Source organism: Colias philodice, chromosome 9, assembly GCF_061535455.1.
Source record: "Colias philodice isolate Cphi_HAF_F1 chromosome 9, ilColPhil1 Martin Lab GWU primary, whole genome shotgun sequence".
Taxonomy (NCBI): domain Eukaryota; kingdom Metazoa; phylum Arthropoda; class Insecta; order Lepidoptera; family Pieridae; genus Colias; species Colias philodice.
The window spans coordinates 1,216,344-1,337,452 of NC_143094.1; the positions used below are offsets into that span (position 1 = coordinate 1,216,344).

The 121,109-nt window shown below is 34.8% G+C and overlaps 15 protein-coding genes and 3 non-coding genes across 21 annotated transcripts; 10 read left to right on the top strand and 8 right to left on the bottom strand.

Annotated features, from left to right (window-relative positions):
- The first annotated feature begins 3,162 nt into the window (after window positions 1-3,162).
- On the top strand, window positions 3,163-6,242 carry LOC149485567 (E3 ubiquitin-protein ligase SIAH1A-like). The gene has a single exon (XM_089698819.1). It carries the CDS (start codon window positions 3,556-3,558, stop codon window positions 4,399-4,401), a length of 846 nt encoding a protein of 281 aa, XP_089554945.1. The 5' UTR covers window positions 3,163-3,555; the 3' UTR covers window positions 4,402-6,242.
- A 1,846-nt stretch (window positions 6,243-8,088) lies between these two features.
- Rabex-5 (Rabaptin-5-associated exchange factor for Rab5) lies at window positions 8,089-26,191 on the bottom strand. 2 transcript variants are annotated; one of them, XM_089698821.1, is made up of 12 exons: window positions 26,001-26,191; window positions 25,541-25,670; window positions 23,979-24,152; window positions 22,750-22,973; window positions 21,976-22,085; window positions 19,553-19,719; window positions 18,582-18,715; window positions 17,237-17,347; window positions 16,717-16,827; window positions 10,382-10,516; window positions 8,433-9,449; window positions 8,089-8,170 (listed from the first exon to the last, which is right to left on the bottom strand). In XM_089698821.1, exons 2-11 carry the CDS (start codon window positions 25,668-25,670, stop codon window positions 8,487-8,489), a joined length of 2,259 nt encoding a protein of 752 aa, XP_089554947.1. In that variant the 5' UTR covers window positions 26,001-26,191; the 3' UTR covers window positions 8,089-8,170; window positions 8,433-8,486. The 2 variants fall into 2 exon arrangements, with proteins under 2 accessions (XP_089554947.1, XP_089554946.1); XM_089698820.1 differs by lacking the exon at window positions 26,001-26,191 and having other exon boundaries at window positions 25,541-25,924.
- TRNAF-GAA (transfer RNA phenylalanine (anticodon GAA)) lies at window positions 9,533-9,605 on the bottom strand. The gene has a single exon. It is a non-coding gene; the product is annotated as a tRNA-Phe (tRNA).
- A 1,145-nt stretch (window positions 26,192-27,336) lies between the features above and the next one.
- On the bottom strand, window positions 27,337-33,480 carry LOC149485570 (DNA oxidative demethylase ALKBH2-like). Its single transcript, XM_089698826.1, is given in 5 exon segments — window positions 27,337-28,002; window positions 32,484-32,647; window positions 32,726-32,826; window positions 32,828-32,906; window positions 32,990-33,480. Coding segments are annotated over 5 exon segments (660 nt in total). The 5' UTR covers window positions 33,163-33,480; the 3' UTR covers window positions 27,337-27,859.
- Window positions 28,166-32,484, top strand: Ttc30 (tetratricopeptide repeat domain 30). Of its 3 annotated transcripts, none has more exons than XM_089698822.1 (2): window positions 28,166-28,258; window positions 30,541-32,484. In XM_089698822.1, exons 1-2 carry the CDS (start codon window positions 28,205-28,207, stop codon window positions 32,473-32,475), a joined length of 1,989 nt encoding a protein of 662 aa, XP_089554948.1. In that variant the 5' UTR covers window positions 28,166-28,204; the 3' UTR covers window positions 32,476-32,484. The 3 variants fall into 3 exon arrangements, with proteins under 3 accessions (XP_089554948.1, XP_089554950.1, XP_089554949.1); XM_089698824.1 differs by lacking the exon at window positions 28,166-28,258 and adding an exon at window positions 29,040-29,064; XM_089698823.1 differs by lacking the exon at window positions 28,166-28,258 and adding an exon at window positions 30,179-30,298 and having other exon boundaries at window positions 30,482-32,484.
- A 165-nt stretch (window positions 33,481-33,645) lies between the features above and the next one.
- On the bottom strand, window positions 33,646-35,549 carry LOC149485572 (uncharacterized). Its single transcript, XM_089698825.1, has 3 exons — window positions 35,444-35,549; window positions 34,101-35,184; window positions 33,646-33,829 (listed from the first exon to the last, which is right to left on the bottom strand). Exons 1-3 carry the CDS (start codon window positions 35,547-35,549, stop codon window positions 33,646-33,648), a joined length of 1,374 nt encoding a protein of 457 aa, XP_089554951.1.
- A 215-nt stretch (window positions 35,550-35,764) lies between these two features.
- Window positions 35,765-36,728, bottom strand: Coa8 (Cytochrome c oxidase assembly factor 8). Its single transcript, XM_089698695.1, has 2 exons — window positions 36,331-36,728; window positions 35,765-35,981 (listed from the first exon to the last, which is right to left on the bottom strand). Exons 1-2 carry the CDS (start codon window positions 36,607-36,609, stop codon window positions 35,772-35,774), a joined length of 489 nt encoding a protein of 162 aa, XP_089554821.1. The 5' UTR covers window positions 36,610-36,728; the 3' UTR covers window positions 35,765-35,771.
- An 811-nt stretch (window positions 36,729-37,539) lies between these two features.
- LOC149485574 (uncharacterized) lies at window positions 37,540-38,830 on the top strand. The gene is made up of 2 exons (XM_089698827.1): window positions 37,540-37,806; window positions 38,018-38,830. The coding sequence occupies exons 1-2, from the start codon at window positions 37,612-37,614 to the stop codon at window positions 38,690-38,692; spliced, it is 870 nt and encodes a 289-aa protein (XP_089554953.1). The 5' UTR covers window positions 37,540-37,611; the 3' UTR covers window positions 38,693-38,830.
- Window positions 38,831-40,738: 1,908 nt separating this feature from the next.
- On the top strand, window positions 40,739-41,737 carry LOC149485575 (MICOS complex subunit MIC10-like). The gene is made up of 3 exons (XM_089698696.1): window positions 40,739-40,960; window positions 41,136-41,304; window positions 41,610-41,737. Exons 1-2 carry the CDS (start codon window positions 40,876-40,878, stop codon window positions 41,279-41,281), a joined length of 231 nt encoding a protein of 76 aa, XP_089554822.1. The 5' UTR covers window positions 40,739-40,875; the 3' UTR covers window positions 41,282-41,304; window positions 41,610-41,737.
- A 1,360-nt stretch (window positions 41,738-43,097) lies between these two features.
- Window positions 43,098-60,658, bottom strand: l(3)80Fg (dnaJ homolog subfamily C member 16 l(3)80Fg). The gene is made up of 14 exons (XM_089698833.1): window positions 60,260-60,658; window positions 59,479-59,655; window positions 58,484-58,570; window positions 57,824-58,104; window positions 56,545-56,725; window positions 55,795-55,996; window positions 54,650-54,845; window positions 53,860-54,095; window positions 53,261-53,433; window positions 52,304-52,432; window positions 51,821-51,922; window positions 50,511-50,712; window positions 49,579-49,705; window positions 43,098-47,943 (listed from the first exon to the last, which is right to left on the bottom strand). The coding sequence occupies exons 1-14, from the start codon at window positions 60,433-60,435 to the stop codon at window positions 47,843-47,845; spliced, it is 2,370 nt and encodes a 789-aa protein (XP_089554959.1). The 5' UTR covers window positions 60,436-60,658; the 3' UTR covers window positions 43,098-47,842.
- A 309-nt stretch (window positions 60,659-60,967) lies between these two features.
- LOC149485577 (sugar transporter SWEET1-like) lies at window positions 60,968-79,354 on the top strand. Its single transcript, XM_089698828.1, has 5 exons — window positions 60,968-61,163; window positions 67,188-67,365; window positions 68,680-68,959; window positions 77,141-77,260; window positions 78,460-79,354. The coding sequence occupies exons 2-5, from the start codon at window positions 67,196-67,198 to the stop codon at window positions 78,565-78,567; spliced, it is 678 nt and encodes a 225-aa protein (XP_089554954.1). The 5' UTR covers window positions 60,968-61,163; window positions 67,188-67,195; the 3' UTR covers window positions 78,568-79,354.
- A 2,189-nt stretch (window positions 79,355-81,543) lies between these two features.
- LOC149485578 (sugar transporter SWEET1-like) lies at window positions 81,544-84,721 on the top strand. The gene is made up of 4 exons (XM_089698697.1): window positions 81,544-81,752; window positions 82,327-82,606; window positions 84,128-84,247; window positions 84,548-84,721. Exons 1-4 carry the CDS (start codon window positions 81,583-81,585, stop codon window positions 84,656-84,658), a joined length of 681 nt encoding a protein of 226 aa, XP_089554823.1. The 5' UTR covers window positions 81,544-81,582; the 3' UTR covers window positions 84,659-84,721.
- A 1,218-nt stretch (window positions 84,722-85,939) lies between these two features.
- On the bottom strand, window positions 85,940-103,029 carry LOC149485579 (2-oxoglutarate dehydrogenase complex component E1-like). Its single transcript, XM_089698562.1, has 24 exons — window positions 102,942-103,029; window positions 102,133-102,288; window positions 101,408-101,548; window positions 100,832-100,948; window positions 97,947-98,081; window positions 97,470-97,554; window positions 97,107-97,195; window positions 96,616-96,757; window positions 96,194-96,272; window positions 95,589-95,765; window positions 93,522-93,670; window positions 93,212-93,297; window positions 92,944-93,123; window positions 90,539-90,719; window positions 89,903-90,121; window positions 89,299-89,492; window positions 89,053-89,181; window positions 88,849-88,970; window positions 88,465-88,577; window positions 88,007-88,194; window positions 87,653-87,749; window positions 87,193-87,385; window positions 86,616-86,912; window positions 85,940-86,039 (listed from the first exon to the last, which is right to left on the bottom strand). The coding sequence occupies exons 1-24, from the start codon at window positions 103,011-103,013 to the stop codon at window positions 85,940-85,942; spliced, it is 3,441 nt and encodes a 1,146-aa protein (XP_089554688.1). The 5' UTR covers window positions 103,014-103,029.
- TRNAS-GGA (transfer RNA serine (anticodon GGA)) lies at window positions 92,141-92,216 on the bottom strand. The gene has a single exon. It is a non-coding gene; the product is annotated as a tRNA-Ser (tRNA).
- TRNAS-GGA (transfer RNA serine (anticodon GGA)) lies at window positions 92,753-92,828 on the top strand. Its single transcript has one exon. It is a non-coding gene; the product is annotated as a tRNA-Ser (tRNA).
- A 1,664-nt stretch (window positions 103,030-104,693) lies between the features above and the next one.
- LOC149485582 (uncharacterized) lies at window positions 104,694-106,451 on the top strand. Its single transcript, XM_089698563.1, has 3 exons — window positions 104,694-104,916; window positions 105,547-105,687; window positions 106,293-106,451. The coding sequence occupies exons 1-3, from the start codon at window positions 104,776-104,778 to the stop codon at window positions 106,449-106,451; spliced, it is 441 nt and encodes a 146-aa protein (XP_089554689.1). The 5' UTR covers window positions 104,694-104,775.
- A 2,299-nt stretch (window positions 106,452-108,750) lies between these two features.
- Window positions 108,751-112,637, top strand: LOC149485583 (uncharacterized). The gene is made up of 4 exons (XM_089698698.1): window positions 108,751-109,040; window positions 109,629-109,784; window positions 110,504-110,638; window positions 112,393-112,637. Exons 1-4 carry the CDS (start codon window positions 108,993-108,995, stop codon window positions 112,555-112,557), a joined length of 504 nt encoding a protein of 167 aa, XP_089554824.1. The 5' UTR covers window positions 108,751-108,992; the 3' UTR covers window positions 112,558-112,637.
- A 3,749-nt stretch (window positions 112,638-116,386) lies between these two features.
- On the top strand, window positions 116,387-120,084 carry LOC149485584 (SAC3 domain-containing protein 1). Its single transcript, XM_089698845.1, has 7 exons — window positions 116,387-116,606; window positions 116,778-116,939; window positions 117,244-117,405; window positions 117,890-118,159; window positions 118,461-118,598; window positions 119,264-119,450; window positions 119,688-120,084. The coding sequence occupies exons 1-7, from the start codon at window positions 116,506-116,508 to the stop codon at window positions 119,754-119,756; spliced, it is 1,089 nt and encodes a 362-aa protein (XP_089554971.1). The 5' UTR covers window positions 116,387-116,505; the 3' UTR covers window positions 119,757-120,084.
- Window positions 120,085-121,109: the final 1,025 nt, after the last annotated feature.

Genomic DNA, 121,109 nt, shown 5'->3' on the forward strand with positions numbered 1-121,109 from the left:
CTTGACGGGGGTTGTTTTAATAAATTCATTAACATAACATTGAAACCAGCCTATAAAAAGTTTTTTTAGTTTTTTGTTTCGTGTAATTAACAGATCAGGATATATTATTCTTATCCCGAATCTTATACTGTCCGGAATAAAATTTTAAATTAATATAATAAATGTTCATTGTTCGTGTATCATTCTAGCTACACCGCACTCTGACGCTCTTAGAATGTTAGTCGGTAAAATATATTAGTTTACTCTTTGATGTTACTTAGATATTATTTAATTAAAAAAAAAATGTTTCAAGTTTGTGCCAAGATGAGATTGACATCTTCAATCGTTAATTTTGACGAATAAAACGAAAAAACAATATTTTTCGAAGATTTTTCGATAGCAGATTGTTATATAGCGTTGCCATTTGTCACGTCAGATCCATACTATATAATATACTATATACTATAATATTATAAATGCGAAAGTAGCTCTGTCTGTCTGTCTGTTACTCAATCACGCCTTAACTACTGAACCAATTTGCATGAAATTAGGTATCAAGAGATATTTTGATACCCGAGAAAGGACATAGGCTACTTTTTACCCCGGGACATAGGATAGGTTTTTCCCGGAAATCCCACGGGAACGGGAACTCTGTATGCGGGTTTATATTTGACTGCGCGGACGAAGCCGCGGGTGGAAAGCTAGTTATGTGATAAATAAATCTATAAAAAGCCACAAATGAAACGGTAAAATACGCTTATATCCATCACTTATATCCATCACATCCAATACGGAAAGTGCTAAGATAGCGTTTCAGATAATGTTGCTAGACACGATTCTTCCTGGAAGTCGCGTGCGTCAACTGAAATTCCTAATCTGACTGTCACTTACAATACAATCCATAACAAAAGATGCCAATTATGCAATTAGTAATACCCACTTTATATCCGTCGATTTTTTTATGTCAGTTAATTTAACTTATGCACGTAAGGTATTAATTACTAGCGCTGTCGCTTCGCTACGGTTCTTCACAAAAATGATTAGTGTAACAAGGAAACTATGAAATCTTCAATGTATGGTAGAGCTAGAGCGAAGTAGATAAGACAGGTTGTGCCTATTAGTACATATATTTTTAACGTGATAACGTTTTTAAAATCGTCTCTGCTCTGAGAAAATCGTTTTTCGGGTGACATGTTCAGAAACTTGTGTCACACCAAAACCTCACGAGCGCTATCGCAGGTATAACGAGAGAGAGACGGACCGATCTCCCGTCTCATCTCGAGCGCTGCCACTGCATTATGTTATCACGTAAACATCTCGATCGTAAACCTACTTTACAAACAACCATTTTTTTTTTTAAGTGAAACTTCTTTATCGGGGTTGGAAAAAAATTTAGTGTAACATTTTTTCGTTACGCGCCATCTTGTTTTTATCCCTACCACGCGTGATTGACGTATTTCTGTAAAGTTGCGTATAGTAAATTATTTTTTGAAAAAATAAGTTTCACTTCTTACGTGTGTACACTAGTAGGTACACGCACACATTTTTATTTAATTTAAATTACTTATCCTTACTAATATGTATTATAAAATATGCCAACGTGTGTTTATTTCTTTGTCTATTTTCACATCGCAAGGGACCGAATTCATGATTTTATTATTTTTTTATCTTTAGAATTAAGTATAGAATAGATAGATAAGAGGCTAAACAGCGGTAAGTATTTACTGAACATAGTGAACATACAACAACTTTTAACTTTCAATAATCAAGCTTCGGCAGTAATTTGGACAGCTGGAGAAGAAGTCCTCACCCATAAAGAACCTTGTATCATGTCCCTCAGTTTTCCTAGTTCATTCCTTTATTGATAGTGATCAATCCTTTCATTTTCCCCTATCTTAGCTGCCAATCCATATTTTGTAATGTCATTAAAAAAATACCTGTTATATATAGACAATGTTAACTACCTATTAGTAGGTAAGTAGGTATTCGCTCGAAACGTTGCGTTGCCTAGATATAAATTAACTACGGTTAACGGTTTCACCCGCGTGGCTCCGCTCCTGTTGGTCTTAGCGTGATGATAATTATATAGCTTACAGCCTTCCTCGATGAATGGGCTATCTAACACCGAAATAATTTTTCAAATCGGACCAGTTATTCCTGAGATTAGCGCGTTTAAACAAACAAACTCTTCAGCTTTGTAATATTAGTATAGTTATGCTTTAAACGCCATAAAAAAAAATTCAATTGGAAGACAAAAAATTGACGATGATATATAGGTAGGTATGTAACGTTTCGCTCAATTCAAAACTAAAGCCCCAAGGTTAAGGAATATTAATTACTTATCTCTCACTTAACACTTTACTCTTTGTTCGTATGTGACAGAAATTTAAATGCAGAAATTTAACAATGAGTTAATAAAAATAAAATGCTACTACTAAATTAACGAAGGCTAAAAATACTTATTTAGGTACACACCATAACAATATTAAAATGTTCTATCTGATAATAGGTCGGTAATTAGAATTTATAGTGGAACTAGCTGGATAATGCGGCGTCACCTGAGAGATATTGAATGAAAAAGGCATAATATATTTTGCTCATTTATACCACTACTAGCGGTCCGCCCCGGCTTCTTATTATATATTTTATTATATATTCTATGATATTACTACTACGATTAATTTGTTATATGAATGTGGTGTTTTTATTTGCATGAAACTATTATTTTAAGCTATTGCATAGCTTCTATCGTGGTCCTTGAGCGCGGGGACCGAATCCAGAAATTCCGTAACAAAAAAAAAACCTCACGCTCCCCACTCCGACGGGCACGAGGGCACGGAGGTGTGGCTTGAAGGCATGCTATGCAATAGCTTTACCGCGGCGCGGCAGTCCCCGAGTGCCACACATCTTTTTTTATTTTAGCGAATTTCAATTTAAAAAAAAATATATTTTGCTCATTGGGTCAAATTTATTTATTTTTATGTTGCCATTCTGAACAATCATGGAATATGATAAGTGATAACATTTTCTTTGCAGCTGATGATAATCAACGTCATCTGCCAACTGTCAAAATTAGAACTGTGTCAATATCCATAGACTGATGACTTGTTGCCATCGTCCAAACGTTTGTCAAGCGTGTTTATAAACGTCTATTATCTATGTTTTGACATCATGCCATCATGGACCATGGTTGCTGTCCTGACTGTCACTTGAATTTCGATTGGTCAAGTCGTCATTGAATGGTGCGACAAATATCATCCTTTTATCGTGAACTAGAACGTTCGTAACTTATAAATAATTTACTGTTACTTCCAAAATTACCAGTTTTATGCCCAAATAAACTAAAATCACAAAAGATAGAAGTATTTTTTAATAATCCCGATGAAATAACTAGGCACTTTGATAATAAAACATTGTCCTAGAGTTGTGATGGAATCGCATTTCAACAAAACTATCACTAAGAAAAAGTCGACGGTGGAAGGTTACAAATGATTTAAATATTGGCTCTAGAGTGCCGTTACGACGTAGGAACAAAAAGTTGGTCGTTGATCGACAATATATGTGCGTGACGGTGACATGAGCACAATCAACAAGAGGCGCGGAGCTAGCAGTTCCAGTTGTGCTGTCCCAGGTGTGCCTGCGCTTGTGAACGTTCCCACCGCTATGTCTGCGGATTTAGCATCATTATTCGAGTGCCCCGTCTGCTTCGACTATGTCTTACCACCGATCCTTCAATGCCAGAGCGGGCACCTCGTCTGCTCGAGCTGTCGACCGAAGCTGTCCTGTTGCCCAACATGCCGCGGCCCACTCGGTAACATCAGAAACCTCGCCATGGAAAAAGTGGCTAGTAATGTCATGTTTCCATGCAAACACTCAAATACTGGCTGCACAGTAACCTTGGTTCATACAGAAAAGGCTGAACATGAAGAGGCATGTGAATTTCGGCCGTATTCCTGCCCGTGTCCCGGAGCGTCGTGCAAATGGCAAGGTGGTCTAGATCAAGTAATGCCTCACTTGATGATGTCGCACAAGAGCATAACAACGCTTCAAGGTGAGGACATAGTATTTTTGGCTACAGATATAAATTTACCTGGAGCGGTTGATTGGGTCATGATGCAGTCATGTTTCAATCACCATTTTATGTTAGTGCTAGAAAAACAAGAAAAATTTGATGGACATCAGCAATTTTTTGCTATTGTTCAACTCATAGGATCTCGGAAGGAAGCAGAGAACTTTGCTTACCGGTTGGAACTAAATGGCCATCGCAGAAGACTGACCTGGGAAGCGATGCCTCGTTCTATACATGAAGGTGTGTCGTCCGCTATAATGAACTCGGACTGCCTCGTTTTTGATACTTCTCTTGCACAATTGTTTGCGGATAATGGTAACCTTGGGATAAATGTAACCATCTCGATTGCCTAATCCGCATTTCAATGTCTGCACAAATGTTGCAGAAACAATACGGACAATGAACAATAAGAAATACTAGTGATTCTTAACGCATAGTGATACCATTTTGTGACCGTTATCATGTGTAAAATACAGTATTTGAATATATTTTTATGGCATTTGTAAGTTGCTATGACTTTGACATGTTTTATAATATGTATTGTAATCAAATAATCAACATGGAAATGAGCCAAAAATAATTTTTCATTATGTGAAGGTGTGTTCAATTTAGTGTTAAGTAGGAAGAAATTTTAAAGGTTGTATTGCTACTATGCAAAATCATTTAGAAGACAGTTACATTTTTGCCAAAAGCACAATCTAATCAATTTTATATTCAGCATATTTATTTGACATTATAATATATATATTTTTAATGTTAAAATTATTAAATTAACATCTAGTCTAGATTGACCATTTCAAAATAATAACAATTTTATAGTAGTTATTCTTCAATTGACATATTCAACTTTGAAATCTAAATGATTTTGTACTGTGGTAGACTGATAAATCACATTCTGTGCAAGTGATTATAATATTCCAAATGAACAAATATTTAAAATTATCATTTGTATATAATATGCATGTATAATTGGTGTTAAGGTTTGTGATGCTTACATACTTAGGGCTGGCTTCTACTGAGTATTATTACAAAATAGGCTCAAATAATATCCCAAAATGTGAGATTTAGGAACATGCTTACAAATTTTTAATATTTTTAATTAGACAAGGACTATAACACCTTGGTAATGCTCTAAACTACTTATCTACACTAATATTATAAAGAGGAAAACTTTGTTTGTTTGATTGTAATGAATAGGCTCATAAACTACTGGACCGATTTTAAAAATTCTTTCACCATTCGAAAGCTACATTATCCACGAGTAATATAGGATAGGTTTTATCCCGGAAATTCCACGGGAACGGGAACTATGTGAGTTTTTCTTCGAAACCGCGGGCGGAGCCACCGGCGGAAAGCTAGTTTAACATATACATATTAGGACTTCATTATTGTTGTTTTGAGTGTATAAAATGTTTGGGAAGAGTTTTGAGATATGAAAAGTAATTCTTATTGATAAATAATTATTAGTGATGGAACAAATATGAATACTTCAAATTAAATTGAATTATAAAAAATAAAAAAATAAATTGTATGAATTACCTAATTCTTTTAGTTTGTATTATGATTTGTGTATATATGTTTCTCAATATTAATAATTTTTATCATAGTTATGATGAAGACTTGGCAGCTATAACAGAAGCCTTCATTATGGCTAATTTATACATAATATATCACATATTTACCCAAATCATTTTTAAAGTATTTCTATTTGTTACATGACTAATTTTTATCAGCATGTGGCCTGCTAAAATCTTACATTGGGAGATCTCTGAGCACTAACTATTTTAGGAATAAGATGTATGTTACAAAAACAAGATATGGAGACGGAGATAAGAAGAATATTTATCTTTTGTATGATTGCAAGTGCAACTTATAAATTAAATTGTCTGCTGTAATAACAGCAATGGGTTATACCTAAATATCTATGTAAAATACACAGTGTGTACTTTACATAGGCATTTTTGACACCCTGAGTACCTTCTAAATATTTTACCATTTAATTTCATAATATTCATTAGTTATTAAATATAATTTATGCGATCCATGTTACTTAATTGTAGTCGTAATTTTTCGGAACATTCGTATTTGACAACAATTTTAACTTTTTGTAGGATTACTTAAATATTATTTAATCTTTCGTGTATCTAAAGCTGAATTTATGAAGGTATCTGGTTGAATAAAATTTTATAATATACAGTGTATTTTTATTATTACGAAAGTTAATTTCAGAAAAGCATTAGCAGATCGTAATTTATGTCCATTTATCAACAATTTTGATGTCTTTATTAATTATTTTTTGTCGTATTTCGTTTGCCAAATAAACCACATATAAAAGGAATGACAAAAAGCATATCTCGCTAAATAAGGAAAACAGTTCAGAAATAACAATTTTATTATTCCATAAAATATTCACACAATATTTCAACAAAGACAACAAGTTTTCTAAAAGTTTTTTCATTTACATGACTGCTGCAAAGGGGTTAAGATGATATCAATCTAATACTTATTATTAACGTTTGTACCTGCCGAAATAACTTATTAAGGAATATATTTATGTATACACTAATAGAATTGTAGATCTGTGAGAGACAGTTGAAAGATAATTGTTATTTATATGAAGTGAAAAATAGCCCATGAAACTCAATTACATCTATACTTAGATTATGGATTGGTCTCCGCGCGCGCGCTACGACTAGATACCGCCGGCGTACTTGGAAAATGCGGCAACTAATAGTACGCCGAATTCGGCGTACCCGAACCAGTCGTGTCACAAGCATTGTGTGGAGAGGGCGAACTGATAGTTTATAAAGATTTTGAACAAAATCTGAAGTAAAATGCCTATTTGTGTCATAAAACTATTTAAAAATAATACAACAAAAAACAGGAAAGACACTGGGATCACGTACGATCACTAAGTATCGTATTAATCGAAATTTCTCCTTTACTTCGAAAATATTTTCTACGAAAATACGACGCCATTCAATGTTGCCGTACTGCATATCCAAAAAAATACACGTGGTTGAGGAAATCTTTTAGCAATAATTTGAACTTTTTTTTTCAATACTATTACTAACACATGTATAAAAAAGTATAATAACAATAATTTATTTCTGTTTAACCATGTTTAACTGACTCATATAATATGTTTTTTTTTTATTTCCGCTTTTTTACTTTTAAACAACCTTTGTGACTATAGTATAGTAGCGTCGCAAGTGGATTTGAGTCGCATGTTCATGGATTCGATTTCCGGCCAGGTCAGGATGAAAAAAATATTTTTCAAACTTTTTTTCAAGATGCCAGATTTCCCATTTATTAGGTAAAATTTATGTAGCTGGCAGCTCAATTCTTCACACACACTAGCGTCTTTACAAATTGCCTAACACACACTACAGAAATGAGTTGCCGCACTCACAGAGCTATTGTTTTTAGGTGGGGCGGTATCTAGTCGTAGCGCGCGCGCTGAGACCAATCCTTAATCTAAGCATCTATACTTATAATAAATCTGTAGATAGGCCAATTCTGTACATGAAATATATTTAAAAAAAAACTATGAAGGGGTGATAAGGGATCGCTACTGATGCCAAAAATGCAATCAGTAAAATTTTTGTCTGTCTGTCTGTCTGTCTGTCTGTCTGTCTGTATATTCGCTATAGAAACAGAAACTACACGACGGATTTTAACCAAATTTGGCACAATTATTCTTCATACTCCTGGGCAGGTTATAGTAAAAGAATCATGTAAATCGGTGTAGAAACACCAAAGTTATACATGAAATACGCTATAAGTCATCGCGCGTGAATACAGAATCATGCCATAAGGATTATTTTTGTGTATCAGTTGCCGCGTTCGACGCGCTTCGCGGCGGGAGCTATAAAAAGGCGGCGGGTCCGCACCCGTTTCGCGTTGTCACGGCATCACGTGTGAACGGCTAAACCGATTTCGATAATTCTTTTCTATTATATTCCTTGAAGTACGAGGATGGTTCTTATGTAGAGAAAACGTAAATATGTTCCACGGGCGAAGCCGGGGCGGACCGCTAGTACAGAATGTTACAGAATTCGACCCCTATAAATAATTACATTATTTAAGAAGCAGTAATGCTCTCAAAGTTTTATATGTTTACTTCCCATCTAGATACAATCCAGAATGCTTCATATCCATACTAATATTATAAATGCGAAAGTAACTCTGTCTGTCTGTCTGTCTGTTACTCAATCACGCCTAAACTACTGAACCAATTTGCACGAAATTTGGTATGGAGATATTTTGATACCCGAGAAAGGACATAGGATAGGTTTTATCCCGGAAATCCCACGGGAACGGGAACTATGCGGGTTTTTCTTTGACTGCGCGGGCGATGCCGCGGGTGGAAAGCTAGTGTAACAATAAATAAATAATTCGTTTACCATTTGCTATAGAGATTTTAATAACCATAGAGTTAATTGGGTTTGCTTGTCTGTGGTAGCAATGGCGATGGCAATAGACAAGCAGATGTCGGCGAATTACTATCATCGAGTATAGATCCTGGCGGCCTTTCCAGACTGAACGGGTCTCTTATTTCCGGACTAAACGGATCCCTGCTCGACGAAGCTCTATGAATAACTTCAAACGCCTCCGATGTTTCATTCGTTTTCGTATCGACGAGGCTGAATTCATCGAATTTATCCAAAACCGGGCTAAAGGGGTCCCTCTGCTCGAAGGTATAGTACTGTTTTTTCGGGTCAGGACTGAATGGGTCTTTTGGCTCTCTCGGGACATCATCTGCAAGGCTGTTATCGCCGCTGAAGTCCGATAAATCTATGTCATAGTTTATGTTACTGAGTCCTGGAGCTTGGTCGCTGCCGAATTCATCTGGGGTCAATAGTTCATCTATGGATCTCGAGTCGAAAGGAGTGAAACCAAGAGGGGAGGGAGTAAGGAGTTCGAGGGAACTGGTCTGTTTTAATTCCCAAGGATTTAGCGGGGATTTTGACGGAGATTTTCCGTCATCTGGTGTTCGAGAGAGCGTTATTATTGGTTCTGTATCTTTTATTTTGGTAGGTATTTCGGACTGTGGTCTTTGAGTGTCATTTTCGAAATGGTGTATATCTTGAATGTGCATGGGATTTTGACTGGTTTGTTCAGGAACAGATTCTGGTGGATTTTGTTCTATATTCTTAGCAAGTACTCCATTACTGTATGTTTGTTCAATTTTTGATTGTACCTCTGTACCTTGATCTACGGAATTTGCTTGTGAAACATTTGCAACTAGTGGTTGTTGATTCTGTGTCTGGTTTTCAATATCGCAGTCAATTAAAACACCAGTCGATTTCAAAGAGCCGAGACGAGGCAATTCACGCCGAGGTTTGATTTCTAGGGGCGTTTTAGCAAGAACATCTTGCACTTTTTTCGCGATTTCTTTCTGTGAACAAAAAATAATAAGTTTACTCGTAAAATCAAATTTCCTTATGTAAAAAATAATAAAAAATGTAAAAAAGTAATTTTTGCCGAAACCCGGGATTGAACCGGGGACCTTTAGATCTTCAGTCTAACGCTCTCCCAACTGAGCTATTTCGGCGGTGAAAGAATTGTTGAAATTATGTATCAACTTAATGTAAATGTTTTTATCAACATCTTATCATAGAAAGATAATTACTGTGATTCATATTTATACTTTCTCGTAAATTAAAACAACAGGTACTTATAAAAAACTCAATCACATAATCAATTAATGTTCATTAAAAAAAACTTTTACTTTAAACTTTTACAAGCATTTTTTTTCTTCATTTTCATGAAACAACCACCGGAAATCGGAACACACATTTATTCAACACTAGCTGTGCTCCGCGGTTTCACCCGCATTGCTCCGCTCATGTTGATCTTAGCGTGATGATATATATATATAGCCTATAGCCTTCTTCGATAAATGGGCTATCTAACACCGAAAGAATTTTTTAAATTGGACCAGTAGTTCCTGAGATTAGCGCGTTTAAACAAACAAACTCTTCAGCTTTATAATATTATTAGTACTATAATATTATAAATGCGGAAGTTTGTATGGATGTATGGATGTATGGATGTTTGTTACTCTTTCACGTAAAAACTACTGAACCGATTACAATGAAATTTAGCACACATATAGAGGGTAACTTGGAATAACACATAGGATAGGTTTTATCCCGGAAATTCCACGGGAACGGGAACTATGCGAGTTTTTCTTTGAACACGCGGGCGGAAATCTAGTAAAATTTAAAAAAACATCACACGGATATATTACTCTTTTATCTATGGTAGAATTTAGAGCACCCAATGTTAGTAAGAAGAATAAATAATTAGTATTATAATTATTTATACCTCAAAAGTCTCAGCGTTAGTCGCCAACTGGTCGGCCTTTATCTTCAAGCAGTTTGTCTCTTGTAATAACTTTTCAACTTGCAATTTTTGCTCCTCCGCTTCACGTGACGCACCACATAGAGATAGTGCGGCGGCCTGCAATATAAAATAAAAAAATTATATTTATTTGCCAAAAGGAAAGGTTATTAAAATAAGTACAGATTTCGACAGCGGACCCCGCACTAGGCACAGCCTGTCTCGCGGGGCCATACAACGATTGTACAATGAAAATGTAGGTTAACAAAGGGTCCAACACGCTTAACACAATGCAACTTTGAACATGATATTATATTCAACAATTATTGTACAGTTATAGTATTCTTAGAATCTGTTCTGTTTGCTTATAGTCTTTGGACACTAGAATGCTTATTAGTTTATATTTAATATTGAGTAACGTGTACTGCCGGAAGTTAATAAGTTTACTAAATTTGTTGTATAAGAATGGGAACATAAAATTTTGAAAACGTTTGGAAAAGAAACATTTTGTCAATGGGGTTGGTGCTCTTAATAGCCGTTTTGATGTATTTGAGTAAAAATTAGATTTTAAGAGTTTGTTGTGCATTGAGATGATAGCATGTAAAATATAAAGTCCTCGTACATTTAAAACATTAGCATCCCTGTAGAGAGACACAGTAGGATAGAAAGGGGGCTTTCGCAGCATAACTTTTAAAATGGAACGGTGAGCTCTCTCTAGTTTGATGATAACCGAGGCCGAGGCGGCTCCCCATACAGAAATGCAGTAGGTTATTAATGATTGGCATAATACCTTATATATGGTCATAAGTTGGTGTTTATCAACTTTGGTTCTGAGAGTTTTCATTACATATATCAGGCGTCTTGTTCGAGTTGACATGGCGTTAATATGCTCTTTAAAAGTGAGTTTTTCGTCCAGTATAACACCAAGGTATTTTATAGAATCTGACCTGGTAATTTGATCACAATTACAACCGCTGCCAATGCTATCGTGGTGAGTAGATTTACCGCACATATGAATGAAAAATTTTGGGAGAGATTTAGGAGCTGTTGCCTTAGTTTTATGAAAGCATAGAAATTTAGTCTTGGTAGCATTGAGGGAGAGAAGATTATTATTAAGCCACAACATAATTTGAGACATACCTTTCTGGCTTTTATGAAAAACTTCAGCCCAGCTTGGGCCATGAAATAAAATCGCAGTATCATCTGCATAACATATAATATTTGCATCGGTAGGAGGGCGAGAAATGAGATCGTTTAAATAAATTAGAAAGAGGATCGGGCCGAGAATGCTTCCTTGGGGAACACCAAACGTGACATGATCTGGCGAACTCATGAACGAGTTAATTCTCACACGCTGCGTCCTTCCCTGGAGGTAGCTTCTGAACCAATCCAGTGCACATCCTCTTATACCGACACCTTCCAATTTCCTAATCAAGATTGGAACTGACACGGTGTCGAAGGCCTTACTCAGATCAAGAAATACTCCGACACACACCTGTCCACTGTCTAGGGAAGAGCTTATTGTATTCACTAACTCAGAGACGGCATTTTCAGTAGACTTTCCTTTACGGAAGCCATACTGATGTCCAGCTAGGAGGTTATGTGATTCCAGAAAAGAGACCAATCTTTTGTTCACGCATCTTTCCAAAATTTTGGAAAAACTGGGAAGTAGAGAGATTGGTCTAAAATTACTAGGTTCAGAAGCGGGACCAGATTTATGTATCGGAGTAATAATTGAAGATTTCCATACCTCCGGGAAAACACCTGATGACATGCTGAGATTAATGATTGATGTCAAGGGTAACAATATGCAGCTCGCTATCTTTTTTATAAAATTATTATTTATATTGTCGTATCCTGGTGCACTATTGCTACAGAGACCGTTAATGATGTCCAGGACTTCTTTTTCATCTGTAGGGAGCAAAAAGAACGAGTCAACCGGAGAATTCGATGGAATGAAGTTTGAAGCAAGTGATTCTTCTGTGGTATTCAATTGATTTAACTTTGACGTAGCAAGATTTAGACCAATATTTGAAAAATAATTGTTGCAAACGTTTACCGATTCGAGAGGATCGGTCTTGATATTTAAAAGGCCAGAGGAACAAGTTTTTGAGCTATTCAAATGTGCTATGCGTTTTATGGCTTCCCAGTAAGATCGGGGGTTATTTTTATTTTCAGATAGTGTTTTGCTGTCGAATTCATCTTTGAGACGTCGCAGGAGAGAGATGTAAAAGTTTCTGTAGCGTGAGAAAATTCGCTTTTTTATCGGGTTTTCAGGGTCCTTTCGCAATTCGGAGTGTAATTTGTCTTTGTGCCTACCACATCGGATTAAACCTGGAGTCATCCAAGGCTTTAGAGTGTTTTTAGAACGGCTAATTATGTTTATACTAGAGTGTTTTTCTATGATGCTGGTTATATTCTTCATGAAAGTATCGGCTGCAACTGATGCCGAATTGCAATTGAGAACCTGACTCCAATCCACCAGAAGGAGTTCTTGCTTCACGGCGTCTAAATTTATTTTTTTATGAATGCGATTTGAGTTCGAGATTTTATGTTTACTGTTTCTAATCCCCAGCATAACAAGATCGTGGTCGGTAACATCTGATTTACAAACTATTGGAATTTTATCGAGTTGAGTTTTAGTGAATATATGGTCGAGGCATGTTTTATTGTGAGTAGGGACGTTGATATCACTTTCATAACCAAGTTCAGCCATGATACAAAGATATTCAGAAGAAGTATCTTGTGTTTGTGATGTGGGGAGTATATCTATATTTATGTCTCCGGTGAAGATGTGACAAGGAAAATTTTTTTGACAACGTAAGGTTTGCGATAAAGATTGAAGGAAAAGGTTTGGATTTAAAGAGGGTGATCTGTAAACCGCAAGTATTGAAAATAAATCAGCTATTTCAATGTATAGGTTTACACAATCGGTAATTTCCAGTTCCCTTGCTATTACTGTTAAATTATTTTTTACGTAGATCACTATTCCGCTAGCTCTATTACTATGCTTTGATGTGTGGAACGAGTTATAGTTATTAATTTGGTTGATGATAGAATGAGGAGTTAGCCAACACTCGGTTAGAATTATAACGTCAAATTCAATTTTAGTACGAGCCATAGTGATTAAAAAGCTATCAAAATTCTTATTAAGACTTCTTATATTGGTTGCAATAACATTAAGGTCAGAATGTGAAAGTATACCTGTGCAGTATTCCGGAGAATCTTTAATTTGACATATTTTATTATTGGAACTATCTATGTCCTGAATAACTCGTAAGTCAATCATTATTATGGTATGTATTTGAATAGAGAATTAAGTTCCAGCAAACCATAGAGAGGTGATAAATAACTAAGAATGTGATAGTTCCAAAGTGTGATGCAAACAGAGATAGATTCAAGACCGCCAAACATTTAAAACCTATAAACACCACGAAACAATAATTAAAACTAATACAGGGCTTGACAAACAACAGTGTGCAAATTACAACAACAAATATAGCATATTCACATAGCCATGTAAGTGTAAATAAAATGTAAATTTTTAAGCTTAGAACAGATTCATTAACAGGATACAGATTCAACCAACAAAAGATCAGTACAGTAAACAAGCTCCGATTTATATCTTCATCGGCATTATAAAAGTTGGGACAAAAATATCTATACAATAAAAAACAATAAAAATTTAGATCAAGTAAAACTGTAAATAATAAATTTTGACATTTAAGAATATTATCTAGTAGTGTAGTATATACCACTGAATTACTAATAACATAAGCAAAAAAGAAGAATATCAAATTTAAAATTAAAACAGGAATGTAAGCATGGAATGGTTTCCTTAGAGTTATCTTATTATATATATCTTTAGTCTGACTTGGGAGGGCAAATCCGATGGAGGTCATCATAGGAATAAATTGGAATTGCAGGGCTCCCAGTATATTTTCGAAAATAAATAGTTCCGTTTTTGATCCAGCAATATTTGAAGGAGTGGGTGATGGCTGATTTACGCGCTTCACGAAACAACAATCTTCTATCCCTTGTGAGCCTTTCGTTAATGTATACCCTTCTTTCTTGTCCTTGACCAATAATATCCTTGCTCACGAGATTTCTCCTTGATTTACCGGATTTTAAAAACTCGTCGCGCTTTATTTTTCTTGTAAAGTGGATCGTTAGCGGTCGAGGGGCAGTAAGATCCTGGATATTGTTATCGGTCTTGTCTAGCCGTCTGCGTGTTCCGGATCTAGAAACATTATCAAGGTCCGCCTCTGACATGTTTAGACCAATTTTATTAGCTAGGGTTAGAGCAATATGTACGGGATTTTCGTTAGGCATTTCTTCAATTCCAATCACTTCTATACATTTTGTAAGCATGGATTGTGATTTATTATCGAGTTGTTGTTTTAGTTGGGATATAGTTATTTGGAGATCTTCGTTTTCACGATACTTTTCTTCAATAAGTTTAATTTTCACGTCTTGGCTCTCAATTTTTGCAGAAATTCCTTCTAGTTGGGCTTGGTAAGTGTTCAGTGTTGTAACAACCCTTTCCAGGTCAACTTTAAAACTAGACATGGACTGACGGAGCAATCTCATTTCTTCGGCAAGAGTTTGCATGTCATGAGACCCAGCTGGTTGATCGGCAGCCATAGGACCAGACTGCGGGCTACTAAATTTGCTGATTTTCTTACGTTTGGTTATATTGTCCTCCACTGTGGAAGTGCGCACCGGGGTTGTTGAGTTATCCCCGCCTTTTTTTAATTTGGTTTGACAATTAGGGCATATAAAACGGGCCTTTTGTTCTGTTGTCAAAGCCGTTGGGCTGACGCAGAGGAGATGAAATAATTTATCACAATTCTCGGAGGCGCAGGTTAAATAGTTTTTATCTCTGATTGCAAGGAGGCAGGCTGAACAGTTTTTTTGAGAAGACATTATTCAGCTGTTATGACACGATATTAATTATACACTATTTATTTATGTATAAATAGATGGTTAATTATTCAATAATCAGTTATTATATAGTCCAGTTATTTTATAAAAGTCACTTATTAATTTGTTTTGCACGTACAGTACAGTCAGTATGCCGCACAGTGTGTAAGCCAGTCACGCTGTGAGGTCATGCGCACAAGCGGAGCCGTGAGTCATGAGCGGAGCGACTCAGCGAGTGAACGGCTTAGCAACGCGTTTAAATAATAACGTTTAACTGCACTTATCTGGTATTACTTTAGTTATACTGCACTGATATTAAGGATTGTTGTAGCACTTTAAAGATAGTGATGAGTGATAACTGAGACTATGTGGGATAATTATAAACATGAGAGTAAAAAGTAAGTTACGTGAAAATAAACTGTACGCGACGTGTGGACCGTAAGGCGCGACGGCGTTAACTCAATTATAATAACTAATAATACTCAATTATATAAATTAATAATTTATATCTATATATATAAAACTCAAAGGTGACTGATATAGTGATCTATCAACGCACAGCCCAAACCACTGGACGTATCGGGCTGAAATTTGGCATGCAGGTAGATGTTAGGACGTCGGCATCCGCTAAGAAAGGATTTCCCGAAATTCTTGCGGGAACGGGGATGCAAAGTCGTGGGCGGAAGCTAGTTTTACATATTTTTAAAATATATTAGTACTTTTTTGTGGTAAAGTAGGTTTTTTCCAAAGTATGTGTGTAGGGGAAATGAAATACATGCTAACAATGAAACAAGAAATGTTAAAAAAAGACGTGTGGCACTCGGGGACTGCCGCGGTAAAGCTATTGCATGCTATGCCTTCAAGCCACACCTCCGCGCCCGTCCCCGTGGGGAGCGTGAGGTTTTTTTCATTACGGAATCTCTAGATTCGGTCCCCGCGCTCAAGGCCCGCGTTAGAAGCTATGCAATAGCTTAATAAATTCAGTTTTTATACATAAAACGGGACAAAAATCCAGTATTTTTATAATTTAAGTCAATATTTCTAATTAATAGACTTTCCTATAAAGGACAAATACATTATGGGCTAAGATCTAAAAATGATAAGTTGAGACAAAAAATTAATTAGACAATTGAAAAACTGAAAAATTTTTCGTGTAGAAATATTATTTTTATGCTTCATATTTATATGTACATCAGATAATAAACTATAAAAAAGACGTGTGGCACTCGGGGACTGCCGCGGTAAAGCTATTGCATGCTATGCCTTCCAGACACATCTCCGAGCCCGTTGGAGTGGGGAGCGTGAGGTTTTTCGTTACTAAATTTCTGGATTCGGTCCCCGCGCTCAAGGCCCGCGATAGAAGCTATGCAATAGCTTAAAAATAAATAAAATCTCACCCAAGTACTACCGCCAAGGGACGCGGGCATCGCCATGTAGCAGTCGAACTCTTTCTTGTCCATATTCAACGATTCAGATGTTAAATTTTCGATAAAGGACACCGCACAACACTGCAAATGTTATATTAAAGGTTAATAAATATGTCGAATTATTTTTTTCTTAATAAAAGTAGTGTAATAGTAAATTTCTTCGTCCGCCATATTGGATTTTGATTGACGCAACTTAATTAGTGCTTTAAAATTGTGACCGGGTGCTTTCAAATCCAGCATACATTCATTTTAAAATTAAACAAAATTTTGTCAAAATGAATAAATAATAAGGTAAACAATATTAAATCTTAATATATATAAATCTCGTGTCACAATGTTTGTCCTCAATGGACTCTTAAACCACTTAGCCGATTATAATAAAATTCGCACACCATGTGCAGTTCGATCCAACTTGAGAAATAGGATAGTTTAAACATGTAGGTACCACAGGCGAAGCCGGGGCGGAACGCTAGTCTAATATAAAACTCACCAAGTTAGTGAAATAATAACCTCCCTCTCCGGTCATCAAGCGCTGGGCGTTACAGAACCGCGTCACGAAGTTAATGTTGCTGACTAGGCGCGGTGGATTCGCCTTCAATACCTGTTAAGAAGAGGTTTAACTAAATATAAAATGCAAGAGATCACATTTTATTAAAGTGAAACTTTTTGGTCTGTGTAGCGCATGTCGCGTGTATTGCGGCTGCCGAGTAGGTATACCTACTCGGCAGCCGACCGTCACGCGACATGCGCTACACAAAGCAGTGTTCGGAACCGTTCGAACAGTTTCACTTTTACCGTGGTTTCATAAAACCACACAACATTTTTTTAATAACATGCTAGTTTACTCTGCGGTTTCAAAACTACTTACATCCGTTTACACAGCAAACGCCTTTTTCATTGCTTCCTGTTTACACAGCAAACGCCTTTTTCATTGCTTCTCCCCTTTCAATGGCGGAAGTGTGATGTAATAAACATCTAGGCTGTTATTATAAAATAACAGCTTACCTAGATAAATGGACCATTGAATACAAAAAAAATACGTGTGGCACTCGAGGACTGCCGCGGTAAAGCTATTGCATAGCATCGCATCGCTGTACCGGTTGGAGTGGGGGGTGTTAGGTTTCTCGTTACGGAATTTTTATATTCGGTCACCGCGCTCAAAGTTTGAGATAAAAGCTTTAAAAAAAATAATAAAATATTTCATGGACGTTCGTATGTACGTGCGTGTCTGTACGTTTGAATGCACTACACCTTCGCCGCCTGTAACTACAGACGGGGCACTGGTGGGACTGAATCGTCCAAGGTGTCGTGTCCGAGAGGTGTGCTGCTGTAGTGCAATCGAGCCCGCGTGGTATCGCGGGAGATCTGCGAGCTGTTGCAGGGAAGAATGTCCGCTGTTCGATTTCCCATACTAATTCGGCTGTGACGCAGACGCGATAGTAACGTTTCGTACTCGATCAAACTCACACTAGCCCCTCAGAGCGGCAACGTCGCACCGCGCGCTGCACGCATGTCAGACGTGTGGCAACGCCGCACCCGCTGCTTGGCGAGCTCGTGCCCGCCGGCAAAGTGCAGAGCGCCCGTCAGCCTGCAGCGAGCAGCAGCAAGGGTCCTCACACAACATTCCCCACACGGCCTCCGACGGAGGCCGTGTGGGGAATGGGAATGTTGTTTAGGGCGATTCGCCCTCTTCAACAGGTTTCTAGCGCCGCCCGTTAATACGGGATCATTAAGAGCGCGAATCGCCCTGTTTCGGTTCTTGGGACATTTTGTGTCCGACTTTTTAATTAAAGCTTTCGCATTTCGCGAAGTGCAGCGAACATTCGTGCACTCACAGTGAATATGAGCGCGGGCAGCAGGTCGTCAGCGGAGGCGGGCGCGCCGCACAGCGCCAGCACGTGGCGGCACGCGCGCCGCACGCGGGACACCTTGCCGCCTGGTGAGAGAGCCGCGTCCATGCCCAGCAGCTCTGCGAACATTGAGGTATTACTATAGAGAGGACACCGCGAACAAAAACTGTACGACAAGCGCGGCGGCGCGGGGCGGCTAGTGAGTCATACAAGTTGCAAATATTCTGCCTATTATTACTTATAAATTAAAATCAATCAATGTAACAAAAAAAAATTTTTGACGATTGACTGTAACTCGTGTTAGAAAAAGTGTAGTAGCGATGTCCTCTCTAGTACGTAGTACATAGTAACTCAATGTCTGCGATACACAATTACAGATAAAATTAACAATAAGACTCACAATCGCGTATTAAAGCTTGACCGCAACCGCTGTACCGCGCCTTAGGTGTGTGCGCGGCGAGGCGGGGGAGAGTACCGACCGTTCCGTTTCTTTCTAACTTCTAACTCGTGCTCTTTCTTACCCGGTCCATCGCACATATCTAGGGCGCGGTACAATCACTGTGCTCAAGCTATAAATGGTCGTTAAAAATATTCGAGTGGCATAGTAGAAAGTATTCATTCAAATTAACACCTTATTTCTTTGCAGTAATGTTCAAAATCGATTGTTTAAACTGATTAGAAAACTCTGCCCAAGGCATAGGCAGAGTTTTGTCTCAGACAATTCGTGAGCGTGATCGTTATCATACTGTCGAACTGCTTTGCTGGTGTATGAATGTGAATGCATATAAGTGAATGTATGTGTATGTGTAGTGCAGCACATGCTGAGTAGCGACCCGTTTTAGCACCACACTGATTAAAAATAAGTACTTACTATTTTTATTTCTATTTCTTAATAATTTGTGTTAAATAAACTTTTCTTTCTGTATGTTTGTGTGTGTGTCTGTCTGCACACTCACCACTGATCGCCTTGTACAGCAGCTGGCGGCACGCGGCGCTGGTGCGGTCGAGCTTGCACTCGAGGTGCTTCTCGCCGACCCAGCTCAGTTGTTGTATTCGCTCCGACATCGCGCGGTCGAGCCGCTCGTCGTCCGTGCCGCTCGGCGAAAATACTACGGATGGTAACCTGAAATAAACGAGATAATATAAAATCCAGCGTAAAAAGTTGCAAAACGTAATGCAATAAATAAAAAAGTTAAAACCACAAACATTTATGGTCAAAAGTTTAGCAAGAACGGCCTAAAAAATTCTTATTACAATCAAGAAAATTGGAAATCGCTTGTAACGGTAAGTCGCTATTTTTTTTTGTCGGTTCAGGATGGAAAAACTTGTTTAAAAAACGTTTTAACTTAAACTTTTTCTTGTCTAATAACGCTTTTAGGACATTATTGTAAGTACCTACGGTACTAAAGGTAAATACATAAAGTTCAAAAATTTTCTAGTGATCAGTAATTGTACTAATGCCCATTTTAAATCTCAAAAGATATATTTTTACGGAACGGATAATCATTCAATTTTCCTTGAGATTAGTTTAAGCTCATTTTATCTAGTTGCCTATAGTGATTAGATAAATAATTTGAAATATTTTAATATCAACTATTATTGAGATAAATGTATCATATCAAACTAAGCTTCTAGGAATACATATAATAATATATAGGAATTTTTTTGTGTTAGAATTTAGATGATCAAAATATAATGGACCAATCTTTTAAAGAATCCGGAAGAATATAAAGAGACAACAATCGAAAGAAAGAAAGAAAGAAAGAAAGAAAATACATTTATTTTAATGTCTTGCCACACAGGAAAAAAACAGAGAATAGTAAAATACAATAAAGTTTGGAGTGCGAAGAAAACAGAAAATTATATTCAATACTGATTTTAACATTAACACATAGGGTCTGTGCAGCATCAAACATTAAAAAAGGGAACCACTCGGTGATATTCTGTGATGCAGAGGCATCGCAGCACCGGTTTTCAGTGGGCCCTCCTCGACAGTCAAAGGAACAGTGTAAATTTTTAAATAATATATTTATATAGTTAAGAGAAAGCAATAGGTATACATAAATAATTAATATATTAAAAAAGAAAAACATATTACATAAATATACAATATACATAATTACATTATAATTTGTATGTTATAGAATTATAGAAACTTTACTACATATATATTGACTAGGTTGTAAGGGGAGCAAACAATGTGAAACATTTAGTTACGATGCAACTAAAGCTGGCCTACCTGCCTTATGATTAGATAATTTTTATATTTATTTTTAAAATTAGTCACAGATTGAATGTTACGATAAGGAGGAGGCAGGTTATTCCAACATTTAGTTGCATTGTACTTAAAACTGCCTCTGAATGCGTTTGTATGAAATTTTTGAAAATACATTATATACGGAGTTGCCCTAGTATTATACCTGCTGTTTATATTACGCCCCCAAGTTATTTTATTATGGAGATACTCAGGTTTAGTAGACTTTACTATCCCAAATAGTAAGGTGGCAAAATGCATGTGCCTTCGATTTTCCATATTTAATATTTTGGCTTTATTAAGATAAGGTGATATATGATGCCTAGAAGGTATGTTCCAGCAAAATCGAGCACATGCATTTTGAACCCGCTGAATAGCATTTTTAGTTCTTTTAAGTAAACGAGGGCCGTATACAGTATCTCCATAATCAAATTTTGAGAGAATTAATGTATCACATAATCTAACCTTTACTTCAGAATTTATATAACGCTTCAGACGATATAAGACCTTAAGACGATAAAAACAATTTGAAATTATTTTGTTCACATGTTTTTCAAACCTCAAACCTTCGTCAAATATAATTCCTAGATTGCGGGCTTCATTAACACGTTGCAGGACCGTGCCCTTAATTGACACTTCTATATTTTGCTGTTTTTCAAGCTTCTCAATTTGTTTTGCTGTTCCCATAATAAGATATTTGGTCTTGTCTGGATTGAGAATCAGTGTATTATTTTCAGACCATTTCACTATCCTATCCAAATCGGCCCCTAGATTTTTCAAAGCTGTCTGTATTTCGTTGGGTGGAAATGATATGTAGAGCTGTATGTCATCCGCATACATATGGTATCTGCAGTTTTTTATACAGTCCCCTATATCTCCGGCATATAGAATAAATAGTAACGGTCCTAGAATCGACCCTTGCGGAACCCCCCTCCCAACTGACCTCACGTTAGAATAAGACGTAGTTCCATCATCTTGAGCCACCGCGACCAAGTTAGATAATACAAAAAAGGACGCAATCGAGTTAGATAATACAAAAAAGGACGAATCTTTTAATAATTCCGAAAGAAGTAATAATAGATTGAACAAGACCCCTGTTTAACTCAAGAAATAATTCATACTCACTCATGTAAATATGTCATCGAGTGTTTTTCGACAAAGTCCATGAGAAGTTCCTTGGTATCAGAGTCGACGTTTGCAAAATGCGCTGATGTATCCATATGTTTCATGAAACGCTGGGAAACGAATTTAATAAAATCAATGAGCATTATCTATACTTTGATAACTTTCCCATGAGTATGTATAATTAAAAAAAAAAGACGGGTTGCACTCCGGGAGTGCCGGCAGAAGTGAAAACTTGATTATTTAACGTTCAGCATGTTTGATATTTTGGAATGGTATCAGTCTTACGCATGGAATATAAGGGCTAAAAAAAAATCCGTCTTACGCTTTTTCGATCAGGCCACGTGTCCTGACGCGAGTTTAAGATTTTATACCCAACGCCGCTAAAGAAGTTTTCACTTCAAAAACACAGGAGTATGTCTAAAACATGGAATTTTAAATAGGAATTTTTATGATATATTGGGCTCGTGTTTCTAATTGTTAAATTGACAATAAATATGCTACCTGCTAATTCTTTGAGAAAGGTACGGTACGTAACATAATTTGAACATAAAAAAATATGGTGCGAGGATCAAACAATTATCGTGTCCTCTTGACATAATATTCAGATATTTCAGCACAAAAGACTTATCAAAGGACAATTATTATCAATAACGCCAGAGATATCAAAGTATAAAATTGAGATCAAGAACAATACAGCATTTAATTATAAATGTAAAATAATCCCAGGAAAAATAGATACTAGACTTAACAAGCTGAAAAAATAACTCCAATTACCTGATACTGCCTCTGGACTCGCTCCGAAAGTTCATCCACCGTCATAACATTGGAGCACTTAATGACGTCCATGATGAAGTTATGTGCGAATATTCTTGCATCCCTATCTATTTGGGGTGTTAGATATGAGAATCGAATCCGGAAATCTCTTTTCATCCCCTCGTTGACCAGAGCGGGAATCTTGAATTCCGGCGGCCGCTTCTCCGCCGCGTGTTCGTGGTCATCTATGGCGAAAAGGCGTCTGTCAAAATATGGTATGACCTTCGGTTGAGGGATGCGTAATTCTTAGAGCTACTGCCAGCTGTTGCAGTGTATCCTAGCTTTAAATAATATTATATTGTCGCATATTTTTTTCGGTTACTTAGGTCAAACTTAGGTATTGGCTACTCAGGGTGGATATTTATGGCTGGTATGAAATTTTGGGGCAGACTTTGTTATGAGAACCTAAAGTACATTTGAATGATATTGTACATTCTGTCTAGGCCTTCCAAAACTCTTTAATTCTTTATGTAACTTGGTTGAACAAGTTTGCTGAATTGCTAATAAATTAATTAAGAGTTCCAAATTCGATTAATAAGTAATTGTCGGATATCTTTTACATATTTAGGTACCTACAACTTGTTCATTGTTGTGGCAATGTGCAATGATTGTAATATTGAAGCAAATTCGGTAAGAGTTACTAAAACTATTTTTAGAAGAGGAGTATCTTGACCATATCTAGAAATAGAGAAAATTAATAGACCAGCTTTATAGAACTAGGTCCGTATGATAAGATAAGAATTGAACATTTGTGATAAATTCGCTGACAGAATTGGGGTGCAATCTATATGTCCTTATAATGATAAGGACATATAGATTGCACCCCAATTAGCCTTAAAATGTTAAGGCTTGTACAGAGACAAGATTTGCGAGAAGCTTATAATATTATCTTATGATTACATAAAAGCTGATTCATGTATAAATTTCGCCGGTTAAATTGCTTGATTTAGAACACAGACTATGTCTAAAGTCCACGCCTTTCAGGTGGTAAATAGGCGTTAATATGTAGATATTATGACAATCGATTTATTCTTCTAGTATATCTAGATTTATTATCTAGTATATATTTATAAATCTTGAGAAGGTACGGCATACTTAGCAGCAGAAATGTGTTAAAACAGCAAAATAGAACCCCACAATTGTTTTGATCATTATGGCTCGATTTAATATTCCATAAGTTAGTGGCATACCTTGGCTGCTCTTTTTGAAAACGCTGAATTTAAGAAGGTTGGCTTTCTTCAAAGTTTCACTCTGTCTGAGTTTTTTCTCTTCAAATTTTGAAAAAGAATAATGCGACGACAGCTTCAAGCTGCGTTCCGGTTTCTTCTGTTCTGGCTTTGGCAGAGTTGCTGATGATGCTTTTTCTGGAGAAAAATATAAATAAATAGCACTAGGTAATAATTTTTTAATAAAATACCATTATTTTATTAAAAAATTATTACCTAGTGTTGTAGCACTTAAAATATTGTTTTTTTTTGTCTCTACTGAAAGACCACCGTTATTTCAACAAATCTTACAGTTTGGCGCCTAATTTTAAATTAGAGAAAAAAGAATGATAATAATTTTGATGCTGTTAACTGTTACATGCAGCTTGAATAAAAAGTAAAATATACATATACATTGATATAGTTGCAGTTGAAAATTGCTAAAGGTAATATACTGTTTTGATAGATAAATTTAACCAATGTTAATTGAACTTAACCTTAAGATAGTAATCAATATAGATACATAGATAAGATGTTTTGATAATTGTTACATTACTTTGATTTCATATAACTTCCTGATTGGCCCTTTGACCTTAATTGATAAAGTCTTGTAAACAATTCAGCCTTAGGCTTCATGACCTTTTACAAATAGACTATTTATTAGTCTAGTCATTGATATTTTTGGTTTTATGGCATTCAAATGCTTTATAAATTTATAGTCTAGTCATTTCAATAGACTAGAATTATAAGTTACTTTGTGAGTCTACAAAGTACAAGTTCCATAATTTTAATTTTAAAAATATACATATATTACAACTGAGGTTAACATAATCAAATTTCCAAGAATTTTTCAATTATGTACCTAATTAAAAAAAAAACAAATATATTCACTCTTTTACCGTATATATATTTTGCATACTGATCAGTAAAGATATATACAAGGTAATATTGATGTACTGGTTCCATAATATTAAGCGACGTTTCAAGATTGTCACTTAAATTATTTGCAAAAACATACGTAAATTTCCATAGGTATTATTAAGTCCTACTATCTTGTTTATTTCGATTTATTTTTACATTAGACGCAGGTAAAATTTATCATGTCCAATATTTGATTTAGAATCATATCACTTGTGACTATGACCACACACTAATAAAGATAGTACTAATCAACCAGACGGATGGGTCAATATAAATATGATCAATAGTATATAAATAACTTCCAACACAAAAATATTTATTTTGCTTGAAATAACTGCACAAATAAAAGTTGAGTTCAACGACTGAAGTCTTAGAGAACCATGATGACCAAAAATTTATTATTATTATGTGAATAAGTAGTATTATGTTTCAAGTTAAACTTCTTTAAAGTTAATTACTATTGCAACTTCTTAATGATTCATTATCATTCATTATTACAGATTAATAACAAAGACTTAATTGCCTATTGCATTATTAAGTCAGTTAAAAGTATGGCAAATTAAATATAAACTTAAATGTAAGCATAGACATACAAGCTGTATAACTGTATTATAAATTGACTATACCTGCTCTTCTCTGCCGCTGCAGCTGCTCTCGGTGACATTTGGAACAGTACCCTTGCCACTGTGGATTCCCAAAGTAATCACATCCATTCTTGCACTTCAGGTCACTCTGATCTATCCGCAGTGATGGCATCTTAGAAGCAAACATCATATACTTATAAGACCTCTGCAGATTTGGACCAAACCACATTTTCACGACTTTAAAGAGCCAATTTTAACGCTCTGCACTCAAATAGTCTACCAAACAGCGACTCCACAAATAATTCAGCCCATTTCTGACCAGTCAAGATTGTACAGCAATCCCATAAAATAATATTAAAATTCATCGCAGGTTGCTGCGTAACGATGGCCGTTATACGGCCCTCGTCGTTATATATGCTGGCCTTATCTCAGATAGACTCGATTACGAGTTACAACCGATAATGGTATTAAATCAAACACATATCTTTATTTCGTCACTTACCTTTGTTCAGTGCAGATTTCCTCGAAATGTATCAAATTTGAAGCACACCCGTTGCTTTACATGTATTGGAAAATTAATATAAAGCGACATAAATGCAGAATACGTTTTATTGTGAATTAATACAATGCTTTGTGATACAATGTTTTGATGAAATTGATTCACTTTTTGGAGTTTGGACATTTATTATTGCATTATTTGTCAATGTCAAAATAAGTGTTGACATTTCAAAACTACAGATTGCTCTATCGTAAATTTTTTCCCCATATATTGACAAAACATGGCATTTTTTACCATGTACTTGGTGAATACATTTTTTTTTTATTTCTATATAATATAAATAATGAATTGTATAGGTAAACCAGAATCTGATGGCAATTAGGGAAATCAAAATTTTGAGTGTGTAACCCTAGGGAAAATGGATTGAACGATCTTGATACTGCTTATTTTTTATTTTGTCCTCAATATCATTAGTCACATTACATAAGTGGACAATACTGTACTTAATAATGAGATCCACTTAATATTATGTAGGTACATACTTACATAAATACCTAATATACAATTATACATATTACTTTTATACAGGTAATACATATTATTATTTACACATACCTATATTTATATATTCATTACCAGTATGCCATGTGAAAATATCGATATAATGATAATGTAGATCAAAACTGCTCATAATTTTTTATAAAATAAAATAAAAATAAAATAAAACTATGTTTATTTTCGTAAGTATTAACAGATACACACATTATAAAATTGACTTGGACAGCTTGGACTTAACGAATAGCTGTATTGGAAACTCCTGTAATAAGTTTTCATAAAAGTATATTCTAATCAACAAACAATATTATAGTTACCTACATATAATATTTTTTAATTTAAAGTATCAAAACGGGTAAGTCTAATTTACCAATAAAATCTTCAAAATTGAAAATTGTGATGTGTTTGACCCTTCTTCATCGAATGTTTTTCTATACACATTATAAACAACACTTCTTGCTTGCGACCGCAGCGGCTTTTTCGACATTTTCGAAGATTTTTTAGACAAAATCCTAAAAATTATTCATCAACTGCAAAAAAGACAAATAATTTGACATATAATTTGATAGTTGTCAAATAAGTTGCCACATGAAAATCTTTTATTTCTTAAATATAAATATGCCATCAGATTCTGGTAGACCTATATACAAAACACATACTTCACACCTTAGCTTCACACCTAAATATCTCTTCCCAGTTTTTTATTCACACCACTAATATATTATTACAAGTGATAAATAATAATAACGTTGAACATATTATAAGTCATTTATTATCATGTGTATACAATTTCGATTACAAGAAATTTTATTTTAACAATAATAAAAAAGTACCAAATAAGATTATTTTGGGTGAAGACATATTTGATTCCTAGCGCGACTACTGTATCTTCAACCAACTTCAAAAGAGGAGAAGGTTCTCATTTCGTTGTAGCTGTGGTTGTAGCCTTTTTTTCACCATTAATATTTTTATAAAGTTTGTTTATATTTATTTTTGAACACGCTACTCTCAAAACTACTGCATTGATTTCAAAAATCCCTGAGTTTTATAGGTAAACTAGCGGTCCGCCCCGGCCTCGCCCGTGGTACATATTTCGCAATAAAAGGTAGCCTATGTTCTTTCTCAAGGTCTAAAGATTATCTATGCCAAATTTCATCAAAATCGGTCCAGTAGTTGATGCGTGAAAACCATACATACATACATACAAACCTTTCCTCTTTATAATATTAGTCTAAATAAACAAATATACCACGGGTGAAGATGAGGCGGACCGCGGAGTTACAAAAAAAAATAGTATTGTAATATTTCTAGGCTTTATTGTGAATCTTTCGAAAGGTTAAATTTATTCTTATTCCCAACATTTTCTTTCTCTTGGGTAAACTGTGGTACCAGATGTCATTAGTAGGCGGATTCATGAACAAAACACTTCCATGTTCCAGTTTTATTGTGACTGAAATGTTAACATTAAACCATAAACATAAACATTAAAAACGAACAGTGATAAGTTTTTTTTGTTGCGGAAAACACAGTCAATAGAGCACTCTGTGGCTAACTCGCAGATGGCAAAGCAAGAGAATACGTTACTATGGAAACAAAAACAAACTAAAAATCGTTACGATTATTATTTGTAAAAAATAAGATACGATTGAAATATGGATTATCTTCAAATATCAGATGGACAATATACAAAAACTATATATACCATGGTAAGAATAAAAATCTTTAAGACTTTGTAAAATAAATTCAAGAAATCTTGCATGTTCAAATCTATGTGGGAAATAGTAAATAGTAGATACTTAGAGCGTATACGCACTATGCGGGTAGACGCATTGCGGGTAGCCGTCCGGCTGACCGCAAGCACAATTATGTACGTAATATTCATTTCTATGCGCACTGCGATGCGGCTACCGCAGACCGCACAGTGCGCATAGAAATGAATATTACGTACATAAATTGTGCTTGCGGTCAGCCGGACGGCTACCCGCATAGTGCGTATACGCTCTTAGCTTTTATTTGGTTTATGCATTGAGATATACATATGGAGACGACACCGCCTACATCACTTATGTTCCGCTCAACATAAGCCATATATGGCTTAACTGCACGCTCATTTTTTATTTGTTTTAAAGTGAAACGCATCAAATATGACTTCGTGTGTGTTACGATATTGCACAAATTATATTATTATATTACAGTATTCAGGAATATATGGACGATAAAAACCCATGGAGGGTTGTCGCGTAAAAACCACAGGACAGTTCTTTGGCATATTATGTAGTTAGGTAGATATAAGTTACATATTATGTAAATTTATTGACATTATTTAAAAGAGCAACTATGGAGTTTCTTGCCGATTCTTCTCCATAGATACTGCTTTCCGAATCGGTGGTAAATGTTAAAAATACTATGTAATGACGATTCGAAAGTGCTACTAAATAGTAGTCTAATTGAATAAATGAATGTTTGAGTTTTGAGTTTAATACGGAAAAGTGACTAACATAACTTTTCATCGGTAAGTACCTAACTAGATAATAATTTTTAAACTTAGTTAGAGCAAAAAAATGGCGCACAGATTTTGTTCGTGGTGTCTCCTCCATACGTAGTAATATTATCTCAATGGGTTTGTAATTTTTATGAATTTGGCAACTTCTTTAACCTATCATTGCTAAAAAGATCTATCATAGGTTTTACTATTTTATTAACTATGTAATAAAACATTTATAAATATTAAAAATAATGAAGTTGTATTCTATACACCACAAAATACATTATAAGTGCACACTTTATGAAATATTAATCGTTAAAATTGTTATTAACATTGAAAAACGATCCCTATCAATTGACCTTGTGGCGGTCACCGTTATATCGCCGTTTTGACTTCATCAATCAACTGCCCATCCCATGCGGAAGGACTTCATTCCCCATGTAACATTGTATAATCGATATCAGATATATCGCGAATAATAAACCACGGCGTTGTATAACGGGACAAGCGATTAGATTAACGACATGGATAAGTAAATAATCTCCACAAATATTTCGCAATTTACGAAAAGATAATTCGCTTTTTGGTGGATTGACAACAAATAAACAAACTGCAATATAAAATATGCTAGTTAAAATTATAGCCACTTGTCGCTCTTTTTGTAGTTTAACTGATATTCTGCAGAAGCTTGTTAAGTAATTGATAGGCCTTTAAAAAAAAGATCAAACAGGATATTAGGTATATTTATAACGATGTAGATAAGATAGTGCATAAATCAAAACTAAATTCAGAGGACATCGTTACTTACATCCTTAGATTATGGATTGGTCTCCGCGCGCGCGCGGAGACCAATCCTTAATCTAAGCTTACATCTATATTCCTATAATGATAACGACGTAAACCTTAGAAGTCGTTTAGTTGTAAAACTTGAAAGATAAACGTGAATAAATTGATATGATTCCAGCCTATTTTACCTATATAAAGTAATCCTGAAATAAAATGCCTTAGCGTATGTACATGTATCGCAAATTACGCAAGTTATTTTTCATTTTATACTACATTAATTATACCACCTGTATACAAAAACAATATCATAATATTATATTCTGCGATAAATTTAAGCTTTACACGTGAACGACATATGCCTAGATATCATTAATACGGCACTCATTAACTGCATGGCCGAAGCGACGTCCTCTTGTTACTGTATTTAAATAATCTGATAAGTTTTATGAAGGGCCTTATTTATGCCACACTAGTGGTCCGCCCCGGCTTCGCCCGTGGTACATATTTCGCAATAAAAGGTAGCCTATGTCCTTTCTCGGGTATCAAAATATTTCCATACCAAATTTCATGCAAATTGGTTCAGTAGTTTAGGCGTGATTGAGTAACAGACAGACAGACAGAGTTACTTTCGCATTTATAATATTAGTATGGATAATAGCATTCAATTTGTATTCTTAAATTGTAATTTGAACTTATTATTCGTCTATTATTTTTCAGATAAGGGAATCTAGATACGAAGATGCAATAAAAGTCTTGAACGATGCTATGAATTTCAATCCGAACAGAGCTGGGCTATCATTGCTTGGATATTGCTATTACAGATTACAATCATTCGTAGATGCAGCGAACTGCTACGAACAATTATCAGCTATGCACCCAGAAGTACCCGAATATAAGCTCTATTTCGCTCAAGCGCTATATGAGGCGTCAATGTTTGATGAAGCGTATAAAGTTACTCTACAAATAACATCTCCAGAGCTCGAAAAAAATGTGACAAAACTACAGTCCGCAATTAAATATGGAGAAGATGATACGATTACTGCAAAGTCTTTGGTGGATACTTATTCGCAAGATGATTCTGATAAAGACATAAATTTAGGATGCTTACTGTATAAGGAAAACCAATATGAGGAGGCTCTACAGAAATTTTCTAGAAGCTTAACAGTGTTAGGATTCAATGCGCATCTTCACTATAATGTTGCATTATGTTATTTTAAACTAAAAGAATATCCACAAGCTTTAAAACACATTACGCTTGTGATTGAAAGGGGAATAAGGGATCATCCCGAGCTATCTGTTGGCATGCAAGCTGAAAATTCTGAAGTTAAATCCGTAGGAAACTCATTAACTTTACACGAAACAGCCCTCATCGAAGTATTTAATTTAAAAGCGGCTATAGAATACCAACTGAAGAATATTGAAGCAGCTAGAGAAGCATTATCAGATATGCCACCAAGGCAAGAACATGAGCTCGATGCTGTGACTTTGCATAATATAGCACTAACGTCAATCGATATTAAACCAACCGATGGTTTTGAAAAATTGCATTTCTTGCTACAGCAAGACCCTTTTCCAGCGGAAACTTTTGCCAATTTACTCCTTCTGTATTGTAAATTTGAATACTACGATTTAGCTGCAGATGTGTTGGCAGAGAATGCTCAATTTACATACAAATACCTTACGCCATATCTTTACGATTTTTTGGATGCGATAATCACAAGCCAAACTTCGCCTGAGGAAGCATTTCAAAAATATGAAGATATCGCATCGAAGCATGCCGAGCAGTTAAGAAAACTAACAAAAGTCGTCCAAGAGAGCCGCTCACAAGGCGATAACGATCAAGTAAAGAAAGCTGTAGTGGAGTATGAAGAAGCCTTGGAAAGGTATATTCCAGTGGTCATGGCTCAAGCAAAAATATATTGGGATAAAGAAAATTATGGTCAAGTAGAAAAAATATTTCGCAAATCTGTCGAATTCTGTAACGAGTCAGATGTGTGGCGTTTAAATGTAGCACATGTCTTGTTTATGCAAGAAAGTAAATACAAAGAGGCAGCCAGTTTTTACGAGCCCATCGTGAAAAAGCAGTACGATAATATTTTAGATGTAAGCGCTGTTGTTTTAGCTAATTTGTGTGTATCTTATATAATGACGTCACAGAACGAAGAAGCTGAGGATATCATGCGAAAGATAGAGAAAGAAGAAGAGCAACAGATATTTGAAGACCCCGAAAAGAAATTTTACCATTTGTGCATAGTGAATCTGGTTATAGGTACGTTGTATTGCGCTAAAGGGAATTACGAGTTCGGTATCTCGAGAGTAATCAAATCACTTGAGCCGTTCAACAAGCGTCTGGGCACTGACACGTGGTTCTACGCAAAGAGATGTTTTTTATCGTTCCTTGAGAATTTAGCGAAACACTTGATCGTCGTTAAAGATAATACTATTAAAGACTGTTTGCAATTTCTGGAAGGATGTGAGACGTACGGACGTCGAGTGAGTACCGTTATAGAAACTCCGTTTCAAGAGGAAGACGTCAACAATAAAGCGAAACAAACAGTTACGTACGAAGCACGATTACTTCGTTATATGTTTTATAAATTGCGTAGTATTGATGACTCAGTAACTATAAATAAGTATGAAGATTTAAAATAAATACGTACCTGGGGCAATTTCTTTTCTGTTCGGTCCAGGTTTTCTGGCATCTTTATGTTTTAGGACAAACATTCTCTCCTGTCCAAAAGACATTGAAGCTATAGGAATATTTGGATCAAGCTCGGGCTCGTTGTCCCTGTGTTCTCCCATGTGATCATTACCGTCTCGATACCTAATAATATAATAATACATACCTCTATGATTCTACATATACTTAAAACAAAATGTAAATAAAATGTAACTAACTTACTTGTTAACTAAAACAAAGTTGTATTTAATGCCTTTAAGTTTGAAAAGAAAATTTCTTAAAGCTAGAACAGGTTCAGGCCACGGTAGAGCGGGTACGGTTAGAATTAGAATAAGTATAAGTTATACCCGGATCCCCGTAAGCCACTTGTTGTCTAGGTAAAGGATATACTTTACCGAACACTCTGAAACGAACATCACTTTGTAATTATTGCAATTACACATTGTGACATAATAAACGATTCTATAATATAAAAAACCTATTTACTTTATTTTCGATAAATCACCCTTAAAGTAATCCAATGAGTTCTCAAGTTCTTCGAGAATTGCTGATGCATTTGCTTTTGGTATAGCGACGGCATAATCCAGGTCGAGCCCAACGTCTTTTATAGATTTCCAAGAAATATTATCTAGGTTTAGTTCTTGAAGTTCATTAGACATTTCGTGGGTAAAATAGTTTGAAGCGGTGAATTTTTTTAGGAACTTGCAACACTTATCCTGCTATTTCTAGCCAATGAAGGTAGATTTTAAAAATTTAAATTGTCATCTGTCACTTTACACATCGTCTCTAAAATATTGTCCTTTTGTGTAAAATTATGTTTCAATATAACTTATTACATCCACTTAAGCACATATAAAAGTGACGGTAGAGTATTTATATGTATATTGAATTTTAACAACAAATTATGATACACTTACAACTACGACTTACAATTATTAATGTTTGTATTACTTTATAAGTTTTTTTTTCAAATAACCTCAAACGTAAACACTACCCATCAAAGTCAAAGTGCAGCGCTAAGGTATTGCCATAGCACGAATTTTATTTGGAATATTTTGTTTAAAAATAAATGAAAATAGGTGATTGGATTAAAATAAATTTATATTTAAGAAATAACAGGTTTAACAAAATAAGAAAAAACATTATCCACATGGCACTATCTGAGTACGTCGTACAGGACATTGCACGATATTTTCATTGTGCTTGAGAAATTTTTGAAAAGCTTGTGATCCCGTTAGAAACCGTTGCCTTGTTAATGGGTAATTAATTTGCTTTATATTTGAACTCTTGCACATCTCATTCGCTTGATTAATAAAACTTGCCGAACTGAAATCAGAAGATAAATTTAAATAATAAAAATTCCGATCTTAGACAGGAACCTACTAATATTATAAATACGAAAGTTTATATTATGTTTGTTTGTTAATGCTTAACACAAAAACTGGTGAACCGATTTTCATGAAATTTGGCACACACCTAGAGGGTAACTTGGAATAACACTTATGGTAGCTAAGTTTTTCTTTGAAAACGCAAGTGAAGCCCCTGCCGTATCTATTCCTGGTACCGACGCGAAAGTTTGTAAGTATTACTTACTTACCTCGTCGAATCTAATAAACAGTGCTTGTCGTAATAAACAGAATATTGTCTTATTCTTCGTATAGTATCACCGTTATCGCAATCGTTTTGGATATTACACTCATACAATTTCTCAATTAATCCATCTTTATCTTTTACCGTCCACACGTATTCGCCCGGTAAGCCCCTTAGTTTTGGAGCTTCTGATATGATAATATATTCATTTTCAATTCTTTCACAAATCTTTGTGTCTGACTCAATTGCATTCCTTTTTATAGGATCTTCAAGTGGTAAAGTTCTGTTCCGTCTAGATTTATTTAAAAATTTTCGTATTTCATTTTTTACATCAGAATTCAATAAATTATTCTTCGTTTCTACGATATACTTACTGCAAAATGCTTTAAGTTCTTTATTTTTCGACTGACAAACTGCATTAATCAGGGCAATAAGATTTCTTTCTGCATTTTCCTTTTCGTCTATAAGTTTTTTAATACGCGTTTTAAGAAATAAATTCTCTTGGTGCGTTGCCAAATAAAGTTGTTGAAAACTTACGTATCGGCATCGATTCTCTTTAATTAGTTTATGCGTGTGTTCTATGTATCGGGCTAATCGATTTTTAGCGAGATTCTCTAGCTGAAATCGCATTCTTACATTTTTGTTTTCTCGTATTGAAGCTAATAATAACTTTCCTAAATTCTTACGCTCTTCTTTAAGCTCTATAAATCTTTTCAACAAGACTAAATTTGGTCTTTCTAAATTGGGCACAAATTTAATTTTTAAATATGTTTCCGTGAGCTTTATCATTACCAGTCTGATATTTTCCCATGTTTTTAAAGAATATTTTTTAATGGCAACACTAAAGCTTATGGCGGATTTTTGCAAATTATCAAGGTCTAATCCGTAACTCTGGAATCTATTTAATTCATAAAACTTTCGTATGAGCGATAATATATCGTGCTTTTTGTTATACAATGAAACAATAATTGCACCAGCAAAGAACATAAAATAATGGTAAAGAGTTGATTTTTTTTCGTGTTGCATGATAAGGTCAATTTTTGTTATTGGAGATGTAATAATTTCATTTTCTACATAGAACTGCTTATGTTCTGAAAAGCACAAAAGTTATTTTAACAAATTCGTAATTTGAATAATTTCATTATAATGTAATCAAGTTAATGGACGCAACAATGGATTCAGTACATAGTCCCCATGCAAAAACAATAATTATTGTAAAAATAATGTTCTAGGAATACTTCGAATATCATAAATGCGAAAGTAACTCAGTCTGGCTGAACCTGAGAGAGGATATTGTTTTAAATGTGCATGACCAACCGTGGCCAGAAAGTTAGTAGAATATAAATTTACCTCTTGTATTCTTGACCAATGCTGTTTGCAAATAAAAGTCCAAACAGCACATAGCTATCCACATAAGTGATGTCAAACTCAAAAGCCATTTTAATGCAATATACATTATTTTGTCCAAACTTCTTGTTCTGTTTTTGTATACTAAAGTTAATTTTCATCTCTCTTTGCAGGCACCATTAATTTTTGTTAGTTTGATGTTTTATCATGCAATTTGACATGATGATGTCAGTTTTATTTCTTTATGTTTTAAAAGGAGGTTTTAATAGTCTAAATAAACAATGATTTATGAGAAGTATGTCTAGGTTTTAAAATAAAATAACATTTGGTACTATTTATCTTTTATTCTAAAAATTCGTCTAAGTTTAACTCTTATGGATAGACCTAATAATGTAATATTCTTCTTGTACCATTCAATGTTATAGTTTATGTGAGTTTTCCAATTCTTGTCTAGAAATGCTTTGTAAAATACACTCATTTCATCTGCTGTTAAGCTACTTTTTCCTTCTGGAAGGTTATTCTTTAAGTAATTTTCTCTTTCCTGAAAAAAATAGAAATTTCTTGAGGTTCTATACAAATTAGGTTATGTTTTGTTGAACAGAATTGCATTTTCTTAGTAAGAATTTCTTAATTTGCTTAGACATGTATGTCATTTTAATAATTAAACTAAGCTTTTATGAGACCTGTCTGCTTCTGTATATAGCTAGATAAGTCCAGGTAGTTCTGGTGTGTTTTTGATACATCTATGATCTAGAATCGGTTTAATAATATGTAATATATTCAATAGATTCCATTTATATTAAATTTAATAAAGACACAGACATAATATGTATGAAATAGTCTTTTTTTATTGTTACAGTCATATAACATTGGTTATGTAAAGTCTCTACCTTAAAAAATCTCGAATTGTGTTGCGTCCAAAATTCCTGATTCCAATCTTGAACTTCAGCTCTAAGCTCTCTATATTTTTTCTCTAATTTTCCTTCATTCGCTGGTTGTTTAAAAACAATTCTTCTCAAGTTAGATACAGGATCTGGGGGTCCTACCATATCAGTAGATATTTTCTGAGGATTCGGTGGTAGCACCGACTTATTGTCTGGTGTTGTGCTCGTTTTCCTCACAACATGCCATAGGTGCCTCTTCGTACTTGCACAACGTATAGATAACATTTTACTAGTATTACATATACATTTCGTTTTAATTTTTACATTTTGCTCTTATTTACCTAGGTACTACTCCTTCAACAATTCATCTTCGCGATGACATTTACCCTATATGACACTTGACATTTTGACCATTTTTTTACGAATTACAGACGAAATACGACGAAATACGATGATATCCATAGACTATCCATATGACAAATGACAATGGGGAATATTCATGTTTTTTTACTTAAATACTTAAATTAATAGCTTACTATTTTATTACGTAGAAAAAAATATTAATGGGCTTCAAAATACTCGAGATATTTTTAAAAATGAAATTTAAAACTTTTATAAAATTTAAGCAGTTCAAACACCGCCGTTTGCGCGCGCTTTGCGTGACGTCACATGACACGTCCAGTGCATGTCCAGTGGATGTTTACCTTAAGCCGGGTCCCCTGCAACGTGTTATCGTGTTAGCTAACACGATAACATGTTTTGCTAACCGAATAGGGGCGTGGCCTAACAGTTTTGTTAGCAAAATCACAATAACATGTTTGCCGAGACGAATGGATAACATCCCCCGCATTCGCCTGCGGGGAGGGGAAGGAACGCATTTTATGTTCGCACTCACGAGAAGAAGACGTCCGTCCTAATTTATCTATGGTCCGTTTCCTATCCTATCATCAATTTTTAGTTCTTGATAAATATTGAAGGAACGAGGTTGCAGGTAGGGTCGGACCCGGAACCTATTTTTATTATTTCTTTGGAGAACTAAATCAACTATTGCTAAAACAACTTCCACGTCTTCTTCGTCGGAACTCATTTTTGAAATGAAATAAAAACAATAACAAAAATAGGCGCAGCGGACGAGCGGTTTTGCAAACATGTTTTGGTAACATGTTTCGATAACATGTTTTGTTAGAAAATTGTCGCTGCGGACCCGGCTTTAGTGTTTACCTGTGGTGTTTTCATTGAAATTTTCAGTTACTTCGTAATATTTACAGTTTTAATAACTTTAAAACCATGCAAGAAGTAAAAAAAATATCTTATAAGTATTGTATAGTACCGGAGTGCACAAATACTACTCGAAAAACACCCGACAAAGTGTTTTTTCGTATTTCAAATGATGCGAAAATACGAAAACAGTGGTGTAAGGTGATGAGAAGGGATAATATATCTCCTAAATCGTGTTTATATTGTTGTGAAGATCATTTTAACGTAAGTGTACTTTATTTATATTTATAGCTTATTGTGAATTAGTAAAAAGTTGGTTCTGCATTAGTTATTGAACATTAGAAAATTCGGTTTAAAATTAACCTAACCTATAAGAAAAGTTCAGTACTCAGTTATAAAAACTAACTTTCTATAAAATCTATTCTTGTTGTGCTTTTACGAAATTTTAATGGTTATTGACATTGTTTTATTCCAGGTTATGGAAGATACAGAAAATTATATTGAATACAAATTAATGAAAGAGCAAGGAGAAAAACGTACTCTACGGTTGAAGAAAGGAGTTTTGCCGCATATATTTTTGTGTCAAAAACAGAGGATGCCATTACCAAAGGAGAGAAAGGCTGTAGTTAAAATGCAAAGATTGACACTGGTCAATGAAGCCCTTTCATCAGAGATAGCTATCAAAAGTAGTGTTAGCGAACCTTCACAAAGAAGTGATCACGAAGTGAGTCCAAGTACTTCCCACACAAATATCTGTGATCAACCAGGATGCAGTACTTCCCGTATTGGATGTGATGATCTTCAGGTAGAGCTTTCCGCTTCTCATATTGAGAAGAAATTGCATTGTGACAAAGCTGTGCAAGTTAATATTAAACCGAACTATAGAAGTAAAGGTGTCAATGTAAATATACCTACTAAAAAACAAAATGTAGCACTGTCACCATTTCCTTTTGTAACACATAATATAGGAACTTCACCTTCTGTTTTAGAAAGAAAATTGTTTACTGAAAACACAGCGGATACTATTTCTATATCATCTTATTTTTCTATGAGCCCTACTGATTATGAACCAAGTTATCAATCTGAGTCGTGTAGTATCATGCTAACTGATATTGAAAAAGAGCCAAAAATGTTGTTAGGATTACCTTAACAATCTATATATTGTATATAAAACTCAAAGGTGACTGATATAGTGATCTATCAACGCACAGCACAAACCACTGGACGTATCGGGCTGAAATTTGGCATGCAGGTAGATGTTAGGACGTAGGCATCCGCTAAGAAAGGATTTCCCAAGAAAAACGGGGATGCACGTACAAAGCCGTGGGCGGAAGCTAGTCATATCATAAAACTTTTAAGTGATAATATTCCGCTTCCTAGTAAACACATATTAATAACCCTCAAGAAAATTAAATTCAATGAGTCCTTTAGCATCTTGGCACTACAATTTGGATGTTCACAAAGTACTATCTATACTAATATTATAAAGAGGAAAGGTTTGTATGTATGTATGTATGGTTTTCACGCATAAACTACTGGACCGATTTTGATGAAATTTGGCACAGACAATCTTTAGACCCTAAGAAAGAACATAGGCTACCTTTTATTGCGAAATATGTACAACGGGCGAAGCCGGGGCGGACCGCTAGTTATAAATAAAAATATTTTCTAGAAGTATTTCTCATAAAGCAGCAAAACTTAAGTACTTGATTGCGAGGCCAGCATCATCAGATATTTACAATAATTTACCCATATCTTTTAGGCATAGGTATGGGAATGTTGTTTCCATTATTGATTGCCTAGAAATTCAGATTGATAAACCATCAAATGCCGTTCATCAATCACTTACTTGGTCACAGTATAAAAAATGTAACACATTAAAGTACCTATTTAATTTCATGTACACCTGATGTCTTAATCAATTTTTTCTCTGATGGATATGGTGGTAGGGCTACTGATGTTATGATAGTACAAGATAGTAGTTAATTATAGGCTTTACCTCCTAATAAAGCAGTGATGGCTGACAGAGGTTTTAAAGACTTATTAAAGTGAAACTTTTATTACATCGTCTCAAACTTTTTGGTCTGTGTAGCGCATGTCGCGTGTATCGCGGCTGCCGAGTAGGTATACCTACTCGGCAGCCGACCGACACGCGACATGCGCTACACAAAGCAGTGTTCGGAACCGTTCGAACAGTTTCACTTTTACCGTGGTTTCATAAAACCACACAACATTTTCATGTTTGCCAGAAGCTAAAAGATGTACCCTTATATGACCACCTTCTGTATCAAAGTCTACCCCCAGTACTAAAAATGAAGTGAAACTATCAAAACGTATAGCAGCATTAAGAATACATGTTGAACGGGTAATAAATAGGTTAAGAGAGTATCATATGTTATGTTACTGCCTCATGCTTACAAGACTATAATTTAATTCCTATCATAGATGATGTAATAATAGTAGCTTGTGGATTGGTAAATATGCAGGATGTTTTATTAAAAAAATGAATATAATTATATTTACATTAGTTTTTATTTCATAGCATAAAAAAACAGATTATCAGAATTAGACAGAAATCAAATGCAGTGCCCCTACAATAAACAAAAAAATCTGTCTAGAGTACGCGCAAGTCTGCGCGCTACTGGTGGCGTGCTTAATGTTGCCAGCCCAACTAATTTTTTTTTTCTTTATTTAAAGTAAATTTTGGGATTCTCTATAATATATTGTTATTCTAATTTGTTATTCAAGTTTATTATTTAGGTATGCCAATGCCGCCAATGGGCGGCCAATGTTTAGTTCCAATTTTGGCCGCGCGCAGATATATCGCGCGCAGATCATACCATACATAATTACAGGTGTATAATCTAAGTAAATTACATAAATAAGCAATGTCGTGTCAGATGACGTCACATTTCGTTTGACCAATGGTGGCGCTTTTTGGAAGTTTGAATTTCGCTCAAACTCAAACATTTATTTATTCAATTATTTTGTTCCCTTATTTTGCACTTTTTTAATTTTATTTTAGGGGTTTAAATAAAGAGTAAATAAAAAAAATCCTTTTTATTATAATATGACGATAATAAATATTCGAGAAAAAAATATTTTAGGACATTTCAAATTTTAAGCATATTCCTTATTGCCATTAAAAAAAATAATCTAGGAAGTATGCCAATATTATGATCTGTCATCCGTCGTCCGTCACATTGACCGTCACAAGAAATGAAGAAAACGTCAATTTTCTACCGAATTATGTAAAGGGAAGCTGCTAATATCAAAGTTTTTCTCTCTGTGGTTTTTCTGAAGCCGCACTAGTTATATTTATTTAATTTAACCATGGCTAAAGGCAAAAAAGATAATGCCGAAGATGATTATTCTGCGAAGTTGGATCTATGTTTAACGGATGCCATCGTAAAAACAGGTATACCAAGGATGTTTATATCATTTTTTAAATTAATTTTAACCTAAAAGGAAAATTTTATTATTTCATGCAAATTTTAAAGAACATCAAACCTTTTTGATGAAAAGACAACCAGATTTTAAAGTGCTTGTATATTGTGGCTTATAAAAAGCTTATTACAAGTCGATGTTTTTAGGCGGTGGTGTATTGCTGGGAGCACTGACTTCAGTATTGTTCTTCAAGCGGCGGAGATGGCCCATGATTGCCGGTATGGGTATGGGTGTAGGCCTGGCATATGCCAATTGTGAATATGAATTGAATCCCAAGAAAAATGCCTCATAGTCTGCTGCATTTATAATATTCTGGTAAGATATCTTGTGTCAATGTACAGTTCTGTTGATATTGTTCATTTAGAAATAAAAAAGAGTATATTTGATGTCAATGATCATAATAGTATGTATCATAATATTCTCTTATTCTAAAAAGTAATATTGAAAAAACTGTTTTGATCAAAATTATGATTTTTTTATTGAATGTACCAATTATTGTTTTTATTTGTATAGCGCAACATTAGAATACCTTTTATTCAAGTTTATAACATAAGTACAGATTTCTTAAAACTTGGTTGAAATTGTATTTCATCATTAAATTAAATAATTCTTGTTTTCAGATAAGGAATGTTAAGTAAATAAAATCATGTGGGATAATAAACAATATGTGCAACCAGAGCAAAGCCAGTAGGTGTTTTATTTAGAAAATACTGTACCATTTTGTTGTTATAATAAATATTTATTTGAATTTATTCTTTTATTTAAAGTTGACCCTTTTCAAACCACAGAGTAATATTTAATGTGCAAATACTAAATGGTAGAGAGGAGCCTATGTGGAAGAGCATATAAAAGAGTCCATACTTTGATAATAGCTACATTCTTGGTATTTTATACTCACTTTTTAGTTCTAATTCATAAGTGTAGTTTGCTCCACCTGACATAGTCCATTTCCAATAATAAAATATAATTTGAGGTTATCCAGTAAGACTCATAAAATTATGATATGCAGACTCATATAATATGCAGGGTAATAGCACATTGACTCAATTCAAATTAGAAATAAAACAACCAAAATGAGAGAACAATATTTATATTTATTGTACAAATCAATGGAATAAAGACATAAAATTTAGAAGTAAGATCTTAAATTATATAAATATATAACAATAAAATTTAGTACACAAAAGCTATAAACAACCCATATACAAATATTCATAGACAGAGAAAACTATAGACATTAAAATATTAATTGTTTTATGGAAGTATAGATAATTTATTAACTTCTTTCACACTAATAGTTTTGTAAAATATAATAAAATGTGTTCAATTATTTGAAACACAAAATTGAATAGGTCTACTCATATTATTTAGTATTTTCATAACATTAATTGCACCTAAAACAGAATAGGTACATTAAATAATAATTCTAAAAACTACACATAAATAATAAATACTAAACTACTAATTCTAAAAAGTAATATTAAAACAACTGTTTCAAAAATTATGATTTTTTTATTGAATGTACCAATTATTGTTTTTATTTGTATAGCGCAACATTAGAAAACCTTTTATTCAAATTTATAACATAAGTACAGATTTATTTCTTATAAAACTTGGTTGAAATTTGTATTTCATTATTAAATTAAATTATTCTTGTTTTCAGATAAGGAATGTTAAGTAAATAAAATCATGTGGGATAATAAACAATATGTGCAACCAGAGCAAAGCCAGTAGGTGTTTTATTTAGAAAATACTGTACCATTTTGTTGTTATAATAAATATTTATTTGAATTTATTCTTTTATTTAAAGTTGACCCTTTTCAAACCACAGAGTAATATTTAATGTGCAAATACTAAATGGTAGAGAGGAGCCTATGTGGAAGAGCATATAAAAGAGTCCATACTTTGATAATAGGTATTTTATACTCACTTTTTAGTTCTGATTCATATGTGTAGTTTGCTCCACCAGACAAAGTCCATTTCCAATAATAAAATCAAGAATAAAATATAATTTGAGGTTATCCAGTAAGACTCATAAAATTATAAATATGTAGATTGCAGGGTAATAGCACATTGACTCAATTCAAATTAGAAATAAAACAACCAAAATGAGAGAACAATATTTATATTTATTGTACAAATCAATGGAATAAAGACATAGAATTTAGAAGTAAGATCTTAAATTATATAAATATATAACAATAAAATTTAGTACACAAAAGCTATAAACAACCCATATACAAATATCCATAGACAGAGAAAACTATAGACATTAAAATATTAATTGCTTTATGGAAGTATAGATAATTTATTAACTTCTTTCACACTAATAGTTTTGTAAAATATAATAAAATGTGTTCAATTATTTGAAACACAAAATCGAATAGGTCTACTCATATTATTTAGTATTTTTATAACATTAATTGCACCTAAAACTGAATAGGTACATTTTATTTTCATCCTCTCTGTCTATGAAAAGGAAATATTAAATTTTAGCTAAAACATGGCAACACAAGGACCACATTGAGACAATTAAATATCGCAACTATATCCACCATTAAATATAATTATTATATACAGAATAAATAATGGTTAACACACATGATCCATTCACCGTACATTTGTCTTTTTATCAACACATCAGAATTACGAGTATATAACATAAGGCATGGGACAGGTGGAATTGGTCAAGTTGTATGTGTATGCTAGTTAGTATAACAATAGAATTCTCTGATATTTTTTGACGTGGCAATAACGTCTTATAATTCGATAGAGCCGGCTGCACGCACGAAAAAACATGACTCATACGGCGTTACCTCGCCCTGAGGCGTTCCATGTAAGGCTTGAAGTGCAAGCGAGAGCGCGGAACGAGCGACAAAGAAGCACAATCGGACGTTGTCACGTTCAACTATCGTCAGTAAACCGACTTTACAGACAACCAATTTTTTTTATTTAATATAATAGCCAATAGGTAATTAATATTACTTAATGCCTTCATGCATTCCTTTCAATTCTAAATAATTATGAGCAATGAGCATGAAATTTAAATCTTAATAAATTATCCATTTGCTTATAATGGACACAATGGATTTGTTTCAATCTTTTAAATCGAGTTCAATTTGTAAAATTAAAATCATTTATTTTAGTGAAACTTAATTATACAATAGTTTGATTTTTATTTCGCATATAGTCTGAGAATTCAGTCGTTACACTCACTGCAGTTTTTGATGAAATTGAAACTAGTAAAATATTCGATAAAGTTATAACAGCAATAACATAAAGCAAAGAATATTTTCAGCTTTAATTCTATTTGTACAATAACATTCCTAAAAAGCTTTTCCCATTCAATATATCCAATAAAAACCCCTCACGCACTAATATGCAAATAATTCACAATAAACAATTTTACACTAGCAACTTTTTCACAGATAATAAATTGCAATAAAACAGATAAATATGGTACAGTAAATACTTTTAATAAAAGTGCGATAATTAACGTTGCAAAGAAGTTTAAAGAATTACTTTTACACAATAAAACTTAAACCATAGTTCATGTCTTGTTCTGTCACAAATATTTTTTCAAACCCTTGGATAAGATAAAATAAATGGATGTTTAATGACACAATCACAGTCCACAAAATAATTTAAAAATAAATGAGACAAAACATTCACGAATTCAACCACTGAATTTATTTATTTATTAGTTGTTTTAACTGTAACAACAAATCATTTCGAAATAGACTAAAACACGTTACATACACTTTAAACGAGAGTAATCTATTCATTTCATAATTAACTATATAAAAATTTAAATTCATTAATAAATCTACAACAAACTTGAGAAGAAAAATACGCAAACAGACAATAAACAAAATTCTACCATTTTGGTAAAATTTTCTACCAAATGGGAGTATTTCGTAGTAAACTTCCACATGCCAGACACGCTTAAATAATTCCGATTCAGCCCAAGCACTACTTAACCTAATAACAACACACTGTTATAATATATTGACTAGTTCAACTGTAACAAAAGTTTAAATTCAACTTTCAACAATCTAATCATATTCAAAAACACGCACACAAGTACAACGAAGAATAAAATAGACAACCTGTAACGTTTTGGTAAAATACCGTATAATTTAAAACGTTTGAAAGGTTACATTGATATAAAATTATTCTAGAATAGGATTAAAATTGAACTTGGACCTAACAAGACATTCATTCCGAATGCGATATTATAAGACTTGTGACGTCATCACTAGGGTCTCATAATATTATACACGGCTGAATTGAATAATAAAGAGAGCAAATCGTTCAAACTCAATATAATCATTTCGTGTGTTGTATAAAGCCGAATAATACTTTATAATGGCAATAATATTTGACTAGACTGTACTACCAAATACCCTATAAATAAGTGGCAACATTGCATGGTTAAATTTTTAATCATAATTATAAACATTGTACATAGGCACTGTTTTATTTTTCTACTTATATTACATATTTAAAAATGTATTAGAGAGCTTATCGGAGAATAATTTATAATGTAAATTGAAATATTTACTGCACAAATGATAGGCATAGACAATTGATTTAAAGCAATATTCATTGGTAGCTAGAAAACAGTATAAAACATTTCAATCGAGGATCGGTAAGAGGTATGAACATATCAACATGTCGTCGTCAACATCGTTTATATGTAATACACTACTTTCGACTCGATTTTGACACACTTTAAAAGGATCGATTTAGTTTAAATTGTCATCGGACAATACAATAATTTCAAGAGTTCGAGCGGTTCTTAGTTTTTTTAACGTGATAACGTTTTCAAAATCGTTTTAGTCGGGTGACATGTTCAGAAACTTGTGTCACACCAAAACCTCACGAGCGCGATCGCAGGTATAACGAGAGACGGACCGATCTCCCGTCTCATCTCGAGCGCTGCCACCAATAAGACGTTATCACGTAAACATCTCGATCGTAAAACTACTTTACAAACAACCAATTTTTTTAACTATATTATTTGTTTTATTTAACCATTACTTTTTTGAAAAGAGGTTTTTTTCATTATTTTTAAAGTCACAAGAGATGTTTCAGGCAAAACCTATCTTGTCTATGCCTATCACTGTAACAGATCCGTATTGTCACAATATCTAAAAGTGCCAGTGTATAATACTGTCTATATTACTAGCTACCGTGTGTTTTATCTTGAAATCGAACGCTCTATTTACAAGCTAAACATTATAAAAGTGTGAATTTTAATATTTGTCCCTTGGAGAATTATTTAATTCACAAAATTTTCGAACAATTTAAGTTTATAATTTCAAGTGACGTTTCAACCTATATGAGCAATAAAATTCTTGAAATCTTAATTGATATTTGATCGGACAAAACAATACCGACAGTGAAAATTGTTCTTATCAAACTATAAATTATCCTTTTCAAATGTGCTAAATGTTAAAACTATGTTATGACGATTCTATTCTTCTAGAATTGAATTGAAAAGTTACTTGTCCTAAAAATTATGTAAATTAAATAAAACCCCACACCAATACACGAATTTATTACGATACGGTACACTATGGCAACACTATCTGTGACGTCACATTACTCAAGTCCCCAGTGACGTCACAATACAACGTTAGGTAGGTATAACATTCGTATCTAACCACACCTACGTGCGTCTATCAGTACTATATGTGACAGGCACTAATTCATTTGATCCTTAATAACTTAGCCATAGAGAATAGACCGCGCAATTCACAAACCAGAGACAATGAACACACACTAGAAAATGAAAAATAAAATGTTAAAAATCTTAAACTAAAAAATTAAAATATTTTAACTATGTAGATCTTCCATATGAATTAGTTTTTTTGTCTAATTTATTAAAAATAGGGCTTATTAGAACACACTGAGCATATTTCCTATATTCAAATATCTTAAATTTGTCAATTGCGTGTCTTCTTTTTAAGATACACTCTAAACATTGGGGCAGGCAGAGACAATAAACATACCTCCAGTATTCCCTCCTCTATATTTACCATAACCATAGACTATACTCGCGCCAACACGCCTATCACCTAACTGGTCGAAATCTTGGGCAGTAAACCAGGCTTAACGAAATCCAACTTTGGCTCATCGTAATAAGACACATAATCATTCTGTTCTAGTATATTATAATGTAATAATGTAAATATAACATGTAGAATATCAAGGAAGTGTAAAAAGACTTTTATACAGATAATAAATTCCAAATGAAATACTTTTTAATACAACGCAAATGCCCAATACGTACTTTATAACCCTGACCAATATACATTCCATATAGATTAACGGTCTTACTAATAAAATGTTACCCATTTGCTTTGCAATGGATTAGTTATTGCAATAACCTATCTTGTTTTTATGATTGATGTTTCATGTGAGCAGGACAAAGCTATGGTAGAAAATGGTTGAAATTTATCCATTGTTTAACTTTTTGTTAGTAAGGCCGTTATACAATATAATTATTAACTAACTTTCCCACATCTAGACTCAAAAATTAAGCCTTAACAAATATATGAAGAAATAGAAAAAAATATATCCACCACAATACCTGTGTAAACCAAGAAAAATCCGGCAAAGTTATAATACAGCCCAGTTGAAAAGTCACCTTAAATAAACTTTGCTATACATTAAAAAGTAATAAACATAGACACCCCTTTGCCCGTACATTAAAAAAAAAATACATTCCAAACTGTCAGCAAAGAAGCCTGTCAAAACTTGGCTGTACGCCGAAAACCCTTTGCCCTGGGGGTGAATTAAAAAAAGAATCACCTGACATAAAAACCAAAGACACGCCGTTTCCGCTTCACTTCGTCGTCATATCCGGCCAGTAGTTGACGTAGTACCGGTGCGTGCTGCCTTCAAAGAGACGATCGAGCCAATTTTCCAAACCATCGAGGAGGTTTTCTGCAATGTCAAATCAATATTTAAATTCCAGTAAGTACATGTAAACTTAAATGATTTATTTATAAAAAAGATAGTTTACGCAACATTATCTGAGTATCAGTTTTACTAATCATCAAATATATCGATAAATTGTGAAATTGCTTATAATTTTATTAAAGTACCAGTATTTAACAAAAGTTTTTCTTTCAAATAATATGACGATTTATATTATATGAAGATTTTATATTATTTTAATACATTATTTATGTGTCATGTATATAGACCGGGAGATACTGACACAAAATTTCGAGTCATTTGTAACAGGATGGCGGTTCTACAGGGGTCTTAGTACGCAATGACAAAAAGAAAAACGATGGTGTGAACGCTGGTACCGGCGGCTTAGTCGCGTGGGCGTTAGTCGAACTCGTCGGAAAAATAGCGAAGTCAAACGATTTGTAACACAAAAATTTTAGAATTTACCGATAGCCCATAAAAAAAGAAGTAGGCGGTAGTGTCATGCCATACTTTTCCGGTGTGACTTACAGCCCGCCATACCGACGCGAATGTGTTGATTTAAAAAAAACAATTCAACCATTTGTACCAGGCTAACTTTTGCACAGGTAACCATCGTCGTGCAGCCATTTACGAAAATCGCCATGCCATACTTTTCGGACGATTCCAAATGGTCGCCATACCGCCGAAAATCTGCAAATTTTTTTTTCGCCGAACCATTTGTAACACCCTAAATTTTTTTTTCAACAACTCCCAATAAATAGAAGTGTGATAATGCCATACCTGTGGGAGGTGGCGAATGTGTATAAGATTTTTTTTTATTGTATGATTTTATTCGTATTTTGAACGATTTGTAACAGTATGGCATTAATCTTTCCTATAAGTTTGAGGTTCAACAAATATAAATACAAAATTTCAAAGATCTAGGTGGAAGAAATCTTCACTTCTATAAATTAATAATAAATTTATTTATGAAGTATGGCAGCACTTTTTCCCCCTACTAGAAGTATGGCAAATATAATAATGGTCACATTTTATCAAATACTCTCCAAAAATCCAAATGCAATACTGGTACAAAAAGTTTGGCGAAAAAAAAAATTTTTGCAGATTTTCGGCGGTATGGCGACCATTTGGAATCGTCCGAAAAGTATGGTATGGTGATTTTCGTAAATGGCTACACGACGATGGTTACCTGTGCAAAAGTTAGCCTGGTACAAATGGTTGAATTGTTTTTTTTTAAATCAACACATTTGCGTCGGTATGGCGGGCTGTAAGTCACACCGGAAAAGTATGGCATGACACTACCGCCTACTTCTTTTTTATGGGCTATCGGTAAATTCTAAAATTTTTGTGTTACAAATCGTTTGACTTTCGCTATTTTTACGACGAGTTCGACTAACGCCCACGCGACTAAGCCGCCGGTACCAGTGTTCACACCATCGTTTTTCTTTTTGTCATTTCGTACTAAGACCCCTGTAGAACCGCCATCCTGTTACAAATGACTCGAAATTTTGTGTCAGTATCTCCCGGTCTAATACTATTTATGTGTCAAAAGTATTATTTTTTTGGTCATCATTCAAGGTTCTTTGTTCCGCTATAAATGTCTTTTTTTGTTTTTTTTGGCTTGTCATGACATGCACTCACCCTGCAGCAGCACGGGCGGCTCGTAGGGCTCCTCGTCGGACTCGGGCTCCGTGGTGAAGCCGATGAAGGCGCCTGCCTCCGGGTCCAGCGCGCCGCCCCCCAGCGACCGCGTCATGCGAGACATGCGCTGTAATGTGACAGTGTTATATCATCGGTATTTAGAACATTGTAGTGCAGTCACCCCGGACACTCCATATAAAATTATTAGTTCAGGATCCATCGCCCATTTTTGCACTTGATTACTATCAAGCTAATTTTCCGTGAGTAGCTTTATTTTGATCAGACGCCCAATAATTTCATGTACGAAACTCTCGATTGTGGTAGCTAACAAAGGTAACAAGGATACAGTTTTTTGATAAACTTGATAGTAATCACTTGCAAAAATGAGCGAAGGATCCTGGACTATATCGTTTTGACAGTCACACTGATGTGTCTGTTAACGCTTAAGGGTGCGCACATTAATTGTTGTGACTAGCGTAAAGAAATTCATTTTCATTTTATAGGAATAGAAGTGTTATTGTCGAATGTATCACATTTTCTGTATTTTATTCTAGTTTGAAGTGTAGTTCTGTAATTGCATTACGACTTTTGAAAATTCTGCGAGATTGATTCTAATGATATGTTTACGTTAGTCTACTCAATCTGTTTGAAATTGCGAAATTATATTTAATTTTTTTCGGTCGATTTAATCGTTTTTGACGTGACAACGTCTTATAATTCGATAGAGCTGGCTGCACGCACGAAAAAATATGACTAATGCGGCGTTACCTCGCTCTGAGGCGTTCCAAGGCTTGAAGTGCAAGCGAGAGCGCGGAACGAGCGACAAAGAAGCACACTCGGACGTTGTTACGTTCAACTATCGTCAGTAAACCGACTTTACAGACAACCAAATTTTTTTTTTATAATTAATTGTTAAGTCCGGGGGGGATCACCTTGTGCGGCTTGGCGCACTCGGGGTGCTTGGCGTGGTAGATGCAGAAGTACTTGCGGTGCGGGTTGAGCGCCAGCACGGTGCCGACGCAGTTCCGCCCGTTGAGGCGCAGCGCCGCGCCGCCCAGCGACAGCTGCAGCACGCGCCGGAACCACTCCACGCCGCGCTCCACGCACAGGTACGCGAACACCAGCGTCTTGTTCCTGTACATACCACACCCATATGTATTGTATAAATAAAAAAAGACGTGTGGCACTCGGGGACTGCCGCGGTAAAGCTATTGCATGCTATGCCTACAAGCCACACCTCCGCGCCCGTCGGAGTGGGGAGCGTGAAGTTTTTTGGTTACGGAATTTCTGGATTCGGTCCCCGCGCTCAAGGCCCGCGATAGAAGCTATGCAATAGCCTAATAAATATTTTAGGACAATTTTCACACACGGCACGATCTGATCCCATACTAAGCTTTCGCTTGTGTTATGGAAACCAGATGGCTGATAAACTTACATATATAATTTTAAATAAATACTTATATAGATAAATTAACACCCAGACACAGAGCAAACATCTATGTTCGTCACACAAATATTTGCCCCGGGTGGGAATCGAACCCACGACCTCTGGCTTGAAAGGAACTACCAACCAAGCCAACCGGTCAGTCGAATACTCGTGTATGTGAGTGAAAGAGAGGGAAGTATTATGTCGTCTCTTGCGCACGTGTAACGGTGACACCGCTCACAAAGCCCAGTTGGCTGCAGGTGGTCGGAGTGAGAGGACACGCGCGTCTATGAGCCGATAATAAGGGAAGGACATACAATACACCATGCAAAATACTCGATTGTAATATACGACACTAGTATACAAAGTACTTTTTGTAATACATGAGGCGCTCGATACAAAAAAAATGTGTGCGTGTACACACGTAAGAAGTGAAACTTCTTTATGACCTGATTTTTTCAAAAAATAATTTACTACATATATGCAACTTTATAGAAATACGTCGAATCACACGTGGTAGGGATAAGAAAAAGATGGCGCGCGTAACGAAAAAATGTTACACTTATGCGGGCAGAGTTAAGCTATGGATATAATTTGAGCATGATTGTTTGACAAGTGATTTATTGTACGTCATCGATGTGACATGATGACGAATATATTTTTTTTTACATTACATTTTAAATTAAAACAAAGACAACTATTTTAATTTATAGACACGCTATTTTCTTTCGAGATGTGAATCTTATATTTTTTAATCATACCATAATTTATATGCACATATTTTTATTAAAAAAAATAGAAAAGAAAGTAACTTACTTGCGATACGGCCACACTATTTTATGGAATTTAGACAACAACTGCACTCGACTTTGCATGTCCACCAAAAGAACAATCGTTCTGCACCCAGGTTTTTGCAATCTAGAAAAAGAAAAGTCGTGTAAAAATATAGACAATAAAAAATTGAATTAAAATTTTTTCGACATAATTATGTAACTAATTGGCTACCAAGATTTCCAAAAACGTCATAGCACAAACACATACATATAGCATCAAAACATATACAGTATAAATCTGGAAATATACAAGTAAATTTTTTGACCTTCGATTTTCAGGCATTTTATTCAGAAAGTGCATGTAATATTTTGGAGCAGATTACTCAATTTTTAGAACTAACAATGTAACTATGGTTACTCAATTTTTAGAACTAACTTTTTACTTTCATTTTTTGAACACTTTATTGTTTTTGTGAACACAACAAATTGATCAAAAATGTTTTAAATCTTGAAATTATACCCTTACCTAACAAGTCCATTATATTTCTCCGCTCTTAGCTCATGCAGACGCATCTCCGGCTGTTCGCTCGGCTTGTTGCCGTTCTGTTGCGCGCGCTCTTGCTTCTGCCGTTGGATTGATTCTTCTTCCACTCGACTGCAAATTATTGGTTTGAAATTGATATTTTTGGTTTTATGGCATTCAAATGCTTTATAAATATAAATTTATAAAGAATAGAAAAAATTCTGGCGGGTCACGAGTGGCTGAATTGGTCAGGCATCCGCCCCGGAATGGCGCGAGAGGATGCGGGTTCAAGTCCCGCCTCGTGATCGATTTTTTTCTATTCTATATAAATTTATAATTATTGGTTTAATAAGAATATATTATTAGTGACATTTGTGGAAATTATTGTCGGCACGGCGAAACATGATCCCTATAACACTGACAGTTATTCCCAAGACACAACCTTGTAATGGCGTCACCATTAAATTAGAAACGTTTTGGAGCCGTCTAAAAATGGCATTTTTTAATTTTTACGTAGCTCTAGGCCATTACAATGATATTCCATTAAAATTATAACAATTCTTAACATTAACCAGAAATTATTTCAATCTGACTTTACGTTTACGTCTTGCAAAACTTACATCGGTTGGTATTTATCGATTAGTGCGGAAAGTATCGATAAACAAATGTCGATAATGGAAAAATACCTAATAATTAGGAGAAGAAAAATGTATGTTTAGCAAATTGCTCATATTTTTTAACGTGATAACGTTTTTAAAATCGTTTTAGTCGGGTGACATGTTCAGAAACTTGTGTCACACCAAAACCTCACGAGCGCGATCGCAGGTATAACGAGAGAGAGACGGACCGATCTCCCGTCTCATCTCGAGCGCTGCCACCAATAAGACGTTATCACGTAAACATCTCGATCGTAAACCTACTTCACAAACAACCAATTTTTTTGTTTATATGTATACTCACATGAGATACGCCATGAGATAGCCCACGGCCAGCACGAGAGCGACAGTAGCGAGCACGGATATGAGTGAGATGGCATGCTGCGTGCGCAACGCGAATATCGCCCTCTCGCTCCACTCGCCGACTTTCAGGAACGCCCGCCATATTGCGCTTTTCGCCGCTTCGTCGAGCAATTCCTGTCAAATTAAATTGATTTGTTGATATTTTTTTATAATAAAAGCATCCTTTTTCCAATAACTCAGGACCCGGAATCACAGACACAATAGAAAATCTATTGTGTCGTGGACCGATCAGGCCGTTCGGCGCTCAATGGGTTAATAAAATGTTCTGACACATAAATTTTGCAAAAAAATCCAATATAAAGTGTTATAATACCTATGGAACTGTACTAATGTTAAGATTTACATACATTTGACAGAATAAGTGATAAATAGCTGTGGCAAAAAGGTAGATTTTATTTAATGTTAAGATTTACATAAATTTGACGAAATAAGTGGATAATTATTTCAAAGTTTTTATTTTAATTTTTTTTAAAGAGGGCAAAAATGGTCAAAGCTAAAGAATATTTCTTACAAATCTTGCCCTACTAGTCTATAACCAACCTGCACATGAGCTTCATAAGCGACCACTTCGTTCGGTTTTAGCAACCTTTTCACTAGTTGTTCCAAGGCCCTCTTGGTTTCATTCAACCGCTCATGATACTCCAGGGTTTCCTCTACATCATCAGAACAGTGTTGACACGTGGGCCAGGTTTCGTTGAGCCACTCAAATTGTACGCGACTCGCTTCACGACGCCATATCACCACTATGCGGTGTTCTAGTGATGATATGTCTATGCCTGGTGGGATAAATGTCCGATATTGATTAACCCTGTTACTATATTCGAAAATAATGTGATTTTCTTCAGAAAAATTTAGATGCGTTATGTAATAATGTAAGTCTGATAACTGATTATTGTAAATTAACCGAAGAATAAATATAGCTATTTTATCATTAACTATCTGTGCCGCGCGGTTTCACCCGCGTGGCTCCGCTCCTGTTGGTCTTAGCATGATAATATATAGCCTATATTACTCGTGGATAATGTAGCTTTCGAATGGTCTAAGAATGTTTAAAATCGGTCCAGTAGTTTATGAGCCTATTCATTACAATCAAACAAACAAAGTTTTGCTCTTTATAATATTAGTGTAGATTTATGTTTATACACGAAAAAGGAGAGAAAAAAAACTAAAAATGCGTTTGTGACGTACTATGATGTGAAGTGATATTATGTAGTGTATGTTGAGTTTCAAATGCGAAGTTAAGTGGCATAACATGGGACATGTAGGGTCAACAACGACATATTGTGATGGTAAGGTGTATGGTCATATTATCTGTGTACAAGTTACATACCGGATCCATTAGCGAGCGCAGTCAAAAAGTGCGGCTGTCTGTGCGCATATAAGTACGCATAACGCGTACGATCCGGTGCTTTTCTTGCTAACGGTCGTAGAGCTGGTAGAGCTCGGGCATCTCTAGCCACGAGTACACAGCAGAGTCGACGGCGGGACGCTCGCCACTCTACAGGGCATACTGCGTCTAGCATGCTCTGTGGAGAGATGTAGAGTTGTAGAGTCAAAAGTGGTAGAGACAAATATATGGAGCTGAACGTGGCACTCCACAGAACATATAAAAGAGGTTAGAATGGCAATAATTCGCCGTTCCTATATAAAAAAAAACGCACATATTTGCAATTTCAAATCTAGCCAATCATAGCGCCGCGCGATTACGCGATTTAAAATGGAACGAATCATACGCATGATGATGATGTGAGCAGTGCTCATATCCTTGGCGCGTCTGCCCCGCCTACAATGCCTTTCTAACCTCTTTTATATGTTCTGTGTGGCACCCGAACGCTTGCTCTACGTGTTTACATTTACATGTACGCGTAGCCTGAGCGGGCGTAGAGCTGTAGAGCTCATCCGTAGAGGTGTAGAGACAGATGTGGTAGACACGAACTTTATAGAGAGCAAGCAAAAAGTAGAACCCAATCATCTGGACTGTTACGCGTTCACATATCCGCTAGAGAGATGTAAACTCTACGTAGAGCGAGTTGCAATCGGAACCAGGCACACAAATAGAATACAGTCAAATTTAACACAATAACGGCAAGCGCCGTCATAAAACAGCCAGGGCAGCGATAAGAGTAAACCGTACATATTTCCAATTTAACAAATAGTATGCCGATAATGTTTAATTTAGCATCATTTAAAATTTTAATTACAACTATTGCATTCTACCACTTCTAATACTATTAAAAAAGTTTTGAACTATGTTCGAAACTCTATTCCCGATGAAAGATTTATATTCCTACTAGTGGTCCGCCCCGGCTTCGCCCGTGGTACCTACATGTTTAAACTATCCTATCTCTCAAGTTGGATTGAACTGCACATGGTGTGCGAATTTTATTATAATCGGTTAAGTGGTTTAGGAGTCCATTGAGGACAAACATTGTGACACGAGATTTATGTATATTAAGATAACCCTTTTCCCATTACCTGCGAAGACAACCTCGGCAGTGTCAGCATTTGATTGGCCTCGATCAGCTGTGTTAATGTTTGAGTCGGTATCTCCGTAGTGCTGACAGTGGCTACCGGCTCTGGGGAGTCCTCCTTCAGCAGCACCATGGTATCCATGTTCCTTTGGACCTTGTATCTAGCGGTCAGGTTCTGAGTATCGCGGGAGGATATGTCGACGAAACTGGAAAGACATAGTAAATTGGGTGGGTAGTTTTGAAAATTAATAATAAATTTTAACAATTGGCAAAAAAAAGTAGGCAGAAATATTTTAACATGTTAATTTTAAATAAGGATCAAAAAAAATGTTGTGTGGTTTTATGAAACCACGGTAAAAGTGAAACTGTTCGAACGGTTCCGAACACGTGTGTCGGTCGGCGTGTCGGTCGGCTGCCGAGTAGGTATACCTACTCGGCAGCCGCGATACACGCGACATGCGCTACACAGACCAAAAAGTTTGAGACGATGTAATAAAAGTTTCACTTTAATAAACGATGTAATAATAAAAAATAAGTATTTTTATATTTGACTAACAGAAACAAATTTGTCAACTTTATTTCAACAAAATACAGTGCGAAACATATATACATATTTCTATTTATATAGGCACACTATAGGTAAACTTCCTTAATTATATAGGTAAACTTCCTTAACAAAACACATACATGAGCCTGATGTGAAATACATTTTATATTTCTACCCTAAAAGTAATAGTTCTTATTAAATACTCACGCAAAAGACACCCAGTCCCTATAATGGAAGGCGGTGATCAAATATCTCAGCCGTATCACCTGTCTCTCCTCAAATATCAACGCTTTCACCTTGTTATCTTCAAAGTCGTTCAAGAACGCGTTCGCGTTACTGTCGTCTAAATTCTGTATCATTTTGTATGGGAACTTCCATCGGATGTACTCTGGGAAAAAAAATAATAACTATTAGTATTTTAATAAAGTAAAGACTTACTTGAATAATAAGCATACCGCTACTATAATTCAAAAGTCATTACAAAAATCTAGCAAACAAAAAAAAAGCAGTCATAATGGCTGCCGACAGACTTGAAAGCTCTTAATTATTGCAACAAATCACAAGTAAATCCATAAGTTATTTGCATATTTGTATGTGTACATGACAGTAATACCAACTAACACCTTGGCCACGGACACCGGCGGCGCGACCGACGGCGCGACGGGCGGAGCGGCGATTCGCGCGGCGCGGTAAGCACGCCACGGGCAGTTGCGTTCGCCGCCGCGACCAGTGTAGACGAGGAGACGAGATGGCTTTATCAAAGTTAGCTCGACGTTGTTTGTAGAGTAGCAGCTTTTTTGCTCAAGATTTAATGTTTGGAAGATATAGTGGAGTACACGAATTAAATAGAAATCGTGTTACAGACGGAGAATTCCACCAAAAATATGAAAAATATAGGCATGATGAAAAATTATGTTGCGGGTGGCTAGACTTCCAAATAGCTGGTCTAGCTAGAATTTCTGCAATAAAAGCTTCCGTCTCCATTTTCGCGAAAAAAAAACAAACTATTTTAAATTAAGTTCGCTCCGGGAGTAGTCGCCGCGTCTGCCGCTCGACTCCGTGGCCTGCGCCGTAATAACTCATACATTTGTTTCGATCGCTAGTCGTGCCGCGCGATTCGCTCGGGGAAATTCGCCGGTCGTCTCGCTGGTCGCCGCTGCGCGTGGCATGCCCAGTACATTTCCATACATTTGATTCATTCGCAAGACTCGCCGCCAGTCGCGCCGCGCGAATTATCGCTATAGCGAATTGTCCGTGGCCAGCACGTAACGCTACCCCGTTTTCGCGAATTCGGACAATTTTAACGGAAAATAAAGATTTGAGAATAGGCAAAGGAAACTCACTCCAACTTGTGCGAGTCGGAGATGAGAAGTTGTTGGTACATTTTTTTTAACCAACTTCAAAAAAAAGGAGTAGGTTCTCAATTCACGTTTTATAATACATATAATTCATGGTTTATAATTTTTCCACTAATCACAATACATACCCAAAACCTTCGGCAGCGAGGCCAGACTCTCCTTGTATATATAGATCTGTTTATCAAGTACAAACGTCAAGCACGGCACACCATGCACCCCGATCCTCCTCGCTAGACTCGCTTCATGCCCAGCATGGACTGTTGCCAACGTTATGCCGAGTGGCTGTAGGGCTTCCACCAGCTTCCTCCACGATGATGCTGATCGAACACAGTCGAAACACCAGTCCGTGTAGAAGAGAACTAGAGCCGGTGTGTGGATGCTCTTTTCTAGAATGTTGTTCTCAAAATGCCTGTGGAGGTGGTTGGATTATTTAAATACAATGTCTACTATATAAAAAAATATTTGAACTTGTTAATAAAGCACACAATTCTCTTGTTCAACTATACCTGACGATGATGTTATAAAACCCGTTATAATTGATAATTATAATTGAATCTTACAAACAAATCCTTCTCTTTCATTTGAATATTAGTATAGATAAGTTTAACTGCAAATGATATACTTGACCCGTTTAATAAAAAAACATTTATATCATTACCATGGTTTAAGAAAGTCTTAACCGGAACTACCTAAAGCATTTGAAAACAGTGGGTCATCAATAAAAATTGTTGCATGAATTTGGATAGTAGATCATGGGGCAGTTACTAAAATATATTTTTAGTACAAACCTGGTTGTAACAGACAGCTTATGGAATAATGTTATATCTTGATCTTGTGTTCGGAAGTGAGCACTAAAGAAATCAAATGGATCATTGCTGAAACAAAACAATTTAATAAATCAAAATATAAATAAATAATGTTAGTTTCAAATACATATCAAATAATATGCAGTAGCTCTATAGTGAAAAAATCTGACTATGTAATAAAAAACTAATAAAAAAAATGTTTATGTGAAACAGAGTTCAGTTAGAAACCACATTTTAAAATCAAGAGCATTTCAAATATTATGGAAAAGCAGAAAAAACATTTTAACATAATAATTTACAAATTAAACAGCAGACAAAACATAAACATACACTCAAACATGCAATGCTACTAAGAACTCCAAAAATATCTTAAAACAACAAACGTACATGAGTCATTCATTAATTTAGCGCTACTTTATGTCAATGACTAATTTATTTAGGTATTAGAAATTCAAAGAAAGCATGCCAATATAGAAAACCTGTTTATTTAGTTATTTATCTTAATATATATAAATCTCGTGTCACAATGTTTGTCCTCAATGGACTCCTAAACCACTTAACCGATTATAAAAAAATTCGCACACCATGTGCAGTTAAATCTAACTTGAGAGATAGGATAGTTTAAACATGTAGGAACCACGGGCGAAGCCGGGGCGGACCGCTAGTTGATATATAAAATCTATGAAAGAAGCTTAGTTAAAATAGTTCAGTGGCAAATAATAAATTCATTTAAATCAATAAACAATTTTAAATTACTACTAGCATCCGCTTCACTGCATAGTCAAAGGAGAAACCGCATAGTTTTCATTCACTTACGATTTTCGGGATTAAAACTATCCTATGTGTAAATCCAAGTTACCCTCTATGTGGGTGCAATTTTCATGGAGATCTGTTCAGCAGTTTTTGCGTGAAAGTAACAAACAAACTTACAAACTTTTAGCATATTAGTATGATTACTACAAGTACAAAAACCTTACCTAAATCGTGCATACTGGCTATAATCATGCCGCTGTTTATACATGTGATCATCTTCATTAGTTATGCCGTAGAGGTCATATGCTTGTCTCCGTTCTGTGTCTGATAGTAATTCATATGCTTGCTTGATCTCAACGAACCGGGACTCGGCATTTGGATCTTCATTTTTATCCGGATGCCTATAAAGTATTTTTGATTAATTATAAAAAGTAAAAGTGTGATGTTTCTATAATTTGAATTAACGATAGATGAAATAAATATTCTCCCATGTAGTTGGAATTTAGTAATCTATAAACAAGTAGGTATTTAGATAGATCAAATAAAAAGAAATTACATAAAAAATGATTTTGTAACACTAAAAAAATCTAGTCTGCATTTGTATCTTATCAGTTAAAAGGCAGTTGTAATGAAAATAGAATATCTTTTAAAGAATCTAGTTAAAACTCCATCTTTTAATAATTTAGTGCTAGCAAATAAATCAAGCAAACTTACATTACAAAATAAGTATTAAATAACAAGTCAATTTAATTAAATTACATTCTACAAAGAATAGAAACCTTGGGTAGATTAAATCAAATATTTACACATCTTTTCATTAAGTTCTAATGAAAGAATATTATATGATATATTTTTTCTAAATACTTAATGATATGCATTAAACTTCCTGTCTCTTATAAATTATTTACAATCGTTTATGGCGAATAATTAATTAATGTGGAGATATAATTTAGAAGTAATAACAGAAGTTAATAAATCGAGAAGTAAATATGCCATGCGACGTACCATTCTTTAGCGAGTTGCCTATATGCTTTACGAATTTCGGAGAAGGTGGCCCTGCGATGTATGCCCAATATTTTATACGGGTCACCTATCTTCTGGGCTATGATAAAGGGGCACAATAACAGCACCAACACCACGCACAGCCATCGCCCTTTCCAACTCTTGCCTATCCATTGCATATTACTAAACTTCTATCAATCACAGAAACGGAACCTTTGCACTATTCATAAAACGGTTTTCATACCGCATTCATGAGTTCCATGACAAAAAACATTAGTAATGATTGCAGAAGAACAATTTTATGAATCTCTTATCACTCATTCGTCCTAAAATAGAACGAGATGGCTGAAGAGTCGCGAATTCGGGAAAATCTCGGAAAAACTGAAAATTACAAAATGTCAATCAAATAGCTTTTGTGTAACAGATTATTTAGACTTAAACGATCCAGACTCCAGAGACTAATAATTATGTCAAATTGACTTTAGAGACTTGGGCTGGATAGTAAATTTTATTCTTATTTGTACCTAATTAAAGTTTATTAAAGTTCTACAATTTCAATTTAAAATTGAAAATTTTTATAATTAAAAAAAAAAATTGGTATTTAAAGATAATTTGTCAAAATGACCGGTATCCTAACATCATACCCCATCCAAATTCCAATAACGTCATATCGACGTTGCAGCTGTCGTCTGTCGGAACCTGACATCGAAGTTTCAACTTTCAAATTCAAATTTCAAATTTTCAAACTTCAAAGTCCATTTGGCTAAGAAACTTATTGATAGTGTGTAGTACCTATTAGTTGTTATAAGTAATTTAAAATTATTAATTTAACATTCGTGATATAAAAAACTTAGTAAGTGTTAGTGATAACTTTTGTTATTTATTTTTACATTGGGAAGTTAAAAATGTAAGTATTTTCCTTATTTGCTACTCAGTACTGCGATATTAATTTGTACGACAGGATAAATATAATAATTAACCTGTTGACTATATTCATGATCAGCAATATAATTTATTGTGTTACCTGATCCTTGTAATAGATCAGCGAATTGTTCAAACTTAGAATTTTATTCAGAATCTAATGTTTTTAAGTCATCATGTTTTTATGTGATCTAGTTCTCAGTATTATATTACAGCAATTAGAACTAAATTCCCCCTCCATCTGTCCTCTCTAGGCTATCAATGATAGACTGATTAAAGACTGCACTGTAACATTTTTATTTCATTGAAGTCAGTTACACAATATTATGTCTTGCCACCAATGATGAAATTTTAATCTTTGTTGTGTTATATATCTATCCAAAATAATATTGTAAATAGGAAAGTTTATCTGTCCGTAGCTTATGCTTTCAAAACAGCACTTATTGTATTATAATGATAATAATGTTTAACTTCATGTCTATTCTATAATGTAATCCAAAAAATATTAATGTGAATGACCTCTAAGTGTCATTTGAACAGACCTGGGGCTGTATTATGACCTCTTATTTCCAGACAGTTTATGTACTAAACTTTGTGTAATATCTTTTAAAGTTCAGTGAGGAAGAACTAATCATAGGTAGACTCAGAAAACTGCACAGGGGCCATATTATGACCTCTTATACCCAGTCAGTTTATGCAGATAATTGAACTGACTGGCAAATTCATATTATGATTGCAATAACCAGCCAAACTCAAACTCAAACATTTATTCATTCAATTAGACTTCTTATAGAAGCACTTTTGAAACGTCATTACATATTTTAAAATTTACCACCGATTCGGAAAGCAGTATCTACGGAGAAGAACCGGCAAGAAACTCCATAGTTGCTCTTTTAAATCATGTCAGTTTTACAATTTTACAAAATACATATGTAACATCATAATATATTATAATAACATGCCAAAGAACTATCCTGTGGTTTTTTCGCGACAACCCTCCATGGGTTTTTATTGTCCATATATTCCTGAATACTGTAGTACGCTCTCTGAACTAGTACATTTTTTATATAAGTTTTAAATTTAGAACTACTAAACTCTTTAATATTATGAGGAATTCTATTGTAAAAGCATATACCTTGACCCATAAATTAATTTTTAACTTTAGCTAATCGGAAAAATGGCATTTCAATTCTATTTCTGTTCCTTGTGCCATAACAGTGTCTATCTCCTACTCTTGTGTGTAAGTCGGCGTTTTTGTGTACATGCAAAATATTATTAAATATATACTGTGATGGTACAGTAAGGATACCATGGTTAATTATGGTATTATATGAATTTGCCTGTCAGTTCAATTCACGGCGTAAACTGTCTAGAAATTAGAGGTCATAATACAGCCCCTGTGCAGTTTTCTGAGTCTACATAGGATCTGGTTTTCTTCACTGAACTTGAAAAGACATTACACAAAGTAATTATGCTCAAATGCTGCTGAATAAACAAGTCTGTGTTTGATATTTGTTTATTACAATGTATATTAATTATAAAACTATTATAATGTGTCTTTTATTGAAGTTCATAAATTATATCAGCACCTGTGCACACACTTGTCTGCTCTTATTGGTTAAATAAATATGAATCAACTCATGAATGTATTGTTACCAATCCTTGATAAGTAACTTAGAATTAAATCTTTTCATTTAATATGAGTCAAAATTGAGTCTAAAGAAGTAATTAACCCATTGAGCCTCAAGCGGCCCGATCGGTCCCAGACACAATAGATTTTCTATTGTGTCTGGGTTAATGTCTCATACAATATTCTTTGCATTTCTAGTAGCGCATAATGTTTTTCATATTACTTCTATCTTTATCTAGTTAAGTACATTATTCTAAATCATACTTGATAACAAAATATTTGTGGAGGTAGTTAATTAAATAATATACTAGTGATAGGTAGAAGAAATTTTTATATCTAAATGGCAAGAGTGAAAAATCATAATTTGTCATATCTGTATTTTTTCATAATGGGTCCAACGAAAAAATTCCTCGTATTTCTTGAAGTCAAAAAAAATATCATCAAGTATTTTGCAACACATACCTAATTCGCTTAATTTGACCTAGAAAATAGTGCGAGGTAGTAGTACAGAGAAACTGATAGAAAAAAAAACATACCTATTCGAAAATTTTAAGTATAAAAAAACGAGCATATGGCGGGAACCGCGGTATTCGAATTTCGAACCCGCGTTTTTCGCCTGTTCGTGGTGACATGACAGACGTTAGGATTCCAGACTCTGTCGGATATTAAAAACATAAAAACATCATATTTTAATGCTATAAAAAAATATAAATAGGTTTGTAAATTATTATCAAAGTTTGCTATATCATATCACTATTTTATCTATTACCTACTAAAAAGTATGAAGTAATGAGATACGAATAATTTTATACGATAAGAAGTGGTTACGTAATCTCGCTCTTATAAGAATTTAGGTAATTGAAAGTAATTATTATTATAGATTACAATTGTGTCAATAAATTAGATTGTAAGTATTTTCGTTTTTGCTGCGATATGCACTGAATTGAGTATTGACGTATTTACCTACATATTTTTATTAATGTTATGTAAAGGTAGCATTCGGATCTGGGCGGTCGCGACCTGGCAGCCGCGGCCCTTCAGCCGGGAACATTGTCGCTGCTGTGCGGCGCTGCCAGAAGCACGGATAGCAGCGTCCGCGACCCGGGCAGCGACTGCCACGCGCAGTAGTCAAACAGCACTCAGTCAAAATAATAGTCAAATATACGAAAGCGAGAACTCGTGAAGAGACTGATAGAGGACGAAGAAGAGGACGATCAAATAATGTTGGTCTTACTATCATCAAAGAGGAATAAAATCGATTCATTATATCATAACATTATCCTTATAGGTTTTGAGTCGAGGATCGTAAAGTGGTGGATTTTTAGCAATTAATTCAACTAAAAACTCGTCGTTTTCATCGGTAAACGTCGCCAGCAGCGCGACCGTACTGCTCCCGGAGCGGCCCGGCGGCGCTGCCAAAGTCGCGAGCAGGCCACGCCCCTCGGCCGCGCGGCTCGGTCGCTTGCGTCGGTAACTATCGCATACAATTCCCTACGAAGCGGTGCGGCGCGACCACGGTCGCGGCTGCGAGGCAGCGGCTGCCGGGTCGCGACCGCCCAGATCCGAATGCTACCTTAATTTTTAATAAAACGTCATAGACATGACCTCCATTTCCGAACCGCTGAATGGATTTCTATGAATTTTTATTAAAAGATAGATAAAAGCTTGGGGTAGGAAAAAAAATTATCGAAATGAGAAACGTCCTTTGCGTCAAATCTCATCGAAGTTCTTAGAGGTTAATTTTATGGAAATTAAATAAATCAAAAACAAAAGAAGAACACGATGTGAAAGCAGGCGAAATCACGCGGCGCAACATAACTTTCTGCATAATTCCAGTGGCGTAGCGTGAGTATCGGCTGCCCGGGGCGGAAGACAATTTTGCCGCCCTCTTAATTAGGTATTTCAATTTAATGTATACTATACATTCTATACATTATTTCTAGAGAACTTTCCGGCAAGAATAGTCATCATTATTTTATTATACAGGTTAGATTTTAAATAAAAAAGTTTATTTATTTTATAATCACGTTTATTAATACAAAAATTCTTACTTCAACCGTCGAGGTGAACCCTAATTTAAAGTTTGAATCCATACTAATATTATAAATGCGAAAGTAATTCTGTCTGTCTCAATCACGCCTAAACTACTGAACCAATTTGCATGAAATTTGGTATGGAGATATTTTGATACCCGAGAAAGGATATAGGCTACCTTTTATTGCGAAATATGTACCACGGGCGAAGCCGGGGCGGACCTCTAGTTGAATATAAAACGAAAATCAATTTTTAACTAAAACTAGGATAATACTATTAAGTAACATTTATATTTTTATTGAAAAATAATATAAGTAGGTACTTGTTAGAGTTAAAAACAAAACTTCCGGCTTTAATTAAAAATTTATACGTCTACTTTTTTTAAGAGCAAAGTCTTTTATTGCACCATCAATGTCTACCTATACCATGACACACACCTCTTGTTCAATAGGTGATACAATAACATTGAACTACTGTAATATTGATAATAAATGCAAATAGCAAAAAACCCATAGGAAATGAGATATTTCCGAAGAAAGCGCATACAACCGATTTTTGTGACCTTTGACCTTGAAATTTAATAGTTGCTTACACCCTACATAATATCTAGTTTTGAGACAACTTTTAGAGTGTCAATATACAAGTATTTACAGACTTACAGCTGGGTATCTCGAATTCCGAGATTCTAACCTAATTTTACCTTAAATGACTGGGCCAAGTTGCGTTAAAAATATGAAATGGTTCAAATATTTACAAAATATATTTTATTATTTACTGTGAAATTTTGCCGCCCTCTAAAAAGTGCCGCCCGGGGCGGGCCGCCCCCCGCGCCCCCGCTACGCTACGCCACTGCATAATTCGTTCAATGCTTTCAGGGATTTATTCGTAGTACGCTGAAGGCGCGACGGGACACCCCGCATATCAAATTCTAAACAATCGTATTTATATGCTCATAGCAATCACAGAGTACTTGCAGTGTAGGTACGTCAAGTCTCTCGTGGCACGTACCTACTGTCGTATTCACTAACTTCCTGTTTTAGTCCTTGATATAGGTAGTCCTCATAATGAGGTTTAATAGAAGATAAATACAAAACAACAACGTCATCTCGTATGTAATAATAACAAATCACAGTGGGTGTGTTTGTGACGCACTCGGGTCAATTTGTATCAATTTGCTTCAATGAATAAGGAAGAGATTGAATATTACGGTTACCTCGATGCGATGTTAAGTGGTGTTTTCGATCTGCTAGAGAGAAGGCCAATTTTGAAGACTAACTTTTACTTCCCGTTTTGTCTGGTAGGCGGTAGCGCTTTTCTAATTATATCATAAAGGTCAATAAGGTGTTTTATACTTGATTTTAACGTGACAAGCACCGATTGTGTTTACATTAACTTCACCTGATCACCTGTATATATGTGTATATAAACAACTAGATTTCGACCCGCGTCTTCGCCTGCGTTTTCTAAGAAAATCCCACATAGATCCCGTTCCTGTGGGATTTGCGAGAAAAAAAGTAGCCCATGTCTTATTTTGGGTCTTCAGTTCCCTACATACCAAATTTCATTGTAATCGGTTCAGCAGTAATAAAAAACATCCATCCATTCTTCCATCCATCCATCCATCGATCCATTCTCACAAACTTTCGCATTTATAAAATTAGTAAAATTTTTATGCACTTAAAACTCACATATTTAATTCAAACTCAAACTCAAAATGAAGTGAATGGTGGTTAGTTTAAATCTTATTGAACCATGTTTTTAGATCTTATTTATTACTAGCGGTCCGCCCCGGCTTCGCCCGTGGTACATATTTACGTTTTCTCTACATAAGAACCATCCTCCTACTTCAAGGAATATAATAGAAAAGAATTATCGAAATCGGTTCAGCCGTTCACACGTGATGCCGTGACAACGCGAAACGGGTGCGGACCCGCCGCCTTTTTATAGCTCCCGCCGCGAAGCGCGTCGAACGCGGCAACTGATACACAAAAATAATCCTTATGGCATGTAATTCACGCGCGATGACTTATAGCGTATTTCATGTATAACTTTGGTGTTTCTACACCGATTTACATGATTCTTTTACTATAACCTGCCCAGGAGTATGAAGAATAATTGTGCCAAATTTCGTTAAAATCCGTCGTGTAGTTTTTGTTTCTATAACGAATATACAGACAGACAGACAGACAGACAGACAGACAGACAGACAAAAATTTTACTGATTGCATTTTTGGCATCAGTAGCGATCCCTTATCACCCCTTCATAGTTTTTTTTTAAATATATTTCATGTACAGAATTGGCCTCTCTACAGATTTATTATATGTATAGATTTTCTATTGTTCTAGAAATCAAGATGGAGGCGCTATCAAATGTACTGCAACCCTATAAGTCGATCGTGGGCACGGTGGCCGCGGTCGTGACGATCGGACAAATGTTCTCCGGTTCGTTCCTGTGCTATGACATATACAAACAGAAGAACACAAAGGGTATCGGTATCATGCCCTTCGCTGGTGGTTTGATTATGTAAGTACCATGCATACTGGATGACTTAGGGAGCGTCCATAAATTACGTGAGCTGCTTTTTTCAAATTTTAGAAAATTTTAAGCACGTACAAATTGGATTAAATGGACCAAAAGAGGTAATGTGTTTTGTATCAATCAGAAAAAAATATTGCGTGATATTTGCTGGGGGGAGTGTCCCCTTTCCCCAACCTAAGGCTAGATAGATGAGGTTTGACGTAATTTATGGTCGCCCCCTAATATACTATGACTTTTTAATCTGCGTTATCATCATTTCATCAACGCAATCGCTACTCATACACTTCAAAAGAGTTGTGCTGGCAAGAAAGGGTTTTTTTATGCGTCATACAATAACTCAATCATTCCTGAATCGATCTGGAAAATTCAGTAGAAGAATGTGTCATGGCAAAGCCTACTAGGGCTACTTGAATGACTTCTTAGTTAAATACATTTCTACAGATGGTTAGAAGAATAGTTAAGTCAAAAAACCGCTAAGGCGCTAACCCTAAAGAGATACCTATATCTTATAACTAGCTGTTCCGCGCGGTTTCACCCTTGGTTCTACTCCTGTTGGTCGTAGCTTAATGATATTAATTGAGCTATCTAACACCGAAAGAATTTTTCAAATCGGACCAGTAGTTCCCGAGATTAGCGCGTTCAAACAAACAAACATACATATGAATATTATAGATATATCTTTGCAGTATGCGTGCTTTATATAAGAAAAAATAGGTAATTATTATGTCCAATGTCTAGGTATCTTGTGAAACAAATCGATTTGCTTCAGATGAGTGGTTTGGATGTTTTCAATAAAAATATTAACTGAATCATGTTAAATTACTCCATGGAAAAGTGAAGAAATATATATTATCTTTTGCAAAAATAGATACCTTACCACCTAAAATATGTATAGTGCTAGAGACAATTAATGTTCGTAACGTATCCGTCAATATTTCAAGGTTTTTGTGTGTAGTTTTAAGCACAAATGTAATTGAGATGAATCCTTTACTCTTTGCGCGTTCTATGTTTACAATTAGTAACGATTTGCCCAAAAAGATAATATGGCAAATACAAATAACATTTAAATTCTCATAGCTACACTACAATGAGAATTTAACTGTTATTTGTATATGTAAGAAACTTCTTATAAACAGAATTAATTAGTTCGAAAAGATCCCACAATAATTACAGTATATATTACTCCCTATTCTCCGCAAAACGCAATTTTCCATACGTTATTCAAACTCGACCCCTTACAACACCCACCATTCCAAAGAATATAACAACAAGACATCATATCTTAATTTCCCCTTACAGGAGCGTACTCAACTTGAAATACGGTTTCATACTCCGCGACGACACGATGATCCAAGTGAACTTCTTCGGTCTAGCCCTTAACATCATCTACCTGATGATATTCTTCAACTATTCGACCCAGAAGGGCCAAGTCTGGTTCCAAATTGGGTTATCTGGTGTGATCTCTGCAGTGTTGGTGGCATACGCGGAGTATGAAGACCCGAATCTTGTGGCTAATCGCTTTGGAGCGATTATAACTGCGTTCATGTTCTATCTGATCTCGTCGCCTTTGCTTGGTTTGGTGAGTATTAAAGTTTGTCTATTGATTTGAACTTTTCTCGTGTGATAAATAATAGCGTACATAGGGTTTGTGTCGGTCCAGTATAGAGCTATTCATGTAGTATTACAGGGTTAGATTATTGATTGATTAAGATATATAGGGTTTTATGGTAATTGCGCATGCGTTGTGTATTCCACTTCAGGAAATCATTATATTATGAGAATCGTATGTAGATATAGATATATGTAGTATGAAAATTATAGAGTTGACTAAAGTAACATTCGTATTCTGGCGACTTTCAGCTACTTATAAATAGTAAGAACAATATAAATTGCTACGATTTAGCCCTACCAATCGTTATTTCACTAAAGCTTCTGTATAAAAAAACACTTCATCCCAAAATTTGGTAGTAGGTAGGTTTAGTAGTTTTTAGGGAAAAGAACAAAGATATTTTACATATAGGTACATAAAAAATAAAGGGGCAAGCCAGTTATATTCCACTTCGTCTAAATTTAGCTCACATTATCTTGTTCCATCTATTTATACTATCATCACTTGGCTTATCTAGATATAATCAGACGTTTTTCAGTGAAACAGTATTTTATTATCCTTATATAATTACAAAATTTCCGGTAATTTGTAAGGATTAGTTTAGATATTTATATTTTTATTATAAATATCAAAAATTTGGTTGATTTATTTTTTGATCATATCATATTTACTTAAAATTGAATATTTCTACTTAACGGTAGCATATGTAAAAGATAGTGTTCTAAGATAAGATTATTTAAATTATCTTTATAGAAAGATAAGCATAAATATTTATACAAACACCAGCCCCCCCTATGCAAGTGGCTTTCTGTTAGCGTAGCGTTCAATAGAATAGACTACGAATGTATGAGATTGACGTAAGCTGTAGATACTAGCGTTCAATAGAATAGACTACGAATGTATGAGATTGACGTAAGCTATACACGGTATCTACAGCTTACGTCAATCTCATACATTCGTAGTCTATTCTATTGAACGCTACGCTAACAGAAAGCCACTTGCATAGGGGGGCTGGTTTCGCTATCGCCCAAGCAGGATTCGATTTGCAAATCATTAATATGTGCTTAGCTGTTTTTGCATGATTGGTAAAATAATAAAACATATCAGATACAGGTTTTTACTATTAGTCATTTATTTGGTAATAATATAGAATTTCATTTGAAAACACACGACAATCACCCAAATACAACAGAATTTAAAGTATCTAGTATTGTGAAAAAAAACAACAATTTATTGTTGTAGTTTATTACTACGTCTTTGTGATAATCGTTTTTTACAATTTGGAAATTGGAGAGTGTAGTAATGTAGACTCTATTTTATTGTACCTACTTAGAACTATTTAATAAAAATGCTGTTCAATGCTGACTAGGCTTTTTTACACAATGTCAAATCATATACTATTTTATTTCGCAATGTTTTGCGATGTTATCAACATTAATCTTGGATATTAAGTATGTAGGTATAGGACTTGACGACTATTTCCCCACTCTTAAAAAAAGGACTTGATCAAACTGAATTTATTTCAGGGAACACAAATAATACAGTATTGAAATTTCAATTTTTGTCCATTAGTTTCAGAAATTTTCAATCATAGAATATTTTATTTAACCTTTTGACCGCCAGAGCAAAAACGCATCGCCGTGCCCTCCACGCCAAGCCACAAATTCAATGAGATAACCTTGAAAATAGTAGGGAGTCCAAAATGTTATCGATAAACATAATAATTCACGTCTGAATATTTGAATAAACAGCTTATAACACAAAAATAATATTTATTTAACCTCATCTCCTACTGTAAAAACTTAAGACCACATTTATAGCAACTATCAACAAAAAAAAATCAACCTTTTGAGATACAAAAATACATATAAAATTGCAGCAAGTTACAGCACTATTCTCTATCAGTTACGCCCCATTGGCATGTATACATGCCAATGGCGCGGGCAACCATCCTTTTTTTTATAATCTCTCGCTTCTGATTAGGGATGTGTAGCTGTATATTATTATAACTTATCGAGTTTATTTATTAAGTTTATATGAACTATAGGTATTATTGTGGAGTGTTTATTTGTAAATATCAAAACAACTATTACCTTTAAATAAAGGGAATTGCATTAAAACTACATATTTCTCACACTATCTATAGTATTTATATTTTATGTATGGTACGGGTATGGTATGGGTCTTGGCAGAATATCAGCGTTATGGTTCTCAGAACTATGACAAATGTGCTGAGCCAAGACCTTTTCAGGGAACATTTCTTGTATTCATTTTTGTTTAATTTAATTTTAGATTTTAAGTGTATTTTGTTTTTTTCTTCTTTTTAAGTGTCTAGTATTTAAGAATTGTAAATGTTTTCCTGAATAAATGTAAAAAAAAAAAAAAAATATTTATTTTCGAATCATTTAGTTTAATACTTGAGTTATTACAAATACTAATTATATTATGTAGGTACCTATTTAGGTCAATTACCATATTTTGATATGACATAGCGACAATTTGTATCATAAGAATATTCTAATAAAGGCACTGATTAGACTTATTAGGTAATAAATTTTGAAAACTTCTAAAATGCGCAATAGTTCTTCTGTACTATAAAACTCTTCACTTGCCATTTTTGCGATTATAATATTGGTAGATACCTACTCGATAAAATATTTTTACAACTTTCCGCACTTAACAACACGGCACGCGCTTACGACGTCACCAGTCCGACATCTATTCATGTCAATGGCTCAGAAGGGATTGCATATCGATACTGTGCTAGGGATGCGCATGATTGGCGAAAAGGAAAATATTCAAATCAACAATATCCACAATATAGACAATATGGTATTATACCAAAGAATGTAGTATTTACCTTTTTTCTCAGTGACTAAGCTTGAAAGAAAGAAAGAAAGAAAGAAAGAAAGATCATTTATTTGACTCCACAAAAAAATAACACGCACACAATACAATTAGATTAAGACAATACAATTCAAACACAGTAAAATTAAAATATATATAACTAAATTAAAAGATATAAAATTAAGAAGTGGAGCCAAAATGGTAGCCACTCAGCATAAATTGCAACGCAGCTGTTGCAACACTGATTTTCAGTGGCCCCTCTTTGAAGCGATTGGAGCGGCAGTGCGTTCAAAAATATAATATTATGATATAATGTAAACTAATAAGAGCAAAAACATGTACTTTAGATAATTTAACATGACATATAAATAGATAAATGTTTAAAATTAAATCATAATAATAAATACATAATATAGACAGATAGATCATATACCTACATAGTATAAAATATTTGTAAACCTAGTAAAAGTTAAACCCATCACACAACTAAGGTTGGAATTTAAACTCATGTAATAAATATTTTTTGTATTTTTGTTTGAAAGAGTTTAATGACATGGAGTTTAATATTGGTGGTGGAAGATTGTTCCAACACTTAGTTGCGGAGTATTTAAAACTTCCCCTGAAAGCAGCTGTGACACTCCTTGGTATAGCCAATTTGCAAAATGAGGAACGGGTAGCATAAACGCTGCCCTCTCCCATCCATGCTAACTTGTCATAGAGGTATTTTGGCGCCTTTGTCATTACCACTCCAAAAAGTAGAGACGCGAGGTGTAACCGCCTACGACTTTCCATTTTTAAGCATCCAGCCTCCATCAGGTACGGAGTAATATGGGACCGTGGGGGAACGTCCCAACAAAAACGCGCACAAGCGTTCTGAACGCGCTGTATCGCGTTCTTACTACGACGCAGTAACCTTGGCCCGTACATGACGTCGGCATAGTTAAACTTAGAGAGTACCAAGCTCTCACATAGTCGGATTCGTACTTCGACGTTCAGGTGTTCCCGAATACGATACAGCAGCTTGAGGCGATAAAAACAATTTGCAATGGTTGTATTTACGTGCTTTTCGAACCGAAGATTTTCATCAAAAACTACTCCTAAGTTTCGAGCCTCGTTGACGCGTTCTATTGAACTATTTTCGACGGTGACGATCGGATTCTCGCACTCAATCCTACGGACCATATTAGGAGTACCTAAAATCATGTATTTCGTTTTTTCCTTATTAAGCACCAGCGAATTCTCACGAGACCAGGCTGATATCCGATCTAGATCGCTGTTCAGTTTTGCGGTGGACGCTAATGTCTGTGAAGGATCGAAAGAGATGTACAATTGTATATCGTCAGCATAGGCATGATACTGACAGTGATGTATACAGCTAAAAATATCAGCACTGTAAAGGATAAATAATAAGGGCCCAAGTATTGACCCCTGCGGTACACCCCTCGTAACAGCTGTACATTCTGAAAAAGAAACAGACCCATCCTCTTTATTCACCGCTACTGTTTGGCACCGTTTACCACTAAGATAGCTGTTGAACCAAGCTAGCGTTTGCGAACTGAAACCATAAAAAGAAAGCTTAGACAAGAGCAATGGAACGTTGATAGTATCGAAAGCACGTGAATAATCTAACAATACCAACAACGTACCCCTGCCGCCGTCATGCGCATTCAAGATATTGTCCAGCACGTCAGTTAGTGCCGTAGCAGTACTTCGGTGCTTACGAAAACCCGATTGCAAATCCGGCAGTATGTTATTATCTTCAAGATATGCCATCAATTGTTTATAAACAACTTTCTCAAGCACCTTGGACAAACAGGGCAAAATACTAATCGGACGGAGATCTTTATAAACTAACGGGTTCTCTTTTTTGGGTAAAGGTTTAACAATTGCATGCTGCCATAATTCCGGAAAGATATTAGATGATATGGAACTGTTAACGATATCCGTTAGCACCGTTAAGGTCATTTTAGATGTTAGATGGAACATATCTAGTGAAATGTCATCGACGCCAATAGCTTGTGATTTTAGTTCTTGTAAAACCTTTACTATAGAATCTTGAGATACCGGTTTTAGATCAAACGTAGCATTACAATGTCGGCGGAGTTGATAGTGCGCAAGTGTTTGTGGAAGTACATGATTGTGTCCAGGTATGTCAAGAAAATGGACATTTAATTTGTTTGGGTCGCTGAGATGCGGTGGGAGGATAAAGTCTGACTTTTGCTTAACATTGACCTGAGCCTTTATGTGTTTCCATAATACTTGTGGATTTTTAATATTTGCATTAATAAAAGTGTCATAATATGCTGCTTTTTCACGAAAAATAGCGGAGCTTACATATTTTTTTAAGTCGGTGTAAAAAGCTTTATGACAAGGCTGCTTAGATTGTCGAAAAGTAGCTTGAGCCTCGTCACGGCGTCTCATCATCAATTTTATATTGTACGTCAACCAAGGAGGATATTTATATTTTATACAAAAAGTCTTTTTAGGTGCATGTAGGTCATAAACATATAAAATAGATGCAGTTAGAGCGGTCACTTTGTCATTTACACTATTTAAACTACAAATGGATTCCCAGTCAATGGATGTCAGGGTTTTATTGAAATCCACTAAATTAATATCTTTAATTGGCCTTGATGAAATCCACTTTGGTATTGGCTTGTCGATCTTGAGGTTAAAAGTGCATGAAACAAGTGCATGGCCACTTAAATCTTTGATGTGGTCTATGTCAGTATCTAAAACGGCGGCATTGGTACATACCAAATCAAGTAAGGTCTCACTCGTTTTAGTAAAATGAGTTGGCTTGGAGATTATTTGCTTTAAGTTGGTGGCAGTTAGGAAATCATTTAATTTTTTGTAATTAATGTGGCCTATGTCTAGAAAATTAACATTGAAATCCCCGACAAGTATAATATTATCACACCATATGAATGAACCTACGGATTCCAGCAAGGCAGATAAAAATAAGTCCAACACCATCCAGGGTGGTCGATATGCCGTGCCTATAACGATAGTTTTTCCACGAACCACTAGCTTGACCCACATCTGTTCAACCATATAATTATTAGGATGAGACAATTTACGTACATTGATACCATTCCTAATGTAATATCCTACGCCCCCACCGCGGGCACCCATACTCGACGGTCGTGGTACATGCCGAAGACTATACCCAGGCACACGAGGCGCACGGCCGCTTTCTCCCTCCCGGAGCCATGTCTCGTTTATTGCCAGTAGGTCTACAGCGTGACGATCCATTGCCACCAGAAACTCGTCGTGCCGAGTACCAAGGGATCCAGGATTTAGTAAACCAATTTTAAGTTTATTTTTAAGAGCGAAGGTTATTGATAAAATAATAAAATAATGTACAATAAATAATGTATAGTAATGATTTAATATAATGATAAAAATATAAATCCTTTAAAAAGAATAATAATTTTGAGAATTTATTAGAGGTACTATAAAATATGAACAATATTAATAAAATAAATGTATATATAAATAAATAACAGTAATATAAATTATTTATGAATAATAATAGTAAGTAATAATAATAATATCTGTGAAAGTATAATATCCTGAAACGCCTACCGCCCAACACGTCATGATACAAACAAGTGAGAAAAAATAAGACAAACACACATACAATTTGCACATAACGTACAGAAATGTGCTCATTATTATGACTATTATAATATACTCTTAAAAAAATAATAAAGAACGCCATTTTAAAGCTTAAAACAAGTAGAATTCTATATAAAACATACAACAGTAGATAGCACAAAAATATTCTAATATAGCTTCTTAAGTTAAAATGAATAATAAAAAAATTTGTAATGTATATAAAAATAAGTTTATACTTTCGATTAAGTATAGGCCAGTTTTGGAAAATTTATGATTATTAACAAATTAATCTCTGCCAAAAACACTATCTATATCCTCAACTGATTGTATATAAAAAACCTTTGAGTTCGGTTCTTTTCTAGCGTATATTCGACCAGCTCGTGTCCATATAAAACGCCAATCATGTCCCTTTTGTCGCGCTAAATAGAATAGGTTGCGATTCGTACGAGTAAGATGTTCATTTATATAAAACCGGTTTGTTGTTGTGCCTATCCCAGTGCCGGCCGTGTCCGCGCCGCGTCGCACGCGCGCCGCGCGTAGAAGCTCGTCTCGCAGATGCCGTCTAGATAAGCGTCTAGATAAGCTTATATATTTTTTTTTATAGTTATTACAAAAATTAAGCGAATTAGAGTAATTTCGCTGAAATTTTAATGAAGTTACTTGAATATTACACTACATCACTAGTAGGCACGTATACATGTCATTGGCGCGAGAGAACATGCTTTTTTAGCCATTAATTAAGTTATTTTTTGTCATCAAATATTTGAATAACTACTTGGCAATTTTGTTTACTGTGTACAATTATGTAATAACTGGGGATTCAGTTCATAAACTGTATAAATAAAACACGTAAAAGTAAAGGTTTAATATGTTTATTTTGTATTTATCTATGATCTGTTTCTTGGCATGTATAGGTGTCGTTGGCGCACAGGGCACGATTGCGCATGACATCTATAGATGTCATTGGCGTTCAAAAGGTTAAAGTATATGTATTACGTTTGTATAGTTATTTATTATGTATTCTATGCATATGCAATAAATATAATATTAAACATTCTTTGAATACTAACTGCGTCTCACAGGGCGTTTGATTAAAAGTAGCTCGCTCAACATACGAGACAGAATGACTACAATGATTAATTATTATAAATTGTAATAACTAATAACTAGGACATATATGGACCAATATACTCAAGGTACATATTAGTTTAAAAAAAAGACGGGTTGCACTCCGGGAGTGCCGGCAGAAGTGAAAACTTGATTATTAACGTTGAGCATGTTTGATATCCATCCGTTTTACGCTTTTTCGATCAGGCCACGTGTCCTGACGCGAGTTTAAGATTTTATACCCAACGCCGCTAAAGAAGTTTTTCACTTCAATAATAATTTAGCGTACGAAAAATACTTAGTTTTTCTGATTATTCATCAGAAAAAAGTCACTTTAAAAAAATTTAGTGTAACATTTTTTTCGTTACGCGTGACATTTTTCCGTTACGCGCCATCTTTTTCCTATCCCTACCACGCGTGATTCGACGTATTTCTGTAAAGTTGCATATATGTAATAGTAAATTATTTTTTGAAAAAATAAGGTCATAAAGAAGTTTCACTTCTTACGTGTGTACACTAGTACACGCACACATTTTTTTTATTTTTTAACTTAAGTAAAACCTATTTGTTTTTCAGAAAACAATAATCAAGAACAAGAGCACAGCCGGTATGCCGTTCCCCATCATCTTCTCGGGCTCGATCGTGACTTTCATGTGGCTGCTGTATGGCATCATCTTGAATAACTCCATTTTGGTGGTAAGTGGTTTTTTTACTTACCCGATGGCTTGGTGGTTGGTGGTAAATAGAGAGGAGGGAAGTAGGTTCAATTCTGTGGGGATATATTGCGGATGGGGTTAACTTTTGTTAACCAAGTGGTTTAAAGTTAACTCAAAAATGGAGCATTTTCGTAAATTTTCTAAAAAATCTTAGAGAAAGTGTAAGAAATGTTATAGTATGCTATATATTCGTGATCTACTCAATAAGCTCTTTCATTTGATACCCTACACGGCATGTTTTGGAAATTTTTATTTTTTTCTTTGTATGCCACATTTAATTACCGGGGTGGGGAGAGGGGGACCACAAAACTGGTTGGCAACATCTGTCTATAGGATGTCTGGGATCTATACATTATATATCAGAAGTCAGATTTAGGTCCGCTATTTTTGCAAACGAAACTCCACTGAGAGTCCGGTCTAACAAATGAAAACTACTTTCATAATTTGTACAGCAGTTTGAAAAAAACATTATATACAAAGCAAAAAAATTGACTAATTAATTTACTATTTAAGTTAGTTTGTATGTCTGTCTGAAAAATATCTACAAGCTCTATAATTATATAGAGTAAAGACTATAGAGCATCACGCTTCGACCAATAGGAATGGAGCAGTAGTATCAGTAGGAGTCTATAGTACGCTACAAACTTAATGGCGGCTCGGAACATCGTACGCAGAAAACAATTTTAGGTATTAGCGGGACGTTAAGGGACTTGTGCGCACCCGCACTCGCACCTGCACATAATTTCCGAACAGCCATTAAGTTTGAATCGAACTATGTATTTATTTATTTATTCATTTATTAAAACATTCATTATAAAGAATAAAAAAAAAGACATTCATTGTACTTACAGTTAAAATACCAAAGCATACATTGAATGACTATATATAATTAGTTATAATACGTTAACAAAAATTAAAATCAAAACGAACACACTATGAACGGCTCCATGCATCCAAGCACCTATACTACTACTGATACTACCCGCAATGAAAAATGTTGCAAAGGCGGGAAAACATCCTAATGCGAGTGAAATTGAGGCACTGCACAGCTTATTTATAAAATAAATATCTTGAAGACTAAAAATAGCTAACGAATTTTTTTACCACGATACCAAGTTTTTTGTGACAACTTGTAGTACTGTAGTAAATATGTATTAATTGTCTATTTTTTTTTTTCAGCTTCAAAACTCCGTGGCATTCGCTCTCTGTGCCGCCCAGTTATCATTATTCGTTATTTACCCTTCAAAGCCGAAAGGAGAGAAGAAAAAAGCGAAAAAGACAAATTAATGTACAAAGTTGATTAAGAATAATTTTATTATAATATATTTTTATATCAAGACTTCGCGAAAGCTAAGCCAAAGGACAAATATTATTTTTATTGGAACTCTTTCTGACAACCTTTTTGCTTAGCTTTCGCGATTTGAAATAGCATTTTTATTCCCATATACGGGTTTTGTATTAAATATAAATAAGATAATAGGTTCAGTGATTAATTGCAAACAGTTCCTATGTTTTATTTTGTCAATAGCTTTTTTGATAATATTTGTATGTGTACAAAGATTTTTTTAATATAGCAGACTTAAGTTTTATTATCTATGTGAAGTGATTAAAACTTGCCATTCATGAATTTACGATTCGTATTGCAATTTTTAGACATTTGTGAAAATGTCCATTGACAATCAATGTCATTTGTCAATTGATGTCTAATTAAAAATATTATGAAATATGAATTACATATTTGTATGATGATAATAATGAATTCAATTTGCTAGCAATATGTATCTGTATTGTTATAACTAAATTATGTATATTTAAAAAATGGTGCTGGCAATGTTAAAAAATATCAAAAATTCGAATATAACTCGAAAATTTTGAAAATAGAATTTCGAATGCGATTCGATAAAATGTCCATACAGCACAACACTAGATAGTAAGTGTACATTCCTGTTTTAATGTTTTAATATTTCTTTTTGGTGAGATTTTGTATACTCAATTAATGTGAACTATGATTTATGAATTGTATAGACATTGAAATTACAAAGAACAACTGTGTTATTAAAGATTAACCTAAAAATTTACGCCTTTTATTTACCACCAACTAATTAAGTAGGTATACTACGATTCAATTAAAATGGCGGCTCGGAACATCATACGATCCGATGCGCAGAAAACAAGCGCACCCGCACTCGCACCTGCACCTAACTTCCGAACCGCCATTAAGTTTTTTTTTGCATGAAAAAGGAGTCAATATCACAATAAAATTACAAACTAATTTTTTTTCTAAATATCGTAATTTCGATCATCAGGTGCACATATTTCTATTTGCTAAACACAATTAATATTCTTTTAAAAAAGAACACAACAAAATTTTAAGAGCTCAGATAGACGTCCATAGATTTACCGAAAAACTTAAAAAATTATTTACTTATCAATAACAAAATAAGCATGCATTAATAATGTTTTATATTAATATAGTTTTAATCTATACTAATATCACAGACTAATAATAATATACTACGTATACAACTTACAACTAATATTATAAATAGGAAAGGTTTGTAATTATGTAGGTATGTACTATGTATGTATGTATGGTATTCACGCATAAACTACTGGACCGATTTCAAAAATTCTTTCACCATTAGAAAGCTGCATCTTCACTGAGCAACATAGGCTAGGTTTTATCCCGGAAATCCCACGGGAATGGGAACTATGCGGGTTTTTCTTTGAAAACGCGGACGAGGCCGCAGTCGGAAAGCTAGTGTAATACATAGTTATAATGTGATAAAACATGAACACAGTGGTATATGCATTTATAATAGCAACTGGAATTTGTTATCTTTTTGATATAAGTAATTAATATGTAAATGAACAAATTTGTAAACCTGTAAACGATAACAGTGAAGTACTCTGTAGTCTGTACTTATAAGAATTTTGAGTTCCCGCCATAAACTGGGCATCACTAATTTTTCTTTATACCTACGATACTATCCACAATACTAAAATATACTTAATATTTTTGTGCACTGTTTATAGTTAGCCTTTTGTTTTTTGCACGTAAGTACCTATTCTTTGTATTTAGCATGCACTCTTTTTTATATTTGGATATTTCTCAAGTCTGAAGAGGATTCATAGAGTTAACTTAAGTAAGTAATAAAATACCTAGATATGGATCAATTAAAAAAATCATTTTGTTCACTCACATTACTTAGTTATTAGGGGATTTGTTCTTCCTAAAAAGAAAGATACAAGGGTCAAATAGAGCATAGGTATTCCACTAACTACAAAAAAATTATGATATCAGTTTTTAGAAATAACTTAGCACTTTGATGATGTAATAGACCTTGGACGGAGTGATTATATTGCCAGAACTAAGGTAACATAGTACGATATTGTAATACTGTGATAGTACTGTATTGAGAATAAAAATAAAACTGGATGTGTAGATATATAGTGATATTATGTTAGTTATATACCTACTATACGAAGTTAACAGTGTCTTTAATGCAATTAAACAAAAATTATTCTTGAAATGTGTAGTGCAAGACGAAAAAGGAAATTCTTATATTATTGGCACAAAAAATAATCGGTAAACGATTCAATAATAATTTATTAGTTTATATAGTAGGTACCCTCTTTTTTAGAGTATTTAAGTATTCTTTGGTAGGTACCGTACCTATGTGAATATGACTTACCGAGGCTTAAGTTAGTGAGATTATGAGATAGGTAAAAAAAATGTCTAGCCAGAAAATTATCGAGTGTGTAGGTACCTATAGTAGCTTATAGTAATCAGAAAAGACTAGGTAGGCAAGCCACACCTCCGTGCCCGTCGGAGTGGGGAGCGTGAGGTTTTATCGGTCGGTCGATTCGGTCCCCGCGATAGAAGCTATGCAATAGCTTAAAAACGTAGAAAAAAAAAATGTTCAAAAACCATGGGTTTTTCCTTTAAATATAGGTACGGAGAGCGAAAGGCCTAAGCGAAACACTATGAAAATAACACGATGTCTACACCCTACAGTTTAATATTGTGTAAACTGTAATGTGATTCACATAATAATATTATCAACATACATTTGATAGAAGATAAAATTTGTGTCGGAGGCTAAGATTATGCAGAATGAGTCATCATTGGCGATTCACATACTTAATACATAATCTTGATACCAATATCTATTTGATTTCATTCGAATCCCTAGGTTAAAAACGGCTATACGTGTTTTGCAAAAACAATTAGTTACTTATTAAAAAAAAAGTGTCAATTTTTTTTTAATTCGTCCAGGTTCGCCAAATTTCCCGCACAAAATGGAAGTCCTATCGAATCTTTTACAACCCTACAAGCATATTGTGGCTAAAATGGCAGAAACCGTGACAATGCTGCAAATGTTTTCTGGTGTATTTATGTGCTGGGATATCTACAAAAAGAAGAGTACTAAGGGAACTGATGTTATAGCGTTCCTCATTGGACTAGTAATGTGAGTACATTTTTCTACCAATTTATGAAGATAAAAGTTTGGCTTCTGTAAATTTTCGTCTTCGAAGTCAAAATTATTTTGAATGTGGGATCTCTTGTTATTTTTACAGTTCATTGTTAGGAAATCAGCCAATAGGAGTCTAATCATGGCATTGTTTAAATTAACGAACTCCACTTTTATATTAAAAAGCATGATTCATTTTTGGGAATTAAAAAAACATATAATAATGACATAATATGTTGTATGTATTAGTAAATCTACCTTAAATTTTTTATCCTAATTCGTCTAACGTTCTGTCAAAAAATGTAAAATAGGCTAACAGCCCCCCTAGTCAAGTGGCTTTCTGTTAGCGTAGCGTTCAATAGAATAGACTACGAATGTATGAGATTGACGTAACCTGTAGATACGTTTATCTACAGCCTACGTCAATCTCATACATTCGTAGTCTATTCTATTGAACGCTACGCTAACAGAAAGCCACTTGACTAGGGGGGCTGGTATCGGTATGAACTTTTTTGATAACTATAGTTTGGTTGAGTTTGGTCCCTAATTTTCTCATATTTTCCGTTTACAGGGGAGTTCTCCACTTGAACTATGGGTTGATTCTCAAAGACCCATCAATGGTGCAAGTGAATTTGTTCGGCTTACTGTTAAACATTGGATACCTTTCTGTATTCGTGAAATATGAAAGGAACCCGGCTCCGATGTGGAAGAAAATTGGTATAGCTTGTGCTATAAGTGTTACTGTGATCACTTATTGCCAGCTTGAGAACCCTGAGCTTGTGGGCCACAGATTCGGCATATTCATGATGGTTTTCATGATGTTCATAATCGGACAATCGTTGTATGGTTTGGTGAGTATGGTTTATGTAAAAGTGAACGTAATCTTAGTTCTTACACTGCATTAGAACTTTGGCGCGATTCATTTAGCGTGTTTATTTGCAGTTATGAAATTTTCATTGGGGCGAAAAGACCGGCTACCTATCTAGTAAAAAGTGGTTGTAGACCTTTAGATAAATTGAGGATTCTTAAGCTTATAATACTGCATTAAAGATATTATGAAAATTGCCTGTCTTCTGCGTGAGATGAGAACAAGATTAGATTTTTGTGTAATTTTTTTATCATAACTACTAACCAGCCTACTAACATAGACGGAAATCCCTATTAGATAAAATATTACGTTCATAGACAAAATTTATCTAATCTATTAACTATTAAAAAAACGTGATAGTAGACTGATGATACAAAACTAAGTTTTTGTGACTAGAGAGATACCTACATAAGTTGATCAAAACTGTAGTTGCTATTTTTTTAACTTTGTTCTTCACAATTTGTATTTTTAAACGATGCACGATCTTTTGAAGACAAATAATAAATTCAGAAATTGTTTCCATATAAAATGCAAAATTCGCGTTCTCTAGGATAAGAAAGGTAATTTACAATTAAAAGTTTACTGCCAAAAAGATGAGCAATCTTCTGTGCACAAGACTAGGACATAGACAAACCAATTTCTTTACGCTCATCTCTTTCCCAAGTTCCTGTTTGCGTGAAAAGCGCATGGGAATTGGGTACATCATCTATACTAATATTATAAAGCTGAAGAGTTTGTTTGTTTATTTATTTGTTTGTTTGAACGCGCTAATCTCGGGAACTGATTTGAAAAATACGACTAACATGAGTGGAGCCACGGGGGTGAAACCGCGCGGAGCAGCTAGTAATAAATACTTATATCCTAATATGAAAACTGAAAATGAAAACGTTCCGAATAGGCTGATGAGTAATTATTATTGAAATAACATTTCTTATGTCAAATTGTAGGTACATATCTACTTATGTAGATACTTACGCAGATTTTAGGTATTATATAGATATTGAAGGTACATTTCTGATTCTGAATAACCGTGCCAAATGTTGTCGATTTTCCAAGAAATAGTATTATCATTTTAACTTCATTTATCATTAACACATATTATCTCTGAACGTTCGCTAATTCATCTGATTGTTTTGATATAAACACTAATTCCTATTAATATAATATAATACATCATATACCTATGCTATGTTGCTAACCTAACTACTTCATATTAGGACATTTATATTTTGTGTCCTTATAAACTTAATTCTATCTATATTTTTATGTTTCGAAGTAATTAAACACAACATATGAATTAAATCGACAAGGTTAAATATATCGGTACATATAGCCAATTAAAAAGTTTTGTTTTTCATCTAAAATAAATTCAATAAATTGACTCTTAAAAACTTTTGCAAAAAACTTTCTATTCGTAGCGTGATCGTAACATCTCTCCTGAGTCCTGGATGGTATTATAATGTGATGTAAACATAAAATATATTTTTCCTAATTTATTTCGCAGAAAGATGTAATCAAGAACAAGTGCACGGAAGGCATGCCGTTCCCGATCATCCTCTCAGGCACGGTCGTTACCTTCTCCTGGTTGCTCCACGGTATCGCTATAAATAACCAGATGCTTGCTGTAAGTTTACCTAATAAATAAATAGTGATAATTAATTAGTATTAAAGTAGTTATTATCATGTCGCGATATTTCCACAAATAGTTTTTATTTTTTTACTGTTATTTTAAAAGTAATGCTCATAAACTTTTTTATTAATGTAAACTTTTTAAACTTCACTTTATCTATAAAAAATCGATCTAACTTAATTATCCTTCATCGATGTATTTGCTACATCGATTGTTTTATAAGCTACTAGCTTCCCTATCCCTAATTCATGTTTTTTTTTATTTATCAAAAATAAAATATTATTTTCTTTGCAGATACAAAACTTCCTTATCTGCTCGTTGTTCGCGTTCCAACTCTCATTCTTCTTTATATATCCTTCTACAAAAGAAGAGAGTAACGAGAGTAAAGACAAAAAAGCAGACTAAGAATATTTTGTAAAAATAGTTTTATGTGTAAATTAGATTATTATTTATTGAATAGGTTTAAGAATAAATTATTTAATACATCAATTTGTTTTTAATTATTATTAAAGGCGAGCGTGCAGAAAATAAATTGATTTTTTAATTTATCTGCGCATGTGAATAACATTCTAAACGGTGAAGTAAATCAACGTGAGGAAACCAAGAGGAAACCGACATGTCAAGATTCAAATGTTCAACGACATGTGACATCCGCCAAATCGCACTTGGCCAAGGCCTGTACCCTCATAGGATGCCCCTGTCCCAGCAGTGGGAACACACACAAAAACAAACATTTATTTGTCTCTCTCAAAAGGGTTAAAATTTAAAAACTTGACAATGAATGAATAGAATAATTGAACGTTTTTGGGCTGATGGTGATGATGAATTTATGTAGACGTTAGAAAATATTGCGCAATTGATAAAAAATTATATTACTTATCAAAAATTGTGCAATATCCCAGAAGAAGGTGATTATCTCCTAAATCCTACCTGTTACCAGCTAGACAATTTTTATATTATCAATCAGTGTACCAGAGGTGAAAATCAATATTAATGTAAAACTAATTCCTGGTCCTTAAAAAGCGGGCCATGAATAAAATTTGTGTAAAGTTTGTTTTCTGTAACTAAAGGTCTTTTATTACTATTTTGTATTTTGTTTGTTGTTGTCAATTAAAATTTATAGATACCATTTAAATGTCCGCACTTATGGAGTAACTCTATCTGTAGTCCGCACAGAACCGCATCTTAATATGCATAGGAAAAGGTAAATTTTTGTGTAGACATTTTTAAGATAAATAAAAAGATTCCATTACTCATTCTTGGTATTTTGATATAGCTATCATCTTATCCGTATCACTGATTTATCAAGCTACGTATTTTACTTAGTATAATATTCACACAGTCATTATGACTACCAAAATACATTTAAATAAATACTTAGTGACCGATTGCGTAATGAGGTTAAATTTTATACCAACAGCAAAATAACTTAAATGCTTTTTATATAACAATGTCTTGTTTAATATAAGTATAAGAGATAATTTGCACCTATTGGCTTAATAATAATAATTACCTATTTATATAGTAATGGAAACCAATCTTATTGTCCAAAAACTTCGTTTGAAGCTATTTTTTTTAGATTTACCAAATTATTAACACAAATATTTTAAGGGTTTTGAGTGGTAAATAAAAATCAAGAAATAAAAAGGTAATCGTTTAATAAACAACAACGTGCACCAACACAATTTACAATTCTATAATTTTGTTCTTGAGGTCCGTCAGTTCCTTGGCGTGCATCCACTTGATGCCAGTCGCTGAAGCGGGACTCGATGGTCGAGAAATACAACTGCAATAAAGATATTGATGGAATAGAAAAAATACTACTATAGTATTTTCTGATGTTAGGTAGTACGAGTTAGGTAGACGGTAGTCTCCCCGTGACCACGCTCGCTGTAAAGTGTTCGAAACGTCGGGAAAATAATAGAATGAATAAATCGCGTTTAAAATCCGTTAAAAAGTCTTTAATTTCTAAAAATACTACTATGTTAATTAAACTGAGACTGTTATTCGTGTTCCGAAAATGTTGGTACGATTTTCACGAGATATGCACTGGTAGGAAATTGTTGTAATACGGGTCATAAAGCACTGGACATGACAATACACACACAAGACATTAAAATAGATGTATTTCCTTTCTTTCTATCTTTCACTGGAGGAATGTGGAAATTTAAGTGGAAGAGCTAATCTTAAATCCTAAAAATTCATTCAATCCAAAAGTCCACCTTTACACTTTAAATTGACGTTATATTCTACCATTTTAACTTCGACATACCTTATGTCAGTCACACTAAATACGAATGACACACCTTCGGTATGTATCAAAAATATTCTTAAAACATATCAACTGAAATACAACACTAACCCAATCTTCTTCCCAAACAAGTTCTCCAAACGCACTTTAGCAAACAGCCACGGCCCCTGGTTCTTATGCTCCTCCTGGCAGAAGAAAACCTTGGCTTTATCGTACTTGCAGAATTCTTTCAACACCAAATCATAAGGAAAAGGGTACAATTGCTCTATACGACACACAGCTATCTTCTCTTCTAACTTCTTCTCTTTTAGTAAGTCCGTTATTATTATGGCCACTTTTCCCGAACAGAAAATGAGCTTTTGTACATTTTTCGGGTTCTTACTGGCTGGTCCGGTGTCGCTTATTACCCTGGAAATTAACGAAACTGTATTAAAAGTAATATAGAATTGCTGTTATCTACTGCGCCAAATGGCTAAAGAAATTTTGTGTTGAAATTGGCAAGGAGAGTAAAACTTTGACGATTAATGATATCTACAAACAATATAATATGGAAGTAAAAAGCGTGTGACGTCACGCTTGATTTTAATGATTTTGATTGTAATGATGATGATGCTGGTACTATTATTAGTACCAGCATCATCATCATTACAATCAAAAGCGACGACGATGATTTTTGACAGAATCAAACCTCTGAAACGTGGTGCCAGGTAAGAAATCTTTAAACGGAGATCTGTAGAAAGGGTGTTTAAGCCCTACTTTTGGTGTCATCAATATAATAGGCTTGCGGAACGGCAACGCGATCTGCCGCCGAATAAGGTGGAAATAGTTCGCTGGTGACGTCACATTCGCCACTATCCAGTTCGCTGCTCTTAGTTGTTTCACTGGCGAAATAAGTATGAAACTTTATTTGGTAACTGCTTGAATATAGGTAGCGCTTTATTAAAGTTAACCGGTAATGAGGTTTTTTTTTATATTTAAAAAATGTACAAATAGTCAAGTGTCAGTATTATTTAATTTAAGCAAAAAATATAACCGGATAGCTTTATATCTGAAAAAGGAAAAGAAGAATTTCTATAATTTGTTCAAAAACAACATTTTTCAAAGAGTAGTAGAAAGTTTTATTTATTCAGGTGTAGAAAGAAACTAACAGGCCATTTCTTTATCATCAAGATCTGGAATATTGTCCTCATCGTCATCGGCCTGTTGTAGATAGCGTTCTACTCGCCCGGATGAATGTTCTGGACCCTAAGAATTATAATGAAAATAGAATATAAGTAGATACTTAATTAACTAAGACCTAATATATACCCGAAAATTGTCATTTTGTATTAAACTTTCTGATTTTATCCCCAACAATTTCCAGTATTCATTTTATACTCAACATGGCCATTTCGCCACTCAACTATATTCCTTTTTATCCACCGTTAACTACGTAACACAGCCAGCACTAATGCCACTATTATTTTTCTTTCTTCTATACAAAGGACCAATTTTAAACTCACAGCACCATCAATCCCATGTGGTAATTGCACCACTAGTCCCGACTGACAAACCCACTTGCTCTCCCCATTCACTATAAACGTATCAAACACTGGTTGCGCTGTGTCTGCAAAATCTCCATACTGGGCTTCCCAGATGGTCAGTAGGTGAGGACTCGAGTAGGAATATCCTACTTCAAAACCTAGGATACCTGAAAGTTTGAGAAGATATGTGTAGATATTTGCTGACTTTAAACAATTGGCCTGTGAAGTTTTATAACAAAAACACCCTAAAATTATGTAATTTATAGACTATAGTTCTTTCAGCAAAATTTTATAGATTGAATCTATATATCAAATATCTTACTGACTGAAATTTGCCATGAAATTATATTAGTAAAAAACTTAGAGCATTAAACCAACGTAAAAAACAATAGTCTGGACCAGTATTTGTCCAACCAAAAAGTTTTACCACAACTAACCAAACTCCGATAACGAGCTATTATGCAAACTATAGTGCGACTGGTCCGGATACAGTGTATCGAGAACACGATGTGTAGCACCATCTACACCCTGGTGATGGTATACGTGGTGCCTGGAATGGTGTGTGGTTTCTGATAATGATAGTAGGATAAAAATTTGGAATAAAGTTTGTAACAGTTATTGGTGTTTTTTAATGACCGCTTGGTGAAATGGTTCTCGGAATTGATAATGTCTTCTTTATGAGATGTTGTAGGTTATTGAACATGTTAAATTTGTCTGATGACATATTCTGTATTAAATAGATAATGCTTATCTAAACAAGTAAAAAATATATTCGCTAAAACCTAAAGTATTCTGAGAAAAAAAAGGAAGAAGGAGAAAACCTATGAGCCATAGTTCCTCTCTCAACGTCTTCGCCTGTAAATCTGATGTGTATTTTGTCCCTCAATAACGCACCATAAGCCAAAGCTTCTCCCATGGCCCAATCGGCTATACCTTCTTTTACCTTAGATACAAAAAAATATTAAAGCAATTTGATTTTATTGGAATTTCACAGGCAACAGAATTATTTGGTTCTTGTTTACTACCATTTTTTCCCTGTTCTGCAATATTCTGTTTATTCCTTTGTGTACTTCAAATGCCCACGGCTCAGGCGGTTTGCAGAAGTGTTTCGATATCGTCGATATTGTTGTTTCAGATATGCCAGTGTCTTCAATCTAAAAGTACTTAATGATATAAATGAACCATTGAAAATATAGTCACCGTAAGCCCTCAAAACATTCCAATTTAGTAACTGTTATGAAGTTTAATTCCAGGAATATACGTTTTCATACCTTCTTCGGGTCTCTAGCTTCAAAGAACCCAGTCCAGGGTGTATCAATCCAGTCCATGATGCTCAACTTGGTGACCTTTTTAGCAAGTTCAAAGTGCTTGTTCAAAGTGTCCATATATTCCTTCTCCCAACCCTTAATATCTGCGTCATTGACCACACCTTCTGCTTTCAACTTATCTCCGTATATTTGATCAACTGTAAAACGAACATATTCCTTAATGTATTTAACAACCCTGCCTGCATTTTACTTTAAAAGATTACATACTTTTATATGGGGATTAAATTTTCATCTATATAGACGATTTTAAAGAAATTTAACTTTATTGTAGAAATACAGAAAGAAGAAAATGAAGGAAGACGTATGTCTTCTTTTTATGTATATAAAGATAGAAAATGACAAAAGAAATAGAACATTGATAACTGTATTAAAGCATTCAGTCATGTTATTCCTAACTAAGTCCGAAGTCGCCATGGCGACATCGCCAGTTAAAGGATATGTTCGAATTGGAGAATATGCCTATCCGCGCATACGTGCGTGCATATTATGTTTTGCTTGGCTACAGCCCAGCGATGTCACCATAGCGTTTTTATGTGGCAGAGCTCACTCGTGCGCATGGAGCGGATCTTCTTGTACATGAAGGGCTGCGTGAACATGGGCTCGTCTTCCTCGCTGTGCCCGAAGCGGCGGTAGCACACGAGGTCGAGCACCACGTCACGCTTGAAGCGGCAGCGGTACTCGATCGCGAGCCGCGCCACGTGGGCTACGGCTTCTGGGTCGTCGCCGTTCACGTGGAGGACCGGTGCGTTCACGCATTTGGCTACGTCTAGTATGGCATTATGAGTAGCGTGTTAGTAAGTGGAAAGTAAGTGACCAGCATTAAGCTATGCCTGACTGGGTGGTATGTAAATATGAGGTTAGGTACTATTTTTATTTTGTGCGTAATTGATTGGAAATTAGGGCAGATTATCTATGTGACTATGAAATTTGTAAGAATACTATGTTATTGACGATTAAAGATTTGTACAGTCACGAAAAAATTACACAGATATGGACCTTTTCTGATGCACCAGTAAGAGAACTAAAGATTAATGGCATAAAATTATATAAGTTTATCTGAAATATTACATATATATTATTCTGAAATATTAATCTATTAATATAAATATTCTGAAATATGCCTATAAAATTAATTTAAATAACCAAATCGCTACAAATTCTAAAGCAATACAATAAGACACACCAGAGCAATAAGGCGAGCTCCTAGCGAACCTCGGGTCCGTAGTGTAACCAATCTGGTTATTGCACACAATGTGTATTGAACCATGTGTGGTGAAGGCTGGCAGTTCAGATAGATGCATGGTCTCGTAGACCACACCTTGGCCACAGAAGGCAGCGTCACCATGCATTACTATGGCCATTACCTGGAGATGGAATCTTCTAAAACCCAGTTCGTATTACTCATAAGTTGTATTTTTCTAAAAACCAGTTTTTCTAACTATTGGAATTGGATGACTGGATGATTTTTCTATCGTTTTCCATAAATTTTATTTAGATTATAAAATTTAATTTTTGCTTGTCATTGAAGTTGATTAGTTAATGAATGACGTCACTAACGATTAGGAAACGATGATGATGATGTGGTCAATGCTAGTGGGTAAAATAATGGGTGTGGTCATATTGCTAAGTAATATTGAAGTAGCTACTATACCCGGCGCGGCGAATGATGATCCCTATGACACTGACAATTATTCTCAAGAGACAAACTTGTAATGGCGTCACCATTAAATTAGAAACGTATTGGAAGCGTCTAAAAATGGCATTTATTAATTTTTTCGTAGCTTTATGTCATAACAATGATATTCTGTAGGAATTATGACAATTCTTAACATTTACGAGAAATTATATCAATCTGACTTTACGTTTACGTCCTACAAAATTTCCATCGTTGGCATTTATCGACTAGTGCGGAAAGTATTGATAAACAAATTTCGATAATGGAAACGAGATCACATTTTTTCTATGCTTAAGCTTTAGTTCATTCACTATTGAATGGAAAAGAAGTTCGCAGCATAATTAATTAATTAATTACCGTTTGCGTTAATTTACTTACCTATGATAATATAAGTTTTTTAGACAAATTAAATGGGGGCTTCCATTTTCACGATAAAATAATATACACTGTGTTAAACGGGTTAAAAATTACGTGAAAATTATAAGGCGCATTTTTATGTTTTGGAAAACTTTCGTTTTACTTTGACCTACTAAATCTATGCAAAAAAACTTAAATTAATACAACAACAACATAAAAGACGTTAAAAATTTTAGTTAAAAATTCATTTTATAATATTTATAAAAACATGTTTACCGACGTGGATGAATGCAAACCACGCCTTTGCCTATAAAATAGTAAAGTATAGTGCCACAAACTTATCTGACCCGGTGACAGTGTCACTGATGTCGCTTTCTTTTATATAAACAAAATATTCCGTATGAAAAGTCTGTGAAAATGTGACATTTCAAAATGGCGGCACGTAGTTCCAGTTTTTGCCACCGGGTCAGATAAGTTTGTGGCACTGTATCGACACGACCCATCATACGAGCAATCACTAAGACGAACTGTCATAGGGATCATCATTCGCCGCGCCGGGTATAGTCAAATTATAGCATAGTCAAAATCGAGAAATTTTCCAGAAAATACACTGTTTTACTGTTTTAAGATCGCTAGGAAGAAATAATTATGCAAACCTATAAGATCTATAAAAAGTGGCATAGTTACTATCAAAATTAATATAATTCGAATTACATATTTATGTATAAATTTATAAAGAATAGAAAAAATTCGATCACGAGGCGGGACTCGAACCCGCATCCTTCGCGCCATTCCGGGGCGGATGCCTTACCAACTCAGCCACTCGTGACCCGCCAGAGCAATCGAATTTATTCTATTCTTTCAGTTTTATGTGTCTGAAGGTGGTCTGAAGGGACACACCGCGCGCCATCTATTGAGATGATTAACAACCATTTCAACCAATATGAAGCACTTTTCAGTGAATACAATATTGTAACGATGGAACACGACCTTTTTTGTTGAATTTATATTTTTGGTTTTATGGCATTCAAATGCTTTATAAATATAAATTTATAAAGAATAGAAAAAATTCGATCACGAGGCGGGACTCGAACCCGCATCCTTCGCGCCATTCCGGGGCGGATGCCTTACTTACGAGTGGCTGAGTTGGTAAGGCATCCGCCCCGGTAAGCATTTGAATGCCATAAAACCAAAAATATAAATTCAACAAAAAAGGTCGTGTTCCATCGTTACAATATTGTATTCACTGAAAAGTGCTTCATATTGGTTGAAATGGTTGTTAATCATCTCAATAGATGGCGCGCGGTGTGTCCCTTCAGACACATAAAACTTAAAGAATAGAATAAATTCGATTGCTCTGGCGGGTCACGAGTGGCTGAGTTGGTAAGGCATCCGCCCCGGAATGGCGCGAAGGATGCGGGTTCGAGTCCCGCCTCGTGATCGAATTTTTTCTATTCTTTATAAATTTATATTTATAAAGCATTTGAATGCCATAAAACCAAAAATATAAATTCTACATATTTATGTGTTAAATTTTTAATTGAATCAATACTTACTTTATCACCATTATTATCGCCCTTAAAAAACTGTTCAGCCTTCGTCTTCCCAATCACCACAGGAGACACGACCTCCAAGTGAGAAGGGTTGCAACTCATAGACACCTTAATATATTTATTGGTTTTTCGAATAAAGCGATGTATGTATGTCCCCAAATGGTATTTAATGTCTCCAGAACCCTAAACCATTTGTATAAATCAATTCTTAATTTGGTTAAAAACAATTATTTGGAAGTAATTGTTTGTAAATGATTGATTTGATACGCACAGGTTCTTTAGGTTCCATTGGTTTGAATTGCGCAAAAATGTCCGTCAATTGTTTGCGACATACATTTACTAACATATTCAGACGACCTGAAACAAAAATCCGCAGATGTATAATGCCTGTTATTTCTAGCTACTGTTATAATAAAGTGCGTAAACACGTCTAACATAGCTCTCTCAAGCTTTTTAAATGTCAGCTTATTTCAATGTATTTTAACTTTTAGGTTCTCTATATACAATCTGGATTTTAATTTTGAAGTTTTAATCAACTATTGAGCTACCATCACCTACACAATTGGTAATTATTATAATACCTCTGTGCTGCATAGCCATAACAATAGATTCTACACCAAGCTCAGTGCTTGTGTCAACAATTTCCTCAAGCATCACGATCATGCTCTCGCCACCTTCTAGACCAAACCGCTTTTCCGCTGGCCACTTTGTTGCGAAGTATTTCTCTAAGCTGGTAAAAAATGTTACTTGGAATTGAACAAAATCTTAAATATATAAAAACGGGTGGACCGATTTTGATAATTCTTTTTTTATTATATTCCTTGAAGTACGAGGATGGTTTTTATGTAGAGAAAACGTAAATATGTACCACGGGCGAAGCCGGGGCGGACCGCTAGTATCTGGGTCGATCAACTTTTAATGGTCCGACGGTACACGCATCATGTCCCTGAACGATAATTAATAAACATGAAATCAGAAAGAGTTAAATTGGTTTTAATTATATTCCTCTTAATATTTTCTAACATTATTGTGAACAATATTTTACTTGCTTTATTAATTTGTGCGTAGTTTCATGGTTGTCCAGAGACTAAATGCAATTTTCCAGTACTATCACATTTGTCCCCAAGCTACTATGCATAAACAAACTTCGCATCACGAACACATACTATCACGACCATAAATACCAAATAGACTTCTTGATTCAGTTCATGATTATTGACATAAAAACATACAATTTTTTTTTTTTTATTGGATATAATACGTTTTTCAGGCATTTTACTTTTGTCCCCATAAATCATCTACATGGCACAGGTCTCACAGACAACCGTAATTTAGTTATGGAAACAAAACACAAATGGCGCGGTAGATTCCTAAACAACAAGCTAAACACAACAATTAACTGTCGGGCTCAAACGCCATTTTGATTTGTATAAAATCACGGCAACAGTCGTCCGAGCGATGTTGGTGAGTGTGGGGTGGCTTTATTGTCAGTCCGTCAGACAACTGTGATTAAAGCATAAGTACTTGATGCATTGTTATCAATTATACTACACGAGATGCGCTTTCGTCTATAATTTAGTGTGAGCTGAGATTAATATATAAAATAACAATAGTATTTGCTTGGCGGCTCAAAACGTTAAAAATGTCCCGCGGACAACCAGTCACTGGGCCAACCAAAGTGGTTGTACCATGGACAATTTGGTTGTACCTAGGACAATAATTATATAAAACTTATACTTTAACAGTTAAATAGTTCATGTTTTGTTTATTACTCGGCTGTTTCGGGAACACATTTTTATTACGCGATTTTATGTCTAGTTTAATTGTAATTTTAACATTTCAAAAATCAAGACGCTACTACTACAACTAAGATGTCCCCATATGAAAATCACATTATACTTCATTCATTCAGTTATATCGAGAATCAGTTCATTTTAATTAAGTAAAATCAATAATGCGATACGTAACAACCTCGCCTTAATAGTTTTTTTGTAAAAAATATCACTATTTCCGCTTTACTGAAACTTTTTTATATATGAAACATTATTTGGTTGTTCAAAAGACATCATTCGTTTCAATTTTAATAAAAATATTTCGTATTTTGGGTGTAAATAGAACAAATATCAAAATATTATTTATTATTTAATATTAGAAGAATTTGTTTTAATTCTTAAGGGAATTTAACATTTAAAAAAGTACTATTGTGTAAGTTGTCCAAAGGACATTATTTCCCGTGAATAGATCGGTTCGTGAAGGTAAATCCACAAATGTATTAAATCAACTGCACTGCTGCTTATATAATCTTAATCTACGAAGAATTATCTTCTAAATGAAATAGTAAAATGCTGAAAATTAAGTAAAAAAAAAAAAATACGAGAAAATTATGATCGGGACCTTTAAAAATTGATTGACCCATCTAATATAAATAAAATTCATCACTTTTAATATCATTTTTTTTCCTTCACTTACTGTTAGAAATTAACACACGAAATCACATTCACAGTCGACATCACACATCACACATGACATCACATATCACACGTCATGACATCAAGCATCACACACGACATCACACATCATACACGACTCTATACTTTTCAATCCACGCCTTATAACTTGTATGACTGTACGTGAATAAAGATACTAACAAAACGGCCTTAGTCAGTCTTCTCATAATCAGCCGTTTCTCTTCGATCGTTTTATCCAAAGCACCGGGTAACTCCATGCGTTCTCTAATAAACTGTAACGCGTCTGGACTGTAGAGGTGCATGTACTCAACGCCTATCGATGAGCAATATACTCGTTCCAGGCGGTTTATTATCTCCCTGGGGAGGTTATTATCATCATCATAATCATCATCAATAATGGTGATGGTGGTGATGGTTTCAATGAGACCATTTACTATTTTCATATAAAGGTTTACTTAATTTTCTTTGAAACTAAATCTAAAATTTAAGTCTGTGTGTCCATTTATCCTATCCTATCCTATCCTACTAATATTATAAATGCGAAAGTTTGTGAGGATGGATATTGGATATGTAGGTATGTGTATGTTTGTTACTCTTTCACACAAATACTACTGAATCGTTTACAATGAAATTTAGTACACATATAGAGGGTAACACATAGGTTTTATTCCGGAAATCCCACAGGTACGGAAACTATGCGGGTTTTTCTTTGAAAACGCGGGCGAAACCGCGGGCGGAAAGCCAGTTTAATAATATTGTAAAATAACTTAAGAATCTAAATTCACCTTAAAGTTAAAGCAACGTCCTTGCCCCCGATAAATGTCCGAGGAGGTAATTCAAATTCCATATCCATGTGTTCCTCTCCTGTAAAATGATTAATGTCAATATTTCATTCAGTGAGCATCTATTAAGAACGACAATTTTACAAAAAAATTAAATCATCTGAAACAAATTTTACCCAAATCTTGTGAACTAACAGCAGAATTTACCAATAGGTACCGTGTGAAATAGAAACAAAATTTACCTAAATCTGGTGAAATATCAACAGACTTATTAATTATTTAACCACATCAATTAAAAGTGCAATTAAAGTACACAAAATAATTTAATACAGTGCTAAAGGTGATCATACTATCACTCGTCGTCTATTCCAGGCTACCCAAACTAAAGGATAAAGAAAAACCTTCGGTTATATCAACAGTATTACCCAATATAGTGCCTAGTTCCCTCGCAATGATCTTGCAGTTAACTCCCTTGAGGTCAAGCGGTGCACTTTGCATGTTGAGCACCCAACGCGCGCCCATTGTGAGCCCGAGCGGGTCTGTTTTTGAGAGGAGGTGACCACGCGCCTGTAGCAATAACAGCTTCTTCGTCTCTTGTGTTTTATTTTACGCGAGCATCATTACCAGTACCATTTATAAATCAAAGACTTTTTAAACGCGATTAATTCATTATATTGAGAGCCAGTCTCCCCGTGACCCCGCTAGCTGTAAAGTATTATTTAAAACGTCGTTATACGAGTTAATAAGATAATTAATGAATCCCTTAAAAAGTCTTTAATTTCTAGATGATGATTATCTGGGCAATCTTAAATATAATTATTTTAAAGTTAATTGAAGCTTTTTCCGTTACAGTTTCGACATGCTTTTGGTAAAATACATCTCTGTACCATTGCAATTATCACAACGCAGTTCTTACCTGATAACTCCTTATTAAATTCTGGACAGCCAAGTGCAGTTTAATGTTATGTCTTATAGCTTTATCTGTTTCTTTCGATGGTTTCGGTTCTGAAGTGAGAGAAACATTATTTTCAAGTTTTCTATTCCTTATTAATGGACATGTGAAATATTATTTGCTGTGAATAAGAGATGAATGTCGACTTTGAGCTTAATGTTGGTGTTTATCTTTGCTATACAATTCGTCAAAAAATACTTCCGAAACTTTTCTTCCCATGAAGTTTTGTTTTCGAAAACCATTTGTTTTAAAAATTTCGTTAGTACTTATAGCTGTGTTAGTGCAATATCTAGATTTTGAAGCATTGTAATTCAAAATCATACTAACTGGTAGATTTGGGACTGAAATCATCCTGAAACTCGTCTATCTGTAATTTAGGACTATTTATGCTTTCATAGAGGCCGTCCCACGACTGAAAAATTATGACGAAAATTTATTTATGTTTAATATAATCAGTAACATGATTGGTATATTTTTTAGCAACATTTTAGCTGTATCTCGCTATCTACCTAAAGATCTGATTTTTTTTCAAAAGGCAAAATAGCTCTTCTTTATCACTGATTATAAATTCATTGTTTAGTTATCTACCCACTAAATCGGTACCTAGTAGTTAGATAATAGTTAGTAGAAAATTCCATATGTCATTCTTAAAATTTTCTTTGTTTCTATAACTCTGGATTAATTTCTTCATCAAGCCTACGTCTACAACCTTGATAAAACGATTTTCTACAATGGATGTTTCTCTTCTATTAAAGGAAAAGCACTACTTAGCAGCTAAATGACTTGAGGTGAAAATTGCCTTACCGAATCCACAGATCCCTTGGATTTCGACCATTCCAAGTATTGAGCTTCCAGAAAGTTAGCATTTGTCCCACTTAGAAAAGTCTCCGACTTCGAATACGAAGAGTAACTTGTTGGTTCATTGATTCGTCTACAACTCTGATATAGAATTTATATCTAATAAAATATCATTCAGATATGCTATTAATTTATAGAATTTAGGGTGTTTTGTTACAAACAAAGCACTAAAGTAGGATTTTAAGTAAATCATTGGACTAAAGAATTTAAAATTGCAGAAACATTGTTACAAGAATAAATATTATCTTTACTAATCTATACTAATATTATAAAGCTGAAGAGTTTGTTTGTTTGAACGCGCTAATGTCGGGAACTACTGGCCCGATTTGAAAAATTCTTTCGGTGTTAGATAGACCATTTATAGAGGAAGGTTATACGGCATACGCTATAGTACATCAGGCTAAGACCAACAGGAATGGAGCCACGCGGGTAAAACCGCGGGCGCAGCTAGTAAAATATAAAATAATAAATATACCGCAATATGATTTGTCCTTAATATTAACCGAGAAGTATTCACAAATTGGTGTACTCGAAACAACATTTTATACAAAATAAAAATTAATATTTTAACATTACTAAAAAGAAAAGGAAATATTTCTAAATGAAAAAATAGTCAAATATTGATTAATAATAATGAAGACTCAAAAATGACAACTGATTTTGTGATGCCGATTATTTTTAAGTATTTTATATGAAAGAAGTTACCAGAGAAGGCTTTATTGAATTTGAATTCTTGTTAAAATTAAAAATTTATACTATTTAAGCGCGTCACACACGGTGAAGATACTTTAATATTTTATGTTAAGATTCTCTAATATAAAATATTACAGGGTATCAGCGTTCTGACCATCATTTTTCTTTTTGTCATTGCGTAGGTACTAAGACCCCTGTAGAACCGCCATCCTGTTACAAATGACCCGAAATTTTGTGTCAGTGTTTCGGGTCATTTGTAACAGGATGGCGGTATAATCTTACTCAAAAAGAACAAATCAACATCAAACAACATCTCATCTCTTGCAACAAAAATTTGCTAAAGAGTTGTTTGTCAGTCCATGTTACACTTGCATAGTATTTGCATAGCTAACTGCTAAAGCGATTTTGATGAAATGTTGATATATTGTTATAGTTGAATATTATTTAATTAAATGTCTTTCGCAAATGCGAAATGCGAAATGTGTGTACCACCTTACACGAAATAAATGATTCAAGAATTTAAAGTTATTATGATCTATTTTAATATAAAACGATTACGTAAAAATAACCGCCACTATAATCCATACTAATATTATAAATGCGAAAGTAACTCTGTCTGTCTGTCTGTTACTCAATCACGCCTGAACTATTGAACCAATTTGCATGAAATTTGGTATAGATATATTTTGATACCCGAGAAAGGACATAGGATAGGTTTTATCCCGGAAATCCTACGGAAAATGGGTTTTCTTTGAAAACGCGGGCAAAGCCGCGGGCGGAAAGCTAATATAATATAATTTTTGATTGTTATATTGCGGAAGTATTTTATAAAATTGACGGGTGGTTAACTATATCTATTTAATACATATAACTATAGGAACATAGATTGAATAAAACAGGACTATTACCTATTCAAAGTAATGAGAAACTAGTGTTCTCTGTTTACACAAAATACAAAACTGTTAACTTTATTAACTGACGACGTTATGTGTAAATAGTAAATTCCACGAGGAAAATATTTCCATAATGTAACCTAAGCGCATTGAGCTATTATTATTACGTAAAAATTTAGAAAGAAATATTTTCTGAATATGTACCTATCTAAGAGACAAGCTTGGGTAATTTAAATACAACAATAGTTACTTACAATTATTTAAATTAATATTAATTATCGAAATATCTTATTGTGTTTGATTTTACGCAAGTATTTTTTCATATTCAAAAGCAAAGAATTTAACCAGAATTTGAGTTACCTTCTGACCCTCAATTTTCTAATTATTCAAAATTGGCGCCATGCGGCATTCCCGCCAGCAAGAAGAAAAAAAAGGAATGAAAATTTCCCGCGTTACCCATTATTATAAATGTCGCCAGTTAATCCGAAATTAATAAAGCAATATTCATTATAAAAATACACAGATTCATTTTTTGTAAACTGAACAACGCATTGAAAAATATTCGACATCGTTTTTTTTATTTTTATTTATCTAATACCTACGTTATTGAAATTAAACTTTGATGATAATAATAGGTGTTGCCATAATTGAAAATCAACTCACTATTTTAATTTTAGAATAGTTTGTTCAATTATTACGTACTAGCTTTACACCCGCGGCTTCGCCCGCACACTCAAAGAAAAACCCGCATAGTTTCCGTTCCCGTGGGATTTACGGGATCCTATGTCCCGGGGTAAAAAGTAGCCTATGTCCTTTCTCGGGTATCAAAATATCTCTATACCAAATTTTATGCAAATTGGTTCAGTAGTTCAGGCGTGATTGAGTAACAGACAGACAGACAGAGTTACTTTCGAATTTATAATATTATAGTATGGATTGATTGTTTAATAGAGCGATGATTTATTAGTTGATATAAACCCTTTTAACAAACAAGATGAATAAAACTTGATCAAGAATATATTGTGATATTATTATGTTTTTAATTTCCTGTCTATAAGCGCGTTTTGCCGCAATAACATTTGAAAAAATGCATAGGCCATAGAGACTAGCTAGTCACATAATATTATTATAGTGTTGTATTGTATGTATTTTGGATAATCATATCTTGGGTTTTTAATAAAACATTTTAAACTACAAAATATATTTTTATTTCTCCTTAAAAATAACGTAGAAATGTGAGGTGACCATGGTCACATTAACAGCTTTCACGTTGAAAGAAACAATCACTCGTCCTTTAACATAGGGGAATAGATTGGGAAAATGTTCCGAGTTCACCGTCATATTTGTTAATCGCACTTCTCCCTGTAAAATAAAAGATTACCTAATAGGAATTTTACTCTGAAGGGGCTAAATAATTAATACCTACAGTACAAAAAAGACGGGTTGCACTCCGGGAGTGCCGGCAGAAGTGAAAACTTGATTATTAACGTTGAGCATGTTTGATATTTTGGAATGGTATCCGTCTTACGCTTTTTCGATCAGGTCACGTGTCCTGATGCGAGTTTAAGATTTTATACCCATTACAGAAAAAGTGCTCAACGTCGCTAAAGAAGTTTTCACTTCAAAAACAAACAAAAAAACGCTTGAACGTGCTTGAACTTTAAAAAGTTGTGTGGTCAAGTTAAAAGCGAGTCTAAAGGAGTCGGTTTTATACAAACATAGGGTGAAAGCTACACCTATTAAAATACATACATATATTTTACATATTTATACAAGTTATTTTTTGGTCGACCAATATAATGAAAATGTTATAAATCTTACAGGTTGCAGTGGGCACACGTATCCATACGTTTTCTTTATATTAAAATACGGTGACTCTATGAAATCGCATAATTTGAAACGAAGACCAACAAACGACGGCTTGTACTCGTTTTTTATGAATTCTTCGTAAATCATATCAATCTGTAATTCAAAAGAAATTATTTTTTTGTTCTTATATTTTAGTAAAATACCATGTAATATATGTATCGATCGATATCGATATCGATAGATAAATCTCGTGTCACAATGTTTGTCCTCAATGGACTCCTAAACCACTTAACCGATTATAATAAAATTCGCATACCATGTGCAGTTCGATCCAACTTGAGAGATAGGATAGTTTAAACATGTAGGTACCACGGGCGAAGCCGGGGCGGACCACTTGTGCTAATATATATTTTGTTAATGTCAATTTACAATTCATTTTTGTTCATAAGATACATATTCAGTCATCGAGGGAAAGAATGCTTTAACTTGGCTTTAACCAACTTAACATTTGAACCCAAAAATAAAGGTTAAAATTTTTTTAAGAGTTATTTTCCTAATCCAAGCGGAGACCTCAAACTTAATGACCCTCTTCACCGATCTTCATTCTGTTTTCACCATTGATTAGTATGGTTCTCGAAAACAGTTTAAATATATCATTTGTTTTTCAAGTTTTACCCAGGCAAAGCCACGGAATGATAGCTGATTTATATAAATAGATATGGTTATTGTTTACCCACCGTAACATTATTATCCCATAAATGCATTGTAATAGCACCAATATTCAACACAGGTTTGCGTCTCCTAGAGTATTGCATCACTTGCAATGTCGGGTTCTTTACGTATTTTTCATCATATTTAATTATTTCCGCTTTTTGTATAATCATTTCATATCCCTGGAATTAAAATTATGTAAAAGAAACCATATATTTTATTTAAAACTCCTCGTTGTAACTTCACACATTCAGCATTTTTTTTAAAGTGGGGAAATCTTGCATGCCCACGTCCTCCGGGGAAAGACCCGTGGGTTATGTCGGATTCTTACCGACTAAAACCCCACTGTCACACATTCAGCCTGAATATTATCTATAGAGATTTGAAGATCTTTAAAAATAATTATTTATCAGTTCCCATAATATTATCTACATAGACATAAGTATAATAAAAATGAATTCCCAAATGTATGGGTAAGCACAAAACTCGAGAACGGCTTAACCGATTCCGTTAATTCTTTTTTTATAATATTCCGTGAAGTACGAGGATGGTTCTTATGGAGAGAAAACGTAAACATGTACCACGGGCGAAGCCGCGGCGGACCGCTAGTATCTTACACATCACTACATACTACATAGTATAAAACAAAGTCGCTTTCTCTGTCCCTATGTATGCTTAAATCTTTAAAACTACGCAACAGATTTTGATGCGGTTTGTTTTAATAGATAGAGTGGTTCTCTAAGAAGGTTTTAGTATATAATTTATTAGGATTTAGATAAAGCGGGCGAAGCCGCGGGCGGAAAGCTAGTTAAAATATATATTACAGATTACTTACATTAATAACATCATAAATTGCTATTAGTAAAACACAAGCTAATAAAAAGGAACGAAATGTATTTTTTGCCATCTCGATTCCCTCGGCCGCAATTTGCCAACTCAATAATTTCGAAACGCAAAAATATAAATAATAATAGTAAATAGATAAGTATTGTCTGCTAGTTACTACTAGTTTAGGGTTCCGTAGAATAAACTATACTAAACATAAACAGATTTTCAAATAATTTACTAACATGAAAGTTTGTGTACCCACCTAACCTACTTAAAATGTAATTTTTGTTTCGTTTTTAAAGTTAGTAATTTGACAAATTTCAAAAATATTTTAAAATATTTTCTCAGGAACGCGTAAAGGTATTATATGCTGTTTATACGGTTCTTTGAAGCTGTGAAAGAATCAAAGTTATAAATCAACGTATTTGAATGAGCATTGAGCACGTGAACACGTCAATCTTGAAATTTGGTAAAATGAAAAAAATAGGTTTGTTCGGAGCCCTATGGGTGCGCGAGTCCGACTCGCACTTGGCCGGTTTTATTAATTATTAGAATTTAAATTATTCCATGGTGTACGAAATTCATATATGTATCAGATTAAAATCAAATAGATTTTTTTTGTAAAAAAATAAAATTAGAGCAATTACCTACATAACTAATTTCCACTGAAATTGACTACGCCTATGTTGTTATCCTCATTATGTATTATTATATACTTATTTAGTGAATGAATGTTGATACAGGCTCTTTAAAATAAATTAAAACGATTTAGAATTACATAGCCGACCGACATGTATAAAGTTATGATTTTAAACCTTGGTGTACTTGCATTTTTATTTGTAAAAATTCATGTAAGTCAATTTATTTGAGTTTCTATACTGATATTATAAAGCTGAAGAGTTTGTTTGTTTGAACGCGTTAACCTGGGCAACTACTCTGATCCGATGATCCTACGACCGATTTGAAAAAAAATTGCGGTGTTAGATAGCCACAGATCACAGAAATAGATAGCCCATTCATCGAGGAAGGCTGCTATGTATGTATATCTATCATCTCGCTAAGACCAACAGGAGCGGAGCAATGCGGGTAAAACCGCGGAGCACAGCTAGTCTAGAATGAGGATTATCCGACAGTAATCGTAGGCACAGATAATAATATAATACTATACCCCTAGGTATACAAACAAGTATACAAATTAAACCTACTATATATCGTAGAACTAATTGTTTGGGGCGAAAAGGTATCCTATGTGGGCTTGTTACAAATTAGGTTTTAAACAATGTGTAGTTTTCATTTATATTAAGTATCAATCTCGACATCTACTTCTTATAATAGCGTTTGCAAGAGATTCGTATCGAATTCGTATCTAATTATTAAGCGCGTCACACACGGTGAAGATACTATAATATTTTATCTTAAGATACTGTTATATTTTAGAACCGCCATCCTGTTACAAATGACGCGAAATTTTGTGGGTCATTTGTAACAGGATGGCGGTTCTACAGGGGTCTTGGTACGCAATGACAAAAAGAAAAATGATGGTCCGAACGCTGATACCGGATGCGTTAAGATACTGTAATATAAAATATAACAGTATCTTAAGATAAAATATTATAGTATCTTCACCGTGCGTGACGCGCTTTAATCCAACCAATTTGAACTATTAGAATGAGATATTTCACCGAGGTAAGAAGTAACCTATACAACTCTTCGTCTTTACTGTCTCCAGACACAAAAACATACCATAAAATGGCTCCATAGCGACATGAAAAAAACACATCACACTTTTGCATTATATATTTAATAGGATACTGCTCATTTTCCAGACATTCGACCTTTATATGGAAAGGGTTGAAATTACATATTATGACCAGGTATACGTTAAGAATGCGTCGACGACCGTGAGGAGGTACTCCAGGAAAAGTAACCCAGTTCTGAATATTTATGGCTACATTGAGAAGGCGTGGGATAAGAATGTATCGGTAAGTTAAACTACTAGTATAGTATTTATATTATTTATTTATTTAAAAACATCACTTGCCGTTACAGGACATGCCCAATACGACAGCGATGCAAAATTTTATTAAATAAAACAATCTTAGCTTACTTAAATAATAAATACATATTATCCAACATATAGTTATATAAATTGACACAGAAATAACTAATTTCAATAATTTTCTAACAATATTATCTTGGTTACACTCGTATAAGTAGGTTATTATTATTTAGTAACTAGCGGTCCGCCCCGGCTTCGCCCGTGGTACATATTTATGTTTTCTCTACATAAAAACCATCCTCGTACTTCAAGGAATATAATAAAAAAAGAATTATCGAAATCGGTTCAGCCGTTCTCGAGTTATGCGCTTACCAACACATTTTGCGATTCATTTTTATATATAAGACTAGCGGTCCGCCCCGGCTTCGCCCGTGGTACATAATATTTACGTTTTCTCTACATATAAACCATCCTCGTACTTCAAGGAATATAATAAAAAAAGAATTATCGAAATCGGTTCAGCCGTTCTCGAGTTATGCGCTTACCAACACATTTTGCGATTCATTTTTATATATAAGAAGATGTAGTAACTTAATATAATCTTTATTTTTAGATTGCATTGGTAATCGAGGAATACCTTCACAATGAATATAGACCATCATTTGTCAGGTTTCAGTTTAAGCTTTGTGATTTATTCGACTCTCCATTATTAGATTTAAAGAAAAACTACGGCTTGGAATGTCCACTACCACCTGTAAGTAATCCATTCTTAAAATTATATCTATCTAAATTAGATATCAATTAAATTTACTATTTCTATTACAATTATAATGATTGTAACCCATTTATTTCCACTGCAGAGACAAAGTATGCTAATTTGAATCCAATGAACCTTATACAGGGTGGTCTATGGGCCCTGGAACAAAATTTGCTATCTCCAGTATTTCAAGCAGATTCCCTCGAGTGCCTATAAAAAATGTCCACTCTGTATAGGAAGATTAGCAAGTGTGGATCGGCGGATTTCATACAATTCAATTTTCTGGTTCTTGCACAATGCACATGCTGATTTTATCTCAATATTTCCCGTTCCCTTTTGCTGAATTGTAACACTCAACTTTTCTCTGTGAAGTAAAAATACCCTTAGAAAAAAAAATACAAAGGTACTTACTACTTAGGCTAATTGTTCCGAAACACAACTTCAATGTTTGTCACTATCATATTAAATAGGTACCTACAACAAAAAGGAAAATTACATCACATATAATTTAAAGAGCAGTCTCAGTAACGAGGTTGAAATAAGTTTAAATTCAATAACATGTCAATAACCAAATAAAGCTTACGATCTTTTTTCTGTTTCAGAAATTCTATAGCCTTACAAATATGACGATAAGCACGAATACTTTGCCAAATATCTTCCCAATGGAACAAGGCAGAATTTACGTCTTATTTTTTATCACGGAAACCAAGCATCCTATTGTAAAAAGCTACTTATATACTAAATTTGTAAATAAATTGTAATAAATGTCTTCATATATTCGATCGTCTTTTATATTTACACCTGTATGTCCTATAAAAACATTGCAAATTAAGTCTAATGTCTCATAGTCTCATAGAAAAGATTCAGTCACTCTTATAAAAACCATCCCGGGCTCAATTTATATATTATTATAAATTATTTAGAGGTTAGGAGTTAGAGGTTAGGTTAGGAGAGAAATTTATTTTATCGACACAAAACCCGGTAACCTATTAGTGTATGGTAAAGGTTGATCGGGACGAGCAGAGAGATAAGACACAAATCAAAAGTAACGAAGCAGGGGCAGGGCCATGGCAGGGCAGTATCTAATGTAGAATTGGCATCTTCTCTCAAAAAGAGCGTAGTGGTGGAAAATCTTGTAGAGGTAATGTTTGCTAATATGTATAACAGCTTTTGAAAAAGGTGTTCGGTAGCACCAGTGATAGTTTTAATAACTGTTGTAGCTATAACTGTAGTTTTAAAAACTTTTGTAGATGTAGTTGTAAAATTTTGTTCTGAACCGCGCAAGCGAAACATTAATAATATTTTCAATTCTTACCGGCGGACTAGTCGCGTGGGCGTTAGTCGAACTCGTCGGATAAATAGCGAAAGTCAAACGATTCTGACGAACATAAATCGAGACCTACCCATTGGCCAGTCGAGTAGACTGGACGAGAATCCACGAGAAAGATGAAAAATTAAAAACCTATAAAATACAGGGTGTCACACTATTGGTATACTAAGCGCGAAGGAACTTGTAGTTTTGCATACACTGATCACGTAAAAAATACATAAACAACAAAATCACGTTAAAATTTTTTTGATATTTTTTTCCTGAAAATCCATGTTTTCTTCTCTAGCTTCGCGCAGCCGTCATATACCGCCTCTCTAATGTGAGCATTTTGTCTATGAAAACATAATCTTAAACGATAGCTCACGTTCTAGTGGCAAAAATGGGCGGGTTGCTTGCTATGGGTGTACACATAGAGTTTTAAGATTTCATCTATTTGAAAAAAAAATGCGTCTGGAATTTTTTAAGTATTTTTTACGTACTCAGCGTATGCAAAACTATAACCTCCTTTGAGCTTAGTATACCAACAGTGGGACACCCTGTATATTGAATAATTTAGTCATATAACATTTTTTTTATTATTTTATGATTTCATACAACGTCTATCCGGGCGAAAGCCACAGGGACACTGGAACAAACAAACAAAAATACTTTATTGTGCACCAAAATTGTTAAACTTAGAAGTAAAGAAAAAAACCTAGCAATTGTAGGTATATAGGTACCTACATATATTTTTATTTAACAATATTACGTCAACATATTATGAATATAGCAAAAAATCTTGTTGTGTCGAACATGCAAGTCTCTACCCTCTTTTCACTTACTTTGTGGTTCATCATCATCATCAGCCTTTGTGGTTGTCTGTTAGAAATTAATAGAAATACCTCAATAGAGGTAAATGTAGAGGCCTTCTCTACCATAACGTCTTCGGTTGTATTCTTTACTCTATTTCTCAATTTCGTAAAAAAAATATTTATTATTTAACACGAAATTGAGAACAAAAAAGTAATTTTATTGTAATCTATTTATTGTTACCAATATTTTCTTTTATATCCAACGAAATAATATAGGTAATAGGGCGTCCATAAAAATTGATATGTACCAGTATAATTGTACCTATCTCTTCACAAACGGCGATGTCTTTTAAAAATAATTTAAATAGGTATGTTCTATTTAGCCTACCAATGTGACTTGACAAAATCACACTGTGTACATATACTACAACGACTAGGTATACTGATTCAAATGAGATAATAATATTATATTTTATTGCATTCGCAAAACTAATTTCCGTTAAAATTTACATTTTTCCGTCATTTGTCCGTTCCGTAAAGTTACATAACATTTACCTATATAATTTTTTTAGATTAGAGATAATAACTTATTTAAAGATAATCACTATTCTTTGTCAATTTTTTCGTGTTTAATACAGTATCAGTATCGTGTTTGATAATATAATACGAATTTGTAATTTTGCAACATGGTTTAAGCCATGATTGATGATTTGATGGTTTATACCACGTGGTTTATTTTTTATTAGGAGTAATTCATGTAAATTAATTTACTAGCCCTAAACGCTAGGAATAATATAGCTTTATGCTGATGAAATCTACGACAGAGTTAGAGTACAATTTACTACTAATATAACTAGATTTTTTATCTGTGTGAATAGTGGTGAATAGAAGGGTGAATACTGAATACGACCGATATGACATTGCACCATTGCTATACTTCTCTCTCACAAGTTATTAGATGAATTTTATAATCTTTTTTTATAATTTTTTTTATTTTAAATTCCACCCTGTATATACTGATGCAAATGAGATAATCTAAATTCTAATGCATTCACAAAACTAATTTCCGTTAAAATTTAGAACATTTAAATTTTAACGGAAATTAGCCTGCACCTTTAAATTTAGCATTTTATTCAATTTACTTAGATTTCTGTAATCTAGCCGACTTACATGTTTAAACTATGATTGTAAACCTTTGCATCGTTGTTTTTCTATTCGGGGTAATTCATGTAAGTTAGAAGTTGTATACAATATCTTTCGCACCAACTTTTTTATTTTCTATATTGCCTCACTCTGTATAGAACGATCAGAATAAATAAAAAATAAATAAGTTAATTTATTAGCTCTAAAAGCTAAGTAACTTAGGAATAATGTCGGTTTTTGCTGGTAAACGATGATTTGGTTCGGTCCAAAAGGTGCTGTGTGAAGCAAAAACACAAATGTTTTCCTTTTACAATGTTTAGATCAGATGACGTGTACAATTTCCCCATATTAGTGAACTCGGTTCCTCATCCTCTCTTGAATAGATAATAGGTAGGCTCTGTGTGGACCTACCTGGCAGGTCCACACAGAGCGAGCAGCCTCGCGAAGCAAATGCTGCGGATAGCAGCTCGCTCAGTGTGGACGGAGCTTGGCCCAAGAAACGCGTGTGCTGTCATTTTTGCAATAGCATGGCGAGGTTGATCTCCACCCACCGATTCAAGACAGGATGAGAAACCTACCTTATATCTAATCCGATACAGAGAAATCACAGTAGGTTGTGTGTAATCACACTTACTATTTTTCTCAAAAAATATAGACAACCCAGGTTTTTCCAGGCATTCCTGGCTTCGATTGAAAGGGTTGAAGTTCCATATTATGATAATGTGTACACTACGAATCTGACAGCGACCGTAAGGAGATATTCCCGGAAAGGGAAACCAACCCTCAATGTATATGGTACAGCTTTGCGCACGTTGGACAATAACTTATCGGTAAGTCACAATCCAAGTCAAGAATGAATGAATGAACGAAGAACATGTGGTTTGGAGACCTCACTATGCGTGCCATTCCTTACGATTGGAAAGGATACAGAGAAGATTTCTTTTGCACCTTGTTTATGCAAGTGGAAAATCAAAGAAACAGTTACCATCATATAAAAAGCAACTATCTCACTTCAAAATTACATCTCTTGATAATCGTCGGGTACTTCTTGATTTACTCTTTGCCTTGAAATTATTCAATAGTAAAATTGATTGCCCCCAATTGCTTCAAAAATTTAATTTAAAGGTGCCTTCTAGATACCCTCGTAAGGTTTTGTTGCCGCTGTGTCCTCCTCAACGCAGAACCGTATCGAGTCGAAACTCACCCATTGCGAGAATTTGTAAAACTGTAAACGACTACAGTGAGTTGTTTGATATTTTCACAGATTCCCCCAACAAACTCCGCAAAATTTTTAATTCACTTTTTAACGATTAGAATTGATAAAGTTCCTCTTGAGCTTGGACGTGAGCTCGAACTTCTGAATCAGATTCCTTCTTTGATTGCTTTGGGTAAAGAAAGCTATCAAAGTAATAAGCAATAAATATTTTTTATAACCCCTACGCACCACAGAGCCAGTAATATAGCTACGCACTAATAGTAAATGAAATACATACTCTATACTTTGAGTATAGGCACCTATTGTTGTACCTTCATGTGACTATAATTTCAGGCGAGCGTCGTCATTGAAGAATTTCTTCACAATGAATATAGACCATCGTTTATCGAATTGAAGTTCAAGTTGTGTGATTTATTCTCATCTCCATTCTTTACATTTGGAAATCAATTGAAATGTCCAATGCCACCCGTAAGTTACCAATAATTCTTATCTGTAAAATAAAATAAATACTCTTATACAGGGTGTCCCACTTTTGCCTTTTGGTATACTAAGCTCAAAGGAGGTTATAGTTTTGCATATTACGCTGAGTACGTAAAAAATACTTATAAAATTCCAGACGCAGTTTTTTTTCAAATGTTTGAATTCTTAAAACTCTATGCGTACACCCCTAACAAGCAACCTGCCCAGCTTTCCTACCAGCATGTGACTTATCGTTTAAGATTATGTTTTCATAGACAAAATGCTCACATTAGCGAAGCGGTATATGCCGGCTGAGCGAAGCTAGAGAAGAAAACATGGATTTTCAGGAAAAATTTAGCAAAAATTTTTTGATGTAATTTTGTTGTTTAAGTATTTTTTACGTGATCAGTGTATGCAATACTACAAGTCCCTTCGCGCTTAGTATCACAATAGTGGGACATCCTGTATAATTGCTTGCAATTGAAATTACTGGCATCACGTATTACTCGGTAATAACATTGATTTTGTGAAACATCATTCACATACCTATTACAACCTATAACATATTATAAAGAATATTCTAAGGCACAATTTCTAATAGAGGCTGACTTCAAAAAAAAAAAAAGGAGGAGGTTATCAATTCGGCCAGTATTTTTTTTTAATTTTTTTTATGTATGTACACCGATTACTCCGAGGTTTCTGAACCGATTTACGTGATTCTTTTTTTGATGCGGAATGGTGTCGAATTGGTTCCATAAAAATTTTATTCGAATAGGCCCTGTAGTTTTTATTTTATGAGCATTTTTGTCTGATTTTAAAATCCGCGTATTCTTTTACCTACCGTTGTATCTTATTATTATTATTATATTATTATGTGTATCTCATCCATAATACTCGGGTACCATCATAAGGAAGGTACCCGGTCCTTTGGAAGGCTTACGTGGGGACACGGATCCAACACGCAGAGGCCCTTTAGAGAACTTTACTGTGTTGTGGGACACCAGCCGCAGCCTGCCCATGACTGTACTGTAGAGATACAGTCCTAGGCAGTCCGCGGCCGATGTAGGACTATTTCGAGATATGGAAAACAAAATAAACTGGGATATGGAGTGGGGTGTTAAATGGGCCGGTATTTGGGGACTATTGGAAACTATGGCACCTGCCTTTCTACTAAAAGAAAGTAAAAATATGTTGGCAGGTGGTGACTCGCCCTCTCACTGTATGGGCCCCCGAAATAAGTCGCTGCAATAGTGCGACAAGGGGGCAACATATTGTGAGCAGCTAAGGGTGGAGAGGCGTCCCTGGACTTTAAACTACGATCACGCGCTCCCTGAGGGTCCAGCATCACGTGCCCACTCGCCACTTACGCTTCGCATCCACCCTTCGAGCTAAAAGCTCTCGCGACTCCACTCTGGCCGGCCGGTTAAGGCAAGCCAGAGGTGGGGGTCCTGTCCTCGTCAGGCTTCACTCCGACCGGCCGGTGAAGGCAAGCCGGAGATGAAGACAGGGGCCTCCCCCGGGAGCGCTCGGTTCCCGCGGGGTCGCTACTCCCCGACACCCCGCCACAAGGTGTCCTGCGGGTTGACTGATTGCACGGGTGGAATATCTATTGTCAAGTAAACAATAGATATTCCAACCGTGGGCGATGGGGTCGTCACATCCCTACGCCCTTATTATATTATTATTATTATTATCTTATTCTTATTATTTCTTATGTTTCATACTAAATAAAATGTTTGACTTTTAATTTTATTTTATTTCAGAATACTAATTTTCAAATCAGAAATTTGACAATCGTCCCCAATGCTTTACCAAACATATTCCCGATGGAGCAAGGCAGGGCATATGGAAGAATATATGTTAGAGCAACCAATCATACTATTCTAACAATATACATATATGCAATATTTATAAATAAAATACACTAAATTGGATTGTTGTTTGTGTGCTTTTATCGATCGTGTTGTTTTTGGATTCTCTATGTGTCTGCATAATGAGTCGGACGAACGTTTTAGATTTTTATTCCAAATAAATAATTATGAAAAAAAAACTGTGTTTTTACTTTTTTTATATCTTTAAAAATGGCTTAGATATGAGGATCACAATGATGCATCCTTAGATTTTTGAAAAATCAATATTCCTAGCTAGGAATCGAATGATTATGAAGACTGTTTTCCCTTGTAATGACTCTAACGACCGATTCAATATAACAACGGGGTGTATAATTCTAACTGAATTCAATCGGCTCAATTACCGGATGTGGTAAACAAATTTTCGTGAATGGATGAAAGCTGTTTTCATTCTTTTAAAAAAATTGCCACTGATTGTAACAAGGGATTTTCTCTAGGTGGCATTTCAAAATAAATTCCACCCTATATAGAAGATATAAGAAGCTTGTGCCCATAACTGTAGTGTACCTATACACTTTGTCACAGAATAATAACTAGTAGCTAGCTAACTTTGTGTCATATTTACATAATACCTACCTATTATAAAACTAGCGGTCCGCCCCGGCTTCGCCCATGGTATATGTTTATGTTTTCTCACCATAAGAACCACTCGTACTTCAAGGAATATTGTAAAAAAAGGATTAACGAAATCGGTTCAGCCGTTCTCGAGTTTTGCGCTTACCAACACATTTGGGCATTCATTTTTATAGTAGGTATGTAAAAACCACCGATGAAAAGATTACCATCTCTGTAATTCAGTCAGAGCCCTATTTATAATAATACCTACATTCAGGCTACAAGAAACCATCATCATAAAACTGTCAATTGAAGATACAAACGAAATTGAAACAATTTTATGGCAGAATCCGTCCTCACTGGGATCGGGAGTTACAATTTTAGATTTGGAATTTAATTCAGCACTAGGTATTCAGCATTTATGACATTATATGGCTTAGAACAAAATTTATTTAAATAATTGCTATATCTACAGCTGCGTGTATATCATCAACTATTTATTTTAGAAAAAGCCTTTTAGAGTCATCTGTTTCAATTAGCTACTATTAAGTATTCTGTGCTATTGCCTAATACACGATAAAACAAGTATTATTATGGTACATTATAAATCGCCATTTTGGGTATCGATCCTGCAGAAGAAAACTGGCTCAGAGAACTTGCAACAGATTGACCGTGATATAAGGGTTTTTTTTTTTTTTTTTGTGTGGTGTCTCTCAATGTTAGCCAGAAGGGCTTCTACATTTTAACGCGGACGCGGGGGTGAACTGAAGGTTCACCCTGGTAGCGACATGCACAAGGGCGTCCCCCCTTGACGGGGACCACGAACCTCGGCTTGAGCTGTCGCTTGAGTGGAGGAGGCCAGAAGGGCCCTAATCGGACGGGCGCTCACCCGGGTGGGCGCGGGAACGCGGAACAAGGGACCTCGTCTTCGCCGGCGAAGACGGTGTACGCTTTCTGCTGTGGTGTGTGCGGTGTCGCGGTTGGTTCGACGTTGGGCTTCAATCGCCGAGTCTAGCCGTGCGTTAGCTTTGGTAATGTCGTCGTCGAAGTCGTCCAAGACGTGTCTCGGCCGCCTGCGACGACGAGTGGGATCGGGATTCGCGACGTATGCGATGGCCTTTGTCACCAATGGGTTGGGGTGGTTTTTAGCCTTGTCGAAGTAGCGCTTAGACGCTTGCTTCATCCATTGGGCTATGGTGGGGAGTTCTAGGTCCCTATGTAGGTCCACGTTACGCACGAACCAGGGCGCTCCAGTCGCCGTTCTCATGAACCGCGACTGAATCGTCTGGAGCTTGTGTATGGAGCTGGGGGCGCAATGCGCGAAAACTACACTACTATAAGTGAGGATTGGACGGACCACCGTTTTGTAAAGTGTCACCTTATGTCTAAGGGACATTTTACTGCGACTGTTTATAAGGTAATAGAGCCGGCTAAGAACATAGCTGGCTTTCTTACGGACTGCCTTAATGTGGGCTTTAAATGACATGTGTGCGTCTAGAGTGACGCCTAAGAATTTGGTGTGCTTTTGCCACGGAATGACTTGGCCATAGAGTTTGACACTATCTATGGCCTCGGGGCCGCCGCGCCTGAAGAGCACGGCGGCGCTCTTGTCGGGGTTCACAGTGATACCCCATTTGCGAAACCATTTGCCTACTGCATCGGTCGCGGATTGTAGGAGTGGAGCTATTCTTTTGCGGTATGGACTCGACACGTAGAGTGCCGTGTCGTCCGCGAAGAGGGATAGTTGCACTTTATCGTGCTTTGGGATGTCGCTAGTGTATAGCGCGAATAGGAGGGGCGACAAGACGGAGCCCTGAGGGACTCCGGCCTGGATGGGACGTGAAGACGAGAGCGTGCCGTCTAGTCTGTAGCGGAAGGACCGGTTAGACAAGTAGTCTCGTATGATGAACACGAGACTGTCTGGCACGCCGAGAGTGTACAGTTTGTAAATCAAACCGTTGTGCCAGACCTTGTCGAACTCCTTCGCTACGTCAAAGAAGACCGCTCCCGTTCTGTGGGGTTTGAGGCGGGTGAGGCCCGCGAGAATGTACTCCGTGATGCGGTGTACTTGGTGAGGACATGAGTGAGCTCGCCTAAAGCCGAATTGTTCGTCCGGGAGCAGCTTTTTGGCAATGACTGCGTCCCAGAGGCGTTTGGAGATGATTCTCTCATAGATTTTCCCCAGAGAGCTGAGGAGACTGATGGGACGGTAACTAGATGCCACGTTCCGGGGTTTGCCCGGTTTGTGGATCCCGATCACAATTGCTTCCTTCCACTTAGCGGGGAAGGTACAATTGGCCAGGAGACAATTAAAGGTGGCTACTAGGAGAGCGATAAGGGCGGGCGGCAGGCTTTTTAGAGCTCTATTGGGAATAGAGTCTCCGCCTGGGGACTTCCTACTGGCAAGTGACTTGATAAGTGATTTTACTTCGGTGGCCGTCGTTGGTGACAAGGGCTCGGCATCGATACGAGGGGTTTCGGTGAAACGTGCGATCTCTTGATTAACTACGTTAATGTGAGTCGAGTCGGTCAAGTCGAGACTGGGGGAACATTGTTCCTCTAAACTGTCAGCTAAGCATTCGGCCTTCTCAAAATCGTCAAAAGCGGGAGGTTGGTCAGGACGAATGAGCGGTGGCGTGGCGGCAATACCATCAGATTTGAGAGTCCTCGCAAGCCGCCAGTAGGCAGTGTGCGAGGGAGAGAGATCGCTAAGTAAAGAGTCCCACCGCTCGTTGCGTAATTCGTGAATTCGCTCTCTTACCTCTCTCTGTAAGGAACGAAGTATCCTACGGTTTTCGTCTGTCGGTGCTCGGTCGTAGGCGCGCGTCGCCGCGTTCTTATCGCCCACCAGCCTTCGTACGTCCGGGGGCAGATCCAACCGGTGGCCGAGGCCAACGGGGACCCGCCGGGACGCGTATTCAATCTTGGATTGAATGTGGCTGGTGACCGAGGAGACCGCGTCGAGCGCCTCTACGACCGTGTCGATTTTGTCAGGTACAGACTCCAGCTCTGGCGAGTCGACGGGCTGTAAGGCCTCGTGCAACTTTCGCCAGTCTACCTTCGTCATGTACTCTACGGTGGTGCTATCGGGGGGACCCAGTTCGAACAACACGGGCCTGTAATATAAGGGTGGTAAGTGTCGGGGTGGTGTCGGGAGGCTGTACCCAAGCTGTACCTAATCGGACCACAAATCGGACACAGTGAAAATTAGTGTTGCTATTAAAGAAAATGGATTAACATCTGAAGTTGACACTGGCAAATAGTGCAGTCTTTACCAAAAAAACGAAAAAAAAACTAACGAAATGTCATCATGACATTTTTCAATTTTGGTGCCAAACGTGCCAAATCTTCAAAATTGGCAGAAAAATTAACTCGAAATTCGATTATTAAAATATTTTTTAAATATAAACGATGTCGTATCTAGATTATTTACAAAACAAAAATACAGCAAAACTCGGCACGAATATTGCTGGAACTTGTATTAACTTTTGTCCACAAGAAGAAAGCGCTCTGTAAGTTTGTTTTTATTTTAGTTACATTAAATCAGAATGTTTCCTTGACTTAAAACTAATTAGCAATATCAATAATACCTTATCTAACTCCTCTGGCTCTGGGTCATTAATGAATAATGATTATCGTGTACTTTTCTTATTTTATGAAATAATTATTTATTAACTTTTCAGGCGAAAACGCGAAAAATTAATACATGTCTTGGAAGTTGTTGGAAATGAACATAAGTTAATTAAATCATACAGTAGATCTGCTGCAGACTCCAATATGGCTGTGCCAAAGCTGTTACGACCCTATCATGTATTAAGAAAAGTTGTACAATATTTATTATTTGAGTAAGACATGTACATATTTATTTAAATTGCAGATTGTCTTAAAATGGTGTAAATCACACCTTGTGTTGCTGTACTGTACTGTAGCAATATTTTTATGTGATAATTTATTCTGATATAACAATTTCAAGATATTCTGAGATAGACTAATAATTTATTACATCCAATTTATTATAAAATCTGTATAATTAAAAAAAAAACAGTTAATAAACAATCACTTGTTAGCAGGGGCTATGGTATTAATAACAACATTTTTGCTGTCTGTCTTTCAGTAGCTTAAAAATTGAAATATACTTACATTTTGCAGAGTAGCAAAGCGATCAGATGTGCCATTAACAGTTGTGTATGATTTTCTCAATGATCGGCTGAGAGCTGTCCGTCAAGACATGACCATACAGCGCTTGCCACCAGAACAGTGTATGGAATTATTGGAACCTATTATTAGGTTTCATGTTTTCTTCGCTTTAAGGTAATAGTTGAATAAAAAGATGAGAATTTATCAGAAATAGATGTATCTGTAATTTGATGGACACAAGATGATATATGTAATTGTTAATAATATTTAAATATCATTATATTAAGCTTTTGGACTGTCGCCTCGGTACAGTGGTTGACGCGTGAGCGTAACACTGAGGGGTCCTGGGTTCGATTCCCGGTGGAGACAAAGAAAAAAAAATGTCTTGGTCTGGTAGGACACAGAAGGCTGATTACCTACTTGTCCTTAAAGAAAATTGATCAGTGAAACAGTTGTATAATGCATATGCCCCTTACCCCACTAGGGGACATGGGACTTCACTTTATATTAAGCTTTACGATTCATCCAAACTTTAGAGAATTAGCTTCAACATAAAAAGCCTTTTGTGTGCAAGAAGTAATCTGTACCTTCTGTGCCAATCTGCCCATATAAAAATCATTATTGACCTCTATTTATATACTTTTGTTTTTTTTTCCAGATTAAGAGACAAATCATTGAATGAATTTGATCCTGTGTTGAACAACAAATACCTTCTTGAATGCATGAAGTGGTTTTTGAGTTGCTGCGATGAAACAGACAGACAGAATAAATGTTTTAATGTAGATAATACATTCGGTCTGGAATCATTGTCTTTGAATGGGAAAAATATGTGTAATAGAGAACTAATAGAATGTTTATATTTATTATGCAATTTGGATGATTTACAGCCAATGTTACGGTATTTAAACTTACCACAGTATTTAAAAAGGTAATAATTTTTTGAAATTGCTTTGCTTTATTTTTCAATATTTGCACACCCAATCAATGGGTAGAATGTATTAGCCACATAATATTGTAATTAAAAACATCTATAATTTGTAACTACATTCTTGCAAATAAATATAATTTGAATTTGAATTTTTTAATTTTGCAACTGCAATAAAAATAAAAATTTAATTTTCTTAGTTTTTGTTGAAAGTATACACAGTATCTTTATTAGATAATATGAAATATACATACACTACTATTTCCCTACCTTTCCTACTTATACCATTAATTCTCTCTTTCAGAAAACCACAACTAAGATTGTCCTATGAAATAGCAGTCGCTAATCTAAAAAGGAATTACATTCGAATGTGTAGACTATCGCAGAAATTATGTTCTTTAACCAGTTGTGCCTTTTACTTATATCTACCCACATTGCAGAGGTAAGTTTTAAGTTCAACTAGCTAACCGCCCGCGGCTTCGCCCGCTTTGTCTAAAACCTAATAAATTATATACTAAAACCTTCCTCTTGAATCACTCTTTCTATTAAAAGAAACCGCATCAAAATCCATTGCGTAGTTTTAAAGATTTAAGCATACAAAGGGACATAGGGAAATAGGGACAGAGAAAGCGACTTTGTTTTATACTATGTAGTGACTAGTCCACTTAACTTCTTCCGCTTTAAACTAGGTATATTTGTAAACAAGTACACTAATCTTTTTACGTCTTGTAAAACAATTACATATGTATTTGTAAAATTTTTGTCAGTCTGTACTAGCTTATCCCTTCATAGGTAGACAACATTGTACAGGACTTTAACTCATAGATACATCTTTGTTAAAAATTGCAAGAATAAATTATTGAATACAGAGTCTGTAAGAAAATAAAAAAAGACTCATGTGGCACTCGGGGACTGCCGCGGTAAAGCATGCTATGCCTTCAAGCCACACCTCCGCGTCCGTCGGAGTGGGGAGCGTGAGGTTTTTCGTTACAAAATTTCTGGATTCGGTCCCCGCGCTCAAGGCCCGCGATAGAAGCTATGCAATAGCTTAAAAAGGGATATATGACAAAAGATATTTTATCCATTCATAATATACTTACATTCCAGGCAGAGCCTTCAAGTCCTCAGCACAGCTTACAACAGCAAATCACTGACAGTTCCAACAACAGTGTTACAACGCTGGTTGTTGTTCAACAGTGTTGACGAAGTAATAGATTGTTGTAAACATTATGGACTTACCGTAGGTGAAGGGGTTTGCTTTAACAAGGCTGCGTTTAAAAATGATGTAAATGTTGTAAGTATTCAGTATTTTAAACTTGGAAAGATGTAATAAGTATTACTAAGTGTAGTAAATGTAATTTTTTGTGTAAAAAAAGAGACTATTTGTAAACTTTATGGGTATACAATTAGCTTTCATTAAAACTCCTTTTTCTGTTCCATAATAAACATATTTCATATCATTTCATTTTTATCAATTCAAGTTAATCTACAAACAAAACCTCTGTTTTTAATCTTTATTTTTTTCTTTCAGTTTCCACCAAAATGCAGTTCTAAAATATTAGATATGGACTTCGAAGACATACTTACCGTGGCAGCGTAATAAAAATGTAATTTATTAACGCGGAATTTCTACATAAATATTACCAAAAAAAAAAAACTCTTAAGTATAATTAAGTTGAATCTACGACCTCGCTCGGGTGCTTTAGTTTCTACATCATAGTTATTATTCTTAGTATATTTATACTTATATTTATCAGAATCGTTTATTTGAGTTAAAGTTCTTGTATTTTTACTCATAATTTGTTACAATAATTAAGTTTCCAAGATCTCATTGTGAATAATTATTTTTTCTTATTTGTATGTGTGCCAGAATTGAATCATGTTATTATAAATATGTTGTTTGAAATAAAACATTTATTTACCAATAATCTTTTATTTACATAAGAAATTCATCTATGTGTTTGCTAATTACATAAAATAGCTAATTTGCCTATCATATGGCTAAGTTACATTAGTTATGTCAGTCACAGCTTTGGACATGTAGATAGTGGATCACAAATGTTCTGTTTATACTAATTCTGGTTCCATTTTGTGGTATATTCAGAAAATTTCCCATTTATTAAAGATTATGCAAAAGGGGGCTTTTTAAACAATTCCGATTAAAATTATAATAATATTTTTAAGCGTATTGACGGTAATACAAAAATCACTAATTTGATATCTTTCATATGAGTAATGAGTAATAACATTGCATTGATTTTCCTACAATTACTAAATTAAAAATTAAACATCTAAATTTAAATATGTCCAAATAACGCAAAATTAATAAAACAACGTTGTAACAGAGTTGCCATGAAGAGCTAAATGATTGTTTTCTATTAAAATTTGTTTGGTTGCCTCATACATTTTTCAGGATATTTTAAAACTATTTAGGTGTTGCTAGAGTTTCGCGTACAATCAGATCAGATAAACAAAACAAAGCAGTTTACAGCGAATACTTTTTTATTATTTGTCAAATAGGACTCATTCCTTGACAAATAAACGGTATTGACATCTGATCTCAAATATTAAAGGTACTTAGTACCATGCCATCACGGCGAGCTACAAACATCAATGTTTATTTTATAAATTTATTAACAATAACAATTTCTTTCCTTAATTTTGGACTAATGTCATACCGCATACGTATTGCCTCTTGGTCACCACAGAGTATTAATAGGGTAGAATAAGTATGTTATAGACATTCTTCCGTATCCTGAATAGATTCCTTATGATAATATTGTACAGTGTAGTCATGTTCAATTAACTATGAAAGTGTAAGCCTTATTGCCGCTTTAAAAACATATCTCCCTATTTTTTTATCTACTTTGGATAGGTACAAGCTACGCTTATTCGGTTTTTGATAGCTGTCAACGTCAATGTCACTTGCCAACAGATACGCAAAAAAAAGAAA

Bases quoted from the DNA above. Each gene is read 5' to 3' on its own strand.
- LOC149485567 (XM_089698819.1), top strand. From the start codon at position 3,556: ATGAGCACAATCAACAAGAGGCGCGGAGCTAGCAGTTCCAGTTGTGCT.
- Rabex-5 (XM_089698820.1), bottom strand. From the start codon at position 25,727: ATGTGGTTTGGTCCAAATCTGCAGAGGTCTTATAAGTATATGATGTTT. The intron at 24,153-25,540 runs GTATAGTCAATT...ATTTTTCTCCAG, and splicing joins GCAGCGGCAGAGAAGAGCAG to AAAAAGCATCATCAGCAACT. The intron at 16,828-17,236 runs GTGAGTTTTATA...TAACATTTGCAG, and splicing joins GTTATTATTTCACTAACTTG to TGTTGTGCGGTGTCCTTTAT.
- Ttc30 (XM_089698822.1), top strand. From the start codon at position 28,205: ATGGATTATCTTCAAATATCAGATGGACAATATACAAAAACTATATAT. The intron at 28,259-30,540 runs GTAAGAATAAAA...ATTATTTTTCAG, and splicing joins CAAAAACTATATATACCATG to ATAAGGGAATCTAGATACGA.
- LOC149485572 (XM_089698825.1), bottom strand. From the start codon at position 35,549: ATGTATATTGCATTAAAATGGCTTTTGAGTTTGACATCACTTATGTGG. The intron at 35,185-35,443 runs GTAAATTTATAT...TGTGCTTTTCAG, and splicing joins ATTGGTCAAGAATACAAGAG to AACATAAGCAGTTCTATGTA. The intron at 33,830-34,100 runs GTAAGTAAGTAA...TTCTGATTTCAG, and splicing joins TGTTTATTAGATTCGACGAG to TTCGGCAAGTTTTATTAATC.
- Coa8 (XM_089698695.1), bottom strand. From the start codon at position 36,609: ATGTTATCTATACGTTGTGCAAGTACGAAGAGGCACCTATGGCATGTT. The intron at 35,982-36,330 runs GTAGAGACTTTA...TATTTTTTTCAG, and splicing joins ACAATTCGAGATTTTTTAAG to GAAAGAGAAAATTACTTAAA.
- LOC149485574 (XM_089698827.1), top strand. From the start codon at position 37,612: ATGCAAGAAGTAAAAAAAATATCTTATAAGTATTGTATAGTACCGGAG. The intron at 37,807-38,017 runs GTAAGTGTACTT...GTTTTATTCCAG, and splicing joins GTTGTGAAGATCATTTTAAC to GTTATGGAAGATACAGAAAA.
- LOC149485575 (XM_089698696.1), top strand. From the start codon at position 40,876: ATGGCTAAAGGCAAAAAAGATAATGCCGAAGATGATTATTCTGCGAAG. The intron at 40,961-41,135 runs GTATACCAAGGA...CGATGTTTTTAG, and splicing joins GGATGCCATCGTAAAAACAG to GCGGTGGTGTATTGCTGGGA.
- LOC149485577 (XM_089698828.1), top strand. From the start codon at position 67,196: ATGGAGGCGCTATCAAATGTACTGCAACCCTATAAGTCGATCGTGGGC. The intron at 68,960-77,140 runs GTGAGTATTAAA...TTTGTTTTTCAG, and splicing joins CGTCGCCTTTGCTTGGTTTG to AAAACAATAATCAAGAACAA. The intron at 77,261-78,459 runs GTAAGTGGTTTT...TTTTTTTTTCAG, and splicing joins TGAATAACTCCATTTTGGTG to CTTCAAAACTCCGTGGCATT.
- LOC149485578 (XM_089698697.1), top strand. From the start codon at position 81,583: ATGGAAGTCCTATCGAATCTTTTACAACCCTACAAGCATATTGTGGCT. The intron at 81,753-82,326 runs GTGAGTACATTT...TTCCGTTTACAG, and splicing joins TTCCTCATTGGACTAGTAAT to GGGAGTTCTCCACTTGAACT. The intron at 84,248-84,547 runs GTAAGTTTACCT...TTTTCTTTGCAG, and splicing joins TAAATAACCAGATGCTTGCT to ATACAAAACTTCCTTATCTG.
- LOC149485579 (XM_089698562.1), bottom strand. From the start codon at position 103,013: ATGGCAAAAAATACATTTCGTTCCTTTTTATTAGCTTGTGTTTTACTA. The intron at 90,720-92,943 runs GTAAGTATTGAT...TTCCATCTCCAG, and splicing joins GCGATAATAATGGTGATAAA to GTAATGGCCATAGTAATGCA. The intron at 88,195-88,464 runs GTTAGTTGTGGT...TCAAACTTTCAG, and splicing joins TAGCTCGTTATCGGAGTTTG to GTATCCTAGGTTTTGAAGTA.
- LOC149485582 (XM_089698563.1), top strand. From the start codon at position 104,776: ATGGAAAGGGTTGAAATTACATATTATGACCAGGTATACGTTAAGAAT. The intron at 104,917-105,546 runs GTAAGTTAAACT...CTTTATTTTTAG, and splicing joins CGTGGGATAAGAATGTATCG to ATTGCATTGGTAATCGAGGA. The intron at 105,688-106,292 runs GTAAGTAATCCA...TTTCTGTTTCAG, and splicing joins TGGAATGTCCACTACCACCT to AAATTCTATAGCCTTACAAA.
- LOC149485583 (XM_089698698.1), top strand. From the start codon at position 108,993: ATGATTGTAAACCTTTGCATCGTTGTTTTTCTATTCGGGGTAATTCAT. The intron at 109,041-109,628 runs GTAAGTTAGAAG...AGGTTTTTCCAG, and splicing joins TTCTATTCGGGGTAATTCAT to GCATTCCTGGCTTCGATTGA. The intron at 110,639-112,392 runs GTAAGTTACCAA...ATTTTATTTCAG, and splicing joins TGAAATGTCCAATGCCACCC to AATACTAATTTTCAAATCAG.
- LOC149485584 (XM_089698845.1), top strand. From the start codon at position 116,506: ATGTCGTATCTAGATTATTTACAAAACAAAAATACAGCAAAACTCGGC. The intron at 116,940-117,243 runs GTAAGACATGTA...TACATTTTGCAG, and splicing joins GTACAATATTTATTATTTGA to AGTAGCAAAGCGATCAGATG. The intron at 118,599-119,263 runs GTAAGTTTTAAG...CTTACATTCCAG, and splicing joins TATCTACCCACATTGCAGAG to GCAGAGCCTTCAAGTCCTCA.